Genomic DNA, 144,179 nt, shown 5'->3' with positions numbered 1-144,179 from the left:
ATCTGCAGTGGGTTGTCCCGGGGGTGGAGGAAGGGGGGCACTGGGGGCGGTCTGCCCTGAGTGTCATCACTGAGGGGGGTGACATTTGGCGTGCTGCCCGCCCATGACTCCCAAGCCTACCCCGAGCCATCAGGGGAAGGGACGGAGCTGCACCGCCTTGCCGGCGGCCTTCCCCCCTTCCCCCTTTATTTTGACAACTCAGGGGAGGCTTGGGAGTCGCGGGCAGGCAGCATGCCATTGCCCCCTGCTCCAGGGCTTCTTCCTGGGGGCGGGGAGCCTCCCCTGAGCTGTCAAAAGGAAGAAGAAGAACAAGAATTTGGATTTAATATCCCGCTTTATCCCTAAGGAGTCTCAAAGCGGCTAACAATCTCCTTTCTCTTCCTGCCCCACAACAAACACTCTGTGTGGTAAGTGGGGCTGAAAGACTTCAGAGAAGTGTGACTAGCCCAAGGTCACCCAGCAGCTGCATGTGGAGCAGCGGAGACACGAACCCGGTTCACAAAATTACAAGTCCACTGCTCTTAACCACTACACCACACTGGAAGAGGGAAGGGAGGAAAGTTGCTGGCAAAGTGGTGCAGCTCTCTCTCCCCTTGCCCAGGAAGCAGCCTGCCACGGGCGGCTCGCTCCACCCCCCATGGGCGTCTCGCCCCCTGAGACGCTCACCCTGCCCCTATGGCCCCACCCCCAGGTACACAGCATGTGTGCCACTCTGGGTGCCAGAGCAGCTAGCTCCACCTCTGGGTATGTCTGCACTATTCATATAGGTTTCCTGTGAGTCTATGTTTTCCAGAGTTCTACGTTGTGCCAGCAGCCTCCGCAAGACTTTCTCTTGCAGAGGGTCACCCTCCAGATCATTGGTTGGGAGGGGGAGGGTCACAAGAAGGAACTAAGAACCTACTGCAAATATGGTGACTAACGAAAATCCATATGATTGGAGCCTCAAAGGAAAGATGACAAATTTTGAGCTACTTGGTATATTAGTATATTAACACACCCGATCGCTCATTTTCTGCTGTTCAAAATTCTGTGTTGTTATTTTATTAGTATTGAACAAACGAAGGTGTGGGTGTTGTTGCCCTGGTTACCACTGAGTTTATTCCACTTTGTTACAGAAAAGGTCTTGATCTTAAATATTTATTGTTTTTCTCATAAAATCCATGGACTTTTATATTAGGTAGTCATGAGATGATTGACGTGTTCTTCTTTATGAACACACTTTTTATAATATATATTTTTTCCAAAAAAAACCCTTCCTTTTATCCCTATTTCCTTGCTTTTTCCAAGCCTACCTGGGTACATTTATTCAACCTTGTTTGTTCCTTTGTGCCTATGAGTAATATAGTAATTTGCAAAGAAAACTTTTTTCATCAAGAAGAATATGGAACAAAAGCAACGAAATATTTAGGTTAAAATGAAACAGGCGAGAAATGGAGTGTCATTTTTTTCTCATACTTTAAGCCAAGGAATACATTTCCCCAATGTGTGGTTGCCTTAAACAAAAAAGAAAAGTATCCGAAAAAGCATTTACAAAGTGACAAAGATAGATGTAAAGAGTTCTCGATTCATGAAGCGTTTTTTCTTGCCAATTTGACTCATTTTTAGAGGCCTAAGTGTTCCTTTTATCTCCTGTTAATTATTAATCAAAAGCCATCTCTAGCTATAGGAGATGTCACCAATGGGAAATTTATTTTATGCTCTTTATTGCATCTCTGGGTCTTTTATCTTCTTACATATTTATTTTAAAATGAGTTGATTCAGCTATATACTTTAGGCCTATGATCAATTTTGTGTGAGGCTTGCAGCTAACTGCAAAATTTAGCAATTCATATAAATACAATCCCTATGCCTGGACCAAACTACCGTACTTTCTTTCATCTTGCCTTGGGGTTGGCCCAAGCCTTAACAAATCTCATTGTTGGAATTGTTTTGCAAGTTGTAAAGGGTGCAGTCTCAGCAGAGCTCCATAGCATTGGCTGGAAAAAAACCATGCATTCAAAAGCAAGCCTCCAAGTATACTAGCATTAGTTCAACAGCTTCAAGCCAAAGGAGTTACGCAAACCCTATACTAAAGGTCCAGGCTGAGGAGAGCCCACTGAACCAATTGACTTAGAGTGCTATGGGGCACTGCAAATGATTGGGTGGGAGTTCCCAAAGGGTAGATAAACCACACTATAGGTCCAATTCTGACATCATGTGAAAGAGATCTTCTGATAGGATGTTATCAAGAGGATGCCCTCTCCTGCAGAACACAGTTGTTAGTTGACTCTAAGGCAGTATTTTAGGTATCCTGGTCCCAAACTTGAGAGACATTCTTGTTTAGACAAGCCTACCCAGATGTTTAGAAAGTTGAAGAAATGCTAATTTGTTTTAGTATTTTAACTTTTATAAGTTTTTAAGCATGGTTGTATTTCCCCCCCTTGATTTTGTTGTTTACCTTTTTGTAAACCATTTTGAGAGGTTTTTTGTGTGTTTTTACAACCAAGCAGTGAATATATGTTAACAAACAAAAAAACTGTATAGGGCTAATCTGTCTGGAACCTGAGGTGCTTTGTAGGACACTGTTCCCTCACAAGTTCAGTGGTACCTCAGGTTAGAGATACTTCAGGTTACAGATGCTTCAAGTGACAGACTCCTCTAACCTAGAAATAGTACCTCATGTGCTCGCTTCGGCAGCACATATACTAGAAATAGTACCTCAGGTTAAGAACTTTGCTTCAGGATGAGAACAGAAATCATGCGGTGGCAGCAGGAGGCCCCATTAGCTAAAGTGGTACCTCAGGTTAAGAACAGTTTCAGGTTAAGAATGGACCTCCAGAATGAATTAAGTTCTGAACCCGAGGTACCACTGTACTGATCAGCCCAGTCAAGCTTCTGTTTGTGGCACGAGGAAAATGTGTCATGTTGTCCTTCGCCTCAGGCAGCAAAATGTCTTAGGCCACTGTGCGTTCCTTCTCTACCATCTGATTAACTTGGCTCTGCATTTTATTTTGCTCTGATTAAAACACGACTATGGCGCATTAGTGTCTATGAGCAGAGAAAAATTCAAGGAAACCATTCCAATCAAATTCCGTCCCCTTCCTGGTTACGGGGGGTGGGGGTGGGGAAGCATTAATAGATGCCTCTCTGTGTTAATTGAAAACTGGTGTACTACAAACAAACCTCTGCAATTTATTTCATAAGGAAGATATAAATGTGGATGTTTTCTTTTAAGAGCTAGGTATGTATATGAGCATCTATGGGGTAATGGCAATCATTAACAGCAATGCTTCCCGAACAGTGTGCTCACAAGCAATGGAAAGCAAACTTGGATCATTTTTAGTATTAGTAAATGGAAAATGCAAATGCTAAGGAGAAGTGAGACGCCATTAAGTATATTTATTGAGAATCTTTCCAATGATCTATCGTTTACTTTGGAACATAAGAAGCTTCCTTATACTGAGTCAGACTGTTGGCCGATCTTGCTCAATATAATCTACTCTAGACGTATAATTAATTAATTAATTTTCTGTATTGCCCTTCACAGGGCAGTTTACAATATAAAAATACAAAAATACATACTATAATAACAAACAAACACAAACACACACACACACCCTGTTTAAAAGGCTGGAACTTGTTTAATCAGCCAAAGACTTGAGAGAAGAGGAATGATTTTGCCTAGTGCCTAAAGATATCCCATGAAGGAGCCAGGCAAGCTTCCCTAGGGAGAGCATTTCACAAACAGGGAGCCACTGCAGAAAAGGCCTGTTCCTGTGCTGCTGCCAACAGGACCTCTTGTGGAGGAGGGTCTCAGATTATGATTACAAGATCTTGGTCAGTTCATATGGGGAGAGGCAGTCCTTGAGGTGTTGTATTGTGGGCCTGAGCCATTTAAGGCTCCATAGGCAGGGCCTCCTTTAGCAGATGCGGTGCCAGGGTGCAAATATCTGCCCTGCGCCCCCAAATTACAATAGATAGTGTTGGGGTGGCCGTAGGTGTGCACTACCAGCCATCCGGGGGGACAACTCTCCCCCATGCCACTGCAGGAGAGTGATCCCCACAGAGGTTTGGGAGTGAAGTTGCACCCCTCCCAAGCCTCCTCGGGAGGAGAGCGATCCTCACAGAGGCTTGGGAGGGAACCTGTGCGTCTGGCAGCCATATGGTTGGCGGGGCACAGCTTCCATCCTAAGCCTCTGCGAGGATCGCTCTCTTCCCAAGGAGGCTTGGAAGGGAAGCTGCATGCCCACCTGTGCTGGTCCCGGGGGGTTACCGTGCGGCATGGTCCTGGGTCAAGGGTCTGGAGGCTGTCCATCAAGGCTGAAGGCTGACCAAAGCAAGGGGTTGGGCATGGTCAGGAACTCCAGAAGAGCAGGTCAGGGTGCTGGCAGGAAAAGGTTTCCAACGATGTTGCTCCCGCAACCTGGGACTGGGCTGACTGGCCTTTATCTCCTCTGAGGCCTGGGGCGGTCCCGGCCCACAGATGACTCGCCTCCCCCGGCCTTAAGGCGAGCACTCCTCCTGAGAGAACCCAGTCCCCTCCGCCTCTCTTCCCTGAGCCTCTGCAGCTCAGGAGAGGCTGGAGGGTTACTGGACCCAGAGGCAACCTCACCTTCCCCTGACAGGGCTGGGAGAGGAGCACCTGCAGGCAATGGGTCCTCAATCACCCCCGAAGCCAGAATGGATTCATCTGGTGTCTGCTCCTGAGGATCCGGCACAGGTGCGGGCCCTTCAGATTCAAGCCCCTGCCCCGGCTCAGCCAGCCCTGGAGGCAGGGACTCCTGTGCAGGCTGGGATTCCTCCAATTCAGCCTCTGAATCAGATTCCCAGGCCATCACACCACCAGCCTTATAGTTGGCGGGGCGCAGCTGGCAGGTGTGCAGGGAAAGGGGAGGCCACCGGCAAAGCCACGCAGCTCCCCTACTTGCTGGGGCGCCCCAAGAGGCCGGTGCCCCGGTGCGACGCACCACTAAGCCCTATGGGAAAGACAGCTCTGTCCATAGGTCAAAACCTGTACTTTGAATTGGGCCCAGAAACTAATTGGCAGCCAAGGCAATCAGGCCAGGATTGTCATTATATGCTCAAACCATTTTACCCTCGTGATCAACCTGGCCACTTTACTCTGCACCAGCTGAAGTTTCTGAACCATCTTCAGAGACAGCCCTATATATAACACATCACAGTAATCTAACCTAGAGGTTACAAGAGGTTATCCTTATCTAGATAGGGGTGCAGCTGTGTCCTAGTCTGTACATCTGAGAGCTTTTGCTGAAGCGTGACTATTAAGTATTCTAAATAAATAAATATGGAGAAGAGGGTCCTTCAGGTCTTATGGCATTTAGGGCTTTAAAGGTCAAAATCAACTCTCTGCATTGATCTGGGAAACACACTGGGAGCCAATGATGCTCTTCTATCACAGGAATTAAAGCACATAAAAGTAGCATTTGCATTTGCAATGAAGGAAAGTATTAGCAGCGGAACATGAAAGCCTTGTTCCTGGCAATGATGCTAGGTTCTCCCATCCTTCTCGTATGTGCTCCAGTGATCTTCACCTGTATTCTGTTCTATAACCTTGTTCAAGCACTGGTGATTTTAGCTTCGAAATTACCGTATTCCCAAGGCTCTGATTTTCCTACAGCTCTATATTTTTCATTGCAAGCCCTCTTTCTCTTTCTCTCTCTCTCTGGCCCCAAGTCTTCCAGCATTTCTCAGATGTCTCCACAAGCTCCAGTATCCTAATTTAAACTATATATTGATGTGCTACTTAGTTTGGTTTAGTAGTCCATCAATAATGTACAGATGGTGTTGCATTTCCAAGAGCTTTTTTTCTATTACTTCGCATACAGTAACAACATTATGCTTGATTTAAAATTGCATCATGCTTAGGCAATCTTGATTCTATGGTTACTGGCGCAGTCTCTGTGAAGTCAGGATAATTTCAAGTCTGACTAACTTCACCAGGTTATATGGCCACTGAATCATGTTCTTATGTAACTGAAGTGGCTTAGGGTGTGACTTTATTGCAGCTACTCAGACTGCTGGCTGTATAATGCAGCATCAAACTGAAAATGCAGGAAGCATAGACAGGAAAATTAGAGACAGAGTAGACCAAACAGTTCAACTCCAGAAATTATCTGGCACAGAAATTTTTCAACCGCAAAACTGCTTGATTTCTAGGGGTCGTGCCAGGATCTGCTTCAGATTCTGATACTCCCAATTCCAGAAAACTACCCATTTCCTGAGTGATGGGCAATTCCAAGAAGCTTCAAGGATGCATTGGGCTTTACTGCACATGTGCAAAAGCAGATATAATTGTTTCATTACAGCAGCCTAAGCTTTAGCACATGCATAGTGTGTTGATGGCATTCACCATGCCACAACAGCACAGGAAATGCATGCATGTTGTGTTGGTGTGATGTGAACAATGGGTTAAATTACACAGTGCTTGATTCATGTCTTGAGTTAGCACATCCCCCACATCTGGATGTTCAGAGATAAGAGAGCAGGTGCACTGAGTTACCATGACAACTGAGCAAGATAATGGGTATGTCTTGCTGAATCATTCACCTTCCCATTGGTTCAGGAATGTAAAGCTAGGTATAATAATCTCTAGGGCATTGTCTATTATGGTCTTGCCCTGTTGCATGTTCTAATGCTGTCCTGTTTGCTTTGGTCTAGCTTAGAATCTGTGAAAGTCAGGAGAAGAGGCTATGGGTTTTACACAACAGCATTAGCTAGCAAAAATGCTCGTGCGTGTCTTTCCTTCAAAGAGCAGAAGAGCTGTATATAGTGGTACCTCTGGTTACTAACTTAATCCGTTTGGGAGGTCTGTTCTTAAGCTGAAACCGTTCTCATCCTGAGGCACGCTTTCACTAATAGGGCCTCCTGCTGCACGTGCGCCTCCAGCGCGCAATTTCCGTTCACATCCTGGGGCAAAGTTCGCAACCAGGAGCAGCTACTTCTGGGTTAGTGGAGCTTGTAATCTGAAGCGTTCATAACCAGAAGCATATGTAACCAGAGGTACCACTGTATAGTAAATAGGGGCCTCAGAGGTCACATCTGAAGCCTTGTGATACCTCTGACATGACTTCTGGTTTCTACCAGAAGTTGTGTTGAAGGCTTCACAGGCAGTCACGTCAGAGCCACTTGGTATAGGTGCTGAGCACCCACAAAAACCTATAGTTGATGTCAGTGGCAACTGGTATACAGAGGGAAGCAGGACATAGCTACTATGGCTAATAGACACTGATAGCCTTTTGCTCCATGGATTTGTCGGATCTTCCTGGTGGTCATCACTATCTCTTGTGGGTGCAAATACCATAGTTTAACTATGCACTGTGTGAACAAGCACTTCCTTTTATCTCGCCTGAATGTAGCTCTCAACAGCAAAAATATTTTCCACCCCAATTATAGCAAGTGAGCCACAACACATTCCAGCAATAAGGATGGGAACAGATAGTGATTTGTTAAAGCCTTGCCGTTACTCTTCTTTGACAGAGAGACGTACCCAATTTTAATGTTGGCTCAGACTAGTTTTCCATGAACACAAAGTACCAGGCCAGGGTAGGGTGGCAGGAACGGAGAAAGACGAAGGATCATTTTGTCTGAACGACTAAATGACTACCATGAAAGGGCTGGATTTTGTGGCTCCAAGTAATTAATAAAGATGTTGTTCTCTTGGATCGCTGATGTGTCCAGTAAGACCCAAATAAATCATTACTGTCTTGACACATGAAAACTAATGCTGGCCATGAAAACTAATGCTGGCATCCAAATTCCACTTAAAACTGTTTCCTCTTCTCTACGTTTCCTCTAGGCTCAGTGTGAGATGCTTTCATGGTGTGCTTTTTCAGTCCCTGTAAATCTGAGTGAAATTATTAGCATGTGTTTTAAAAAGTGCTGCTGCTGATGCTTTCTGAGAGTATTAAATGTTTCCTCAAAAAGAATGCCTAATTGAGTTTTCAGAGAAGCATATTGTTTGCATATAGTTATCAATGTCTTGGGAGATATTTCCTTTCCTTTTTTTTAAAACAGAAAAGGGGATAAAATCAAATTGCTGAATTAGTTTAAGTTCAAAGTTCTATCATTAAATTCATTGGCAATACCTACCAGGAGTGCTTTTTTTTCTCTTAAAAAAATGTTTAGGGGTACTCCCATTTTTCTACTCGTATTGAAATACTGCCCCTCAATGAGGCCAAACTTAGATTCACAAAATGTTTAGGGGTATGCGTACCCCTGTGTACCCCCAGAAAAAAGCACTGCCTATCAGGTCAGATAACTGTGCAGATTCCCAAGAATAAGGATACAACATATATTGAACTGGATTCAACAAGGGTCGCAAATATAGATATTTAGTGAACTAAACTATAGCCAGTCTGGGTAACATACCCTGGTCAAAGACAGGAACTGCTTAACCTCACCTCCAAACAGGCTAAGAAATCAGTTATTTTAATTGCTTAACTGCTAGAACCAACAGCCTCTTCCCTGGGAAGCTGCTGTCTATGGGTGGATGAATAAAGGTCCTGTTGTGGTACATTGTTATATGTATGGACCTAAGAACATAAGAAGAGCCTACTAGATCAGGCCAATGGCTCATGTCATCCAGCATTCTGTTCTCATAAGGGGCTAGGCAGACTCCGGCCCTCCAGATGTTTGGGACTACAATTCCCCTCATACCTGACCACTGGTACTGTTAGCTAGGGATGATGGGAATTGTAGTCCCAAACTACTGGAGGGCTGGACTTTGCCTGTGCCTGGGCTAGCCAGATGCCTATGGGAAACATGAAAACAGGATCTGAACACAAATGGGCGCTCTTCTGCTGTGGTTTCCAGTAACTGACATTCAGAAACATACTGCCTCCTAATGTGTGGGGAGAACATATACATCAATAATGCAGATGAAGTCCGGAGAGAAAATAAATCCTGATAGCATCTCACTGAACAAATAGATCAAAGCAATATATAATTGTTATGAGAAGAAAGAAACAGAAGGAGAGAGGGTTTGTCCTTCAGGGCTGGCCGTGTACATAGCATGGAGACATGCAATCAATTGCGCAAAGGAAAACTCATTCAGAACTACAGTGGTACCTCGGGTTAAGAACTTAATTCGTTCTGGAGGTCCATTCTTAACCTGAAACTGTTCTTAACCTAAGGTACCACTTTAGCTAATGGGGCCTCCTGCTGCTGCCGTGCCACCACCGCACAATTTCTGTTCTCATCCTGAAGCAAAGTTCTTAACCCAAGGTACTATTTCTGGGTTAGCGGAGTCTGTAACCCGAGGCGTCTGTAACCCGAGGTACCACTGGACAGAGCCAGAGCACATCCTGCCTTACTAGAGATCACACCACTCTGCCTGTTTGGTAAGCAACAACTCCACCGCCTTCTTGATTGGCTGACTTACTGAAAACAGAATTAACCCCTAAGTTAAAAACTGAATGATCCCCGCTGTTGCACTTCTAACAGCACAATAGTTTGCTTTATATTACTCTATTTCCCCCAGATATTTGGAGTGCCTTATTGAAGTGTATGATGAGCTTGGGCTGATTTTCAGTTGTCAAGTTCTAAGGCAGTCCCAAGTGATTTAATATTATATTGTTTAAGGTATGCAAAGCAATTGTATTAGTTCCAATGCTAATTTGGTGTCTGATCCACAGTATCATGTTCTTCCCTAAACCCTTGGGAAGGGTAAGCTAAATATCTAAATTAATAAATAACTACATATGTGTAAGCAACTATAAAGCATTCATTTACATATTAGAGCCAAATTAGGCCTTCTGAGTGTGATATGGTCCTGTGCCAGTTGAACAACTGTGCAACCAAATTTTTTAATAATCAAATTTTCCCTTCCTACAAAGGACTCCCTGAAGCATATTTATTCTCTCTGCTCCTATTTGCAGTGAATAATGCCAAGCAACCTATTTCTTCCTGAGCAAAACCTTGCCCAGCAAGAACATTTTTATGATGATAACTCTTAAGCCAGCACAATGTTGTGCTAATTGCTCTGACATCACAACAGCTCCTTGGCAGCCATTATGTTCTCAATAATGCATGTATCACATGCAATTAACAAACAGGGTGTTAATGTAATCCTGCTATTGCTGGCCTCTGAGCCTTTAGAAAGCTTCTGCAGGTGTTTTTGTGGGTAATGCACATGGAAAAGCACTGAAACAGTAATTGCTAATTGGTTTAAGTATGCACACATTTAGGTGGCAATCCTATGCACTGTTCCCTGGGAGTAAGCCCCATTGAACTGAATGAGACTTCTTCTTGAATATTTAAGCACACAGAGAGAGCCTTCATGGATTCAGCCAAGAACCCGCCCAGTCCAACATTCTGTTCTCACAGTGACCAACCAGCTGCCAATGGAAAGCCCACAGGAAGGGCATGAGCACAACGGTATTTTCCTGCCTGTGATCCTCAGCAAGTAGCATTCAAAAGCATATTGCCTGTGATACTAGAAGTAGAATAGGTACCAATGATGATGGCTATCTTGTCTCCAGTATCAGAGGCAGCAGTGGCAGACCTTGGGGTCTCAAATTTCAGCATTGCTCTGTTCAACATGAAAATTCAGCTCCATCTTCCACAGGCATAGTCAAACTCAGCCCTCCAGATGTTTTGAGACTACAATTCCCATTATCCCTGACCACTGGTCCTGTTAGCTAGGGATAATGGGAGTTGTAGTCCAAAACATCTGGAGGGCCAAGTTTGCCTATGCCTGGTCTACCACCTCTCGCTTTCCATCCTGCATTATTGTTGCAGCCAGTGCTGGATTACCAAATAGGCAAAGTTGGCATTGGTCTATAGCCCTCACATGTGGTGTAGTGGTTAAGAGCGGTAGACTCATAATCTGGTGATCCGGGTTCGCTTCCCTGCTCTTCCACATGCAGCTGCTGTGTGACCTTGGGCTAGTCACACTTCTTTGAAGTCTCTCAGCCCCACTCACCTCACAGAGTGTTTGTTGTGGGGGAGGAAGGGAAAGGAGAATGTTAGCCGCTTTGAGACTCCTTTGGGTAGTGGTAAAGCGGGATATCAAATCCAAATTCCTCCTCCTCCTCCTTTTAGGGGCTCCACGACAATGGATCAAAATAATACTGATTTGATCTTGAAAGAAAATTACACTCAAGCTTTCTTAGTTCAATGTTATCCCACTAGTGTCAGGCGGCAGAGGAACCGACCCCTATGGCAGGTTGCCACGAACGGATAAGACAAGGAAAAGTCCTTACCATCTGCTTTTTATTCAATATTTACACAGAGAGGCTTGGGAATGCAGCCTCTTGGAATAATGGTGTAAAACTCCACCCCCTTCTCTCCCACTTCTTCATTCGTCAACAGCACCACCATCCCTACGGTTACCGCTTAGGGCCATCTATCTTTGAGCTCTTTGCTCTCCTATTTTTTAGGACTTGCCGGGTTCTGTGAGATGGTGGGTCTGGAATGGTTTCTAGTGCTAACGTGTCATCCAGATGCTGCAACTCTGCCTCCTCCTCCTCTCCCATTATTTCCCAACTTTTCTCCTCATCTTCCTCTGAGCTGTGACCTCCCTCAAACCCCTGTTGTAATTCTGAACTGTTCTTCTTCTTCTTCTCAGGGTCAAGCTGGGGAGGCGGTCTCCACCATTCCTCCTCTGCCCAGTCCCTGACAACTAGAGTGGAGGGAGTCTGAGATTTTGATTGCCTAGGGGCCTCCACAGGGTTTTATCTTGCACTGATTGCAGTGCTCCCTACAGTGGCACCCCTGAGGCTCCACACCCAGTGCAAGCAAACCAGTAGCGGTCCCCTAAACCCGACTCTGAAGATAGCATGTACACACCCATGAAATGACAAGGTGCCACGATCTTAAAGGCATTCCAGTCACTCTATGGAGCAATCTTCCTGCAGAGACTGGAGTAGCTATTGATGGGTGAATTCTCCAGCGCATACATTCATACCATCTCTGATTCACCCGCCCCCCACAATCAAAGAAAACCAGGCTATGTCAAGAGCCAAAATGACTACATTTACTCTAGTTCTACTGTAACTTTGATTCTTTCTCATTTACAAATAATAATGATAATAATAAAATCAACACAACTATTCCAGCAAAGTGAAGAAAAGAAGCCAAAATAATTCAGCAAGGTTAATTCCTTTCTACAGCCTCGTATCAGCGTCATAAAAGAAATGCTTTCAGTTTTATTAGGTTTTTGCAACACAGCCCACGCATAAATTTTAAAATTCACAGGGCATAAAGCTGACCAGCTATAATCTATAACGGAGCTATCTGAAAAATCTCCTGCTCTTCCAGACACAGGAGCTTACCTATTATTTTAAGTTTCCTAATGCAATAATGATGACACGTGGTACAGCAAGCCTCCAACGGCTATTGATTCCCTGAAGACACGCTGTGCAGCCAGAATAGCTTGTCCAGTTAAGTACAGGTGAGGCTTTACTTTCCTGAAAGCAGCTCAACCATGGTTTCCATTAAGCCAAAATTGTGCCCTCAAACAATGGTGGTAAGAATGTTGGATTTTCCCATCCGGTAGGCATCTGAATTATAGCTGCCTTCAGGGTGATATAAAGATAAAGAGCACAATACAGCCAAAATTAAGCACTCAAACACCCCATCAGTTTCATTGGGACAATTTACCATGTGCTTAACTTTCTCCCTGTGAAACGACTTGGTCCAAAAAAAGTGCTTTAGTTTAGCAGGATCGTGATTATATTTATTTATTTTAAATGAATGTAAAGTGAAATGTTCAAATTACCCCAGGAACAAATCTTGATATGCTGCCTAAGGATGCCATCACTAGCCAGTGTTCTCAAAGATAGTTTTCAGGTCATTAAGACAAAGATGGATAATCTATTAAATAGATGGATGCTGGAAGCATATGGCTTATAGTCAATGCAGTCACCATCACTGCTAACATTCAGGAATTGCTTTGCCAATTCGTACTGATCCTGATAGAAGCCTTTACACTTTTTAACTCCCATCTTTAAAAAAAAAAAAGTGCACTCTACATAGCAATGTAGATAAATCTGTCCATTGCTGTGGACAGCAATGTCAGTTTTGGTTTATCTATCTTTGTCAGTATTCCACTCTTAAGTCTGCCACATTTCTACAATACAAAACTGGGTGGTTTTCTTCCTTTTTTCAGGACTCACAAAACATTGTCAGAATTCAGTGTGCATTTCTCCTAATATATACATTTTTGTGTGCAATTTTGCCTATTACGCACAATTTTGCAAGCAATATTCCTTAATACAATTATTAAATGTAATTTTCACTAATATGCATGTTTTATGCACATTTCCTCCTAATGGGCACTGCAAGTTTCTTAGAAGTGCAAATTTCAAAGATGACTCTGTTTAAGTTCACTAATACTTCAGGAACTGAGAATTAGATATGATTGTATTTCTAGCTGTCTATAGTAATGTTACATTACTGTTAGGTGGATATGGAAGCTAATACACACACACACACACACACACACACACACACACACAATTTCGGTGAACCGCCCTGAGACCTCTGGGTATAGAGTGGTATATAAATTCAATAAATAATAATAATAATAAACAATAACATTTCTCAGCGAAGAATAGGTGGGTGTCATTCTCAACTCCTGTTACCTGGTTTCACATAATGTGTAATGTTTGGTGAACTGTTGGAAGAATTCTTAGGAAAGCTAAAAAATAAGACTATCCAAATTGATCAGAGGTTGGGAGAAGATTACATTAAATGCATTTTTAAGGATATGTGAAATAAGAGCTGAACTCTCTCAGCATCTGAATCATAGCACAGGTGGATCTGGGCTGACCTTATGTGAGTGGAGAAACATCTCCTAAGAACCAGTATAGGCTCCTACTGGAGAAAGTGGGTTCTGCAACCTCCTTCACTGCTTCTCATGACAAGAGCTTAATGGTCCTCCATGGCTCCAGCTCTCCAGAGGATCCCCATCTCCAGAGCAGATTTTCAGGGGGGTGAGAGTGGAAGGAGAAATCTGGAGTATCAACATATCTTCCCCTCCCTCCAGCGGAGATGTCTCATTAGCAGAGTTCCACTCTTGGGAAGCCTGCATGCAACTCATTGGTGTGTTTTTTCAGCCACAAGAAAAATATCTATTTTCTAACTACAGCAAAAACTCAAATTTAAGGCAAAATAACGATGTTCCCAAACCAAATAAAACCGCAGAGTATACTAAGGGAACAAAGAGTCCTTAATTCTTCTACTTTCTCTTTTTATATCCCTTTCTTGTTTACTGCATGATTTATTTGCAGGACATTTTCATCCTCATGTTGTGGCCATTTCAATCTGTTCCACTTTTAAAGCTAATGGTTTTCTAACCGGTAGTATATTAGAGGTTTTCCTTGTTTATCCTCCAGCTATTTCTAACTTTTGTGTTATCTGTCTTTTTTTTCTTTTCTTTCCCTTCTTACCACTTCTTTCAAACTAAACTAAATGCTACTTGTCGGTTCTTTTAGATTCCTTCTTAATTGTTCAGTTTTGAGTTAGTCTGTAAAATGCGATGTTTGAAGATATAGCAATAATACGTAGCTTTGATATAATATTTCAAAGCACTTCTAATGTATTACCTCAATATTCTATATAACATGCCTTCAAGGTACATGAACAGGAGAAATGCTATACATGCCTGCAATAAATCCTACTTAACTCAATGGGACTTACTACTGAGCAGTCATGAATTCAGTTGCACTCTTAAATTAACAATAATAAATATGTTTCTCTCATAGAATCATAGAATTGTAGCATTGGAAGGGACCCTGAGGTTCATCTAATTCTAATCCAACCCCTTGCAATGCAGGAATGTCAAGTAAAGCATCCATTGCAGATGGGGATCCAACCACTGCTTACAAACTTCAGTCATACTTTAAAACCTTTTACAGTCAAGAACTGTGTTGAACTAAAACTAAGATTGCAATCCTCACCTTGCAGTAAGCCCACTGAATTCTAACTAGGCATGGTTAGGATCAGAGCAGTCCTGACAGTACAGTGTTCATACAGGTTGTATTTCCCAAGCATCCCAGCACTGTAAATAATTTCATTTTTTACCTGCCGATCTTAGAACGCGCCAAAGATGTGTGTTCTCAAAACACAATGTCATAAGCAACCACGATAAAGTCGAAATGTTTCACTGAACTATATATGCAAAGTGATGGCTGGTTACAAAAACCAACTGGGAGTGCTCATACCATTACACTAAGACACATTCATTTTAGCTGTTTAAGACTGGGGGCTAATGCTTCAAAAGTAATTCACTACAAGAATTTCAAAGCTATATCCAAGGTCAGCTGCTTGTAGTTCTAGCTGATAGCTTGTGTCAGGCAGCAAGGTCAGTCTGACACCATGCTTTGTCACTGTGACATAGCTTGTCTGCCACATGAAATGTGTACAATGCACTAGGGCTTTGGAGACTTAAAATAGTTTCTGCATGGTTCATGCTCTCCACTGGAGTAACAAGAATGGGATAAGATGCTTTCTGGCATTTCTCTCTTTTCTCACTAAAATTGAGGTATCCAAAAATGGCGAAGCATACCAGTGTTACCTACCTAACCCTGGTGAACCCAACGTATTTGTATGTGCACTTATGAACCATTCACCAATATGGAGAACCATATTTAATACAGATAATAATACTTCAATCATGTTTTGGAAGTAAATAGCAAGATAACGGTCACAAATTCCCCATATCTGATGTTTAATATGATAAATACAACACAAACACACACACACGTCACAAATCTGTAACAATGAAAAGTGGATTCATATGCAATTTAATTCTACATTTAATTGGAAAAGTGAAATGGGAAGGATTGCACAATGTTGACTAAGTTGCAAGGTGATATAGCACACTGACTGTAAGTTCAGGACAAGTCCAGCTTTTGTAGGCAATTTGCATGAATGGGACATACAATGTGAAGCCGCTTCTATGTATGTTTCCTACAACATTAAAAAATATTTGCAGGGATTCAATTTGCGGGTTGTGGTCTTTGTAAATTGGATGGGAACCTAACATAAAAAGAACAACTTCTAGTATGTTACTTTAATATCCTTCCCCAAAATGTTTTGATTAGAGCATCCTGATAAAGTCATTTTATAACTGAAACATAAACTCCTCTACCCTTGCCCCAGGCTGGTATTTTCCTTTAATTGAGGGGTTGCCTGTGAGAGCTTCAAAATTATATCAAGTTCAGGCTTTCACAGACCTTTCTTCCATCTTCCAAACCACCTTCCAAAGTGGGTCTAAAGTTTCAGGCACATACTGCATTTAACTTCAGATGCAATCCTAACATGAAAGAGGGATGCTCTGGTGCAGTATTTGGACTTTACTGAAAGCAGAAGTACACCTGTTGGTTTAGGATGCAAGTAGAGGGAACCTACCTGAGACTTTGTCTAATGAAGAAATCCATTCAGGTGGAAATCTGAACTACCCAACATGATTATGAGCTTCACCTTGGACTGTTATTTAGTTATTTCCGTGCTTACATTCTGAAATGTAAGTGAAGAAGTTGTACACCAGACTATTAACTACAAAGTTAATAGTCAATAAAAAGCAACTTTTAGGTCAAATGTAGTTCTAGGAAGATCTCCTGCTACATATGAGGTCAGGGCATTTCCACATGGCATCAATCACATGCATCATTCTTGAGTTCCTTCAGTCTATGACTCTCTCTTTTTCAGTCATCCTGAGTGCAACACAACCACAATTTTAGCCTGCATAGGAAAACTCTGGCTGTACAGATATCAGACTAAAACTTGCATAATCCCTGGCTGGTGGTCATGCTATCTGGGGCTAATGGAGTTCAACAATTTATGGACAGCAAAAAGTTTCCTAACCTTGAGGTAAACAGTAGGCCTCAGAGAATGTCATGATAAAATACTGCTCCCATTGATTCTCTTATAGCACTGGGCCCCCATTTTCCTCCCGTGGTATCTTAAACCACAGGTAGCCAATGTGGTGTTTTCCAAATGATGCTGAACATCATTCCGAACAACTCCCTAATGGCTCCCATCATTCCTAACAATTGGCTGTGCTGACTGGCATTTAGACCAACAACATGAAGAGTGCTATACATTGGCTATTCCTGTCTTAAACCAACCTGGGGTTGTTTTTCTGCCCCAACCCCACTTTCAATGAATAACAGCTTTTCTTCAGAATTTATTTTGAGGGAACTGACTACAAAATTATACAAAGTACTCCCTTTGCAAAGCTTATTGCTGAATTGTAATTGGCAAACATGCCATCTTGGTTCCGTTCATGAGCTGCTGACTGATATTCAATAAGCAGTTAATGAATGTCCTTGTTTTTAGGACATTGGGGGGAAACAATAAAACAAGACAAAGTGAAAAATCCTCTTGTAGTAGTTATATAAATTACCCGCTTCACTTGTTTCCCTTTGATATTAGTTTAAATCACCAGTGTATTCACCAGCATTCCTTCATCTGAAGTTAATATAAAGTCACTGCCTTCACTGGATATTCCTGAAATAAAATAGAGGATTAGATTTTATATATATATATATAGTTTATTAATTTACAATATATAACAATTACAAAAAAGGGGGAGGGGATACAAAAAGTCCGAACTTACATACACCCCCCTGCGGAACAGATCAGTCTAATTAAGCTTGTCAGAATCCCATCTGTGATTTCGGTGGCTGCCGTTCTTCAGAGTTATCAGTAAAGTATTTTTCAAAAGGATGCCATATTTCAACAAAATCGTCAACATCATTTGTATTATTCAATGCATGTAATCTCTTTGTTATTTTTTTCTGTTACAGCAACAGACCATACATTCTGTTTCCAACAAGAGATACACAGATGTTCCAGTCATTTCTAATTCCGTGTCCTGAGAAGGTGTGCTGCTACTAAAAGAAAAGCAATTAGTTTTTTATAACAAAGATCAGAGTGCCCATCTTTTAAAAATAGTTAACAATCCCAAAGTTGGGGTACAGAGGCCTAGAAATTATAACACAATTTTCACCCTTCAGTTCTGCTCATCTCATCTTCCATCTGCAGACTCCTACCAAATTCAATGCTTCAACAAGATTAGGCAGGTGAACACACCACTATCTTGATTATAAAAAACAGATTTCAATAGTCCTTCAGAAGATGGTGAAGCTGAATTCATTCTTAGGTAGCAGGGAATTGAGTTTATTCATAGAATACTAGAACTGTATATAGAACTGGAAGAAATCCTGAGGGTCATCTTGTAAAACTCCCTGCACTGCAGGAATCTCAACTAAAGCATTCATGACAGATGGCCATCCAAACTCTGCTTAAAAACCTCCAAGGAAGAAGAGCCCACAATCTCCTGAGGGAGTCCATTTCACTGTCGAATAGCTCTTACTATCAGAAAATTCTTTCTGATGTTTGGTCAGAATCTCCCTTCTTGTAGCCTGAAGCCATTTGTTTGGGTCCCACCCTCTGGAGCAGGAGAAAACAAACTTGTTCCATTTTTCATGTGATAGCCCTTTAGATATTTGAAGCTACCTATCATATCTCCTCTCAATCTCCTCTTTCCAAGGCTAAACTGTTCCTCATAAGGCTTGGCTATCAGACCCTTGATCATCTTAATTGTCAATATCCTACTTAAATTGTGGTGCCCAGAACTGGTCACAATACCCAAGGTAGTAGAGAGTGATACTATTACTTCCCTTGATTGGGACACTATATTTTTGATGATGCAGCCTAGGAGAGCATCACACTGTTGACTCATATTAAGTTTGTGGTCTACTAAGACCTCTGGATTTCACACGTACTACTGGTGATCCAGGTGTCTTCTATCTTATATTTGTGCAGCTGGTTCTTCCTACCTAAGTGTAGAACTGCTAAGTAATATAGCCAATGTATTATTTAGCCCTATGAAATGGACATCTTGATATATCAAACCACACAATTGTGCACAGCTGCAGAATTACTAATATTGGCATACTTTATAGGATTGTTACAAAGATGTTAAGATAGGTAGATAGAAAATGCTACGTACATTATTGTTCATCACTGCTGTCACCTTGCTGGGGAAAGGGTTTATCAGCAAATTGAAATAATAAGGTAGAGATACTATGCGTTCCTTCCAGACTCTGATTAAAATCTCTTCCCTTTAAAATGTTGTAATACTGCCAAGAGGCAGGCCATGTTGTTGTATATTCTATTGAGACAATACAATGTAATACAACCAAAGCACGGCTTCCAATTGGAAGCCGCAGAAGCCCCATCAGTCATTCCAAAGAAAGTGCGCAAACCAGAACACTCACTTCTGGTTTGCGGCGTTCGGGATCCAAAACGTCCAAGTACCAAGGCGTTCAGGATCCAAAGAACAACTGTATAGGATTAGGAAAGGAACGATCCTAGGGCTCTTTTTGCAGTAGCCGGGTAGCACTAAGACAAACGCTGACTGCTTTATTTGTCAAAGCTATTCCCAAAGTCATTTGAAACTGAAGGAAAGCTTTGTGGATCAGCATTTCCACAAAGTTGGCTCTTTGACATTATGGAGACATTCTGTTTAATCTGTGATCACTGATTGATTAAGCCTAACATGTCTGTTTCCTTGAGGAAAATGACCCAAATTATAGTGATAAAACCTCAATGGAAAAACAATGAGTTGGATTCTGACATGCTGGAAACAGAACTTCAATAAAGGGACTTTTCCATTGATGAGGGACAGGGGGGATTATTCCCAGTTCTTCCTTCCAACTTCAGCCCTCTGTACCTCCCCAGCATTTGCTCTGAAGGCCTGAGGATCCTACAGAACAGTGTTGCAGGTGACACAGGAGGTTGTAGATGGAATTGGTGAAAAACCATTTCTTTCAGTGGGACCCTCTTTGGGACCTTCATGAGAATGCAAGAAGGCAGAAGGCAGTGAACAGTTAGTGGACACGTATTTATTTAGGGAATATCCCCCCTCAGAGAGGAAGCAGTAATTCCCCCCCACACACACACACACACAAAAACCTAAAACAGGTAAACATTCTGCACACGCTTTTTCAAAGTGTTGTGTAAATATGCAGTCCTATACTTTAGACTGGGAGCTTAAACTAAACTCATGGACAACTCCCCCCTCCTCCTTCCAGTAAGGCTGACAATGTTAACCTATATTGTACTTTATAATAGAAATTTTGCTGACAGACAATGTCTTCAGGCTTCTTTTTCTTTCTTTCTTTTTTTAAATGCTGCAAGGTAGAACCGTTCTGGGATCCAATCCAAAAGGCATTAAGAGAAGCTTTGAAGCTCGGAGAGAGAGAGATGAATTCCATTTTGACTCTGATTCAGACAGTCTCCATAACAAAGGAAAGAAATTAAACATTTCCTCGGAGTGTTTTCATCCGGCTTAACCCCATTACAAAGTCAACAGCTTGGATGTATTGCTATTCATCCATGTTCTTGATGTAGTAATGATGCTACCCTATGCAAAAATAGTTCTGTTGGGCTTTTGAGGGGGAGGGGGTTGTCGCCTCTCTTCTTTGATGGACAAATACCCATCCACCATCTTAAACTTCAAGATGTGAAGAAACTTTACAATTTCTTGCAGGGTGCCAGGTTGCAGCTTCAGATCTGAAAGTGAGGCCTGTCTGTGAGTACCACTCATTTCTCTAATCTCTCAGGTAAAATTAATCACTGCTGAGGACAGAAGTTGAATCTCACATTAGTGAGGTAAAAGCATGAGGTGAATTCTGCCATCCTTCCTTCCCCGTGTCCCCTCTGAAAAAGTCACTTTTGTTTCAGTCTCTTTGGGGTTTTCAAAAAGAAAACCTCTCTGGACACTTAAATTTTTGTTAGAAATGTTCGACTCCCAATACAGTTGGGACAACAACAACACTGTTGGTATTCTACATAGTTTTGTTCCATGTGCTTTTGTTGTACAGAAATAAAAATATAAGTGGCTAAAATTTAGAAACATTGTTTATGACTGTACAGGTAAGAACGTCCTCAAAGGACTACATTGTGTAAATGTGTAAATTCTACTTATGTGTAAATTCTTCAGGGAAAGTTGCACCAGGTTGGACTTTTACCTCAAACTGTCTGGGTTAGAGTTAATAGCTATTCCCCCCCCCCCCCAGAACTGTAGTTAAATCAAACTGGCTAGGTGGTCTCAGAGAATTTTCTGCATACCCACCCAAAATTGGGATGGGGTGTGAATTCACTCAGTTCACATTTTAATCAGAACCTACCTAATTAACATTCCTCAAACCAATCTGTGAAACACCTGTACTTCAAATTTCACATTTGTTCATGAAAAATTCACACTTCCCAAAACAATACCAGAACCAAAATGCAGCTATTGCTAAAAATTCTCACTTCTCCAATTTTTGGGATGCAGGTATCCAACCAAAAAAAATGTGTACAAATATATTTCAAAATGCATTTTTTTCTTTTGCTTATTTCTTCATTATTATAAATGCAATTCCCAGTCCTACCTGTAAATGATCTGGAACCTTTTGTAAACAAATCATGTGCCCTATGACTGACCTACAGCCTTTCCAGTCTTGTATCAGCTACACCTGTTGACAACTCTGTTTGTTTGACTTAAAAAGCTAGCTATCTCCAGATTAAGGATCAGCCTTCAGTGAAGTTCTCACCTTTTGTTATGAAAGTGCAGTCCAGCACTGGGAAGTTAAGTGAACTGTTAAATTGTCTACATGATTACTATATTGTGGGGTTGAGGAGGAGGACCATGTAAGCTTCATGAGGGTGAATGAACAGGTGATAAATTACAAAGAAATGGGGAATGTTATTAAAACTTGTGGAGAATGAAAGCCTGTACATTTCAAAGCAGCTCAATGAGAGAACTTACTCCCCATAGTGTGAAAGCAAAGTCTGTTCTTAAGAATGTTGAATGTAGCATTGCTGACGTCTTGTCTAGCATGAATCTTGGAGCGCATTCAAGAACAAAAATCATTGCTTTAGGCTTTTGTTAGCTACTTCTTTCACTTTTATTTATTGGCACATGGTACTTTGTATTTTAAACCTCCATTTGATATAGTCTGAAGAGGCTGCATCCCACAGAACTGCATGTAGAGATCCAGTGTGTTGCCGTGGTTAGAATGTCAGATTAACACCAGAAAAGACTAAGACTAACCCAACCTTTAAGCAGAAGGAGGTGGCACCAATGAGGTGTTGCATGACAAAGGTCTCTCCTACACTCCATTAAGCTAGTCCGCTGTTCTCAGGTGCAGTAGAGGACGCTGCCCCATCATAGATGTTGGAGTAAGATTCAGCTGCCAGACCATTCAGCTTCTGTACATGGAATTGGAGTTGCCATCTTCTCCTTCACCTCTGGCAGCAAAATGTTTTGGACCAACCCTAGAAAGGACCTCTGCCGCAGACAGGAGAGTAGCTGGAGAAGACAATACTAGACAAACAGATATAGAGTCTGTCCTGGCAGATTTCTGCCTTCTTATATTATATGAGTATACACTGAGTTCCTTTACTTTTGTAGGAACTATGCCTCAGAGTAGAGATTAATGAAAATTTCAACCTATATATTAAACATTTTGCTAAATTTGGTGTACTAGACACTCCTCAGGCTTGGAACAATTGAAGTGTATCCACTTGCCATTATGTTATACATGCTCCATAGAAGCATATGTATAAATGATATGTCTCAATGAGTCTTAATATACCCATGTTTTTCACTGCAACTGAATTCCTGGAGTAGAACAGTCTACAGAAAAGTTGCATTCATGCACAGCTTGCGACCTTTTAAGCCATCGGTCGGTGGCCTATTAAAGGTTTAATAAGACTCTTATTTTTTTCGTTGCCTACTTTGACCCTGCAAAAAAAAGCACTCATCAGGCCACAATACACTTATGTGAATTGAGTACAGTTGCATTCAACAGAGTTCAGTTTTCAGGGATTGACATATTGGAAATCCTACAATATAAATATTGAGACTTCATGGGTTGCTATATTTGTGGGATGTTTTGCAAAATACAGAACGGGGAAAATTAGAAATGATTAATCACACATGGTGCATAGAAAGAGGACATGATCCAGCCATGCTGAACACTTACTGAGGAAATGTTATGCAATCTACCTGGGATAAACTCCCACTGAACAGAATGGGACTCACTTAGTAGAATTGCATAGTGATGCATTGGAAATATCTCTGTTAAAAAATCAATGTAACTTAAAAGTGCCTAAATTTGGGTGCACAGCACCCAGAAGCTCCGCACATGTAAAATTCTGTGTACATTACAATGTGTGCCATTTAATTGATAAATAAACTATTGTGCTTTAAATGCAATGCTTTAAAAGGTTGGGAACTTTTATGAGGAGCAACCATCTCTGATGAAAGCAATGTTTAAATAATGCAGTGCGTTATAAATTTAGAATAGGGGTGCTTTTTAAGTCCCGGAATGAGAGGGGGAAGAAAGGATGGGTGTGTTGTTTTACTATTCGGGTGACTAAGAGAAAACAAATGTGAAATTAAGAGCCTTTTGACTCCTTAGGCATTACCAGCAATATCTTTCCCTGTTGTTAAATACTGACAAGCACACAGCAAGAGGCTGTTTTGGCAGCAGGAGATTACTCTTCACCCAATTAGAACCATTCACAAAAATCTATATGCATGAGTGAAGCTATAAAAATCATAAAACAGCAGGGGCCAGAGGAAACATAAACTTTATTTTCCTTTTACTACTCTACAATGGAGGTATCAAACTAACATGTGAGCGGGTTTTTTATTAGGTTTGTTATCATTTATGGCATATATTTATGGTATGTGTGAGTATACACGGACACACATCACTTTGTTCTGCAGGGGAGGGCCTCCGTTAGATAACCAACACATCAGGAGTCCACTCACTATAATGTAGGAATTGAGGCACCTACCCTTTATATCCCCCTCATAAGACCATTAGGCCAATGGCCCATCTAGTCCAGCGAGCAGAACAGGCGCACAAGAGCATTCTTCCCTCCCGTACTTTCCTGGAACTGTTATCCAGAAGCATTGCTGCCTCCAGCTATGGCGGCAGAGCATAGTCATTGTGGCTAGCAGACATTAACAGCCCTCTCTTCCATGAATTTGTCCAATCCTCTTTTAAATTCAAGCTAGATATATCCTACAAAGGTCCGTATAGTTAAAGCTATGGTTTTCCCAGTAGTGATGTATGGAAGTGAGAGCTGGACCATAAAGAAGGCTGATCGCCGAAGAATTGAAGCTTTTGAATTATGGTGCTGGAGGAGACTCTTGAGAGTCCCATGGACTGCAAGAAGATCAAACCTCTCCATTCTTAAGGAAATCAGCCCTGAGTGCTCACTGGAAGGACAGATCGTGAAGCTGAGGCTCCAAGACTTTGGTCACCTCATGAAAAGAGAAGACTCCCTGGAAAAGACCCTGATGCTGGGGAAGATGGAGGGCACAAGGAGAAGGGGACGACAGGGGACGAGATGGTTGGACAGTATTCTCGAAGCTACCAACATGAGTTTGACCAAACTGCGGGAGGCAGTGGAAGACAGGAGTGCCTGGTGTGCTTTGGTCCATGGGGTCATGAAGAGTCAGACACGACTAAACGACTAAACAACAACAATATACCCCCACTAAAAAACAAAGCAACTCCTCCACCCCGAAACAAATACAGTGGTACCTTGGTTTACAACCATAATCTGTTCCGGAGGTTTGTTTGTAAACCAAAACAAGTTGTAACCCAAGGCGCGCTTTTGCCAATGGGGCCTCCCCAAAAATTTTTTTTGTAATCCATCCAAAAATGGGTTGTAATCTAAAAAAAAGTTTGCAAACCGGGACACACACTTCTGGGTTTCATGTGTTTGTAATCCAAAACATTTGCAAACCAGGCTGTTTGCAAACCAAGGTACCACTGTACAAAGCCTGCTTTGCTTCCTGTTAACACTCTGTATCAGTGGCGGTTTCCTCCTATGAAACTCACAGTCTTCAGCGGGCTGGCAAAATTCTTGAAAATTTCACAAGTGGGAGACTTAATTTTGTAAAACTGAGCAACAGAGACTCCTGTTGTCGTATTCATTCTCCACCCATTTTTGCCACTGCATGAACACAGCAGGAAGCAGCATCACAATGTAGCATCCTTCCAATCGCAGCAGCCCCACCTCCAAACAATGCACCTGGAAAGATACTGCGCTGTGATGTTGTACCTTCCTCAGTTGCATTATGGTGCAACGTGGTCCTGGGGGAACCTTATGGAATGCTGCCACCATTTTCACACAATGGCAAAAAAAAAATCTGTTTAAAATATAGAAGAAAAGAGTATGAAAAGGGCAGACCTCTTCCGCTGATGTTTACCAAAAAAGAAAAGAAAAGAAAAAAAAGATGAGATCAAACATTTGCCCTCTGCTGATGGAAGGCATATTTAAGTAAATTTTCAGCAATTGCTCCTTTCCCCATACAGTCCCCTGCCCTCAATACCTTCTCAAAATCTGCTTTGGAGGCTTAATAGGGCTGCCTTCCAGAGAAGATGGGGGACTTGGGTGTGCCTTCCTCTCCCGTCCCATTGATAAATAACTTTAATAAGCAGAGGTGAAGTGTCGAATATCACCCTACATTCCCCATCCTCAAAATTTTTAAGAATGTCGCTAGCCACCCCAGCTTCCCAGCCAGAGAATGTGGAGAGTCACTTTCACCTGTGCACTATTTAAGGATGCTAGCCACGTACTTTCACTTCAGCTGATATTCTTTGGATGGGGCTGCACTGCATGTTTTTCATATTCATTTGATTTTTCCCTTGAAGAAATTTTTACTGTCCAGTTGTCGTTGCTGCTGCTGCTGCTGCTGTTTTCATTCCGATAGGTGTCATTGTTTCTGCTAGCTCTTGCTTCCTGTGTTTGCTTCAATCCAATCAGAGAGCATATGTTGAAAAGATGACCTCATAACATCACATAAACAGCCAGGTTGGGCTGCCCAATGAGTGAAGATGATCCAAACATTTCTGCAAGGAGTGTCGAAAGATCACTGAAAAGGTGATGATATTTTTGTCAGCCTTGCCAAAAATGTTCAAAAAGAACTTTGGGTAGCTTTAGCTCAGCCCTAGTTTCACACATGTGCAAACATATTGTAGAACTGTGATGCCAAATGATATAGACTTTGTTATTTCTTTCTTTATAATTACACCATCTCACCAATTCTTAATTACATATTCTAATTACAATTTGATATGTTCCTGGCCTGTTAATACAGAGTATTTTGTTAAAACGTTCCACTAAATCTACCTTGCTTTGCTAAGATTCTTAGGCAGCCACAACTCCATCTTTCGGTCTTTTAAATGTGTTGATGATCATATGGTATCAATACCCACATCTCTGGGCGGGCTCACACACCCGTCATGTTGACTGTGCCATCAACTGATAGTTTACTTCTGCTAATGATTCACAGATTAGTCACCACATATAGAGCCTGATTTGAGGCCAAGTGCTACACTTTTTCTGAGAACCAAATGTTAGATAATGAAGTGAGGAGTGATCGGAATACGTCCATGTGTGTAGAAGAACCAGCCCTAAATTAATGTGTTGCATTGCAGCAAGAAAAATGGCTGGCAGTGTGCCAGAGAAAATGGCAGGAGCAGCTGACAGGATGTTATCCATCATTTATTTTGCACATGAGTAATTCAATTGTACAAAGGTTCACTTGAAACACTACTGAATTCAGTGGGACCTATCCTAAGAAATTCTGGATGGGATTGCAGCTGATTGGCCTGATTCCTGCCCAAATGCACAGCTTTTGAGGGAGGCACTGATTTCCCAAAATGGTTGGAAATGGCCCTGAGCTAAGCAATAGCTGCGCTGGGTCACAAACCACTGCTTCCCTAGAGTTCCAGATAAGGAGCCACTAATCAGACAAATTCAATTATGTGGGTGGCTGCATGAAATCTGTTATGTTTGCATAAATTGCTGTTTATCCTAGATCACAACCATAAAGATATATTTGTAATCAGTGGGATATATTTCCATTAGAATTCAGCAGGATGTCGGCATCCCAATCAGACTATGGACAACTAGACACAAGTCCTCAATGTTAATATAGTTTCCCCCTCCACAAATTGTATCGGAAACCCTATGGGCATGCAGAAATTATTATCCTTAAAACAGCACACCCCAACCTGGTGCCCTCCAGCTATTTTGGACTATGTGTCAAGCTCCAGCTCCCATAGCCAAAACATGTATTAACAGCAGAATTGTGTTTCTCCTGCTGGAATTCTGGAACTCTGGTGAAGGAGATCGGACCAGAAAAAATATTGGAGAACTGCTGTGAGCTAAAATAGAAAGCAGGACTAAAGCAGGCCAATACAGGAAAGCTCCTTATGAACCTTGTTTTGCTATCTATCCAAACTATTGGGGAACACAAGCAAACAAGATTGGTATCTGGGAGTCATACTTTTGTTTCATTTTTAAATATTTCAGAAGGTGGCATAGTAAAGACTTTGTTTCATCTTTATGAAAAACATTTCCTGTTGGATTCCCCCCACCCCACCACCCTTCCCATCATCTGCAATGTCACCTTTTCTTCTCATTGCAAACAGTATTTTAGTCATCCTTGAAGAAGACAGCGACTGCACCTCCTATCCAGTCCCTTTGGGTGATGATATGACCACTCAAATGTTGTCAAATTATGCTATTAAAAGGTTTTGTGTGAAATGTTAGAATGGGGTGTTACACCATGTTCTTCCTTTGGTATCTGTATCACATTCATTATTTCCCTATAGGGTGTGTGTGTGTGTGTGTGTGTGTGTGTGTGTGTGTGTGTGTTTTCCTGGACATGTTCTGGGGATGCTGCCAAAATGTAAGAGTAACAAATGTTGGTGTTGCATGCTTTTTTTTCTGCACTTGCGTGACAAGCGAGATTTTCTTTCCAACTTAAAAGGCTATTTCACACTTTGCATGGTGGGTGATAATATTTGTTTGACAATGCACTGGAATTCAGATTTACTCAAATGGCCACAGAGTTGACAATCGCAAGTCCTTGATTCATAGCAAGTACTTGATTAGCACATGATTCTGTGACCTGTCACTTCAGCTGAGCTTGGATGAGGCCAGGAAAATAGATGAAGCTAAGGAATCTGCACCTCTAACTAAATAGTAGGTGGCATTCCATGATTATTATTTCTTCTTTTTAACCAACAACATCTCAGGCAGGATGTGAATCTCAGTACAGTACAAGAAAAGAGTCCCCTTCCCCAAGGGAAGTTTTCACCTATTTTGTGAACCTTCCAGATAGCTTTGGCTATTGGACAGAATAGAAATAAAAATATATGTAGGTGGAAAGGAAGTAAAGATCGAAAGTCTTCATATCACCCTTGTATCTTTCATCCATGGATGAAAACAGAGCTTAGTGAGATCAGTTTTGAGCTGAAAAACTGTTAAGCCTATAAATTAATTAAGCATCAGGTTTCGCACCAGGGAACAGTGTTGATGACAAAATAGCACAGTGTGAGAGCAGGGCCCATGTCAGTGATAGAGCAAACACTTCACATGAAGAAGGGACCCAGGTTCAGCTGTGAAACTAAGCAGGAATTCCCTGGGGAAAATACTGATGTACTGCCATCAGCAAGCATGAAGCCAACATTATGTACTGTGGCAAAATTTGCATAAAACAGATGCGCTTTTTCCCAAATGCCAATGGTAGTATCTCATAAGTGCAACGGAACTAAGCAGGATTCACCTATCACTAATTGGAATGTGTGACAAAACATCAGCTATAGTCACTCATAATTGGTAAGCTAGTAAATATGTGCCAATTCTAGGGGGCCAACTTGTCTTTGCCCCCCTCAATCTTTGTTGGAAAAGGGCATGACCTGGGGCAGGTTGCAACCATTTTAAAATATCATATTAAAAACCCTCCAAACAGATTAGAATAATAAAAAAGATGGGCCCTGAAGTATACACCTCAAATATTACAGCCAAAGATAACAGAGGTGTCTTCAGCATTTGACTGAAACTACATAATGAAGGGGAAATGGCAAGAAAATTACAGAGCAATGGTTTTCCGGGTTAGCGGGATTGCAAATAGATTTTTTTTTCCTGGGTGCCATTAACATGGAAACCACTGCTGCTTCCACTAGATTCTGCTAGAGGCGGTTTTTACATCATGTGAAAGATCACATAAAGCATGGAAGTTATTAGTTAAGGAAATGTTGGGAAGTGTGCATAAAAGGCTTTTCATATCCAGACACCTCTAAATTTCAAAATCATGTACACACAAACACACATTTCCATTCTTTACTATTATATCTATTCTCTCTTGTACCACTAGTTATCTGTTGCTGGCCACATTGCAGAAAATAAGGCCAATGAGACTACAGTTTGCCTGGATTCATCCAGGGCCTTCATCAGTGTGATGTTTTTAGAAGAATTCCAATTCTGAGCTTCAGCCTTCTAGCCAATTGGAGTGCCTCTGAGCTGGATGAATAGTGCTTCTACCTGGGGTTTGACAGTCTGCTCATATCGATGCTAGGGTTTGTGCTGGAATATATTTTACATGTTTGCTTTCTGCCTGATATTGATGTATTAGCTGGGTGCAGAAAGAAAAGATAATAAAACCACAACCTTCTTATCTAAACGTTCCTTGTTAAATGAGGTCTGCAACTGCAGAAAGCGTGTCAAGATATTTTAGATGAATTTGTTATTTTGATATGATTTATTTGCATGATGAAGTGGAAATTCCATTGTTAGAAATCACAGCATGGTTTCTTCAACCCGCTCTTAATGGAATGTACAAAAGCAGAAACATTTCCTCTCTTTGCATACATGCGTGCGCACTGCATACACAGTCAAGTATCCGCTTTGAGAGATGCTTGCTTTGTTTGGTTAAAAGCATACTGGAAATCTCTTATTGTCAATGTGTCTCTAGAGAACGGTCAATGCGTACAGCACTTTATGAAGTAGCAGAGGGATATGGATAGCTTGGCCACTGCAACCCATACATTAGTAACCTCCGGATTGGACTACTGTATTGCGCTCTATGTGGGGCTCTAATCAATGTTGGCCTGGAGGATGGAGCAGGTGCAAAATGCAGCAGCTAGTGCTACTAAGTGGGACATCTGGCCAGGCACACCTAACACCTGTGCTAAAATCACTGCACAAGCTGCCAGTTTGCTACTGAGCCAGGTTTAAGGTTTTGCTATTAACAGTTAAAGTTCAAAAAACCTGGATCTGGCTACCTCACTGAACCCCTTCCTCCATATAGACCTGAGAAATCATTATGTCCTTTGGAGGATGCTGTGCTGGGTATGTCATAACATGCAGAGCCTCGCCTTGCATTCTCTGTTGTGGTGCCTACTTGCAAGAACAAATTTCCCCCTGAAATAACAATGCTGGACACCAAGGCTGATGTGTTTCTATCATTAATTAAGAAATTACTTTTTGCCCTGGCATTGTTCAATCATTGATGACAGATTTCAATATTGCTGTTTTATTGTATATATTTTTTAAAAAAATACATGGGTATGCTTTGATCCACTGTAAAGCATGCTGGGGGTTTTTAAATGAAAAGTGGTTTGGACGTGGGGGGGTATATTTTGAAAAAAAATGTAATATTCACTGCGTAAAAGAAAACGTACACTAATGAGATGGGTCCCTGCCCTGAGGAAATGCATTTACACTTAGGAAGGATTCGGTTAGCCTTGTTGGCAGAGAAAAGGTTCAGATTGTGCCCCAAACTGGCAATGCTGCTTTCCCTCCATGGTCTACTCAAGATCCATGTGAAAACTGGGAAAGACAAGGAAGAATGGTCTTGCCTTGCAAAAACTTTCTGCCTTCCTCTGCCACTGGCTCTCCTCCACCATCATTGTAAGCTTTCAAAGCTTGTTTTGGTTGAGCAGGTAATAGAAGTCATGGAAAGGAAAGAAGAAACCAGGAGCAGTTTTGGAATGTCAGGTTTTATAAAGGTTAAATTTCTTCAAAACTGCTTTTTTCCTGCTGAATATGAAACTGTGGGTGTCTATTAATTAAGCCTGGTGTCCCCCCCCCTTATCTTACATGTGGTTTATGCCTCTGTGATTAGTGTTTCTTCCTTCGTTATGGGAAGGGGTGTGTGTGACTCATTAGATTGTGGCTGACAGATGCACTGTAAAGGAACACACCACCAAGACAGCAGATGCTGGTCAAGCCCAGCTTACAAATAAAAGAAACAAAATAAAAATGAGTTAATGAATTAAGCGATGAACTCTGAGGCTTCTGAGCGCCTCTGAGGTCTGTACTGTGCCCTCCAAACCGAAGGAATTGTGCCCAGGAGTGCAGTATAAGGCAAGCACTGTGGCAAATTTAAGGAAGGAAGGAACCGAGATCAGCAGAGTAATAAAATAAAAGGGTTGCCAGCCTTCATTACTAACTAGCATTAGTAGCAACTCTTCAGTGGCTCGTATCCTCAAAGCTTATGCTAAAGCTGTGATAAACATAACAAATCAAAGGAGAGAGAGAGAGAGAGAGAGAGAGAGAGAGAGAGAGAGAGAAGAGCTCAAGTGGAATGGAACAACCCACCGGGTACTTGACTATGGAAGACAATTACCATATATTATGTTTAATGTTTTACTTACCACAGTAGAAGGGTGTAGTCCTGTTGCAGGATAGCCTGTTCTGGAGATGGTTACACTTCCTCTTTGAAGGGCTGGATTCTTAGACTGGTGGATTGGGGGGGGTTGCTCATTAATCCATCTTTTCACAGATGCTCAGGCAGCTGCATCCAGTGCTACAAGTCTGCTTGCACAATGGACTTCAATGAGTGCAACCAGTGCCGGATTTACGTATAAGCTAAACAAGCTATAGCTTAGGGCCCCACTCTCTTGGGAGCCCCCAAAAAATTTAAAGGGGGGAAAACTGGATGTACATTTACAAAATATAAGATAGAAAACAAATAAAATAAAACCTACATACAGCAACAGTGTTTTGTGTTGTGTAGGCTCCTATGATGTAAGTAATGGGCCCAGTCTGCTAACCTGCTCCCTAAAATATCACTGGTTTGCTCATTTCTATATATAGGGTGCCTACGTTCTGCATGTGCAAATGGCTTTAGATACCTATTAGGTCCATAAATTACCATATAACATATATTCAACACACAAAAACAGAGACAATTTGTTATTGACAAAGGACAGCTGGTCATATAAAGTGCCCCATTACCTTCAATAGCTTAGAACCTCATCAAACCTAAATCTGGCCCTGAGTGCAACTGAACTTACTCTCCCCTCCAGCAACTTATACACCTTCAAAATCAGCTCTGGGAGATTGGGGGATCCTCCAGAACAGATTTGGGTGTGTGGATCAGGGAGAGCAGAGGAAACACGTTCCATTGTTCCAGTCGAACAATGCACTTGGAGCATTGAATACACCCCAAAGTGGCCCCTGTGGTGCAGAGCACCTTCTGCTCATGTAGACTGGAATGACAGTCAGGATTATACCTCAACAGAGAGAGGCCGACTTTGGTAACCCATGCCATCATAAGTGACCATTTGGGTTACTGCAATGTGCTGTACTTTGCCTTTCAGAATTGTCCAGAAACTTCAATTGGTGGAAAATATGGCTGGTAGAGTCCTAACAAACTTTGCCGTCTTCACTGGCTCCCGGTCTGTTTCCAGGTTTTTGTATTTAGAGCTCTTCGTGGTTTGAGACCTCAGCGTCTGAAGGATCACCTATCCCCACATCTATCTACCTGAACTCTAATATCATCATCTGAGGGTCTTCTTCAAGTGCCCTGACTAGTTAAGTATGGCTGGTGGCTAAAAGGGGGAATGTCTTTTCACTAGTGGTTCCTTGGCTGTGGAATGCACTCCCCAAAGAAGTCCACTTGGCTACTACTAAGATATATTTCTGCCAACAGTGAAAGCTGTTTTAGTATTATTTTTCTGGGGCTTTTTTTATCACATTATGATTCATACGGTTTAACTCTGTGGATCATTCAGTTTAAAAATGAGTTGCTGTTGCAAATCCTCTTTCTAGTGATTAAAATGTCACCAATTTCATCCCAGTACTGTCTATTTCGACTGACAACAGTTCACCAAAGGGAATCTTTAACAGAAAATGCAGTAAGGGCTCATCCACACTTCTGCTAGTCCCATGCTTAGAAAGCATGGATCCGATTGGTTTTCCACTTGACCTGCTCTTTAGGGTTCAATTAGAGCAATCATCAATTCAGAGAAAACCCAAATTGCTGTTTGCTCCAGTTGTGCACTAAGGAGTGGCTTTCCCCGGGGTGAAACAGCGGGACAATAGGAAGTGTGGATAAGCCCCAAGGCAGTGTTGTGCAGTCGTCAGGCTAGGAAAACTCAAATCTCTTCTCAGCTGTGAAGTTCACTGGGTAGCCTTGAGTCCATTCCTTTTCCCCAGCTTTTTTGTTTTGAGGATAAAGTTGCTTGCGAATCATATCTGCCTCCTAAAGCTTACTGGATGAAAGGCAGGATAAAAATGAAATAAATGGTGGAATCCAGAACCTTCTATATGCAAAGCATCTGCTCTACCAATGAGTTATCACCCTTCGCTGTATATCATTCACGCTTCTGTATCAAGCCTAGAAATGTGCTCAGATCAGGAAAAAAATAATCTTTCCCACACTCAGAGATAATCTTAGGCAAGAAGTGATATGATTGGATTGCTTTACAGAATTCATTTAGTTCCAGCTATATTAAATCAAATGATTAAATCTGCATTGTATTCATAGAATGGAATACTTATTTTTAAAAGAGCAGAAATCTTTATCTGAAATGCTTATTATGTCATGATTTGGATTATGTCATTATTTGGATGGAGATAGTGAAGGAAAGTTTATGCTTTAGAGACCCAAGCTTTGCTTCTCTTAAATGCACCCAGTAGGCATATACAGTGGTACCTCGGGTTAAGTACTTAATTCGTTCCAGAGGTCCATTCTTAACCTGAAACTGTTCTTAACCTGAAGCACCACTTTAGCTAATGGGGCCACCTGCTGCTGCCGTGCCGCCGGAGCACAATTTCTGTTCTCATCCTGAAGCAAAGTTCTTAACCTGAAGCACTATTTCTGGGTTAGCGGAGTCTGTAACCTGAAGCGTATGTAACCTGAAGCGTATGTAACCTGAAGCGTATGTAACCTGAAGCGTATGTAACCCGAGGTACCACTGTATTTCCATTAAATAGAAAAGTGTGAATGGAAAGTTGTCATAGTGGACATAGGATGGACAAATATGTCCATTTCAGTTTATTTCAGTTTATATTGCTCTCCATTCCAGTCTGTATTCATCTCATACAGTGCTATTTCTGTTCTGCCGAAGCTTGTCTTCTTCTGCAAAACCTAAGTTATTGTCTTGCTGTCCTTTGTGGCAGACTTTTGTAACTTTTGCAATTTGCATAATTCATTACATAAATCATGTTGTTATTACATTATCCCCCTCATTCATGTCAATGCGAAGGAAATGCAATGCAATTTGCAGGAGGGTTATAATCTACACAGGGAGGCATATTCTATACAGACAGAAGGCAACAGCAACAGCAAATAGCATCATATCCACTAGACTGAGTTCCCTTCCAGACACGGGGTGAAAAAGCAGACATCAGTAATTTCTGCCCTCCCTTCCCCACAGGTGGGCGGGGTTTGCGGCACTGAGCAGGGCTCACCTGGGCAGGTGCCATCCCCCTGCTTGGGCCAGCCTTTGACCCACCTTTGGCCAGGGAGGACAATGGACAGCCAGCCGGGGGTGGGGCTAAGGCCAAAGAAAAGAGGCCGTTGTCCAAGCCTCTTTTGGTGTTCTTCCTTCCAGGATCACCCACCCACCCACCCACCCTCCCTTAAATTAATAATTTCTTGCCTCCATAATTTCATCCTAGGTCAGCCATCTTCAAGTTAATGATACTTTTCTTTACAGGCTAATATTTTACGTTCCAGGTCAGTGGGCGCTGCTTCGGTCGTAAGATGGTTGCTCTATTCAGAACCGGGAAGGAATTTTCCCTGCATTGGCAAGTTTCGCCTTCCCCATAGCATTCCGTCACAACTTTGGCGGTTTTAGGCCTTGGCAAGGTATCCTTTAGTCTAACATCAAGTCGGGGGGGGGGATGCAAAAGGGCAAAAATCGGGAGTCCCTGGCCGTAGAGCGGCGGCATGTAGGTCAAACTCCCAGGACGAGGTCAGTGGAAGGGCATGCTGTGTAAGTCTGCGCTTTGCAGTCCCCTCTCACTGGACCTCATCGGCCTGCATATCCTCAGCCAGGCGGGCTGATATGGTTACCTGCCAAGGCCTGTGCCAAGTTTCCCACTTCTGAAGCTCAATAAAGTTGTGGCCAATTTGAACCCATACTCTGGTCTCTTGTCTCATCATTTGGGGTAAAGGGGTAGGCACCACAAAAAGGGTTTAGCACATGTGCCCGCAATTTTGCTTCCTGCTTTCATCAATTCTCTGATATCCCTAGTGGTGACTCTCAGATTTTAAGTGACTATTAGTGGATTGATATTTTTTATATCCTGTGACAAAACAGTTTATTGTGGAAGTTTAACTGATGCTTTCGCACAACTTAGAAACTATCTGGTTCAGCTTATTATTCCTTGATAAACTGCCTGAAACAGCAGAGGGTATTTGTTCCTTTCTGGTACAACAATGCTGTGCTAAAACATTTATGTCATATTTTTTGTACTCATTAGCCTTGGAAAATATAGGTTGACATACTGTATCTCCCATGATAATATCATTTGTAGCTCTCTGCTAACATAGAAATGTAACCAGTCCTTATCTCAAGAAATAGTGACATTCATAGATTCCTTGGCTTACTTTGAAAAACTACTAGAATGTCAACTAATTCAGCTAATGGGGTCTCAGAGATCTAGAAAGATAGGGTTAATGCCCCGGTAATGTAATCTATATGAAAATTGGAATACTCTAGGGGGAAACTATTTAACCTTTCAAGATCATGTTGAGATATCCAGCTGCTGAAACACATTTCATAGTAGAAAAATGTAGTCCAACATTTCTCCATTGTGTCAAGAGACATATTTGAAATCAGCTTGTAGAAATCTCAGCGAGGTGCTAATAAGCGACTAAAATTATTTTCACAAAGTGTTGAGTCCTTGAGACATTCTGGGCTGCTGAAAACTACAGCCTAGCCATTTTTGTAACTTTTAGACCAAGTCCCTCCTTCTAAAATTTCCTGTTTGCATGTGTTGTTTGAAAGGTGATGTTTTATGTCCAGGGCTAAAGGAGACCAGCTGACCAGACCAGCCTTTCTGGGTGAAACTCTCAAAAGAAGTCTGGGACTTCGTCATTGCACCGGGTGAGAAATCACCTCCCCAAATATATTATGTCAACTGGAATTGGGCTGCGTCTCAGCAGCCATTTCTGGTTAATTATTTTTGCATTACTATGGATTTGCATTGAACTATATTCTTAAAAAACAACAACACACAGTTGTTGGTTTTCTGCTTATTGATGTGTTATTGTGTTTTATGATGTGATTCCATTGATTGAAATCTTCTTTTTCTATTGTTTTGCTTTGTTATTGCCGTGATATGCTTTGAGCTCATCGTTGATATTGGAAAAGCAGCATACAAATATTAAATCAAAATCAAACGAAGAGAGAGTACTGTGCTCTAATTGGCAAGCGTGCAAAGTTATTTTGCTGAACCGAGAGTTTACCTAGAAACAAAAAGGATGCAAGATAGCTTTTGCCTAATTATCCAGGATAGGTTACATATGGATCACTTATCCCAAAATAGGGATGGTGTGAGTTCATCTGAACCTGATTTGGAATCAAAACCAGCACGTTCAGAGGGCCTGAGTCCAACTGGGATGGGAGTCTTTCCACCCCTACTCCAAGTTCCTCTCCCAAGCACTTGGTGTTCAAACACTCAGAAGAGGAAGCCTGAATCCTCTTGCCTAGCAGATGGGGGCAAATGATTTTTTTCCATCTCCCTCTGCCCAGTATAAAACAGTTTAGGAAGTTAAGTCCTGTGTATGTGTCATGGTGTATTGAAGTTACCAGTTTGGAACATGGGCGTAGTCAAGGGGGGGACTGTTGGGAATTCTTTTCCACCTTTTGTTGCAGATATGTGGATTGTTACATGTCACATGTCTGTTTACATTCCAGCACAGATTGCTGGCATGAGCGGAACTTCCACTCTTTATTGCTTTTGTTTTCAGTCTCTCTCCAAAGAAGACGGCAAAGAAAGATGCCATGTTTTCTTTGTCCTGATTTATGTATAATAAATGTGTAGCCATAGTATTGTATTTATTTATTGATAAGCATTGAAAGTACCCAATAAACTGAGGTTCAACCCCCCCCCCAGCAGAAGCTCCCCCCCCGATGATTTCCAGGGGGGGAACCCCAACAACAATGACAGATCCCGCAAAGGAAGCTCAATCCCTTTGGGAATGGCACTTGCTGATGCTTAGCATTCATTTTCTGTACCCAGTTTCTCCACTTGGTGGGTACCTCACTAGTGGATAAATTTTATGACAAGCCTGTCAATAGAACAGCTCTTTTCATTTAGATACTCCATAAAACTAAAGCCATTCACACCAGCCATTGCATGTTTTCCAGTGCAAAACGGGGCCCGTTTTTCTGATTCTGGCAACATCCCATTTTTACCCCCAGCCCATCTTGATGTCACCACTGAAAGGGACTGCGTTCACTACTTCAGCACAGCCGTTCAAGCACAAGTAAACAGAAATGACTTAGCAGCATCCATTGATCAGAAGCAACCTAAAACGGAAGTGCAGATCATATCCACTCTTCGAAGGAGACATCTGTGTTGCCATTTCCAATGACGCTTGTCCATCAAAGCATGCAGGCTTAGGTACTTCTCTGTGCTGAGTTTCCATTAAGTATTTGAAAATTGCTGTGCCTGGCTGGAGGTGTCCTTTGGAAAAGCAGTTGAAACAGCAAACTTCAATTGTGTAAGACTTTGCTATGATGCCTGTGGGACTTGCTTGGGCTGAATAATGAATCTCAAGTTCCTTCCTGAGTTTCATCTACATGACAATGACAAAGAGAAATCAGGACGGAATGTTTCTTTGTGACACCCTGCTAGTCACATTGAATTATCCAGATTGGCAGCCCTCAATGAGCACTCAGCTCTTAAAGGTGCCATAAAGGACTCTGATCACCTTAACTACCCCTGGAACTCTTCCATATTAGTGGAGGAGGAAAGTGCAATTTCTCCCTTTCAATATGTCAAGCGCTTCCTTGAAGTCATCTAAAGTCACAGAGAAACCATCATTGGTGCTTCTGAGAGCCTGCATAATTAAGAGAAGACGCAGAGCCAGCTGATGCTCTTAAGGATGCCTGAATAATCTGTTGCAACGATTAAACTAATAATAATGTATTGCCTTATGCTTTCATAAGGCAAAACTGTAGACAAACAACGCCTGCAGGTGTGAGGCCAAGAATGCATTAACAGATGGGTGATTAATTAAGTACAAATTAGGAGAGTAAATGTAAGTGGAGGATGCTCTGACCCTTTTGAATTATAAAGCAGCTGACACAACTTCTCTGCGATCGTCCCAGGGATTTAGTGCTTTAAAAATTATTACAATATGATCCCTGTGCTGTTAATGGACATATTTCCATCACTGGGGGTCTTCTGATAGGCACAGTTTTATGCAGTGAACTCATATAGATTGAAGACAAGCCGTATAATGAGATCTCGGCACTCACAGCTTTAGGGTATTGCTTTGCATTGCAGACAGTTACATGCAAGGTACAAAGGTTTATTATTGGTGTTTGGTCTTCTATCTGAGGGGTTAATTTATTTACAAGATATGCTCAGGACCATTTCCCACATGTTCATTTTCAAGTGAGTGCCTGAGATATTTGAAGTGTATACTGTATCTAAAAGATACAACATGTGGATGCAATATATGCTTGAAAAAATGTGGAGCAGGTACACTTGGTATGGGGCTATGGTTGGCTTCTGCCTCCTGCTGCATGTACATTTTTTGGCAAATTTGGCAAAGGTGTATTATGCAGGAACACTTGTTGGGCAGCTCATATTAATTGTGGCTCCTCATTCAGTGGTTCACTGCCATGCAATGTAACTTCTAGATTTGATTACTGCATTGCATTGTATGCAGGGCTGCCCTTGAATATGGTTAGCAAGAGAGAGAGAGAGAGAGAGAGAGAGAGAGAGAGAGAGAGAGAGAGAGAGAGAATTGGCCCCATTTTCACAGCAGGAAAAATAGTAAATAGTTTTCAGAAAACAGGATGTAGAGTTTTGGCCAAGCCTTCATGTGCATTCATTTTCAGCAGTTAAGTCTCTCATTGAACTTGATTCTTTCTTATCTGTCTTTTGCTAAAATCACATTTCTTTCTGTTTCACTTGCTCTCTCTTTTTCATCTCTCAAATTTGATGCCTCAGCAGCAACAGATCAACTACCAGTGTTGTGAAATACTGTCATTAAACATAAATACTAATGCTGAGTCTGGCGCTCCCCCAGAAGCAATTCCTTCTGACAACCATTTTTAAAGGAGGAATGGTGTGAAAGTTTACAAGGTGAGGAAATGGACTGGACCGTTTTTGAAGCATCTGAGCTGAAATTCCCTTTCTACCCAAGCTATACTTGCCTTTCTTAGCACACCAGTGCTGTGCGTTAAGAGAGGGAGCATTGGCCATGTTACCTTGGTAACAGGATGATGATTCTCTCTTTCTTTCCTCCCTCCATTCAGAGCGAGGCCAGTGTGTTGGCTTTGTCTTTAGTGAGACCTTCAGTTATCCAAATTTGATTCCTAAATATGATGCCAGATTGGCAAGGATCACATAGTAAAAGAGGATAAAAATGGAATCTTGATTAGTAGGGAGAACACACTGTCTTCTCCCCAGTTCATATTTAAACTGAACTTACAATTGGTGGGCTTCTTCAAATAGAGAACTGTCCCATGACAGACCTTCATATGTTATCTGCAAAATAGGACACATGGTCTCTTTTGGAGAGTCTCAGTGATTTCCTTCACCTAACTACCAGGTCCCAGATTTCACTTGCAGAAATAGTATGGTCAACAAGTATAGCTGCATGGACTGGGGAGATTACATGCTCTAGAAATCTGACCCTTAATAAATTATATATCATAAGGGCCCTGCTACATACATATGCTACCACTCAGCCATTGCTGCTTAAGAAATTACTCTTGATAAATAAAGGCTCATACGTATAAACTCCCCAAAGTGCTTTGAAACAGAGAGGGATCGAGTTCAATGTTTCCCATAAGGGGCTGGATAATAGCTTTAAATTTGCAAGCTTTCCATATAGTAAGCATGAATTGAATAGAATTACAGCAAAGCAATTATAACAAATGCCATTAGCTGTGCTATATTTCATATAGCTGATCAGGGTTATTTATTTAGTGAGCACATTTTTTATTTTATTTTTGCAAGCCAAGCCGAAGCAGCTACATTTGTGTTCTATATTGTTCGATGCTATTGAGCTTAGTTAAGAGGGCAACGGTCAATATATCGCACAAAAGTTTTAGCTTCACAAGTGCCGATGGCTACTAGCTCAGATGGCGTTTTTAAAAAGATTAGACAAATTCATGGGAGAAGATAATGGAGAGCCATTAAGACTCAGTATACCTCCAAAGAGGAACAGCTGTCCAAATACTGTTGCATGTTGCATGGAGCCTCTCCACAGCCTCCCCTTCAGCTGTAGGGTGGCTGAGGTGGTGGGCAGACACAAACCCTGTGCTGCTCAAAAAAGCAGCGCAGAGCTTGCAGGCAGTCCGCCCACCACCTTCCCCTTAGGAGAGATGCATGGCTCAGGAATGCTGCAGGACCCACAGTGTGATGCCCAGTGCCCCCTGCCTCACCTAGCTACACCTCTGGATTAGGCAGATTCATGGAGGAGAGGGCTGTTGAAGGCTACTACCCATAAAGGCTGTGCTCTGCCTGCACAGTGTGGTGAGAGAGCCAGTGTGGTGTAGTGGTTAAGAGCAGTGGACTCGTAATCTGGTGAACCAGGTTCGCGTCTCCGCTCCTCCACATGCAGCTGCTGGGTGACCTTGGGCTAGTCACACTTCTCTGAAGTCTCTCAGCCCCACTCACCTCACAGAGTGTTTGTTGTGGGGGAGGAAGGGAAAGGAGATTGTTAGCCACTTTGAGACTCCTAAGGGTAGTGATAAAGTGAGATATCAAATCCAAACTCCTCCTCCTCCTCCATCACCACCTCCTCCAAGTTGGAGGCAGCAATGCTTCTGGTTTGTGGAAATCACTCGAGGGGAGAGGGCTCCTGCAGTGGCGTAGGAAGGGGCGTGCGGGAGTTATTTTTTCAAAACACATATTTTGCCATTTTGTCACCCCCCCCCCAGTGATGACACCTGGGGCAGCCCACACCCACCGTACCCCCTTCCTACGCCATTGTCTGGAGGGGTGGCATTAGAAGCAGAATATCACGTGAACCTGGGCCTGGTACAGCAAAACAGGTATTACTTTCCTATGAGCGGATGTGGACTGTACTTGTGAGGCATCTTCACATAAGAATATAAGAAGAGCTTGCTGGATCAGGTCAGTGGCTCTTCTAGTCCATCTTCCTGTTATGACAGTGGCCTATTCATCTAATCTTCTTTTGAAGGCATCCAAGTTGGGGACCATCAGCCGCACCTGTGGCAGCAAGCTTGCTTCAAAATTGGTGTGTCTAGGATTGCAGCCCTAAGGAGAACAGCAGCCCCCATCTTCATAGTATTTCTCAGGATTATATGCCCCTCTTTATAATTACTTTCTCTGACCAACCAGATGCCTGTGGGAAACCTGCAAGCAGGATTTGAGCGCAAGAGCACTCGCTCCCCTTATGGTTTCCAGAAGTATTACTGTCTTCAGTTGTAAAGTCACAGCCTAGGCATCATGGCTCGTAACCATTAATAGCCTCTGCCTCTATAAATTTGTCTAATCCTCTTTTTGGGGTGCCATTCTGCAATAAACTTAAGGGGAACAAATATGAGAATCACAGTACAGTGACCAACCAAGAGCCAGAAGCAGACCCACTGGCCTTTGCCAACCAGTGCCAAACACATTGCCAATAAGAATACTAAGGGGGGAAACTAGCCTAGAATAACTAGCAAGTTGAGAGAAATGGCAACAGCAACAACATATTTCTAATCATAAGCACAATAATATTGAAAGCCATCGAGAACTTCAGGAGAGTGAATAGGGTAGGACTCCCCCATCCATTCACCAAAGTCATTCATCAAAGTGGCCAAGACTTCTTCAGTCCCATAGCCAGGCCTGAAGCCAGTGCAAGATGGATTTAAATACCGGTAATCAGCACAATCTAAGGCTGTATGGAGTAGCAAGGTCATAATCAGTGACTAGAGAAGAGCTGAAAGAGACACATCTTACCACCCTGTTTGCAGGTGGAAAAATCAAGGGTCACTTATGCAATTTTCTGTGTTGGGAGATTACTGTTGTGAAGAAGTCTTACCCCTGGTCACATGGTGCTGTTTCTTACAAGTGGCAGCTGGTGGCTACTGTTTGGTTTCATTCATTATGTCCATCCAAATAATGGTATGCCATCAGGTACCATCATTCTCAAATGCATCCCAAAGGAAAGAACATCTGTCGGTTCCCCTAGGACACCCCTATGAAGCATGTCACTTCAAAGATGGGAAACCTTTTGACTCCAAGGGCCAGACCAGGGACGCGGGTGGCACTGTGGCACAGAGCCTAGGGCTTGCTGATCAGAAGGTCGGCAGTTCGAATCCCCGTGACGGGGTGAGCTCCCGTTGCTCGGTCCCTGCTCCTGCCAACCTAGCAGTTTGAAAGCACGTCAAAGTGCAAGTCGATAAATAGGTACTGCTCCAGCAGGAAGGTAAACGGCGTTTCCATGCGCTGCTCTGGTTCGCCAGAAGCAGCTTAGTCATGCTGGGCACAAGACCCGGAAGCTGTAAGCCGGCTCCTTGGCTAGTAAAGTGAGATGAGCGCCACAATCCCAGAGTCAGACACGACTGGACCTAATGGTCAGGGGTCTCTTTACCTTTGCCTTTACCCCACAGACCAACATTGACAGGTAGGTGTAGAACCCACCTGTCAATCATGTGGTATCATTTTAATGTGACCAACCTGTCAAAATCCACTGCACGTCTTCCCACACTGCTCTGATAATGGAGGTGGAGAGGAGACACACAGTGAGGTTCCTAAAGCTAGCAGATCAAGGTGAGGGTTAGAAAGACAATAAATAAAATGGCTACTACTAGCAAGAGCACAACACCGCCAAAAGGAAATTTGCCACCACCACAGCCACTGCAGAACAGTACCAGCAGGAGAAAGACAAAAGGGCTAAGTGAATTTTTATCCCCCATTTCACTCCCACAGGAAATCTGAAATTTATCCAAACCTTTGCAAGTCCTGCTCTATCCCTTACTTTTTTGCCATCAGTCACAATGTGACTGCACAGAAGGAAATCATCTTGAGCTTCACAAAATTTGGTTTTGTTACTTTATTTGGGGATGCAAACCTTGATATGTACAAGTGTATGTGAAATAAAACAGGGCAAAATAAAGGGACCATATGGAAGAGTTGTGTTGGGTGTTACTTGCTTTGGCATTTTGTTCGTTTGGTGAATATTTTCAGGGTGGCATTGAGTAGCATAATGTCAGCTCTCATAGGCAAGGAAGAGACATGCTGATGAAATTACTGAGTGAGAAAACAGAAGTGTTTAACCTTGTAGTTATAGGGGCAAGCAAGAGCTGGTTTGGTGCTTTCAACATTTATTGATGTTCTTTGCAGCTCACACTTAAATATGAATTAACTTTGTCACTTGCTTTGTGTTACTCCATAAGCTTCATTCGGGTTCCTGATTAATTCTGCCTTGGTTAATAATATTTGATGGAAAGGATTTGGGGTGGAAAACAAGGCCTTCCCATCTCTACTCTTCCCATTTTCGTGTTGTTTGCCAGCTTGATGCACTCCAGTTATTGGTCCAGTTCTGCTTTCCCAGGAAACCAAATTTGATCCACAATCAGACTAGACTACTGTAATGTGGTCTATGTGGGGCTGCCAATAAAGATGGCCCAGAAATAGTTCAAAATGCATCCGACTGGTGTTCAGTGGTCACCTTCAATAACTCCTTTATTATACCAGCTACAATACATTTACAGATCCAATTTAAAGTTCTGACTCTAACCTTTAAGCCCCTAAACTGTTTAGGCCTGAGATAGCTGATGCAACACCTACAATTCTGCCATCCTGCCCACATAACTGAGATCTAACGGAGGCATTCTTGGTGTGCCCACCTCCTAGATTGTGAGATAGGTGACCACAAGACAGAGGGTCTATTATGGAATAGTTCCATACCTGTGCAGTTCCCTCCCGGTAGAGCTGTGGTGTATGGTGACACTTTCACCTTTTTTGAAGGCTTTAAAACTCATTTGTTTCAAGTGGCCTTTCCTAACTATTTTTTAAGTGGACGGAGACCAGAAATGTACTCAGTTAATGGAGTTCCTAAGTTGTTTTTGACTCTGTGGATCTGTTATATACTTGAATATATATATATACTCTTTGTTTGAAAGCCACTTGGAACAGGTTTTGAATTAAACAAAATAATTAAGGAAAAAATGGTATAATAAGAGGAAATACTGTATATGCAATCCATATTTTAATTTACCTGTTCTCAGGAAATTGTTGTCTCTATTTTGTCATGTTGAAAGATATTGGAAACCTTAAAAAAATGTTAGTGTCTTTCACGCATCCATGTATGCATAAGGATACAAAATGTGAGTGTGCATCTTCTTTTCCATAACTGTCTTTGGAATTTTTTCTGAAAATATCTGAGTTGCAATTGATGTACAACTAGTGCAAGAGCCATTACAATAAGGTTAAAACAAACAAACAAATGTGTGAAGTTATTGCAATGAATGAACAGCAGTCCCAGAACCTTCAGTGATGGGTAAAAGTGGGAGAGTACTGTAGGTGCTCAGGCAGTCATTTTTTTTGTTGCTGCTGAGAATAGAATTATTACAAATACACAATGATGCCCTGATTTTCATTTGTGAAATATTGGAGGGAATGCAAATGCAACTGACAAAACATTTCAATGCACACATACCTCTGTACATTTATGTTGGAATTAAACACATGCAATAATGCAAACAAAAATTGGAAAATCAAGGGCACAATCCTGATAAATATGCTTAAAATTCAGCAGAGTTAAGTAGGAGTTTAAGTATCTCCCACTGAACTCACAGAGACTTCAAAGTACTTATGTTTGCCTGGATCATGCCCTGAGGCTGCAGTTCTGTACATATGTAAATGGAAGTAAGGTCCATGGAACTCAATAGGTCTTACTTCTGAGTAGACATGCCTAGGGTTGCATTGGCTCTCTTGTCCAAAGCAGTCAATACTTGAAAACATCTGTTTGAAACTGGAGTCGCTTCGTAACTTCTTGAGGAACTGATATTTGCCAGCTAAAATGTTATTCAAGCCTTACAAAGCATATTTTACTATTTAGAGAAGAGGTAGATTTTGCTCACAAGGCGCAAATATTTGGGGATATTAATCAGAAGGTGATACGTGTGCTTGTTCACTGTTCAGGAAAAAAAATCATTAAGCATTCTTGAGAATAACGATTTAGTCTATGCATTTTACTTTCAAGAACTGACACCCAAAATAATGAGATTGTTGGAAGAATTTTCTAAGAGATCGTCCACAAAAGGAAGGCTCAGGAATTACTTTTCAGCTATTTTGTTAGTATTTGCTTTCCATTATTCAGCAGAATGCTTACGGCTGTCTCAAAAACACAAACCATAAATATATATAATGTTGCATGCTAATTTCTATCACTTTAAGCCTCACCATCCAGAGAAAAAGTTATAAGGTTGATAAATAAATATACAAAAATGATGTTCTAGTGCGAAAAACATGGAACTGCGATGATCAAATGGCAAGTATAACTTAAAATATTATTAACATTTCCCTATGTTTCTTGTGACAAGGATATTTGGAGGCAGAGTTATCTGCCAACAGTAGTCCTGAGAATGAGATCAATCCATACCCTGGTCTACCCCATGTAGAGCCAAATTCACAACAGCTTGCATCTCTGCCCCTGAACCCTGGGGAGATCCCTCTTCTGCCAGACCCTTATGATTGCTCTACAGACTCCACAGAGAATCAGAGTCCTGAGGAGATATCCTCAAAGCTTAAAAACTCTGGCCTAAAATAATCCAGTGGCTGCCAAGGGAGGCAGTCCTTTAAATGGCCAGATGCAGGATTCAATGAATACCTAGACCAGGTTATCAAGATCTGTCAGTTGCTCTAGAGCCAGTGGGGTGTAGTGGTTAAGAGTGGTAGTCTCATAATCTGGTGAACCAGGTTCGCTTCCCTGCTCCTCCACATGCAGCTGCTGGGTGACCTTGGGCTAGTCACACTTCTCTGAAGTCTCTCAGCCTCACTCACCTCACAGAGTGTTTGTTGTGGGGAAGGAAGGGAAAGGAGAATGTTAGCCGCTTTGAGACTCCTTAGGGTAGTGATAAAGTGAGATATCAAATCCAAACTCTTCTTCTTCTTCTACAACAGTGCTGAGACAACATATGTGTTCTGCCTCCGCTACAGGATCACTAGCCATGGTCCAGAAAGCAACTCCTAGGTCTCTTTCAAAGGTGCTGATCCTGCTTTGCCTCACCTTCTTGTCTGCCTGGAACACTGCTGCAGCTGCTGATCTCCTCCTTACTTGGGCCATAGCCAGTCTGTGGTGGTGGGCATCACCATGAATCAGGACACCACAAAGCTGAGGAGGGTCAGTAATGGTGGGCAAGTTGTATTTCAGGGGCTTTGAGTTTTCTCACTGAGGATCCCCAGATTCTGAAGGATTTCAACCTTTCCTGGAACACTGAAATCTACTGTTTGACAGATGGTGGGAATGCGGGCCAGTGATTAGTTTACATTTGGCTTCTAAACTGTGGTCAATAAATCATGACTTATAACCATCAGACTGATAGAAGTAGTGACAGTCACCAATTTAAAAAAGGTAAAGGGACCCCTGACCATTAGGTCCAGTCATGACCGAATCTGGGGTTGCGGCGCTCATCTCGCTTTATTGGCCGAGGGAGCCGGCGTACAGCTTCCGGGTCATGTGGCCAGCATGACTAAGCCGCTTCTGGCAAATCAGAGCAGTGCACGGAAATGCCGTTTACCTTCCCGCCAGAGCAGTACCTATTTATCTACTTGCACTTTGACGTGCTTTTGAACTGCTAGGTTGACAGGAGCAGGGACCGAGCAACGGGAGCTCACCCCGTCGCGGGGATTTGAACCGCCGACCTTCTGATCAGCAAGTCCTAGGCTCTGTGGTTTCACCCACAGCGCCACCCGCGTCCCTCTTGGATGGCTTTAAAAGAGGGTTTTGACAAACTCATGTAGGATAAAGCTATTAATGGCTGCTAGGCACTATGACTATGTTCTGTCTCTACTGCCAGAGGCAGTATTGCCTCTGAATGCCGATACCTTGGATTCACACTTGGGGAGAGTGCTGCTGAGTTGAAGTCCTGCTTTCAGGCTTCTCATAGGCATCTGGTTGGCCACTGTGAGAACAGGATGTTGGATTAAATGGGCCACTGGACTGATCCAGCAGAGTTCATCTTACGGTTTGATGGCTCTCCCTTGTTATTGTTACTGTAGAGCTCTGTTGATTCCAGCAGAATTTCAAGGGAAGTTAGAAGAATTCCTGTTGGAATTGCAACATTTTCCAGAGCATTACTATCCACACGCATATTTTCACACTGTCTCAGAAACAAAGGAGCGTAGTAATTTGTGCAATCGGAAGTAGACTTTTTTTTAAAATGAATGTCCAGGTGACCACTTTTATATTGAAATAACTGGACATGAGAAGGAGTTAAATTTCTTCATGGGTGTAAATCACCCTATGGATGAGCTAATCGCAGGTATCAGGTCAGCCAAGCCAGTTGCTATGGCAACAGCCAAGTGCCCTGACTATATCTATTATTAATGTATGTCAGCTCACTTAGTCTATGAGTTGTCAATCTGTTGGTGTTACTTGTCCAGTGTTACATCTTGAACTGCTGGACTTGTTTAGAGCAACAGAGATACTTTGTACTTGTGTGTATCCGTATACATCTGTATCTGCAAACGTCTACAAGCTGTACATAGTTATGTCCAGAACGGTTTTACTGAGCCTTGTCTTCTGCAGCAGTAAACTATCTGAACCTTTCTCTGACTAGTACTGGGGGTAACTTCCACTGTGTGTGTATTTCACCTGAGGTTCCCAACAGTCTACTACCCTATCTATTTTGCTTGTCAAATTGAATCAGATTTGCTGCATGTCTGACACGTTTATAATTCTAGTGGCAACCCTAATCCCAGACACTGGGTGATGATGTCGGCTTCTTCCTTTTCGAATGATAACTTTTAGGTTAAGCCAATTCTTGGATATCTGTATCATTTCTGTAGGCTGTAATGGATTTCCTGCATAATTTCCTGGCCCGCAAACTAAAAACCAGAGGTTAGGACCAAGACTGCACACATTACATCATGTATATAAATAAAAGACTTTCAAGATCATAGTTCTCCTCACTGCAGAATTCAGAAAAAAATGTTTTAAAGCCTTACAAACTTTTGCCAACCTAATCAGTCTTCAAATGCAGCCGGTTACCCCAGGGTCTGTATAATCATTTTTCCCCTCCAATAATTTCCCATACACAGCTGTGCTGAAACATCCTACAACCTCTGCAGTTTTGTTACATTTGTCACTTGACGAGTTCTGCAATAAAATATGACTCTGGTAAATCAAATTTACCTCGGTCTAATTATTGTTATGGCTCTGCTGTATATTTAGAACAAATGAGGACTGTGCAGTATTGACAGATATATAATTTTTCTCCCCCCCCCTTCTTCAAAATTAATCAGAAAACAGCCATGCTTCCTCAGCAGCTGCATGACAAATCAAGAAATGCATTATCGGATGCTCACCCCCATTAAAGAGCTTCTCAAAATTCATAGCTCTTGTTTCACAGTCAGTGTAAGAAAGATCATCCACCTTTATCAACTGGTTACATTAATCTAAATTAGCTCCATTATCCTCCTTATCATTGTCAGATATTGCCACTTCCCTGCTGAGGGGAAAACGTTGAAATTTTCTCCCTTCAGACTCCTTTTCTCTCTAGGGTATCCCTTGTCACAGCGGCTGGCTTTTTATCATTTAATCTCCCCACCTGTGTATGTTATATGCTCATCTAGAAGATCTGCAGTCCTTCCAGCAAGCATCTTCTTGCCCTCATTGGTTTGCCTTGATATTTCACTTGGTGCTTATTAGCTGTGTATCACTCAATACAAATGTCTCCTATTTGTCTCTTTGTTTTGTTTTTTGTTTTTTTAAATAATATTTTATTAAGTTTAACAATAGAAAAGTAGAACAATAAAAACACAAAGAAAATATAAAACACAACAATACAAACTTTCACGATACATAAAATACAAACATTTAACAAGAAAACAAAAAAAGACAATCAACACTCAAAAAGTAAAATAAGAAAAAACACAGATCACTCTTTTCCAATTATTCATCTTCAATTAACTTATTTTCCTGACTTCCTCATGCCTCCCTTTTTTATATCCCTTTTTAACAATTAGTTCAGCAAATTCGTATCCTACTACTTTATCCTTATTTATTTTACCTCCCAAATTTCAAATTTTTATCTCTTATTACTAGAACCCCTTCATTTTAATTCTCCTATTTGTCTCTTTGAGGGAGAAACAGCACTTATGCTTTTCCCCTCCCTACCATTTTGCAATGTGCTTAATGCAGAAGTAATCTTGATTGGTAGAAATTTATGGCGAAAGTGTGCTTACAAATGCTTGGCTTTATTATTGGACTAATCCAGAAGCTGTATTAGGGTTGTGGAATGTAATCCTCTGGCGCAGTCAAGTACAAAAAATTCCTGTTTACTTAAAGTGAAAATGCATGGGAAATGTGTTGGGATATTCCGTTCCACCTTAAGGAACAGGCATGATTGTTGCATGTCACATGCCTGTTTACACTCCAGCACAGCTTGCTGGGAACTTCCATTTGTGTATAGCTTTTGCTTTTGCTGCCTTGCTTTGAACACGAAGGAGATCAGACACGTTTCCTTTTGTCCTGATGTATGCTGAATAAACTGCTTGTAAATATGCTCACACAGCCTCTCCTGCCACTTCTGTTGCGTAGTGTTTACTCTGCTAAGTAGCGTGCCCTAGCTTCTGAAGCTCGGGTCGCAGATTCATGCTGCAACAAGGACTGGAGTTTGCCCAGCACACCAGCCGGTGGGCTGGAGCCAGCTGGGGGCCTGCCAATTGCCCCCGTTTCCTTGGTTGCATGCCAACAAAATGTTGGTCCAGCCAGTTGAACTTCCTGTTACACTTGGCTAGAGCATCCTTCCTTTTGCATGTAACTAGTAGGTGGGTGTGACCTTTCCAGATCTGGTAAAAGGCCAAGTCACGTAACCACCTCCCTTCTTTGTCATCCTGCCTGCTCCCTGCTTCACCTGGACTGCACTAGATTATCTCCCATATGGGGGTAAACCTGTTTGTACATATTTGTAACTAAAACCTGCCTTCAGGGATCACACTGTGCCCTGCCTGAGTAAAACTACTATTTGTTACTTATGAATAAGACTTTTGTGTCTTTATTCTTTTAGTAGGGATCAAAGGGGTCTTACCAGGAATAATAGAACATATCTCAATCTGGGCAAGCCAGATTGAATTGCTTATTATCTTAAGAGACTTACACGAGTCTGCAACCAGCTTTCTGCAGTGTAAAAGGGAGAATGCACTCTGCTGTATAAAGAAACTTGCTAGCGTGAATTAGAAAGGATAATATGAATCAATATATCCTCTCCTGTTACCCACAAGGGACAGAAGTCACAGCCTTTGAGATCATATTCCTGAGATAGGTATATGGTGGGGTGGCACTATTCTGACCCCCCACCCACCCAACAAGTAGGGTGCTGCTACTTGCTGAGAGGAGAATGGGAGGGACAAAGTGATAGGGAGGTCAGAATGTGCCAGCTGAGCCAATCCAGTGCTCCTGACCTCCCTGCCATCTTCTCCCTCCCAGTAAGCAGCAGTGACTCTGCTGCCTGGAGGTCTGGCAGGGTAGCCCAGGGTTTTGTTGGGACCCAGACCTTGTCAGAAGTTCAACCTACACTCTAGTAGGACCCTGGCAGAGACACATGCCTGACTGGCATGTTCCCTCCCTCCTGGTCAATCGTTCGGGAACTTTATAAACTTTCTTTAGCCCGAACATCACAGCGACCGATGCCAACCGACACCAGCACACTTAGGGATCCGCAGAGTTTGTGCAGCATGCGCATGAAAGACCTCAGCAACTCAGCATTTTGGCTAATCTACTTTATTTACATATAAACACACATGGAGTACTGCAACATGGCTCCCTCTCTCTCTAGCATCAGACAGCAAAGAGAAAAAGCACAAAGGACAATAGTCCCACTTCAGGGAACACAGTAACACAAACATCCTGTCTCCGTCACTTCCCACTCTGTGGAGTCAAATCATATACCATCATGTGATAGACAACAATCCCATGACTGCAATCATAGAACAGGAATTCTAACAGACCTAACTCTGATAACGTTCTTGCCATTGCACTTCAAGCCAGGTTGGTAGCAGATGCCACGCTTGTCTTAAGGTCTTTCTGTGTTGGTGTGTATTTGAATCAGTGTATTTTTGTTCATCTGTTCCCAGGGTTCATCCTTTATCACACAGAAGAGTTTCTTTTGGAGAGAGATCTAAATGAAAGTCTGTCCCGTTATCGCTGCTGAAATACAGTTAAGTGCAAGTGAATTTTTCACTCTCGTGGCAAAAAAGAAGAAGTCATTATATGAAATGGACAAAATGATACTTCTCATGCTGGTGTTCCCTTCACTGAATTCCTGATACAGTTCTTGTGATCACTATGGGATGCTGCATTTCTCTGCAATTTTCTAGCATTGGCGTTTATAGAGAACACTTGCTATTTCTCCACACAAGTTACATTTTGTACCTTCAAAAGAAAAAACGCACATACTGGGCTCCCCCCTCCCCCCAAAAAGCTCCTACTGTAAAGCTGAATTCAGACGCTTCTAGCTTATTGTACTTGCGCTCTCAAATACATACACTGCTTTCTTCTTGTTCCTATGGAATGTTTTCATCTCCGCTAACATCAGAAATAGAACTTTTCCTCCTTCTTATTAAAACCCAGGATTGTTCAATGAAGTTGAAGGGTTGGGGATTCAAGACATTATAAAGGAAGTATTTTTTCTGTATGCTAGCTGCTAGGAATTGCAGGGTGGGTGTGGCCCTACTGCAATCAGGTCTTGTTTGAGGACTGCCCATGGGCAGCTGGTTAGCCACTGTGAGAACAGGATCCTGAATTAGACAGGCCTTTGGCTTGATCCAACACTCTCTGCTTATCTAAGAGAGGCTTATTGAGAATTAGGCTATCAATGGCTACCAGGGACCTCCAGTATCAGGAGCAGTGTGGCTTTGATTGCCAGTTGTTGGGGATCATAAATAGGAAAGTACTGTTATGAGCTTGTAGGTGCCAAACCTCTGGATCCAGCTAGAGTTAGAATTTAAGTAAGGCTTGGGGGTGTTGAAGGTGGGCACTTTTAACAGGTGTATTAAGTTGTGTGCTAGACACTTCTAATCCCCTGGAATCAACAAGTATTAAAAGATGATTAAGCTAGGCTAAGTTTCCTGTGTTGAGGTGATAGCCTGGGTGATGGGCCATTAAGAGAACAAAGAATCAAAGAGACTCAGTGAGAGACGTCAAATGGTTGAGGCCTCTTTCCCTCAACAGATTAAGCCAGAGTTTACAGCAGAGAGGTTAGAGGTAGCTGCGATGTGAACTAGAGTTAGGAGTTATGTGACAGAGAAGAAAAGAAGCAGGCAGAGCACAATGACTGGTGTCTGTTTGAATCAAAGGCTGCATCTATGGGAGAAGCAAGACCCTCTGGAGTGATTATGCTGTGAATCCCTCCATCAGGTTGTGTGTGTGTGTGAGTGTGTGTGTAAATATACCATATATCATAAAGACACCACAGTCTCCACTGAGCCTCATTTCCAAAAGGATACATGGATGCTGGTAAAGTGTGCTTGGAACCCCTGGAATCTCATACTGCTTGGAGATTGGGGTGGCATGCAACAGTACTATTGCCTTTTGGGGGTTTTTTATCTTCATATGCAGTGCTTTTCTCTGGGGGGACGCAGGGGGACGCATACCCCTAAACATTTTGTGAATCTAAGTTCGGCCTTATTGAAGGGCAGTATTTCAATATGAATAGGAAAATGAGAGTACGCCTAAACATTTTTTTAGGGGGGGAAATCACTGTTCATATGATCAACTTAACACGAGGCAGCTGTGGGAACAGCTGCTTCCCAGGTATGAAAAAATGTTCTTCCATTTTTGTTTTTGTTTTTAACTTCATTTCTCTTATCATTCCTGTCATTTGGGGCTTTATCTACTTCTTGCTGAATTTTCCCTTTGATTCAATTTCCCCACTCACCTTAATCAAGTTTTCCCCGGGCTTACGATGCTTGCAGATTTTTATATATTTATTTTCCAAAAAGTTAGCCAACTAACCAGGCAGAATTTCCTCAACCCTCTCAGCTCTCATTAAAACAGTCTTCTATCAAATTGTCTCGTTCAAATGGATGAAAGGTAGACTGAAAATTGAAATAAAAGGAAAAGGTGGAGATAAATTATGTTTTCCCCCAGGTTTAGGCACATGTTTTATGAAGGTGCAAACAAATGACATTTGAAACATTTAATTTGGATGTTGCTGTTTAGAACTTAAAATCAGAGGCACCCCACTAAGGCATGCAGTTTCTAAGAATCCAAGTGCTTCTCATATTCTACCAGGTATGAATACAGAATTTGCAATTGTGAATTTGGATTGTGCCCAGAATATTATAACAGAAGACCAGCTTTCTACGCTCATGGTCTTCATCAATGACCCTTTCCAGCACTGTAATATGGAACAGATAGGATGCATATAACTCATGCAAAGCTGACTGCAGCTTACCAGTCACGTATTGTGCCTTTCCAGAAGCTTAAGGGCATCTTTGCTTTTGCATTCGCAAGTAGGCCTCATAAAGGCAGAAGTTTTATCAAGCCCCAGGAGAACACTATATGCAGCCTGTGAATTGCATTCAGATTGGCAGGCCACAAGTTGTTTAGGACTGATCTAGATGTTTCCAAAGAGCATTGGTCACGTCCTAGACATGGTTCTAATAGAGTTTTCAACCCTGTTCAACTTCTGGTTGTGGAGTTGTTATGCAGTGGTACCTCAGGTTAAGAACTTAATTCGTTCTGAAGGTCCATTCTTAACCTGAAACTGTTCTTAACCTGAGGTACCACTTCAGCTAATGGGGCCTCCCGCTGCCGCCGCACAATTTCTGTTCTCATCCTGAAGCAAAGTTCTTAACCCAAGGTACTATTTCTGGGTTAGCGGAGTCTGTAACCTGAGGTGTAACCTGAAGCATCTGTAACCTGAGGTACCACTGTACTAGTGACATAGATAAAGCTACAGTGACCATGTATCACACAGTGCTTGCATTAGAGCAAGTACAGCAGTGGTCTGATTCTGTGGAGTGACTTAAATACTATTTTAAAGCAAGAAGAATGCTCAGCAGCCACTTCGATTTTTGATGGTCAATGGGCAAAAAGACTTATAGTTGCTTATGGAAGTTTGTGGCACGTCAGAAACCAAGTGAGAAAACTAAAATGTATCATGAGGAGAAGTCCACACAGAGGATGAATAAACAAGGGGGTGAAACTTCAACACAAAACAGTTCCTGAAGAATAGAATGCAGACTAGAAACTGAAAGCATAGTGCCTGAGAGTTCAGAACCCTGTATGGCAAGCCAGAAGGGCCAACATACTATGAACAACTTTGAGAGAATTATGCACAACAGCATGTAAGCCCACCACCTTTGCCAATGATACAGGGCCTCAAAGTTTCATAGCTGGAAGTAGTTTCTGAATTTGTAGCAGGGTTGTCTCATCTGGCAGAATTGTGTGAATTTGGAGGTACAGGCCAGGGGACCCTGTGACCTACCATATGTTTTTGGACTACAACTCCCATCATCCAGCATATTAGCTATGCTGAGAGGGATGGAATCCAGCCACAGCTAAATGGCCACAGATTAGCCACCATTTGTGCAGAATAATATTAAAACCTCTGCTGAGTCCTTAAAAGCCTAACATTATTGAGATATGTTAACCCTTAGGTCAACTGACATGACAAGTATGAAAAGTATTTGAAAATACTGCAGTGGCTCAAGGTACTGCCTGCTATGGGTGGTAGTCAGCTAGGATTTATTCAGTTGTTGTTGTTTAGTCATCTTAGTCGTATTCGACTCTCCGTGACCCCATGAACCAGAGCATGCCTTAGAAACTCTGACTTTCTTCTCAAAGCTTCTCCTTTTTTATGTCCATGGAGTTTTCTTGGCAAAATACTGGAGTGGTTTGCCAGTTCCTCCGCCAGGTGGATCACATTTAGTCTAAACTCTCGGCTATGACCTGTCCGTCTTGGGTGGCCCTGCACAGCATATCTCATAGCATCTTGGAGTAATTCAAGCTCCTTCACCACGACAAGGCAGTGATCCATGAAGGGGTTACTCAGAGTAGACATACTGAAATTAATGGGCATGGCTATGTTAGGTCCATTAATTTCAATGGGTCTACTCTTGAGTAAAACTTGTTGACTACCACTTTCTGATTGGCAGTTGTTCTCTAGGGTCTCAACAGAAGGTTTCTTCTACATTATTACCCAATATTCTTTTAATGAGAATTGCAAAGTATGGTCTTTCTGCATGCATGACAGTTCATGAATTTAGAATAGCCTTCCCCTCATTAGAATATCTCTCACATAGAAGATACTGATTTGATTTATGCCTGATCTTCGTTTTGAAAACAATGCCAGATAGGGATCAGTGTGTGACATCAGGTTTATCAAGCTGATAGCTTTTCACATGGATAGAGCAACATGCAAAGAGAAAATCCTGCTCTAAATCTCAGTTCTTAATTTAGAGAACATGTCAGGATTTTTTAAAATAAAATAAAAAGTAAAAAATTGGCACTCTGAATATTTTGCACTGCCAGCTTCCATCAGCCTCTTGTGTGCAGCTGTCAGTGCCAGACAGAGTCAGCAGAAGAGTTGGTTAAATCTTTCTTTGCCAGCTGTGCAAAGTTTTATATCGAGCAGTTATGAGACTTGGCGTGAATTTTCAACTTCGCTCTCTGGCTTGCCAGCCCCTGCAGATGGCTGGGCCCAAGATGATAGCGCAAAGGTGCAACATGAAATGCATGGGCTTCTGAGGATCCTATGAAATATCAACAGATGCAGGGCCCTTCTATTTTGGTGCTGACTTTTACTTTATGGAAAACTGAACGACAACTAGAGAGTGGCAGAAGGAGAAAGAAATCCAAGAAATATCATTAGTTTTACTGAGATAGCAGACACCAGGGGACTTCCTGGTCCTGAATGGGGTAACTGTGCCTCTGAAGGACCAGGTGCGCAGCCTGGGAATCATTTTGGACTCACAGCTGTCCATGGAGGTGCAGGCCAATTCTGTGTCCAGGGCAGCTGTTTAGCAGCTCCATTTGGTATGCAGGCTGAGACCCTACCTGCCCGCAGACTGTTTTGCCAGAGTGGAGCATGCTCTGGGTATCTCCCGCTTAGACTACTGCAATGCGCTCCATGTGGAGCTACCTTTGAAGGTGACTCAGAAACTGCAATTAATCCAGAATGTGGCAGCTAGACTGGTGACTGGGAGTGGCCACTAGGACCATATAACACCGGTCCTGAGAGATCTTCATTGGCTCCCAGTACGTTTCTGAGCACAATTCAAAGTGTTGGGGCTGACCTTTAAAGCCCTAAATGGCCTCAGCCCTGTATACCTGAAGGAGCGTCTCCACCCCCATTGTTCTTCCCGGACACTGAGGTCCAGCGCCGAGGGCCTTCTGGCAGTTCCCTCATCGCGAGAAGTGAGGTTACAGAAAACCAGGCAGAGGGCCATCTTGGTAGTAGCACCCACCCTGTGGAACTCCCTCCCATCAGACATCAAGGAAATAAACAACTTTCTGACTTTTAGAAGACATCTGAAAGCAGCCCTGTTTAGGGAAGTTTTTAGTATTTAATGCTGTATTGTTTTTAACACTCGATTGGAAGCCACCCAGAGTGGCTGGGGAAACTCAGCCAGATGGACGGGGTATAAATAATAATGATGATGATGATGATTCTTGAGATCTAGTGCTGAAAAATGAGTTGCAAGACTGTGGGGTGCTTGTCTCTGTGATGATGCAGTTGTGTGAATACTTTGCACCACTCCCAGATTCCTGGTTTTCAGTGGATGCCAACCAGCATTTGGAGTCTTTTGATATGCAGCCTCACACAAACTAATGCTGGGAATCTGTCCTCTGTAAGGGATTTAATGTGCTGTTGCAATGCACCACTGCCTACTTTCAGAAGAAAAGAGTTAAAGTTTGAGAGTTTGGGTGGTCTATTTCATTAGAATTTCAGCCAGAGGTGGTTGATGCCAATCATTTCCCAACAGATGATGAATGTTGTTGCTCTGTGTATTTTTATTGAATTCACTGGATTGTCTAGGCAATTGAATATTGCACTGCTATAGCAGAGACTTGTGGGGTTTTATATGAAATTGTGATGAAGGCTAGTGATTACTTGTAATGAGTGGACATCTTCTAGAGGGTTATTTCTGGGTTTTCAGTGTGTGTGGTGAATTGAGAGTATGGACAGATGAAGCTGCTTTATACTGAGAGCAATGACTGCTATTCTGTATGCAGAAGCATTGCCCTTTCTGGTTTGCAGTTTGCTGTTGTTGCTTCATCTGCTGCAGTGGATGTTTTGAAAAATCAAGCAAGGTGCTCATTCCTGTGTCAGCCTGTCATTTGCTTAATGCATTTGAGCTTCTCTTTGCTAACTTAAGTACTCTCACTTCAGGGAAAATACAAAGCATACAAAATGCTTTGATCTGCATTCCAAACGTTTTGTTCGTTAAGCACCATTTTCACATAGAATCTCTAGTGTGTTTTTGCCGTCTTTGTTTGAATGTTTCCAGGTAGCCTCACAAATCTGAGATCTTTAATTTAAAAGAAAGCAATGATAGCATCTTGGCACTGGGCCATCTTAGACAAGGCTTCAAGACTGCAAACCCAACCCCACAAACCTGGGAGTAAACCTCATTGAACTCAACAGATCTTAAATCTGAGTAGACATGGTTAGGATTGCCCTGAAAAATTGTATGTATAATTCAAATGGAAGCTAATGATTTTTTTTTAATCTGTGCAAACTATCCAAAACCAAGCATATTCAAAAGACAATAACATGCTGGATGGACAAAATATACTATAGTTTGTTATTTATGATATTGTAAATTGTTGCTGCTTAGTCCTTTAGTCGTGTCTGACTCTTTGTGACCCCATGGACCTGTCTTCAATATTGTAAATACTGTGTTTTATTATTGTTCTGTTTGTGAGCTGCAAAGGTAACAATGAAATAACTCAAGTTCATCCTATACCTCTGGATTCAACCCTGAGTCTAGATACCCAGGTTTCAGCAGTGGCCAGAAGTGCATTTGCACATTTAAAACTAGTGCTCCAGCTACACCCATTCCTGGAGATGTCCGATCTAACCATCGTGGTTCATTCCTTTGTTATTCCTATTTGGATTACTGTAATGTTCTCTGTAAATGTGGGGCTGCCTTTGGAAAGTGTTCAGAAACTCAAATGGGTCCAAGATGCTGTGGCTGGATTGGTGGCTGCACCTGGTTACATGGAGAACAGAAACTCAAGGTTGCACCAGTACCTCTGGCTATGGATCTGTTTCTGAGCACAATTCAATGTGCTGGTTATGACCTACAAAGCCCAATACAACTTGGGACCGACCAGGCTCTCTGAAGGACTGCATCTCCCTATAGGAGCCTGTTCCAGCTTCAAGGCACATTTGCTGAGGACATGAGAAATGGCCTTCTTTGTGTGCTTCTCATAGGCATCTGGTTGGCCACTGTGATAACAGGATGCTGGACTAGATGGGTCACTGGCCTGATCCAGCAGGGCTCCTCTTAACATGCTTATGTTTAAAATATGGCAAGACAGCACTGTTTTGTATGGGGTGCTGGTCATTCTTCTGACTGGGGGCGGGACTTCTGCACTTTCGGTGGCAAAATCAGGGACATGATGGGCAGCAAAGCTGATTCAGAATTCTTCCAAATTCTTGCAGAGAATACTTCACAAAACAGTGCCCTAAAATACATACCTGGACTTGTTTCGATTAATGTCTGCAGGAGACTTTGTGGATATTTAAGTTATAATTAGAAAAATCTTAATAATTATTCATAAAGGAAACAGCTTATAAGAAATAAATAAGGAGGTCAGATACAGGATAAAGGAAGTCTTTTATTTGGTTGTTTGTATTGTTGTATGTTATGCTTATTGTATGTTATGTTCACGTTTAATGAGGGTGGATTTCTGTATTGGGGGGGGGGTTATGTTATGTTGTAAATAAAATTTCCAATAACAAAATTTAACAGAATTCTTCCAAATTATTTTTGGAAATGGCTTTCCAAGGCAAACTGAGAACATTTGCCTTGCACCCACAAACCCTCATAAAGAGGCAAGGTGCAGAGGTGGGATAGCTAAGGGACACAAGTTTACTTAAGTTTCACCATGCTAAATTTGCAGCCAGAATCTGAATAGTTGTACAGCTATATGTAGCCTTCTTGCCTCCTCTTCACTTGATGTTATAGGTGAGCCTTAACCCAGCCTGAGAACAAAAAGCAGATGTCCCTGCTTTTACCACCCACATTTACACCTGCCCTAGCTTTCACAGCATGGTACACAAACACAGCATCATCTCTTAAATCAGAGCACAATGCTTTGAGAGCAGGAAGTTAGCTACAGAGAAAAGAATTCTTAGAATTGCCGGAATCTTTGTAAACCTGCTTTTGGAAAGAATTTTTCCCTGGGGACCTCTGGGTCGGAGGCCTTTTCTATCATCCCTTTCAGCCTCACCCACTGTCCCCAGTCATTAATACACTCCAAGAATAGATTTTGAAAAGTTTTATGGAACATTATGAAAAAGTTAGAATTCATTGAATTCAACAGATAATTCTAAGCTTGCAGAAGTAATGCCAAAAAAAGAAAGATAATTGATTAGAATGATAACTAATGGTAATATAAACCTGGTGGATTTGTTACAGATTGAAATGAGAGCCTGCTACTTCTTTTATTTGTATTTCAGAGTACAGGGGAAGGCAAGCCTTGGCCTACAATCTGGATCCCTCATGCAGTCCAAATACATCTGTCCCTATGGGGCCCATTCAGCCCATCAGCTGTTTAGCTGGGAGCTGCAGTTGCAAGTTCAAGAGTTTTGTGAAAAAATGTACAAATGCAGTTCCTTCTGCAAGAAGATCTACTGCAAGAGGTTCAAAATGGAGGAGTACATGACTCAGCAGAGAGGCAATCCTTGCAAATATGCAAAAAGGCATCTGTGCACTGCACAACAGCATGAATACCATTTTAGGGATGAAACTGCATCTTGAAATTTGATGCTTTGAATAGGTGTAAGGCAAGGGTTGTAGTTTAGCTATGCATTATTCTGCTGGGATTGCTGAGTTCTTTTTGACTTTTTCCTCAGCCAGGAAAAATAAAGCATATTGGAGATGTGCTACCCACACACACTTCAAACTTTGTAGAAGTCTGTGGAGAAAATGGAAAATGAAATCTGAGCGGCGTTACTAAGAATTTAAACAAGTCTCTTTGTTTTCATGGGAAATAAGTAGGTGGGGGGAATAGGGGTGTGTGTGTGTGTGTGTGTGTGTGTGTGTGTAGGTGCATGATTGTGTGAGTGTGTCTAGCTCCTCATACTTCTGAGTCTCGCTTGGAAAACTTTGGAATGCTGCCCTTAGCAGGTTTCCACTTGGGTTCTCCTGCCCTGGCCTGACGAAAGGTTATCTATCCCTAATTTATATCTTGCCTTTCCAAAAAGTTTCAAGGTGGCTAGGAAAGAAAAATAAATACAAATTGATAGATAAAAATGCAATAAAAATACAATTGAGTTACAATGAAACACTAAAGCATCATTACTTAAAAGAAACAGAGCAGCAAAAACCAAAAAGATAACTGTAAAGCAGTAATAAAAACCTGTCAACCAAAGCTCACTAAAATCACTATCAACTGAAGTCTTTCTCTGAAATGAAGTTTTTTCTCTGCTTCAAAAGACAATCAAAGAAGAGGTAGGGCAGATCTTTCTGAATATGGAATCTGGGTTCAGCCACTGAAAAAAAAGCTCCCTCTTTCTGATCCCAATCAGTGCTATGATTTTGGAATGCACTCTGTTAATTATCTTAATGCCTTAATACCTAATAGGTGGTTCTTCAAGTATCCTGGTCCAATCTGTATATGACTTTAGAAGTTATAACCAAAAATTTCAGTTGGCTCTGGTCCTGTCAGTATATGGCCAGAATATGAAAACCAATCAGGTGGCCATACAGCTATTTCAGGATAGGTGTAACATGCTTACAAAATTCAGGTCCAATTAATAAGATAGCCACAATATTTTGAACAATATGAACAAAGTCCTCATGTAGAGCACACTGCAGTGACAAATGTGTGGTGCGACTCTTACAAGTGTTGCCCTGTCCAGATCTTCATTTTCTGGAACAAGTGGAGTTGGTGTAACAGCCTAATCTGGAAAAAGCATCTCCAGCCACACCTGTCACCTGGGCACTAACATGAAGCAGGACCACTCTTAACTTTAAAACAACTTATAGGGACATGGATTCTGTTCATGTGAAGCCTCAGCTCAACCTAAGCCCTGAATACAGCCCTAAACCCCTCAGCCCACCAGGGGATTCTCATTTGTAAGCCAGTCCACCACTATGAAATTCAGAAGCTGAAAATAAAAATTGATCTAATATAAGACTGTGCCTGACCTCTGGTGTTCTTCATTCTTTCAAATCAAGGCAAACAGAAATCTTCTGTGCCCAAAGCTATAAAGGTGGAATAAGTTGCTAAATCATTAAAATTCTGTATATTTAGCCTTGTACTCTGGGGCAATTCTACGTTTTGTAAAAGATTAAAAAAAGAAGTAGAAATAGAATTTCAGGGCCGGGTTTTATTCATCATTCCCTTATCAAATATCTTTGGTGTCCTTTAACAAGTACGATAGCATTAGTTATAACTCATGCTACCCCAAAGCTTACAATCTTGAGAGGGGCCCTGTGGGAGGCCAATTCAAAAGGTACGGCATGCAGAAAATCATTTTATTTAATGGCAGATTCCTGAGAAAGCTACCTGAGCCAATGACTCATGTTTGTCCTCAGGTAATGCATGTGCACTGGGAAAACAACCAGAACCCTTATATCAAAATGTAGGGGGTTTCGTGAATGACATTGGGACTTGAGCCTATTCGCGTATGCAACAAAAATTTCATCAAAACATGTTACCCACAACAGCATGTGGGAAAGGCAAGATGACAAGGTGAAGATTGCAGAAGAATGTCTCCCCCCCCTTTCTCCTCCTAGCAGACAGATGTTACTGGTAGTTCTTGCAAGTTTGTTTGCTTCTATTCTTGTTTTCCTTCCGGCGCTGGAAAATTTGTTGACGGCATTTTGTCCCATTGATTAAGAAGGAAGGAAGGAAGGAAGGAAAGAAGAATGTCCTATGGGAACCAGAAGCTTTATCACATTGTACATTTCCTCAGGTCACAGGTGGGAAGGAGGCGGAAGAATCAGAAGGCCAGTTCTTTATGATAGCTCACGTCTCCCCTTTGTGTCAAGCTGGAGATGTCAGCATGAAGATGCTGAGGATTCTGAAGGGAATGTCTTAAATTTCGTGCTTGCTGTTGCAAGGTTCATTGTGAAGAATTGCGTGGGGAACTGTACATGGAACACCATGACAACAAATGGTTTCGCTGACTGGCTCAGTTCACAACCTAGCACATCAGTTGGTTATTAATGCTGGAGCATTGGGCTCATATCCTTTCCTCTCCTCCTCCCCTCATCTGTTCTGATTCTCTCCTCTTCTTCTTCTTCTTCTTCTTCTTCTTCTTCTTCTTCTTCTTCTTCTTCTTCTTTGCAGAAATCATACTTTGCCATTACATCAGGTGCTCATCAGGGTTGACATATTTCAAAAAGTTAAAATCCAGACACAAAAGTTGTTGAGCTTTCCTTGCCAAAGTTTTGAGATATATTTTTTCCCCAAAATCTAAATAAAAGAGAGAGTGTGTGTGTTTTGGAGCTATTTCTGAGAAAACCCACCAAAAAATCAACACATCCAATATAGGCTGACATACGCTTGGATTTTCCTGGACATTTCAACTAATTTCTGAAAAATCTGCCCTGACACTGTTTTCGGAGGACAAATCCCAGATATGTCAGGGAAATTCCGGATGTTTGGCAGCCCTATCAAACGTGGGTTAAGCACACAAGGAGTGACTGGGCACCAAGGCACTAGTGCCATTGAGTTGGAGAGTGATTTGCAGTGGGGGGGGGACACCTCTTTTCAGAGGCACCAGCTTCTCCTGACAATTGGGAAGCCCAATGTGATGTTGAACGTACAATGTTGCAAGGCGTCCTCTGAGGGGGCCCAGCCCCATAAAAAAAGAGAACGTTTTGGGTGTGTGTGAAACTGACTTAGCCCCTAGGGGTTGGTACCTATACCTCATGTACCCATGGAGGTTTCCTACACATTTTTGAATCCTGATTTTAGAACATCAGTATAATGACAACAATAGCACTAAGCTTCTGTTGCTATTCATACCACCTTTCTCAATGCAAAGAGCCAGATAATAATAATAATAATAATAATAATAATAATAATAATAATAATTTATTTATATCCCGTCCTCCCCAGCCGAAACCGGGCTCAGAGCAGCCAACAACAGTGAAAATAACACAGTTTACGTAATATGACAACAAGCAGTAAAATGTCATATCTAAAAGCAAGGTTTTTTGGAGGTGGGAACAAACCACCTTTCCAAAACGCTGAAGAACAAAACATGATACATGAAAAAAGCATAAGAAAACGCAGCTGGAAAGAGTGGAAACCTTGAACACATTGGTGCCATGTTGTCCCCCAAAACAAATTGGTCTTAATTTCCATCCATGATCTGCCCCTGCAGATGCCACAGGGCCACAGGTGAAGGCATTGCGTAAGCCAGGTGCCACTCCAAACCACCACGATTCTTTGGGCAAGAACTTTACTGTGGATCCTAAGAGGTGGGCCTCCTCTTAAAGAACTTTAATTCCAAGGGTGTTTACTGCTTCATGATAAAGGCAGCAGTTCTGGGGTGAGGGGAGCTCAGAGGCTTCACAAGCTCCAGGGGAAGTCCCTGAGTGTGTCGTTGTGCCCATGGAAAGCTGCTTTGTCACATTTCTAGTCATGGCTCTCCAGGGTATCAGTCTACAAAAACTATTCACAGCCTAGACTTCATAGCGTTTTAAAGTGTGAAACCAGCATCTTGAACTCACCCCGGAAACAACCTAGTTGTATTTATTTGTTCTGAATATTCCAATGTAATTTTGGAGCTTGAATTTTTCATTGGGTTGGAAAAGAGCAGTCCTAATAAAAATAAGGCAACATTTCTTTCTACCAAGGACTTGTTATTTAAAAAAATATATTTTCATTGGGATGATATTTTAAAAAGAAAACCTGTCAATTTTGGATTTGATTCAAATTTTCTTCTCGTGGTACATCTACAGAAAAGCCCTTTTACAGTGCAACAAAATAATACTTTGGAGGAACCGGAAGAGTACAAAATAGGTGTAATCAAACCTCTCTTTCTGTGGTACTGATTCTATAATCCCTCTGTATCAGAGTTAGCAGATGGCTTTCTTCCTAGGTTAAATTGCCCAGAATTCATTTTAATATTTTAGGATTCTCTGAGCTTGTCTAGAAGGAATTGAGTTATATTGTCTTCCATTTCTGGACTCCTTCCAAGCTCCTACCTACTCTGTGTGGTCTCTTACCATCTGTGAATGAAAGATTGGCATTGGCCTTTTACAGTACTCTCAAGCACATTGGACCAAGGGTTATTTATTACTACGATCACTACCACTACTGATGAGGAAGAGGATGGTGATGTATCGAAGATGACTACAAGTGGTTGTGGATTATTCTGTGGCACTCTTAAACTCTGGAAAATTTATTTATTCCTTACTGAGTGGCGAGCAAACAAAACATATGTTGGTCTGGATCCAAAGAACCATGAATGGATGAGAATTTGGGGTGCCTTGATATGTTGTTGTTGTTTCAATAGTAATGTTTGCACAAGTTCTTGTCATAAGCAGAAGTCCAACCTTGGCTTAATTTCTTTTTTATTGTGTCAAGTCTAGCAGAAAGGGCAAAATAGCCTTTGTATTTCTTATTCTATAAACAGACCATTACACATGGTACATTTGTGGGATAAGCAGTTGGGTATGACAAAAAAAACCCCACAGCTTTCTACAGCTATCTGGTGAATGAATGAGCCACATGAAAGGACCAACACTACCATTAGGCATGATGACACCTGCCTCAGGCAGCATATTTTGGTAACCTTGAAGCCATCAAATTGTCAGCCATTCAGTTTATTATTATATTTTTACTACTTGGGCTGCTGTTTTGGATTTTGTGCCTCAGGCACCAAAATGACTTGGGCTGTCTCTGCATTTACATCTTAACTGATGCTTGGGAAAAGTTGGTTTCTAGAAATACTTCCACGAAATGGTCTTCTGAATGTCACTGCTTGTGGAAACAGTAGCATAAGTCCAGAAAATGAGAGGGGAAATGCCTCCAGGAAGCAGGAATTAATTTGTGTGTAGTCTTGAAGCTATTTTGGGGTATGGTTTTTTAAGTTCTGCTGACTGTGCCATCTATATTCCAGTAGGGGTGGAAGAAAAATTCATTTTAAATTAATTTATATATGGAGTTTGGCAGTTCTGACCACCTTTTGCATCAAACACTCACTTAAGCCATTCAACACTATATATTTTTTTGGGGGGGTTGAACAAATTATAAGCAAAATATATTGTATATATTATATATAAAATGTATAAAAGAGTCAAGCCCCTTAATTCTGTAAGTATTAACACATATGACGTATTTTTATAAGTCACATGCTTATATGTGATAATATTATACATATAATGTATATGATGATGCATATATGTAAGAAGTGTTCGTATTTTTAGCAGATCGATTAAAAAGAAACTCAAGAAGTGAGGCAGGTATTAGAAAATATATGTGCAGATAAGGTTGACATGGAGCTACTCAACAAATCCCATCCCTAATTCCAGAGTAGTCCTGCTAGATCATCTGGATTAGAAGCAACCAGTATGGAGACTGAAATATCCATATCGACTCTGGATATCCGGTATGTTGGTAACCTGCAAAGTCCTCCTCCTGAAAGATGGGCCCACTTGCCTACAGTGGTCACCCATAAACACTGAACTTAAGTGGGAAAAAAGGATCTGCAGATGAACAGAGGTTTACTTTTATATAATCATGTGGCACCTGCTCAGTTTGAATCAGCAGAAGCAGACTTCTTTGGTCAGCAACAATACCCTTGCCTTCTCTGCTTTTCAAAAAAACTTTTTATTTTGAATTTCCTGGAACATATAATGGGTTCATGGTGACTTCTATCAAAAAGGACCCTGCTCTTCTGCAACTGAGGGGACCATTCCCTCCATCGTGCCCTCTAATGATACCAGTGTCCAGGGTTATGACAAAACAATCGCAATGTCCTACAAGAGGCAAGGTTTCATGCAGCCACCACTTCATGTAGGGCAGGGATGAGGAACCTTTCCTCAGGTCAAGGGCCACATTGCCCTCTGGGCAACCTTACAAGGGCCACAAGCCAATGATGGGTGAAACCAAAGGCAAAAGTGTGGACAGCAACAAATGCCAATTTTACTTTTGAACGCAAGGTTACTATCTACAAACCCTCTCTATCTTGAATTCAGGCAAGGAAGTGTCATTACCAGAGTTCAAGGACTCGTTCCTGCCAGGTTAAACCACCCATGAAGGGTTCAAATCAGGACTGGTGAGAGAGGTGGCCTAAGGAAAGGTGGATCCCCACCCATTATGTCATGTGTGATCCAACTGGACATATGCATAGATGAACATACAATTCATCCAACTTCTGTTTTCCTTGCACCCTTTTGGGGAGGCAGAAAGCTGATACAAATGGTCTGGAAGTTCACACATACCTATTCATGTGTGCATGCCTGGCTCACACATTACTTCCTAAGTGTGGTGGTAGACAAATGCAGTCCCCACACCTTGGCCCAGACCTCACCATCACCTCAATCACCTTGTTCATCTTTAAGGTCCCAACTGAGCCCTTGTTCTCTTTGCAGCAACACAGCTACCTCTCTGCAATTTGAAATCGGACAAATGTTCACCATCATAGGAAATTCGTAAATGATTTGAAAATCTTAAGAGGCAACATCCGACACACGTTTCTCAAGCTGAATGCCTAGAAGCCCACTAGGTGTTTGGCTAACTTGCTATTTTTATTGTTTGCTTGAGCCACAGTACCAGGTTAAGTCACAGATGGGGAAACCGTGGCCTTCTGGATGTTTCTGAACTACAATTCCCATCATCGATTTCCATTGGCCATGCTGGCTGAGGTCGATGGGAGCTGGAGTCCAACAATAGCTGTGGTATGCAGGTACAGGCTGGATATAACAAAACTGCATCATAATCCTTCTGTCAGCCATTTGGAGAGCCTTTGAAATGAAAGAGGAACACTGATAAATTGCCTCGGACAAGAAAGAAGAATACCTTGCCTAATTACTTGAAACATCTTGAGAAGGTGTCAGTTGAGGAATCTAATTAATTCAGTCCTGTGATAATGTTGTTTGAGAAAGCGGCAGAGAGGTGTAACTACTCTCTATTCTGTTGTATGGGAGGTCTGGATCTGCCACTGACATGTGGAGGCATAATCTGGCAAGCAAGAGAGACAAAGAACTAGGTCTTAGCCCCAAGCGGAAAACTGATTAGCCTGTCTCTCTAGTCTGCTGGGGGGAAAGAGAGCACCCCACAAGGCTCGATTGGCAGGCGCACAGATAAGCCAAAGAAAGATGCTTTCACCTTACAGCTATTAAAAATTGAAGGGTCCCCCGAGCTTTGCCAAGAAAATCTGCAAACGTAAAGGAATGACGACCAGGCTTAAGTAACAGACACAGCTCTTCAGGGAGTGCTGTCAATACTGGGATATTACTAAGACACCATACCTCGAAACAAACAAGGATAACATCTGGAACACTTCCATGCTAGAGTGGGAGGGGAGGAGATGGAGATACGCAATGCAAGTTAAGAAAACACTGTTCAGTCTTGGCCCCAGGAGCTATATTGTCTGGAAGGAAGGGAAGCTTTTGAAATCTTAATGCAATGAAAACATGGAAACACCCAAGGCATTCCTTGAAATGAGTGTTCTTTGCTGTAACACATTTTTTGTACCCCCAAAACTGAAAGTTTAAACTGGTTTTTTTTTGGGGGGGGTAATCCATATGATCCTCAGGGGTGATCATTACAGAAGTGCCATTAGCTCACTGAATGCAAAAAAGACCCACCCTACATCATTAAAAATAAATCTGCATGGTATGTAGGAATTTTAATCCTATACCATCAGATGGTTGCACATAACCAGCTTGCTAGAACTAGGGAACCGGTATATGCAGGAATTGCAAGAAGATCATGGAATTGTAGAGTTGGAAAGGACCCTGACGGTCTTCTAGTCCAACCCCTTGCAACACAGGAATCTTTCCACCAAAGCAGGGATCGAACCCACAATCCTGAGATCAAGAGTCTAATGCTCTACTGACTCCAATAGTTGCTGCAGTTGTGTCTCAATAGTCACAACACAGAACAGTCTCCACGCAACATATAATTCAAGTTTCAGAACATACAGAATGGTTAAAAACACTTACCATCAAAATTAAAACAATCAAGTCAAATCGCAAAATTTATAAAGGGAGGGAGATACTCATCAGCAGCTTGGATCAGCTGGTCCAAATTCCATCAAAAACCCAGATGAAAAGGAAAGACTTAACTCACATCCACACACTTAAAGCATCCATGTACCACTTTAACAGCCTCCTGGCAACTGTAGTTTCTTAAGGGCACTGACCTCATAAAACTACAATTCCCAACACCTTTCTCCATAACTGTCCGTAGATTCTCCATGACTGTTAAAGTCATAAGAGTGCTTTAAACACGTGGTGTGGACATGGCCTTAAACTGGCATGAAAAATATGTCCGCATTCGGCAGGCCATACTCAGGTGTGCATTCAGCAAGCCAGGGGCCACAACAACAAAAAAAGGCTCTCTGCACTTTGCTTAATTGAGTCCCACTGAACATATGAGAGTTAGTCACATCATAGATAGCCTCCATGCTACAGGCCTGAAAGGGACAATGTAAGGCAGCTTCCTACATTCTTATTCACCTTTTCCCGTTCCTCCTATCTACTGTTTCTTCCTTGGTTAGCCACGTGTGATATTCCAACTGAGAATGTCCATGCGTACATCACAGCACAAGGTAGCCAATCAAATATGCCATTGCTTAGGAAAATTCAGACTGAGCACAATGAAAATGAATATATTTGCAAGGCATGGAAAAAAGTGTCTGCCACACACACACTGTCAGAAATGTTTACAGGGACTCATGGGTGGTTTTTGTTCAGCTCTACAAAATACCTTTTCTATAAAACTGCAAGCAGAACTCCCCTCTAGACCATGAAAGATCAAGGTGTCACGTGGCCCTTCAGTGGAGCTTCCATACCACCGTGGAAACAAATGGTACATAATTATATTATATCCTATGAGGTTTGCTGCAGTAATAAAATTGCTGACCTTAACGTAGCCTGAGAAGTGAACCCAAAACCAAGTTGATGTTACTTTAAAGATATATGTATTCCTCCTGCACATGGGAAAAGAAAACATAAAATGCATTTGTTTCTTTGCTGACTTTGTATATTCTGACAAAAAAAAATATATTAGCCAGATAAATTCAATTGTGTAATTTTGGATGGGGTTCAGATTTCTACAACCATCTTTATGCCAGGATAATTTATGCTGTGAACAATGTACACAAAATATACATTGTGTTTGCTTGTACTTGGATAGCTAACACTACTCCTGTTGAACTTTGACCTGCCTCCCCAGCTTATAATCAGATATTTGCTCTGTGGCCTTTCATTATTGGTGGCAAAATAGATCTTTGAGTTTCGTAAGAGAATATATCTTCTAGGCTTTGCAGAAATAGCTCACAGGGCCCAGATCTTATGGAAAGGTCGATTCCCATAATGATGCCTTTGAGTTCTCAGAGGGCACCTCTATGCATAATAATTTTATGCACTCCTACTTTGCTTTTCTCAGACTTGGAGCCTGAATTGTAGAGTTGTGAGAGACCTCAGTGGTAGGCAGTATACATTCAAAGCAGTATTCTAGCACTTTAAAGAGTCATGGCATTCCCGTAGGGATCTTGGGAATTATAGCTTGTTAAAGATGCCAAGAGTTGTTAGAACCCCTTATTCTTCTCTCAGAGGCACAGATTCTAGAGTTCCCTGAGAAGAGCGATTGACTGTCACAGGGTGGCGGGTGTCCTTGGGATTTGGGACAGACTTAAAGGCTGCCCTCATCATGAAAAAGGAAAGTTTCAAGGTCCATCGTGAGGGATGGGCTACCATGTTCCATTTGACAATGGAGCTCATCTGGGCCTATTCTGAAGATGTCCTCCCATAATTCCTCTGTATTTCTCTGTGTGTATTTAATTATTTCTTAATGTTTATTTTTATTATGTGTGTTTTAGTTGTGTCCATTTTAATTTAAGCTGTGAGCTTCCTTGGTTCCTGCACTGGGAGGAAGGTGGTATATTAAGTGTGTGTGTGTGAATTCTATTTTAAATTGTTGTAACCTACCAGAGGACCTTATGGAGAAGGATGGGCAATATATTGAAATAATAATAATGTCAACACATTGTACTGTCCTCTAATATTTCACTGTCTTTCCACAGTATCTGCTGCCTCAGGCAGCTACCTCACTTTGCCGAATGATAAGACCTCTGTCTGAGATCCCATGGAGTTCATGTCAGTGAAAACAAACTATACTGGGCTATATGTGGCAGGCTTTTTATGTTTGTTCAAAGATGAGAATTAGCCTTCCCCTGAGAGTTATATGCTGCTTTTAGCCTTTCCATTTCATGTAATTCTCTGGTGGTAAACCTAAGGACATGTCTTTGCTTGATGGGGGGGGGGGGGAGAGCCTATAGTCGCGTATAGATGATTAATGGTGTGATTGCTGTTCTCCCACTTGATGCCTGACATTTGAAATCATGTCCCCGTGTCATCTTTAAGAAAGAAAGTTATTCTTATCCATTTCCTGACGTTTTCAGCGTGCTGACACTGTTCCAGTTAACTCTGTGGAGTCTTGCTCCACGATTTGGCACTGCAGAATGCTACCAGGGGAGAAAATCCCTTCTGTATCTAGATTCCTTGCAAATAAATGGCAAGCAGTATTCGTCCAACAAAATGACTGCATCCAGTTGTATTCTATAAATCATTTTTCCTGGAATTAACAATAAATACATTTATCCCAATACACTTGCACAAAGCTTACATGGTGGTTAGATTACGTCTGGTCTTTACTGAGCATTTTTTTTCTGATTTGTTTTCAGTGAGCCTTCACCCTGAATTCATCCTGATTTCATAGAATCAAAGAATCAGAATTTTATAATTGGAAGGTACCCTGAGGGTCGTCTAGTCCAACTCCCTGCTATGCTGGCATCTCAACCACTTTTCAAGGGAGTCAAACAGCTCTTAAGAGTTTGGAATTGATATCCCACTTTATCACTACCCTAAGGAGTCTCAAAGCAGCTAACATTCTCCTTTCCCTTCCTCCCCCACAACAAACACTCTGTGAGGTGAGTGGGGCTGAGAGACTTCAGAGAAGTGTGACTAGCCCAAGGTCACCCAGCAGCTGCATGTGGAGGAGTGGGGAATCAAACTCGGTTCACCAGATTCCGAGTCCACCACTCTTAACCACTACACCACACCACACTTACTACTTCCTGATGTTTAGTCAGAATCTCCTTTCCTGTAACTTGAAGCCATTGGTTCAAGTTCTACCCTCTGGAGCAGGAGAAATTAAGCATGCTCCCTCCTCCATGTGACAACCCTTTAGATATTAGAAGCTGGCTATAATTGTGTCCTCTTAGTCTCATCCTAGCTAAACATACCTTACTCCCTCAACCATTCCTCATAAGGCTTGGTTTACAGACCATTCTTCATCATGGTTGCCCTCCTCTGCACATGTTCCACACATTTCCCCATATAATTTACAAGTTTAAATGTTCTTCCAGCTTGCATAAAGAATATAGTTTCTGAAGAAAGAAGAATGTCACAAATAGAGCCATACAGTTTGATTCTACATCAGTGTTGCGGCATTTAGAAAGTGAACATCACCCTGGCATTTTAAGATATGCTTTCAACCTTCTGGAATACTTTCTAATTTAATACTTGCACATGTAATGCAACTCTCTTCCTTTAAGAAAAAAACTCCGTTGAGAATTAGCCTACTTAGGAGAATCATCAGAGAGAAGGAAAGCACATGCTTTCAGTCGGTTAAGTAGCAGAGATTGAAGTTGCATTTCCAAGAATCAGAAAAAGTCAAGAATAGAGTATCTGAGTCAAAGACTGAATCCCTGTGACCTCAGCTACTCTACAGCCATATCAGGCATGTTCATTCATGGGTGAATTGGCCCAAAGACAAAAGCCATCATTTCTACCACTGCAGAGTACTCCCAAGTTACAGTGAACTTTGCTGGGATTAAAGATGCTATTACATTCTCCTAAAGTGAAATTACAAGGTATGCTACTTGGGTAAAACATCAGGGGAATTGTGAGGAAAGCAAAAAGTGTTTTAGTAAGACTAGCAAAATTTTCTGCATATCCCCACCACGATCCAGGGGGAGATGGGAATCTCTAATAATGTATGCTGTTAGCGTTGATATACTGTGAGTGCCATCTATCTTTCACTTGCACCAATTGGATAGTTCAGTCGGTTAAGGCATAGTGCTGGCAACACCAAAGTTGTAGGTTCAATCCCATAATGGACAGTAGCATATCCCTGCATTGCAGGCGGTTAGACTAAATCAGACATGTCCAACCAGTAGATTGTGATCTACCAATAGATCATTTGGCTGATCCTGGTAGATTGTGGGATCCTTGTTGATTAAATAAAGTGTACAAAAAGTTAACTAAAAAAAGCTCAAAAACTCTGCACCATCTTCCCCCAAAATAGCTCAACAACTCTGGGCATTTTTTTTATACTAGAAGTAGATCACAGTCTCTTGGTTGTTGGACATGCCTGGACTAAATGATTCTCAGCAGTTCCTTCCAATTCTATTTCTATGAAAGCCATTCTATGCCTATTAAGAATCCTAAGGCTGATGAAGACTGATAGCAGTCAAAGCTTATAAGCCCAAGACTCCAATTCTATACAAATATTACATACATTGTGTTGGGGGGGGGCAGGCGGTGGGGATCAATAGTCTTTCCTAGAGTTCTCTGAGAAACTGCAGAAAGACTGAGCCCAGGAAGATTTTCCTCTCTTCCAATACCATCCCATCAATTAAAAATATTATTATAAAAGGGGGATGAGAGGGACTGGTGTAAGGGAAAGCTGAATGGTGAAAGGCTGGCCTTATGAGCCATATCTTTAAGAACTGCATGTACCTCTAAGCATGGCCAAGAGTGTATTCTGTCATTGTGGTGCATGATAACTATAGCTCCCAATGCATCTTGGTTGAGTAAGTTGGGCCATGAAGTTACCCTTTAATAAGCAAGGCAGTTCCCAATGTTTTGCTCAGTACCTTCAATCAGGAGGCAATGGAAGCAACAGTTCCCATGCACCCCAGTGAAAATACTCACCCCTCATGGAGTTCCCATGCATCCCTGGCATGCTCAGTGGAGTCCAAACAGACCTGCAAGGTCTCTACTATTATCAGCCTGCCCTGTCCACTACCAGTCCATTCCCCATGTAAAAGGTTGGATTTGTTTGGGATTGGAGGTTACTGGCAGGCAGTGCTATTTTTCTAGAAAAAGAGGTGCCAGAACTCACCATGAACACCTCCCTCGTTCTCATAGAATGGCAATGGTGCCCACCTAAGAGGTGCCGGAACTGAGTTCCGGTGAGTTCCGGGCTAAAAAAAAAAGCCCCGCAACAAGGAAGATTGGCTGGTAGCAAGCATATTACTAGCCAGCCCAGAATGTCAATGTTATTTCCCCCCCCCACACACACACACACTTTTTGCTCAGCTCATAACAGGGCTAGCACACACATGCTTTCTAGTATTTACTATATTGCTGTCTCGTTTTTAATCTGCACAAGGCATTAGTGTTATGATTGTTTAGTAAAAAGTGCAAAAAATAAATAAAAAAGTATCCCCCCCCACACACACTTTTTGCTCAGCTCATAACAGGGCCAGGATTTTCAAACCAGGGAGCTCCATTTCCTCCGCCACCTTCCCCAAATTCCGAAAATTTGCCGGCATTCACTAGATTAAACTAGTGAAATTTCTCAGGGGATTTTCTGCACAGAGTTGGAATCTAATGAACAGGCCCTAGAGCTAATGATTAAGTGCGCATAACGGCAGCAGTGTGGGGGGGGAGCGAAATCTATTGTTCTTATGGGTTTTATTTGCATGTAGCTGACGTGACAGGAAACTTGTCTGGAGGCAGCTAGCCATGATAGTTCCTTATAAAACAAAGCAAAACAGGTGGCTTGAGTTTGTAAGTACAGCGGTGCTAGAAAGGCACAGTTTGTAAGAGAGGCTTCCTCTCCCATCTTTATTGCCAGCAGATTGCAGTGAGAGTTTCATAATGCTTCCAATGAGTCAGGAAAAAAGGAAATAAAAAACAAACTTTTATTGCCTTCGAAATGACCTTGTTCCTCTTACCTTCCCAGAGTGGCTCATAAGCCTCTCGTGTGCTTTGGAACAGAGACATTTTGTGATGGTTGGGTTTTTTCTCTTCTTCTAATGTTTAGAAAGGGGTATTTTTTTTCCCCTTCCTCTCCAGAATGTACCTATTGTTATTTCTTGCAAGGCTTTATGGTTGGGAGAATAGGATGAGAAAATGAGGTGCAAGCTCAAAAGTAGATGTCTGAACTCAAATGGCTTAAGCCTGAATTTAAGTATGAATTATTTCATTTCTGGCAGCATCTCCTGAGGGACTATTAGTTTTGTGTAAAAGAGAAGGGGTGGAAGAGTAGCATGCAGTTACATACTGGAGAACTAAAAGTTAGTGTCAGGAGAAATAAAGGACGAGTACAAGTATTCATATGCTGGATAATTTTATATTGCTTGCAGAGAGAAAAGGAAACTGGGAAGGAGGCAAGTGTGTTTTATACTTTCATATCAATACCACTGGGCTGTTAAGTATAATTGTTTAATTCACACTGGGTTGTAAAATGCCTGTGTGTATCACTGAAAGGATTAACATTGGAAAATTCCACTGAAGTATGCTAAGTGGTTTCTGAACTGCTGAATGGGTTGAGATTTAACTATTGTTGTTTTCTGCTAGCCAACATGAGTGTTTAACTTTAGATCAGGTGACAAAGGTATTTGGTTGCAAATATCCATTTTGAAATATCCATTTCCCTTATTCTTTGTTCCCAGGAACTTCATAGCCTAAGGGGTTGGAATGCAGGCTAAATGAGCCTTGGAATAATAGCTGTGTTTCTCAGCTCTAATTATAAGTTTATTTTATTTCTAAGAAGGTGAACCTGTGCTGGACTTGCACAAGATATTGTATGGAATTATTTGGATGTATCTTTGGTGTTTTTGTTCTGTTCTAAAGAAATTATGCAATCTAATCTCATGGGTCTGGGCAATGCTTCATTCCAAAAGGAGTCAATTTTTATGCATCCAGCCACTTCAAGCTGTGTAGTATTAATATCTGCAATATGAGCCATATAAAATTGAAATTTCTCATACCCATAACTATTCTAGCCAATGAGTGGTCAGAATACTACAGTTGCAAGCTACGGTATCCTGGGAACTGTAGTTTGTTAAGGGTAAAGACTGCTGTTAAGGGGACTCCGTTCCCCACACAGAACTACAAGTCGCAAGTTCTTTAACAATCATTCCGCCTTCTCAAGAAACTCTGGGAATCCTAGCTCTGTGTGGAGAATGGGGGTCTCGCAGCAACAATCTGCACCCTTAACAAACTACCATTTGGATTCTTTGGAGAAAGCCATTACTGTTTAAATGCATAGAGCAGGTGGGGCCATAATATGAGGGCAAAACTCTACATTACACATCACATGCTTTTGTTTAACTAATTGCAGGCACAGGAGAGAGACTCGGCCATTTTCAGGAGCACAGGGGAGGTTCAGCCTTTGGGTTAGATGATTGGGGTGGGTGTAAAAGGGGACATTTGGCAAGGATGACACTATTAGCTAAATTATAGGCAAAGACAGATAATTTTAGTGGCATCATTACTCTAAGAACTTGGAGTGGAGGTGTTAATAGGTTAAGGGCAGAAGGGTGCCAGATCCCAAGACTCTTGAAATGGATATATTATCCACTAAGAAAATTGCATCTTCTTTTAGTGGCACACAGTGAGTTCATTCATACATTGCTATTAGTCAAATTAAGCCATGAGTTTTGCAGCCAACTTCCTATGATCAAGAAATAGATTTCATCTCATCCTTTAACATTGACCTCCCACCACCACCACCACACACACACCATGGTTTGTTTGTTTTATTAAAAACCTTCCTTTCTGTTTGGAAAAGAAGCAGCTTCTTCATATTCACATCTGCTCCATGATCAGCTCAATATCCATTTAACGTGACCCATCAAACCAAATGCAACCTGCCAGCCACATATGGTAATCTACCCAGTGCTTGATCTCCCACCTATTGTTTGAAGTTCCAGGCCAACAGACAGAATTCTGGGCAGGTAGCAAAAATGAGATTCCGTAGAGGACTCTGCTCTGATATTCATACCGCTTGATTTAGAGTAACAAGGTGCCTTCCACCCAAGCTAACATTATAAAGGAGTGGTCTTGGGATCTGTTTCCTGGGATCTGGGATCCAAATTTGGCATTCTCCATCTTGCTTGAGCCATTGCCCTGTTCTGGTGGTGGAGATTGTCATTGAAGTGGATAGATGCAAGGAGGGAAGTGCAACCCAAAACAGGAAAAGATGTGGTAAGAGAACTAAAAGCTCCTTTTAGTGAATTCAAATCTCCAGGCATTCTCAAAAGTTATAGAAGCTCTGGGGTTACATCCACAAGCTCCTTTGGAATTCTTGGATGCTGCTCATAAGCTGCTCCCAGGGGTACTAAATGTCAGGAACCATTACTGTGAGGAAGAATGGTGGGAGCCCCTTCTCCCTCTGCTCAAAGGCCTAATTCTGAAGTTCCTCTGGAGCAGGAGGATAGAATAACAACAACAACAACAACAACAACAACAACAACAACAACAACAATAATTTTATTTATATCCTGCCCTCCCTGGCCAAAGCCAGGCTCAAAGTGGCTAACAACAGTAAAAAATAGCACAATTTATATAAAATCACAGTCAATTAATTAAAATACATTCTAAAACCAATTCAGAATTGAATTAATGGCAACCATTGGGCTAGAGTTCTATGAGGATTACAGAAGGAGAGAGGGGGTCAGACTGCGCCTATCAAACTAAAGCAATGGTTCGCAGAAGGACACAGTTCAGGAACTGACAGTTGGGCTGAGCTGGGAGAATAGCAACCACTAGAAAGTATGCACCCCATGAGCCCAAGAGCCAGGCATCTGGATAGAGTAGGCTTTCAAAAGGCCCAGTGGTGGAGGGATCACGTGGTGAGGAGATGGGAAGACGGAAGTAACTAGAGGGAAGTGGGAGAAACTCAATTGGGAGCACCTGCACAATGAGAAAGGACGCTGAATGTTTGTGCTGTGTTCGATCAACCTCTCTTGTTGCTGCAAAAGACTGCTTTCGCTTCATGCTGTTATCTACAGAGAGGGGGAAGGTAAGCCTTGCCTGGCAGCCTGACACTAAAGGAGCTTGTGGATGTAATCTCAGAGCCACTGTCTATAATCTTTGAGGAAATTATTGGAGAACAGGTGAGGGCCCTGCAGACTGGAGACGATCAAACATGGTCCCCAATGTTGTGGCCATGGTCCAATCCAGGGGCTATCAGTGCCTCCCCGCGCTGCTGCACAGTTTGGCAGTCTTCACCTATCTCATAGCAACCATCACAACTTTGGGCAGATAAGGCATTGGGTTGGATCATTAACCTATAGAGCATCCTGCTAAAGATGTCTGGGAGGGGGTGTCTCTATCCAAGAGTTCATACGAGGGGAGGGGGTCCATAGCACCCTTCAAAATGGTGGCCCCAATGAGAGAACTCTGATGTGATGTATGGCATAGGACAACTCTCGATCCAGGGTTGACCTACTCTTTTCAATCAAGCAGCAGGTGGGGGGCTTGATGCTGGATACATACCCAATGCCTTCTCCAAAACCTATTTACATCTGTAGTCAATAAGGTTGTGGCCAATTTCAACCTAATAACAATGTCCTGTGTCTTATTTCTTCCCTTAGTCATGCCCTGTGCTGGGCTGCACACTTCCTGCACCTGAGTCTGCAATACTGAGCTAGATGGACTAATGATCTTTCTCAATAATAGGCAACTTCATATGCTCCTACTGTATGTGCTGTTCTTTCATCTAGTTTAACAATTCTCAGACTGTTTAGTAAGAGTGTGCGGGGGGGGGGGAATCATGGCTGGAGGAAGTTCATTGATTGTTCTTGCTGCCACCCTGGGAACTGATTCCTGACCATTCCTTAGATTCTTTTGGTTCTTTTTTAATGGAGACATTCACACATCCAGTTGCTGGCCATGAGTGTCCAGTAATCAAGTGCAGAGATATCAACTTATTTATTTATTGAATTTATTTTTGTTTATTTTTATTATTCATTTGTTTGTTTGTAAAATTTCTGTACCACCATTCAACCACTGATCACAAGGCAGTTTACAATATATTTGTTGTCGTCTAGTTATGTCCGACTCTTCGTGACCCCATGGACCAGAGCATGCCAGGCACTCCTGTCTTCCACTGCCTCCCTCACTTTGGTCAAACTCATGCTGGTAGCTTCGAGAACACTGTCCAACCATCTCGTCCTCTGTCGTCCCCTTCTCCTTGTGCCCTCAATCTTTCCCAACATCAGGGTCTTTTCCAGAGAGTCTTCTCTTCTCATGAAGTGGCCAGAGTATTGGAGCCTCAGCTTTAGGATCTGTCCTTCCAGTGAGCACTCACTGATTTCCTTCAGAATGGATAGGTTTGATCTTCTTGCAGTCCATGGGACTCTCAAGAGTTTCCTCCAGCACCATAATTCAAAAGCAGGTTCATTTATACCCCACCCTTCCTCTTCAAAGAACAAAATAATGTGCATACATGTGTGGACCCCCTTTTAATCAATCATCTTTCATTTAAGTGTTGTAGTGTAACTGCATTGTGAACTGGGTTGTTTATCAAGCATGCAGTTTAGGAAAAGCAAGGGCTATTAATATGCACAATTCTCAAAAAATATTAATTTAAAAATCACTGTAAGTCTAGCAGGGGATTTAACCAAGGCATCCTTAAGAACAAGCAGCCTGTGCTCTTTAAAACTTGAATATTTGGATTTAAGCCAGTATACTCTATCTGAAGTTGATATGACATCCAGAATGTCAGTTTGGGGCTAAGAATATTACACCATTAAGTGCAACATTTCCACCAACCATACTTAGACATCCATCACATCCATGAAATTGATATGCAGTTTATGTAGATTGCATCCATTAAATCTGCAAAAATGCCACAGGACTATTTCAAATGTGGCCTCCCAAGCAAAGCACATCATCCATCTTGGCATTAAAATTAGGGTTGGAAACCAAGATAACTTTTTGTGTTTTGTGTGTGTGTATTTCATGCCTTGCAAACTACTCTGAACTAACGAGATTGGCTAAAACCTCATGTTTTCTTTCTGAGTAAGTTTTCTTTCCGATTTACAATTTTTCTTCTTTCTTACACACACACCCCTTAACATCTGGATAACCAATATAAGCCAATTACCTCTTAATCAGATTGGTACAGTTTAGAGATCTTTACTTAAGCAACAGTGCAATTTGAACATATTGTACCGTGTGTGGGCAGGCAAACCCTTTCAAGCTATAAAGTCCTCATTTCTTACCAGCAACGTAAATTCAATTTCAAGGTTTGGACCACAATCATGGAGCCAAAACCACAGTACTCATGTGCAAGGGGGAAGTATCAAAAGGCTGAAGACAAATCTGAGGTATGCTTAAATACAAAAAAGTAGTGAAAACTCCAATGCAATGCCCTAATAACTTACTTACTTACTTACTTACTTACTTGCTTGCTTGCTTGCTTGCTTTTTATACTTATAAAACTTATCCTGCAGTATTCCAGGACAGTGTCACTTATAGAAGCCAAAGGACAATTAAGGTAAACATAAGTAAAGCAAATGCAGTTTGATCTTCACGTTGCAGGCTGGAAGGGGCTGTGTCCAGAACAGAATGGCTTCAGCTCACACTAAATACTCCAGGTCAGTATTCACGTGGAATACTGCAAGTCAGAATCTGGGAGGTCTGCAGCTACTGTGTAGTGCTGTCCAGCGATCTTAGACACATTTCTGAAGTTCAGAGGTGAGCATTGGCCAAAATGGCACCAACTACACACTATAGGAAGGCGTCTCTCTTTCTCATAACGCTACCACTCAGGGACATCCACGGAAGCTGAACATTGGATGATTGAGGACAGGCCAAAGAAAGTGTGTATTTGCATAGCAAACAAGAGGTAGTGATGGCCACCAACTTGGATGTGTTTAAAAGATTAAACAAATTCATGGAGTATTCATGGCTTGCTAACCCTGGTGGCTATATTCTAATTCCACTGCCCGATGCAATATTGCCTGCCTCTGAATGCCAGATGCTGGGATTCACAAGCACGAAGAGTGCTTGCTTGTGGGTTTCCCCACAACCATCTGCTTGTCCACTGTGAGAACAGGATGCTGGACTTCATTGGCCTACAGCACGGCTTGTAAGTTCTTTTGGGGAGGGGGGTTATACACACAAAACCGGACAATGGGAACAGAGCATGCTCAGTGGCCATGGAATTCTGACTGACTGGGAGAGGAAGGAGAGAGGAAGGAAAAACAGGTGGGAGGGAGAATGGAATGGGAGAATCTTATCAGCTCATTCAGTAGAGAATGAGACTCATAATCCCTTCCAACTCTAAGATTCTATGCTTGGAGGGCATGGTTGACTGATTAGAATAGTGAGCAGGAGCACTCCTACATTTTATTGACATTCCCACTTGTAATATTCTTTTCATATTGGTATACAAGGCCATCCTTTCCTGCGTAGCTAGCAAACTGGAAAAAAAAATTGTTTTAGATTTAATACCTGCAGGGAGGAATCTAAAAGTTAGCAGAAACTAGCTTTCCAGTTGGAAATAAGAGTTACCTCCTTTGTCCTGCATGAATGTATAACAAAGAAGGCACAAAAACATAAGGAGAAATCTTAAATATTTTCCCTTTCCAACGATGGAAATTCTACTGCCGTTTCTCATAATGGTAATATAGTATCTGTTTTAAACATTAGTAGCCATTAGCAGGAACTTGCAAGAAGATCTCATGATCTTATTTCCCCCCCTGTTGTTTGAGTCCTTTATTTTTTTATTTCTATCCAGTTCCATTCTGAAGACCAAAAATTGATTGTGTTGCAAACTGCAAGAGAAGAATAAACAGAAGACATATAAATCTAGATTTTAAATAAAATCCCAGCAAATGTACTCCCTACCCAGCAAACAAGCATACATTTTTAAATAGCCACTAACTGAATAGTTTTAATAGGAGCTTCAGATAGCATTTTCTGGTTCAACCATTAACAGGTAGTGTTATTATGCTGCATTGATATAGCTCTTGCACACAGTTGTTCCACCTCATTATGCGGATTAGGGAAGCTATTGCAAGGGAAGCCACTCACAGAACTACTCCCCTCTCCTCCCCTTGTGTGCCTCCCCATGGGCTCAAGGTGTTGGGAGAACCTGCAGAGCAGTTCAGAGTAGCTCAGAACCCAAATTACAAATGGAAGCAGATTCCAGTGACTCAGAGATTCCAGTTACCTCGGGCCCATGACCCCAACAGAGAAAGAGACAAATTAACAGAAACTATGGTTTATATCTGATTCTAATGTTGATAGTTAAGGAAATATATGTTCCTGCTCAAGTATGATAACCATGGAACACAAATTTTTGCTCCTTTCAGTTCTGCCAAGTCTTATTTATTTTTCTTCCTTCTTTTGGTGAACTATGGCCATTCCAATTTTAGCAAGCCTGATATTTGCACTTTCTCCCCAAATGGTAATAACAGGAGACCATTGCACACACGCCCCTTTTCAAATAATTCAGTTCTACCAGATTTACATTACATGTTGAGTACAAAAGTCATTGCACAGGTGGTGGTGGATATTTTGCATGCATCCTCATGAGAATTCATGCATCACAGTGTCAGTTCTAAATGCCTTTCCATTTCTTTTGCCCTGAAGACTATACTGTCCTTAGCAGTTAGATCAAGAAGAGCACATTTAAAGAAAATTCAGACAGTAGATTGTGAACGTTTTGGAAAACATTAAACACTCTGTTAAAGTAAAAACACAATTCTGTTATTATAAAAGGATGTAGCAGATAAAGCAGAAGGTCACAGATCACACAAACAGTCAATGAAAAATAAATGAAAAACAGAAAAATGGGTCATCACATTGGCAAGGCGATGGCAGAGAGAAATTATTTGTCCTTATTCAAGCATTGTCAAACATGGCATACAGATGTCAAGGCCACCTATGGGGCATAGTAATTCTAACACATTCCAACAGTACAAAAGTTAACCTGTCACTAAAATACCAGAGATACAGATATAAGCAGCTCCATGCATAGACTAAATGTTCAGAGCAGGAGCTACATGCCTTGCTCCAATGTTTACACTTTGGGGCATGAAACGTGAAAAGGGAAGACTGTGAATCTACTGCTGCCATGCACACAAAGATTCTCACATGAATACGTGCAAAGATTTTGTGTGCATGCATGTAGCTGTATGTACAGAACTTCCTCCCTTCACATTTATTTCTTTCATAAAACGTATATACTGCTTGATTGTTAAAAAGGAAAACCTTAAAGCAGTTTGCAAAAAAGCAAAAAAACCCCAACAACCAGTAAAATTATCAGTAAAAACCCTTAAATTAAAAACCTTCCAATCATAATTAAAATCAGAAATAGCCTAAAAACATAAAAAGCATGCAAACATTCTACATAGGCTTGTTTAAACAAAGCCATTTTTATCAGGTGCCATAAAGAGGTGCCTGTCTGATGCCAATAGGCATGGACTTCCAAATTGTGGGTGCTACCTCACTAAAGATTGATTTCTTGCAAATGGAGAATGGGTATTATGTGGCACCTGTAAGAGTGCCAGTTCTGCAAGTCAACATGGGCATATATGGGATAAGGCAATCTTTATAAGGGCTTTATATACTAAATAGTCGTGCCGTGAACTTGACCTGGTAGCAAAGCAGCGACCAGTGCAAGTCCCTGGGGAAAGGTGCTATATGCTGACAGGGTCTCACTTCTGTCAGCAATTGTGCTGCAGCATTCTGCACTAGCTGCAGCTTCCAGATCAAGCCCAAGTAGAACTCCACATATAGCACACTGCAGCAATCCAGTTTTGAAGGATTACAGTTTTGGAGGACTACTGGCCAAGCTGAATGATGTTGTGAAACTATGACTATCTAAAAAATATTTTTTTTAAAAAATAGAGTTTAGGGTTACATGTAAGTGAATAATCTTCATGGGGGGTGACATCATTAAAAAGTACCATGGGAAACTGTTGATGTACAGCGTGAAGTGGATTTGGACAAGGTTCATATGCTATTGTACCTATGGTGCCACCTCTCCTGGTATGACCCATAGAGGGCCTTAAGGTCCACAAATGACAACATTTTGGAAGTCCTAAGCTGCAAGGTGGTTAGATTGGTCTCAGCTAGGGCCAGGGCCTTTTCAGTACTGGCCCCAACTTGGTGGAACGCTCTGTCACAAGAGACCAGGGCCCTGCGGGATTTGACATCTTTCCACAGGGCCTGCAAGACGGAGCTGTTCTGCCTGGCCTTTGGTTTGGACTCAGTCTGACCCTTATGTTTCCCTCCCCTTATGGTTTTGATTTATGGGCTATGACTAAAATGAGCCTGCATTTTAAATTGTATTTTAACCCTATTTTAATTAACTGTTGTTGTTGTTGTTGTTGTTGTTGTTGTTGTTTGTTTTTCCTATTATGTTTTATTGTAATTATGTTTTGATGTTAGCCACCCTGAGCCCAGTTCTGGTTGGGGAGGGCGTGGTATAAATAAAAATAATTATTATTATTATTATTATTATTATTATTATTATTATTATTATTATTGTTATTAAAATATAAGGTTATCATGCACCACTTTTTGTTCAAGGTCGGGAGAGAATTCTCTCTTTTTTTCCCACCCATGCTTATTCATGACCACATGTGTCTAGTCTCTTTACAAATAACTGAACCTGCCTCCTCCATAAACATTCCCCTGTGTGCCAGAGACAGCAAATGCATGCAGGCCATTTAAGCCTTTCCAGAGCATTGACTTACGTGTAATGGGTTGCTACCTATTCTGAAATCAGGTCTAGTCCAGGCTACTAGGGCACTTTATCACTGAAACTGCTGGATCAAAAGGCAAATCCTGAGTGAGCATTAATGGAGTCATGAAATTGGGGCAGACAGCCTGTTCAAATGTGATTTGCGATACATTAGCTTTCTGCAATAACATATTAAACATTTATCAATTTTGAAGATCAATAAGCCATACATTTTGGGTGCTTAGAAGTTTGAATAACATTTCAGGGTATGATGAATTGTCAGTTTAAATGTAAACTTGTGCATAATGGTTTTAAATTCTTCACATATACCTTCCCTTAGTTCTGCATTATTGCCTCCTCCCCATTCAAACAGTCTTCAAGGATTGCTTGGTTATCAAAAAAATAAGAAGTGCTTGAATAAAAGCTTCTAAAATGGAAAATCCAAGCATTGTCACTCAGTGGTGGCTGGTGCCCATTAGACCAGGTGGGGGTTCAAGTTGGTAACCGGGCACAGCCATCAAACAGTCAAAGGGGTGTGGCAAGTTGTCCTGGTTTTCTCCCTGTTCACCTCCCTTGCAAAACTACTGTGGACACTTAAGTACAGGCAACTCCCCATTTACACAGGGGTTACATTCCCAGCTAAGTTACATTGTTAATTTGGAGGATTCCTTTGAAATGTGACCACAAACAGTGAATTGCCAATAAAAGTCAGTGGAGGCTATTCCATTAGGGCAGAGATCTCCAACACATTGCTGGTGAAGGCCTGGAACAGGGGTGCCACACTCTGAGCTACCATTTAAAAAGAAAAAGTAAGTTTCCAACCCTTCTAGAAAGTTATGAAGCAAAATGTGCAGGTACTCATCTATGCAATTTCTGTTGAATGAGCCAGCCTGACTGCTCAGTGATTTTAGACAATAAATGAAGTTGGAGATTGATAAGTGAGTTGTTTGGACACCAGACATTTGCGCCACATTTTCTCATCTCAGGCTTAAAGGTGGGGCCACATGAAACATGAAGTAGTAGTAATAATTTATTTATACCCCACCGATCTGGCTGGGTTTCCCCAGCCACTCTGGGTGGCTCCCAACAATCATCATCATCATCGTCATCATCATCATAAGTGATAAAAGATCAAACATTATAAACTTCCCTAAACAGGAGTGCCTTCAGATGTCTTCTAAAAGTCAGATAGTTATTTATTTCCTTGGCATCTGATGGGAGGGCGTTCCACAGGGCGGGTGACACTACCAAGAAGGCCCTCTAGATTGTGGTTAACAATCCACAGGTTATAAATATAACTCCACTCAGCAACAGTGTGAAAAGCTTTTGCCAAAAAGTATGGCTGTCCATTCACAAAGGCAAGAAGTGTGCATGCATGTTAATGTGTGTGTACATGTGCACATGCACATGCATTGTATTGCATACATGCACAAACTCCTTGCCCATGCTTCAGGTAGTACAGAACTGATTCAGGCTAATTTTGCCAGTCCTGTAGCTCACTTGAAAGCAAGGCTTGGTTGCTAATCAGGGCTGCAGGCAACGCTTCAACTGATTCTGTACTGAAAGTACAAAGGGGCATAAATGCTTTTCTGTTTGAGAAAAGAGGGAACACTCGTCGCAAAGAACAAATATCAGAAGCTCACTTACATCCAGTTCACTTTGTAGAATTAAGACATCCTTTTTTTGTTTGGCAGAGCAAGTATTACAATGCTACCACTGAAATGCTTAAGTCTAGCCCCACTGGAGTTTCCTGATCAACTGCTATTCTGCTGGATGACAGCTGTCTCAATGGTGCTTTTGCTTACCCCCCAAGCATCAGGTTTTTGTATCCCCACTGACTTTCTTTTTAGCATACTCAAAGTACAGGCTTTTATGTATCTCCTGAAAAGGGTTTTTGAGAAAGTGCAGCTACACAAAGATGTCATTGATGTGAGACTTGGATTTCTCTGCCAGACATAGTGCAATTTGATTTCCCCATGGTAAATATCTTTCTGGTAACTGATTAGGTTTCTAAATGATATTTTGATGCTATTTTCCCCCCAAACACCTCCCTTCCTCCTCCTCACAATACCCAAAACACTCTGATTGTTCCGTCCCCCTCACCTGTCCGTTCCTTCAATTTCCTGCCTCATATTGCGGGCCTAGGCCAAAGCATAGTGATATTATCTTGCAACCTTCCACAAATCTGGATGGCTTCAGAGTGTACTCCCTTACTTCTGTCATTAAGCCAGGGAAAGCTGCCTCCTAACTGGAAAAGGAATCATTTAGGGCTGCTTCCCATGTTATAAGTTTCCTTCACAGGATTGTCACATAAGTCCCTCTACGTCAAAAATCCACAATGTGAGAATAGTTGATATGTATGTTTTATTACAAGATGGGCATTCTAGGCATTGAGATCCAGGATAACTGTGGCATCCCTGTGGCTGTACCACTTTTCACAATCAAATTCATCGTGCATACCCAACAGTGGATAAGGAGGGAGTAGGCTCATGATGGAAAATCCTCTGTAGCCAAATAGACCTTCAATATGGCCTCAACATGGGTACAAACTTCATGGGCATAGGAACTAGGTCTTGTGTATACCCTTAAGTTAGGGGTTGGGTTTGTCACAACGTTTCTACAACCCACCAATGTGAATTCACAAATGTGTGGAAAACTACTTGCCAATTCTGGTTGTCGGTTCATTTCTGGTCCCAATTCAAGGTGCTCATGCTAGTGTTTAAAGCCCTAAATGACTTAGGCCCCATGCATTAGACAGACTGCTTCCTTCTCTACAGACCCTCTCAGAAGGTCCCTCATGGTGGTTCCTTTGCCCTCAGAGGTGAGGACAGGTGTGACCTGGCAGAGGGCATTCTTTGTGATAGCTCCTAAAATGTGGAATTAGCTCCCCACAGAAGTGTGTCCAGCACCTACATTGTACAGTTTTTGTTGTATGCTGAAGACATACTAATTTACCCTGGCCTTTGACACTTGAGGTATATACACACACACACACACACACACACACACACACACTAGTTGTGATTGTAACTTGTTTTAAACAGTTTCTATGCTGTATTATATATTGTTGTCACCTACCCTGGAACCTTCTGATGAAGGTTGGGTAACAGCAAGACGACAACTCATCTCCTTGTCAGATCCAGCTAGAAAATATTTTCATGTAGTGATTTTGTAAAATTAAAATCCAGGTATTCCACCCTCCTGCTGCTCTCTGCACAGTTAAGTAATATGTGGTGGTGAAAGGGAGTCTGGAGCTCCATTTTCTTGGGAGTCCCATATCTGAGTGGGGAAATGAAAGCAGAGATTGTCAGAGCTGCTTCACACATCACAAAGCCATAAGCCTAGATTTTCCACTGATGTACCTTCAACAGGGAGTCACACAACCAACTGAACAAAACTATACACAGACTACATCAAACAGATTGTGTTTCTCTCCCATATTGTAGAAACTGGTTTATGTTTGTGTATAATTTAAATATAGATCTGCACATCTCAGGGGGATATACTGTGGTGCTACAAAAGTCAGGAGATGTAGGAATCCATTTTCAGTGTGTTTCAGACTGGCTTCTTTCATCTCTAACAGAGTACTCCAAATCCTGAAGATTTTCTGAAACTGATAGTCTGTTTGAGGAAGACACCAGGGGATTATCTCTCTCTGTGTGCTAATGGCTTGTACCTCATCTCTTTTAGAACGCTTGCCCTACATCTTTGAAATCCCTTGTAGTAGACAATTCCCTAAATCTCCCTCCTACATTGAAAGCCACTCAGGCTTGCCTCAGTGCAACTTAATTCATTCTTAAGGATGTGTATAGCATTCAGCTTGTACATGGGCATTTTGCTTCTCTCTATTTGTACACTTGAAAATAATCTGAAGAACATGCCGCTGAACTCCAGGAAAATGTGGAAAGTGGCAGTGCATTGTGGGTTCAGTCAGACTGAAGCCACTGCAAAATTCAGGGGAGCTAAATGAGTGGTAATCAATTAAACTTTACTCAGAGTAGACCTATTCAAATTAATGAACATGATGAAGGTCCCGATCTGTACTACAGGTATAAAAAGTCATGGCTTCCTCCAAAAAGGGGGGGAAATGTAGATTGCTAAGGGAGCTGAGAGTTGTTAGGAGACCCCTATTCCTCCCACAGAACAACAATTCCCATAGTGGTTTGGCAATCAATCTCTCCTCCCAGAGAACACTGGAAATTGGGGGGGGGGGGAGAGAGAGACTGGAAAAACAGGGAGAAAGCAAGATTTCTTATTCTTGCAGCCATCAAGAAGCTACTCTAGAGACTCTTGTGAATTTTAGGGACTTGTCTTATCAAAGAACCTTTTGCACTCCATGATCATTTTGCTGAACAGAAGCCTGCAAGTTTGCAGCCATATTTTGCTCTCTGCAAAATTTGGTGGTAACTCTCTAAAGCTTCCATATTGTCTGAGCTGCCCTCAAACATGATGCTTTTCAGTAGAGTCATTGCACTAGATTAGCTCTGAATGTGCAGGTGATGTACATGCAGGTGATGTTTGCCACCATTCCTGCTGCATAACTTATTATACTTCTGTTCCACCTTGATGCTTTGACTCAGCTCTCGTTGGTACTGTAATGCAGCCCTAGTTTTGCATACATATTGGGCGACTTCATAGTTAATGGCAGAGATGGAGAAGCTTTGGCTGTTCGGATGTTGTTGAACCACAACTCCTATCGTCCCTGACCTTTGTGCATTTCTGGCTGGGACTGAGAGGAGTTGGTATCCGACAACACCTGAAGGTTCCCCCATTCCCGCTTTGTGGAATCAGGACATGATGAGGTTTGGCGTTTTTCTTTCAAATATAAGTATGCCTTTATTTAAAAGCAGAATATATTGTAGCTAACGGAAGAGTCCAAGGCTGCAATGGCGTATGAAGCGACTTTTAATTCATCTCTTCAAATCATCAACATTTCAAGTTAACATATAGCCTTCCAGCTACAATGTAATAATACAAATGAAACCATTCATCCAGAACCCAGTTCAAAGATAACATCTTCAGTACATTTCTCTTTGTAGAAAAGCGTGGTTCTGAATTAACAAGACACAAAAGAATAAAACCATCTGAGACAATTTGTCACGCACATGAAAAGCCAATAGATTGAGTACCTTGAGTCTTGTTGGGGAGCAGCAACGTTCTTTGGGTAGTGGTAGCTATTAAAAAGGATCCATTTACAATTGTGTTGTCACCGAATGAGATAGATGAGTTTAGAGAAAGAGTTCAGTGAGGAGTTTATTTTCATCATTAATAGATGAAGAGCTTCACCACTTTATGATAAAAGAGTCAGTAGAAGACCTACCGCTATTTGAGATAAACCAGAGATATAGTAGCAATATGCTGCTACCACTTTCAGCTCTGATACCAGCAGGGGTTGTATATATGCCACTGCTTGGAATTAACTAAGTTCAAGAAAGTTACCCGAATTAGTTCAGAAATAACTGATCTACACCTTCAAGTACAGTGGTACCTCGGGTTAAGTATTTAATTCGTTCCAGAGGTCCGTTCTTAACCTGAAACTGTTCTTAACCTGAAGCACTACTTTAGCTAATGGGGCCTCCCGCTGCCACAGCGCTGCTGGAGCACGATTTCTGTTCTCATCCTGAAGCAAATTTCTTAACCCCAGGTACTATTTCTGGGTTAGCAGAGTCTGTAACCTGAAGCATATGTAACCCGAGGTACCACTGTACTTCCCATAATTGCAGGACGAACCGAAGCTGAATTAAGTTCAGGAAGCTGGCCTGGCTTATATTTTACAGTTTGCAGGGTTCAGGGATTAGAAGTGTCTCTGAGTACAACCTACACCACCGCCCCCCACCGCCCCCCTGCAACTCATAACATTAATATTCTATGCTGGGTTGCCAGATCACATAACTGAATTGAATGGTCTTAGGATTCAGCCTATAGCACACATACACACTGCCCTGCCCATGCCACACCCCTTTGGGGAACTTAAAGCTGGCTGATCCTCCACTGAACTGGGATAAGGCAGTTACACCAGTGTATCAACAGCTGAGCTGGGGTTGGGAGCTTAGCAATGTTTGAGCCAAGAATCATCATCACAGATATTGCCATAGGATGGTCCCCTTAGTCCCCAACCTAAAACCTTTTATTTCAGAAAACCTATTCAGACATGTCATTTAGTTATCTATACTTAAAATAAATATTAATAATTGATTTATATTCCTAAGAGATTTATAATATTATATTATATTATATTATATTATATTATATTATATTATATTATATTATATTATATTATATTATATTATGTATTTTAGACAAGTACAAAAACCAATACCAACAATACCAATAAAACAACATATGGAATGCTTTATTTCTATTATATAAATGTTGACACAGCTACAGAGCTAGATTAGCCTTAGTTCTACCTGCTTATGCTTTTTTTCTAAATAAAAAAATAAACAGGAATCGCCTGGGAGAGGATGCTGTGACGATGGTTGTAGAACCCTCTCCAAGGCTATAGAAGCTTATACTGTTTGTGAAAAGTCTCTTGTTTCAGTAAACAAGAGCTTTCTCCAACTTCCCAGCAAAATTCACTTCTCCAGATTATTTCATATGAGCCAATGTTTCTTGCCAGTCATCAGATCCTACATTTGTTCTAATTCAGACCTACTTCCTTTGACTTTTATGAACACTGAACACTTGCTTTTCTTATTGCTTCTTTTGAATTCAAGTTTATATGGTTTTAACTTTGGAAAAGCACTCTAAGATGTTCACATGAAGGGTGCTATTTAAATGATTAATTTATCTTTTAGGTAGAGTGTGAAAATTATAAAAATTCATCATTAGGAATGGCTGCCAAATCATAGAAGGGTATTTTTTTCCCCTTCCCCATCAGCAATATGTGTAGTCATCATTCAAATCTATAGGTGATTTAGGAAGATGCAGTAGCTACCTAATGTAATAGATAAAGTCTTAGCTCAATGCCCAGTCTTTAATCAGATTGTTCTGAAGCTATCGAGTAAAGGACTTCTTTAGAGTGATCAGTGTGGCAATTACATTTTTTTCAGGACACCGAATTGTGGAAACTTTTGCTCCATTTAAACAAGACCTTCCACCAAATTGAAAAGAAGGGGTCTGATCCTCAGTTTTTCTTTCCGTAACGCATAAGAAATCAAGAGTTGGGTCAAATCAACACCATATGGTTTTTAACAACAACAACAAAGCCTTACAGAAGACACTAACTGAAAAAGGTTAGTAAACATGACTGCCTACGAATCCACATAAAGACATAATGAAAACACTGAGAAAAAATGAAAACACACAAATCAGAAAATAAACAGCATCTAAAACTAGTTAAAGCAAAAACCTAGATACCGCTAAAAGCCCATGAGAATAGAACAGATTTTGTCTGGCATCTAAAATGTAGCAATCAAGTTATCAGATGAACATGTTTAGGGAGAGCATCCCAGAGTTTGGGTGCGACTACAGGGATAAAAAATACCTGTCTACTCCAAGGTTTCCTAGGGAAGGGCGTCTAATATTATCTCAGCTAATGGTAAGATACCGGCGCTAGAAGACAATCTTTGAGATATCCCAGGCCACTTGTGGTTTTCTTTGTGAAAACTGGGTCCAGAAGCTAAATGGAAGTTGATGAAACTCTTCTAACATGATGATATATTGGATGAGATCCAAAGTCATATTAGCAGATTCAATGGAATTTCCCCATCCTTCTCCCGTTTCTGCAGTACCCCAATACCCCCAATATGCTCCAGAGGGCATATAGATTAGAGCAAATATTGGGTATGTATAAAGAGCTGCAGTGGGCAGGGGAATGTGGTCCTATTTGCACAAGTTATGCAAGTATGTTATGCAAGTAGGACAGTTGGATATCAACCAGTACATAGTCGGCATCGTTTCATGCTTCACTTTTTGTCCTTTAAATAATATGCATTCTTGCTTTGAAATTTGACAACACATCAGTAGGTCATGGGAATTCTAATAAAAAGAGTGAATCATTATATCCAATATAAATAGCAACCTACCTAGATTTTTAAAAAGCATTTTTGAACACTCTTATCTGGGCATTAGGAATGGTGTGGAAAGAAAACTGAAACTGCATTGCTTTTCATAAAAAAGATATTTTATGTGGTCTAGCAATCCTCTTCATAATGTTCGATGTCCATACCATGTTCTTCCCAAATCTGAAAGCTGCAACTTTGCATTTCAAGGGCAACACTGATGCTACTGAATACTCCTTTGGTGATTAATCAATATTCTAGAAAGATGTAGGGATAATGGATCTTATTATGACAAATAATTGCCATAAACATTCTCCTGGAGCTCTGAAAAGCTGATGATATGCTTTCACATTATGGATGGCTCTACAAATGGCTCTACAAATTGCCTTCAGAAATCACATGTGAAGTCATACATATACAACTGTAGATTCAACTTGCCTAAACTGAAGCATTTCTTACTTTGGGAGACAAAATTCACCAGTAGTAGTGCACACTTACCTGAGAGTAAGCCCCACTTTTGGCTTACTTTTGAGTAAACATGTAGAAGATTTTACTGGGTTGTAGACCCCTTGACATTAATAAACCTTAGTCATGTTCACTGACAAGCATTGGATACAATCTACTGCGTTTATCAATTGTTTTTATTTATATACCACTCAGTCATTAGCATGCCTAAAGACAAATCATACAGAAAATAAAACAATACGAACTCATCACAAACTCAAACAGGAAGCCTGAACTCTACCCTAAATAAGAAAGTCTTTGTCATCCACCTGAAGTACAGCAAGTCTTCCTAACCTCAAGTGGGAAAGAGTTCCAGGGTTGGATCCACCATATTTAACTTATGGCTTCTAGTTGATATGAGCTGTGTATCCCAACCTGGGATACCCAACCTTGGGTGCCAGTCATAGCCAATCCAGACTTCACCAGGGAATGATAGGGAATGACAACAGGGCAACATTCATCCCCTCTGAGCACTAGATCCTTCCCAATTGCCCTCTGAACCAAAAACCAGGAGTAGTGGTATGTGTTGGGTGCATGGTGTATTGAGACAGCACCCATGGTTGTCAGGGCAGCCATGAAGCCCTGATCTGCCCCCCAGACAAGGCAGGGTCAAAATGAACAGCGAAGTCTTCCAGTGAACAGTAAACGACCTGGGATTCTCCAACACCAAATCAGAGACCACCTCCATGACCTCAGTCAGGAAGGTGGTTGGGGAATGGGGTGGTTTGTACACTGACAAGATCCCTGTTCTTGTTCCTCCAAAGAATCATGGGAATTGTAGTTTAAGAGAGCTGAGAGTTCTTGAGAGTCCTCTGCTTCACTCAGAGAGCTACAATTACCAAAGTTCCCTGGGAAGAGGGATTGATTGCTAAACCACTCTGGGAACTCTGTGAGGGGAATAGGGGTCTCCTAACAACTCTTAGCACCCTTGTTGTTTAGTCGTTTAGTCGTGTCCGACTCTTTGTGACCCCATGGACCAGAGCACGCCAGGCACTCCTGTCTTCCACTGCCTCCCGCAGTTTGGCCAAACTCATGCTAGTATCTTTGAGAACACTGCCCAACCATCTCCTCCTCTGTCGTCCCCTTCTCCTGTGCCCTCCATCTTTCCCAACATCAGAGTCTTCTCCAGGGAGTCTTCTCTTCTCATGAGGTGGCCAAAGTGTTGGAGCCTCAGCTTCATGATCTGTCCTTCTAGTGAGCACTCAGGGCTGATTTCCTTAAGAATGGATACGTTTGATCTTCTTGCAGTCCATGGGACTCTCAAGAGTCTCCTCCAGCACCATAATTCAAAAGCATCAATTCTTCGGCGATCAGGCTTCTTGATGGTCCAGCTCTCACTTCCATACATCACAACCTGTACTGGGAAAACCATGGCTTTAACTATACGGATTTTTTAGCACCCTTAACAAACTACAATTCCTTGGGGGAAGTCAGATGGGGCCTCGGTTTCAGCCACCCGGCATTACTGCTGCCAGCCACCATGGCTCACCAATAGAAGAGACTGATGCAAGAATGCACTTTGCCTAGCCCCCCTAAATCCTGCATCTGGCCCTGTTCAGGGGTACCATGTAGAGGGAACAAAATATATATCCATCGCATTAGGATCTGTAGAAACCGAAGACTGTGTTGACTTGCTTGTCTTTAACCTCTTTGTCGTTCAGTACTAAAGCCTTTCTCGCTGCAGCTCCTCTTTAAGATAAATCTTAAAAGTACTTTAGCCTGCTGACTAGTGACATTGCCAGTGCAGGGCAAGATGCTCAGGAGGTGGAAAGAATCCCCCCTCCATCATTATTATTTTAAGGGCTCTCTCTCCCACCCACCCTGCTTCCAGGCAGATCTGTCTCAATGCCTTTTGCCTGTAAGGAAACATACTATTTTCTCTCTTCCTTATGTAAAACTGATTTCTCCTGGCTCCTGTCACGCAAATATGCTTAGAATAGAGTTGAGTATTTGTGACTGCAATGTACGTCTACCGAGAGGGAAAGGTTGCCAGCAGGAAGTGTCCTTTTGGGTGCTGCTTGTCTGAGGTAAACTATTATTTTAAAAGAAAATATATCTGACTGTCATCTTAGGTCTGCTTCAGTAAATCAGGAAGATTAAACATTTGACACAGAACAGGGAGCAAACACACACACACGCACACACACACCGAAAAAACATCCTCTGGCAAATGGGGATAGATCTTTGGTGCCAGATATTGAATGCACTTCCTGTACTTATCATTTCCCCCTAATTATTTCAATGAAGCTTGCTTCCAAGTCAACACTTTATGACTGTAACCTGTATCTTGCAACTTTTAGGAACCTTATTAAGATCTTATTAATTTATTGCGTTGATGAGGCACCTCATCAAATTTGGGAAAGGGCCGTGACTCAGTTGTTGTGTACATATTCAGTGTGCAAATGGTCCCAGGTTCAATTCCTGACATCCTCAGGTAGGGGTGAGAAATCCTACTGTCTGAAACCCTAGTCATTGACAATCAGTGTAAATAGCATGGAGTTAGATGGACTAATGTTCAAACATAGTTTGAACATTAGAGATATGGATGTGTGTGTGTGTGTGTGTGTGTGTGTGTGTACCTAGGCATTCTAGAAACACAGGATGAATAAAAACATAACAATAAAACCATACCACAATGAATCCGCATCTTAATTTATCCCACCTTTAATTTGGTCTCTTTCCTTTCACTCCCAGACAGTACTGATAACAAACTAATTGAGAGTACAGTTAATCCTCGCTCATTCTGATCTTCTTAAGTAACAGATGCCTCAATGCACCAGGAACAAGTGGTTATCTTAGCAACTGGGATCAGTCTGAAGTCAAGCACTCACTGATATGAGAACCATCTTGACAGGCCTGGTCCTGTCATGGTCTCTAGGGAGAATGTCTGGGTGTATCCATGGCAACTATTTTTGTTGGCACAATCCTTGATGTAATTGAAATATTTGTGATAAAGATATGACAATTGTAGTGTGTATGACTCAGACAGAAACTTTGTGGGTCATATTAACCTACTACTTATGTGCATGGGAAGCTAACTTTTTCCAAGTCAAGTGATTATTTTCATCTACTGACTGGCTCTCCAAAGTCCCACACAGCAGTCCTAAATTCTATCAGAAGATGCCAGGAATTCAGTTGAGAAACTTCCATATGCACTACTACGCTTTCAAATGCACCAATGCCCTTCACCAGTCAAGACATTTTACTCCTCTGGAGCAGCCCTGTGGGTCGGCAGAGTAATCCAGCCACCTAAGGCAACAGGAAGTGATGGCAGGTTTTTGGAGGACAGAGCTATGTGTGCCTGCAAGCCAGTCCAAGCTGCCCAGCTGCCCCTACCTCCCACAGATATAATGGAGGATGATAACCCATCACCAGTGTTGAAGTTAGATTTAACTGCAAGTCCAGCCATGGAATGGGAGGGGACACCATTTTCTTCAATGCCTTGAGCCAATTGTGCCACCTTAATCCTTCCCTCCATGGATCACTGCCTTGTCATGGCGAACGGGCTTGAATAACTCAGAGAAGCTATGAGCTATGCCATGCAGGGCACCCCAAGACGGACAGGTCATAGCCGAGAGTTAGACTAAACGTGATCCACCTGGAGAAGGAACTGGCAAACCAGTATTTTATAATAATAATAATAATAATTCATTATTTGTACCCCGCCCATCTGGCTGGGTTTCCCCAGCCACTCTGGGTGGCTTCCATAGAAACCAAAAATACACTAAAATATCACAGATTAAAAACTTCCCTAAAGTATTTTGCCAATAAAACTCCATGGACATAAAAAAGGAGAAGTTTTGAGAAGAAAGAGAGTTTCCAAGAGTTTCATGGGGTCACGGAGAGTCAAACACGACTACGCTGACTAAACAACAACAAATCTTTCCCTGAAGCTTCCCCAGTTTTCACAGTTTGTTCTGTTGCTGAAATGTTCCTTCGCTTACGTACATGGCAATCTTATGCATTTCTATTCAGAAGAAAGTCCAGTTGAGCTCAGTGGGAATATGTTTTCTTAGGACTAGAGACATCAGAAAGTTTTCTAAAGGCAGAAATATTGGAGAATTGGGGGGGGGATGGGAGCAGAAATCACTGGTGTTTGGCTATTCATTCCCAGTCCATAATAAAAAAAAATCCAGAGAATATGATTGGAATCCAGTGCTGTTGCTTTCAGGCAACCAAAAATACATCATTGTAATCCATTACTTTTTCACATTTGCGCACTGTACGTCCTTTCCATTGAAATGAATGGGGTTGAATAACACAAGGACAATGTAATTTATGCAACTTACAGCATTAATTGCATAAGTCAAGAAAAATAAGGTACTTTTCGACAGAAGATGAAACGCAGCGAAACGGAACCAGTGCTGCATATTACAAGTATAGGGTAGAAAGGAAAACTATCTTCTTGCATCCTTACCTAAAGACAACAGAAGCATTTTTATGTGGGCTACAGAGAGAATATGGCTTCAGGTGCAGGAGAATGAAAAGAGAGTAATCTCGCTAATTAATATTGGTGGATCTGTCTTTTTCAAGCAAAGTACATATTTAAATGGGCCAGACACTTCTTTTTACGAAGGGTGGTGATGAAGCAGAACAACTGCTTGCTCTGAGCCTGCCTGCTTGCCTGCCAGAAACTTTTAGTCTCTGATGTGGATGAATATTGCAATTCAATTATGCCGTCGCTCTAATAATAGCCAGTGGAGCTTTAATCTTATTTAGTCATTTGATCTTGTCCCGCTTTAATTGGATAATTGTTGATTGTTAACTTTATTTGGCTTTTTCAATTAGCCTAATTCCTGGATAACGTTGAGACCGGCTAAAATGCTAACACTACACTCTGAAACTGTAGCAACTCCATTAAAGTCAACTGAGCCACCGAGCTGTTTCGTTTATCTGGAGTATGCATTAAAATAATCAAAACATGGGCACATAATGCTATCTGCGTAAGGTTACATCAATATGAGGCCGCAGGGCAAAGAGGGGCAAAGAGGATTCAGCAAACAGAAACAATTGACCAAACTTTGCTGCCAAGCACATGCCACAGATACATCAATGGAATTTGTGAGGCAGCAATACTTGAAGGTTCACTTGCAAGGGACATGGAAACTGAACCTGAAATCTGCCTTATGGGAGATATCTGGAGCTGTGCTTGATGATAGCAGTATAATTTGTTAGAAGTACTTCCCTTTCCTACATAATCCATATTTGGCCAATATCTTTATTAGGCCAACTAAAACTCCACAATCCATATTAGTTTCATATTGGGGGTGGGGAGGGAATGTGGACAGTGTTCAGTCAGCCTCACTGCTTTCAAAGCCCATGGACTCTGAGCTGGGAAATTGTTGTGTTGAAGCAGACCTCTCAAACACAACTGTCCTTTATCACTGTATAATAGGAATGGAAAAAGAGACTCTCCCTGCAACAACATGCAAACTACAGGAGCTCAAAAGGTCCAAAAAGCATTGCCCTGAAACACAGCACCTGCTGACGTACATGGCAGAAACACAGAAAAACACAGAGCTATAGCAGAGAAAAAACAGAGAATACAAGCAAAAAATTAAGTTGCATGAGAGAAGCTTGAGCTGACTCGGAGCTGTTTGTTGACTCAGGAAGTGGTAAAATCACCCTGAAGCACCCCAGTTTGCCTTTTTATTCAGCACAGAACAGTTACACAGGTGTAGCTCCAGCCAACAAGGCCCAAGATCAGGGATGGTAGGAGCTGTAATGCACCAATAACTGAAGGGCCCCACAGGCTCCCGACCCTAATGGTCCTTCATGAAGCCACCTTGCTGATGCTAAGCAGGTATGAGTTGAGTTAATGTGACCATCTGGGAACTCCATGTACAATACTTTTGAGTTCCTTAGTGGAAGAAAGGCATAGGTAAATAAATACATAGGGTCTCGTGTAGATAACTTTTAGTGTTCTGCTAGTTCAGTCCTTTCATTAAAGATGCTGAGGATTGACCTTAGAACATCTGCATAACCCAGTGAGCTGGGTGTCCATATTTCCATTATTTAAATACATGATTTTTGATGAAATAGTATAAGAATGGTATATATTAAAGAGCTATAGAATTTATATCCATTTATCTTGTCATAAAAAGAAATCAGTTGTGAAACTATGATGTAGACCAGAAAATATATATGATATTTTGAGTGTCCTTATCTTCCAAAGGAAAACTTATATACTTAGCTACGCAGTTTTCAGCACATGATATTTTCTTTTTTGCCTGGAAAGTGAATTGAAAAGATGCCACTTGACAAATTCCTTTTCCTTTTCTTATAGATGCAAATCATTGGCTTGCTTAAAGAAACTTCTCTGTTCATCCTAGCTGTCCAAATGTACTTCTTTGCAGACAGGAGTCTTTAAAAATAGAAAAATGTAACAGTACATCTGCAAATGTGCTATCAATCACAAATATCTACAGGAAGCAGAAAATAACATTACGGCACTTACCATCTTGAGCACGGCTCTGCTAATATGTAGATTCCATTTCCCAATCTACAGAACTGATAGGATTTGGCTTCTTGGCAAAATGCATATATTTTCTTGATTTCTTTTCATTGATAGATTCATTTTTTAAGAAATAATGAGTACAACCATAAGATGATTTATTTATTGATTTGATTTACATTTTTAAACCTGCGAGCTCCGATCCAAAGGAAGTTAGCTAAGCCCCATCAAAATCAAGGTAGTTATGATGAAGTTGTCACATTTATTTCTAACAGTTTTGTGTGAATAGTTTTCATTGCAGTAGGACCATATAGTAAAAAGAATGGAACCCGGCAAACAACAACAACAATACACCAAGGAGGCCAACATGAAAGGGGCACATGTGCCGCCTCACCCTCGCGATTGAGGGGACCTGGGGCTTCCCATCATTACTTCTATGCTATACAGTGGTACCTCGGGTTAAGTACTTAATTCATTCCAGAGGTCCGTTCTTAACCTGAAACTGTTCTTAACCCGAAGCACCACTTTAGCTAATGGGGCCTCCTGCTGCCGCCGCGCCGCCGGAGCACGATTTCTGTTCTCATCCTGAAGCAAAGTTCTTAACCCGAGGTACTATTTCTGGGTTAGCGGAGTCTGTAACCTGAAGCGTTTGTAACCTGAAGCGTATGTAACCCGAGGTACCACTGTATGTTTATGGAACAAGAGGACGGCAATGGTGATAATTATTATAAAGTGATATTAATTAGTCCAAGAGTGTGTTACAGTCTTCTTTTTTGGCTGAACAAGAACTTTCCTGGTGATTTTAAACTCAAAACACTCTCCAGAAACTAGTTGTTTTTTTCCAGGAATAGGGAAAGGTACATGGAGACAGGGTTATAGTATCTTCTCTTGCCCATATGCCTCAGGTAATAATGCATTACCTGGAAGAGCCAGCTTTGAAATTAACTTTGGCTGGTGTTAATTTTGCAAGCTTGTGTTTATTAATTTATTCAACATGTCTTGATTGCTTCTTTATCATGAAGAACAGTCACATTAAGGTTTATTTAACAAGTTTTGAAATGCTTATGAAGATGTTTATCTCCACCTGCGATTCCTCTTGCCCAAGAGTGTTCATCATCCTCAGGGATTAGACCACATTTTTATTGACAATTAGATGCTGCTTACATTATGCGGCGCCTAAGCATTACTCAATAATATTTGGTCCACATGACATAATTCCTCCTTTGGGAAAACAATAAAATTATACCACTTGATTCTGCTAATCCCATGGAGCTTTCTCTGCTTATTCAATTAAGGACTGGATCATCTAGTTTGAAGGAATTGTTCAATTTTATCTGCAATGATGAAATTCCTTTGAAATGCTAATTTTGAGTCATTACCTCCAGACAACTTCAAAGCCTTCTTTTGCCCACTCGACGCGTCTTTGAAGTCCTTGTTTCAAACCATAAAGTAAGTAACCCAAAAATGATGCAAATGTGCATTTTAGCGACACATATCATTCGTTTGAGGCCTCGGGCCTTCTCAAAGAATTGACTGTTCACCCACAAATGTCACACTTTCACTGGTAAGAAAGGTCCCCTTGTAAAGTACAGCATTCTGGAGGTGTGCAATATTCATGCTGAAACTTGTTTGATCATATAATTTAGTGTTGAAGCCAAATAAGTATTTGGAAGATCCATCTCAGCTGGTGTTACATTTTCAACCCTGTCTCAGCCAAAGATACACTGGTGTAACTTGCTCATCCCAACTCAGTTGGCTGAGCAGATGCTGGTTTAAGTCCCCCAAATTGCAGGAAAGTGGTAGGGATGGAATAAGAAAGAGGAGACTTAAGACTAGGTCTATTCAGCTAGGTAACATGACCTGGTGTAGAATCAGAATCGTAGAGTTGGAAGGGGACTCTGGGAAATCATCTAGTCCAACGCAATGCAGGAATATGCAGCTGCCCCATACAGGCATTGAACCTGCAACCTTGGCATGGTCTAAACCGCTGAGCCTCTTGGGCTTGCCGATCAGAAGGTTGGCAGTTTGAGTCCCCGCGACGGGGTGAGCTCCCATTGCTCATTCGAAAGCACTCCAAAAAATGCAAGTAGATAAATAGGTACCGCTCCGTCAGGAAGGTAAATGGCATTTCCGTGCGCTGCTCTGGTTTCGCCAGAAAGTGGCTTAGTCATGCTGGCCATATGACCTGGAAAAACTGGCTGCAGACAACCGCCGGCTCCCTCGACCTGTAAAGGGAGATGAGCGCCATAACCCCAGAGTGGTCTGCGACTGGACTTAACTGTCAGGGGTCCTTTACCTTTACCTTTAACACTGACCTAACACTGACTTAGAGGCTCGTAACCCAAAGCTCATCCAGTCCAGCATCCTTTTCTCAAGGTTGCCAAACAGATGTCTATGAGAAGCCCATAATCAGTGTTCTCTCCACTTGTGATTCCCAACAACTGGTATCTAGAGGCCTTCTGCTTCTGACAGTGGAAGCAGACCACTGTCATTGTGGCTAGTAACCACTAGTAGGTTTTCTGAGGATGAGGCCACTCATGTGCCACCTCTAACTTTGGCTTATTTACAATTCACAGCCTTTCCTTCATCTGTCTCAGTCTCTTATTTGCCATAGTTGACATACCTCATTGGTTCTTTCTCAGGGCTTATCCACACTTACCATTTGCCTCGTGCTTTCTAGGCACTGGCCTGTGCTTTAAAGCTCTGTCCAAGCACTTTACTCTTTTTTCTCCCTGCCACTTTCCCCAGGAAAACCTGCTCTTTAATGCTGAATTGGGACAAATGGTGATTGGGCATTTCCACAGACTGCTGTTCGCTCTGATTCAGCAGTAAAGGGGGGGTGTTGTCCACTTGGACACAGAGCTTTAAAATGTGGACTTATGCTTAGAAATGCAACACAAAAGAAAGTCTGGATGAACCCCCAGTCTTCCACATGTCTCTCTTTCATCACATCCACTCTCCAGTGCCTTCTCTTCTGTTTTAACACAATCATTGCTGGTTTGATTTTTTAAAAGTTCAATATGCTTACCCACCCCCAATCTACCTTTGTAATAAATCACATATTTGAGTCCCCTATATTAAGGTTACCAGACATCCCCGTTTCCTGGGGACAGTCCCCGGATTTACAAATCAGTCCCCATAAAAATCCATTGAAGTTGAATAGTGTCCCCAGATTCATTGAAAGAAATCTGGTAACCTTACTCTATATCAGGGGTCACAAACTTTTTCAGCAGGGGGCCAGTCCACTGTCCCTCAGACCTTGCGGGGGGCCGGACTATATTTTGGGGGGGAAATAAAAATGAACGAATTCCTATGCCCCACAAATAACCCAGAGAAGCATTTTAAATGAAAGCATACATTCTACTCATGTAAAAATACCAGGCAGGCCCCACAAATAACCCAGAGATGCATTTTAAATAAAAGCACACATTCTACTCATGTAAAAACATGCTGATTCCTGGACTGTCCGCAGACCGGATTTAGAAGGCAATTGGGCCAGAACTGGCCCCCAGGCCTTAGTTTACCTACCCATGCCCTATATGCTCATTTTTTGGTCCCTTCTGGGAGCCTTAATTCCTGGTGGTATATTGCAGCTCCATGTTAAAGACCCCCCAAATACATGTGTTTTGGAGTATACCATATAATATAGCACAAGTGCACACAAAGGACATTTGGTGGCAATGTTTGCAGAAGCTGTGTATACCATGAGTGGCCAACATTGCTACTTGTACATTTTGGTCTGTTAGCATCAGCAACATGTTGCAGCAAAGGTGCAAACATCATCTACAGTGTAGCAAAACTATGTTTTCTTTTTCTAAAATTTTACTGTATTTTTGGTTTCTATGGAAGCCGCCCAGAGTGGCTGGGGAGGCCCAGCCAGATGGGCAGCGTATAAATAATAAATTATTATTATTATTATTATTATTATTATTATTATTATTATTATTATTATTACACCATAGCTACCTGTTCCAATGTCACATTTGCTACAACCTCGTTAGAAGCTTTAGACAACCAACCATCTCTCAGCCTCTTTCCCAGTTCCCATCTTTAAGCCATGGATGATACAACCCTGAGCTATTTTACAGGTCTGCTGTAAGGGTTACTGAGATAATGTATGTGAGATGCTTTGGGAACTTAGAAAAAGTAATATGCACTCTGGCAGTAGTTTTTGTTATGTGTGGCTAATGGTCTGCATTCGTCTGGGTAGATCACATTTTCTGCAGGCCTGTAGTATTGCCAGTCCCTCCTAATTATGGTCAAAGGACTTCACTTTTGCAAGCTACTAGCTAAGTCTGCCCCTAACTATAATCAACTTGGTGGCCAATTAGTATTAATTGGGAATATATATATATATATATAAACTGGTTCTGTAAAATGAATCTTTTACCACCTGCAACATTTTGCAGTCAATCAATCAAAAATCACACAATACTGGTTGTCATGCTCATTTCTCCCATTTTCAGAATAGAAATCTGGTTGTATTTCTGGAATTATTATAGCTATTTGTATTCAAACTACATGTTTAATCATTTATTCTGATGCGTGTTTGACAAAGGAATTGTAGGCGGTAGATTTGACTCTTGCTATATAGGAGGCATGCTTTTGGAGGAAAATCCTTGACCTTGATCAATTCACAATATGCACTTTAATGAATAAGAAGGCGGGGGGGCAGAGGTGATCCCTGCGTACTCGCTTCTCAATCGCATGAAAAGCTTTGCTCTACAAAACAGTTATGTAAAAGGCTATGGGTGGTTCCTTTCCAAAAGACGTACAACAATTATTCTCTATCGTTCCTGAAAGCCAAGCATACATACCTATTTGCAGGCCAAGTATCATACCTTATTCATAAACACACCACTTAGAGTCTTCATGAAGAAATTAAAGCGAGATGCATATTTCCCTTAGCGGGCTTTGTCATTGCTATTCATCTGGAGTGCACATAGCTTTTGTTGAGTCGGCTGCTTAGCACCCCTAAAGCAGATGCCTGCATTTCTGCAGTTGCTTGATTGCAGTGCATGTCAATGCTGCTCCTTTGGGCCATCCAGCAGTTGGTGAGATGTATGAACTTCATCCTTGGAGGATATAAGCAGGCTGATTCCAATGAACAAGAGGCTGCTGGAAAAGGTCACTACACATTTTCAAATGCTACCAATTAAGATAAGCCGAAAGATTCTGCTAAGAACCAAAAGAAGCTAAAGAGAATCCCACACGTCCTCTGTTCCCGGCAATACCAGAGGTGCCTGGTCGTTTGTTTCTCTGCAAACAGTGACACTCCAGCATTTAAATACCAGCCATTGTAGCTCTTTTGTCAGCTACTATGGACTGATTCCTTCCTTTGTGAGAGAATGGCTCAGAAAGTTGCCAGCCCAGCAAATGAAGCAACTGCCCTGCTCCGTTTGAACCAACAAATAATACAGGAATGCTGGTATTTACACTTATTGCAAAGGTTCTGTTAGCCAGTGCTTGAATGACCTTGGCTGTTGATGTTATGACCAGCAGCAGGTGGTGTTGGGAGGGCAACATTCTTCCCCTGAGACCCAGTTCATAGAATCAGCTGTGGCAGCCTGCAACTGTGAAGGAGGTGAAAGGCGAATGCCTTCTTCTATCACTATACATTCATAAGATCTAACAATAAAAAGACAAGAACATACTCTAGATAACAGCAAAAAGATAACGTATCTTCAAAACTAAATCTTGACCTCAGCAACAATCCTTGAACAATACCACATCCTGGTGGTCTCTAGCAGCAGGAGCAGTTTGTATATCTTGAACCAGTGGCATAGGGTGGTGGAGCACAGGGGCGGTTGCCCCGGGCACAAAATTGTTAGGGGGCGCAAATGTTTAACACCTGGTGCTGCCTCAATGCAGCTGCATGCTTTCGTCACTGGGCTCCGTTGAAAACAGCTTCTCCAGGCAAACCAGGAAGTGACCTCTCTAGACAATGGAACAGCTCTTCTTATCTTATCCCTGCGTCTGCGATGTTCTGCATGATGCAGACACCGTTAAGCAGTTGAATGCATATGCATACTCTGTCTGTCTGTCTCCCTCCCAGCCACACCCCTCTGCATGGCCCCGGGCACTGTCAACCCATGCTATGCCACTATCTTGGACATCAGGAGCAGCAGGAGTAAGTCAGGGACCGCCCCCGCCTTCCTAGAACAGGTGGAATTAGCCCAGACAGAGAGCACAAATCAGGTGTTGAGGACCCACAGCAAGTTGGCATTTGGCACCTTCTGCACCACTATAGCAGAGACTGCTGCTTTTGTGTCTGGAGACTGTCTGCACCAGAGCTCTTTTCTATTTTATGTGATTTGATTTTATAGGCCTTGCACATTCTGTTGCTGGCTTCGAAAGCTATTGCCAGCCAAATGTTGTTCAGCAGCCGTGTGTTATTTATTTGTTTATTCGTTCATTCGGGTCATTTATGGCCCACCCTTCAATGAAGTTCCCAGGGTAGCAAACAGAAGCAAATGCATAAATTAAAAACGCATAAAGCACATACTAGAATACAAATCTATAAAATGCTACAGCTGCCTGAAACCCCATAGCAGAGATAAAACCTATTTAACCTGAGCCATAAAGTTGGTTAAAAGGTCTGAGAAAATGAAAAAAAGTCTTTACCTGACACTGAAAGGATATTGTGGAAGGCACAAGCTGATCAATTTATTATTATTATTATCATCATTATTATGATACTTAGTTTATTAATCACCTTCTAACCTGCTGTCTTAAAGCTATTTGCACTTTAAAATTATTTTTTTTAAAAAAAACAAACCTCAAGTACATTAAAAGAAAACCTAAAACCCTAACAAGTAGATGTTTGTAGTAAAAGACCCATTTATCCAGCTGGGGAAGCCCATGGTAACAAAAATGTCTCCAGCTGTTTCCGAAAAGTGCGGAGGAAATACTACTCCACAGAACACACTAAAATTCCTGCTCCATGTTATGGAGGCATCAGAAATTGTTGGCTCTTGCGGAGGTAATAATAATAATAATAATAATAATAATAATAATAATAATAATAATATATTTATACCCCGTCCATCTGGCTGGGTTTCCCCAGCCACACTGGGCAGCTTCCAACAGAATACTAAAAAAACGATAAAACATCAAACATTAAAAACTTCCCTAAAGCTGTGATCCACTGAGTGCATAAGGGATAAGGTGGTCTGGTCCTAAGCTGTATTGGGCCTTATATATTAGTACCAATATATACTGCACCCTTGGCCCAGTAGCAAACTGGCAGCTAGTGCAAATCTCACAAGCAAGGGTTAGAATCATTACCCCCCCCCCCGCAAGCCACCTAGCTGCTATATTCTGACCCAGTTGAAGCCTCAAGCCCAATGGTAGCCCTACACAGAGCACATTGCAGTGATCCAACTGCAATTGACAAAAAAGAAAAGCGGTTTAACATATTGCATTGAAGGTTTTCCATGCTCACTCAAGCTCCAAAATGCCAGGAAAATTAACAGCCCTATCATTGACATTGGGTGGTCTCCTATCCTGTCGTTAGATCCATCTTCAGCACTATCTTAGAACTAGACAGTTGTTATGAGGGGCCTAACTTCCAGATTTGTCTGTTTCCTATGCAACTGAAGTTACCAGTCCACATTACAAGTACTGCTGAACCATATTCTAACTGTAAGGAAATAGCTATCAGTGGCTACTAGTCCTGTTAGCTATATATTACCTCAAATATCAAAGGCAGTGTGCCCTTGAATCCAAGTCATGATGGGAAACATGCAGTTTCTCCTCTGCAGCTATCTTGAGCATCAGCCGAATGCTCTCATATTTGACCGTGGGTGAGTAGGTCTCGTGGTAATCCTGCCCTGGTACCTGTGAAAAACCTCTGGCAACCAGTCTGGCTTTGTGTCTGACAACCTTGCCATTTTGGTCTGTCTTGGCCTTGAAGACCCATTTGCTGCCAACCAGTCTTATTCCTGGGACTACCGGTACCAGCTCCCAAGTTTGGTTCCTGTTCAAGGAATCAACTTCAGCCTTCATGGCATTAAGCCAAGGCTCAGCATCTTTTGAGGTTAACTCCTGGACCTCTTTGAAGCTTGAAGGTTCCCACACCTTCTCTGAGCTACTAAGAACAGCAGTTGCCGTCTTAGCAAACTCATCAGCAAATCTCTTCGGAGGTTTGCCTTTGGTCGCCCTTTCAGACCTGCGAACCAGACGCAAGTCTTCTGGACTCATCTCCTCCTTCTTAGGAGAAAAGTGACCAATGGTGAACAGTGGTTCTTCCAGTTCATTGTCAGACTCATCAGATGGTCTGACTGAGGCCTTTGCGCTCTTGTAGTCTGCTGTGTCATCACTGTCACTGACAGCAGCAGCAGCGCCGCCCACTGAACTGGAATCCGAACTCTGATCATCATCATCATCATCATCATCCTCAGTTTCCTCAGCTTTCTCAGCATGATCTGCTTTCTTCACATCACCTTCATCCTCCTCTGGGTAACTCTGGAAAATTCCCACGTTTTCCCCCCACTTAGGATTGTACTCAACACTCCTTGTGAACTTAATGGATTTAGAGTTAGTCATCCATACCCTGTATGCACCTTTTTCGTACCCCATGAACAAACCATGTGCCCCACGCTTCCCGAGCTTGTTGCTTTGTGGGGTGTGTACCCACATGTCAGAACCAAAGATTCTCAAGTGCTTGGTGTTAGGTTTCTTACCAAACATCTTCTCATAGGGAGTGCAGCCAATAGGTGATGACAGTCTCCTGTTAAAAGTGTAAACAAAATTCGAGAGAGCCTCCCCCCAAAACTTCTCAGGGAGATTGGCATCATGCAACAAGGTTTTTATTCCTTGCAGCAACGTTTGATTTGCTCTCTCTGCAAGCCCATTCATCCATGGCGACCTAGGCGTTGACAAGTCATGCTGGATTCCCTTCTCAGTCAGGAAAGCTTCAAACTGCTGAGAAGTGAACTCCCCGCCTCGATCAGTAAACAGACAACCAATACGTTTACCGTGAGCATTCTCCAACCAAGCACAGAATGCCTTGAACTTAGGAAATGCTTGCGATTTCTGCTCGAGCATAAACACATGAATGTACCTGGAAAAAGAATCAATTAGAACCATGAAGTACCTTGCTCTTCCCAAAGAGGGCGCTAGAGGACCTACCAGGTCTGCGTGAACTAGCTGGTAGGGTTTGGAAGCCTGCCTGCTAGACTCCTTGCCTTTTGGAGCAACCTTCACCTTGTTCTCTGCACAAGATACACATTTCATGTGAAACTTACAAGGTTTGATGTCCAAACCTTCAACCAACCCAGGCATCTTGGCTAGCGCTTGCCAAGAGAGGTGACAAAATCTGCGATGTGCATCGTGAATGCATCCTGCATGAAGAACCTTGTTAGTTTGTGCAACACAACAAGTATCAGCATTAGACATAGCAACACCATTGTCATCATAAGTTAGACAGAACAAACCATCCATCAACTTTGCATGCAAAATGTCCTCTTTGCCTTTTCTGATGACACAGACAGTCCTCTTGAAGGAAACCTCAAAACCACGCCCATTCAGCTGTGGTACACTAAGCAAATTGTCCGCAGCTCCTGGAACAAAAAGTACACCTTTGATGGTAGTATTCAGACTTGCAAGTTTCACAGTCCCAACTCCTGCAGCTTGCAAAGTCCTTCCATCAGCCAGCTGGACCTCTCCATCTTGAGGTGTGAAGGATATGAACAGATGGCGGTCTTTGGTGAGATGGCGCGTGCAAGCTGAGTCGACTATAAACCTGGCCTTCCCCTTCGAAGCAGATTTGCTGGCAAACAAAACCTTGTTTTCCACCAGCGTGGGCTTTTGCAGCTTGCCTTTAGCCTTTGGTGAAGCTGTGCCAGCAAACATAGCCTTGTTTTCCACTGGCGAGGGCTTTTGCAACTTGCCCCCCTGCTCCTGGCCATCTGCAGGCTTTATGCTCTGTTTACATCTGGCCTTCCGGCCTCTGCATAGGCTCTGACCTTGGTTCTCACGAGAAACAGAGCTCTCAGCTGCCGACTCTTTGGCTCCCCCTGGAGGCTGGAATGCTGCCTGGGATGACGTTATAGTCTGCTCCCCCTGCAGCTTGCAACCGGTGCCCTCAGCATCCCTGCATTCACTAGCATTCTGGGAAACAGCCAGGACCTCCGATGCATTCAAACACTGGGCTGGGATTATTGGCTGGTGGGCCTTTTTCAAAGCATCCCACATGTCACGTGCCGTGAGATTTCCAGCAAGCGTCTTTATTTCCTCCAGAGAGACGGATAAGACTATAATATCCACGGCCTTCGAATCCTGGGCCTGCCATTTCTCTGTCCGAGGAACTGGAGTGGCTTGAGAGACAGTATGCCAGACTCCAAACTGACGCAGCAAACTCTCACACCATTTTGCCCAGGTCTGATAATTGTGCCGATTTAACTTAGGGCACTCAGTGGCCTCTGAAGCTTGGAAAAACTCCATTCCAGCTTTTTACGTGAGCCGTTATGCCTCCAAAGACTTCTTATCTCGGCAGCTCATAAATCACGATGCCTCTGGCTCGGCTCCCAGGCCAATTAGTTTTGCCGGACATCAAAGACGTCTTCCGCGGCAAACAGAAAAGCCTCTGCTTTCGCTTTTCCAACATACCTTTCAGCAGTCTGTTGCTGTCTTACTCTCCTGCAAGTGCTGTGAATCTGGGACCATAACCTGTTGTTGGGATACTGCCAGGGAGATAAAGTCCATCTGAGCCCCCAAGCTCGGTGCCGGACGATCCATCGACCTCCCGTAGTCAGGCAATATCAGCAATTCAGCGACACTAAGCCTCAGGCTTAATGCACACTCTGACAGCAGAATTCACACAGCAAAAAGTTGCACAAGCATGAGAGCAGAACATGCATATTTACAGTTTTATTCAGCGTTGGTCAGAACAAAGAAGGCATGACCGTCTGCTCCGACTGCTCAGGCAAGACAGCCAAAAACGAAAGGAACTTACAACATAAACATCCTGTGAGACAGGAACTTATGCAGGCTGTTATACAAACATCCTGCTCCCTTTTAAGGTGGAACGGAAATATCCTAACAATTCTAACTGTAAGGAAATAGCTATCAGTGGCTACTAGTCCTGTTAGCTATATATTACCTCAAATATCAAAGGCAGTGTGCCCTTGAATCCAAGTTACTAGGGAATACAAGTGGGAAAGTTCTGCTGAGCTGCTGCTGGGCTTCCCATAGGCATCTTATTGGCCACTGTGGAAAACAGGGTGCTGGACTAGATAGGTCTCTGGTCTGAACCAGCAGTTCTGCTGCAAAATGTCTACATGCCCTCCAACATCTTGACTCCCAAAACCGTGACATTTGTTTTCCCGCCCATGCTCCTGGCTGAGTCACGTGACTCACATGAGATCATGAAGCCCCAAAGCACTTGGGGGGGGGGGCGATGTTCACATGGTGTCTGAAAACGCATGCTTTGTGGTACTGTGCAAGATTGCAGCCCCCCCAAATAATTTTTTCCAGGGTAAGATATCATGCAATTTGATATCAGGACACCCAAAATGGCTGCTGTTCTTTCATGAGAAAATGGGCTGTCCTGTTGTATGGGGGTTTTTTTCCAGGACACTTATGGGGCATGTGTCTGCCCCTTTAATTTGGTTCCAAGATCCCTCAGGATGGCTCTGTTTCAGAGTGAAATTTTGTTGTCAGAAGTAGAGTGCAGGACCTACCCTAAGGATATGCTCAATTTTATTTGCTGCTGGTCTCTATAACTATCTATGTAGGCCTCATTAATAAAGTGAAGGTCATGCATTCAAAGCCTGCTGAGGTTTTTCTGACTGGCTGGCTCTTTTTCTCTCCTTCATGCACACAACAAAGAAATAATTGCTCTGCTGCTCAAAGTTGCTCTTTTCTTGGACATTCTAAATGACAAAAATCTCTTCTTTTCTTTTGAAAGACTAACAAAGGATAAATGACTTTGTTTCTCCACCATTACTCTCTCCTGGGGTTCCTTTCAGCAGCTAATGTGTTTTTCTTTTGAAAACACACACCGACATGCAATGAAATTGCCCCATTGGCCAGTTGTTGCCCTCTCCTCAGGTGCTTTCTTCAAATGACTAATATTTTCCTCTGTTCAAACTGTTGCAGTGCTGAACTGCAACCAGCCTTGGACCCAAGAAGTAGCTTATTTCCTTTATTGGAGGAAATGAAGAGACAGCAGCTACTAGGTTAATAATCTCTTCACCTATCTTTATTTACAAAAACATGGTTCCTTCAGGGGGTCTTTTAACTGAAATGGAGCTTAAATTATACCTGCTGCACAGCACCACAGAGACTGGCTGCAAATAATTTTGTTTGTGTGGCCTTTAAAGATGCCTTGCAGTCTTCTACTTCTCCTCTTCAAAATTCAGGTCTTTCTCCGTTGTGAAATATGGCTAATGTTTTCTTTTCTGCATTGATAAAGTCTGCAGAATGAGGCAAAATAGTTGAAACTCGCAATTCCTCAAGCAACATACACTGCAACTCAATACATAGGTAAAGGTAAAGGGACCCCTGACCATTAGGTCCAGTCGTGACCGACTCTGGGGTTGCGGCGCTCATCTCGTTTTATTGGCCGAGGGAGCCAGCGTACAGTTTCCGGGTCATGTGGCCAGTATGACTAAGCCGCTTCTGGTGAAGCAGAGCAGCACACGGAAACGCCGTTTACCTTCCCGCCAGAGCGGTACCTATTTATCTACTTGCACTTGCTTTCAAACTGCTAGGTTGGCAGGAGCAGGGACCAAGCAACGGGAGCTCACCCCATCATGGGGATTCGAACCGCCGACCTTCTGATCAGCAAGTCCTAGGCTCTGTGGTTTAACCCACAGCGCCACCCACGTCCCGCAATTCAATACATATCTACCTGGTATTTCAGGTTTGAGTTGGGAGAAACCCTTTCCTGAAACCCTGGATAGCTGCTGCCAATCAGCATAGATAATACTGAATTAGATGGCTCAATGGTCTTAATTGGTACAATGCAATTCCCTATGCATCCTAGCGCAGCTGCAAGATGTAAAAAATGATATCTGCTTCTATATCAGGTTTCGCTTCCCTAAGACATCAGTGAAGTACCAAGGGGAAAGAGCTACTAAGTTGTTATGACATTTTCCTTAGGCAAATAACACTACGTATAGTGTATCTGTCAAGGAATTTATTACATACTCATTTCAATAAAATGAACACCCTCTCCCCCTCACATACAGACCTTCAAGATTTCTTGAAAATACTAACATTTTAGAGGAACCACTTTCCACTGAAAAACCGTTGCGTGTAGCTCAAAATAAAAGGCGACCTCTCACACAAACACATTTCCTAAAACAAGCAAGCTTGCTTTCTCCTGCTCCGGAGGGTAGGACTTGAACCAATGGCTTCAAGTTACAAGAAAGATGATTCCGGCTAAACATCGGGAAGAATTTTCCAACAGTAAGAGTTGTTCAGCAGTAGAATGGAGGTGGCGGACTTCCCTTCCCTGGAAGCTTCTAAGCAGAGGTTGGATGGCCATCGGCAATGGATGCTTTATGTGAGAGTTCTGCACTGCAGGGGGGTGGACTAGTTGACCCTTAGGGTCCCTTCCAACTCTACAATTCTATCAAAGCCACACTCGTGTATAATGTATATGGGTATGCATGCATTTACTTCACCATGTTTACATGGAGTGGGAAACCACCACAGATTTCTACCAGGTATAAAGGTAAAGGACCCCTGACAGTTAAGTCCAGTCATGAAGCAACTCTGGGGTTGCGGCACTCTGGCGCAACTGAACACCGAAACCAGAGCAGCGACCAGAAATGCCATTTACCTTCCCATTGGAGAGGTACCTATTTATCTACTTGCACTTTGGGGCATGCTTTCAAACTGCTAGGTTGGCAGGAGAGGGACCGAGCAACGGGAGCTCACCCCGTTGAGGGGTTTCGAACTGCCGACCTTCTGACTGGCAAGCCCAAGAGGCTCAGTGGTTTAGACCACAGCACAACCCATGTCCCTTTTACCAAGTATATTTGTAACCAATAGGTGCCTGTGCATTTGTTGCATGGTGAAGACTGGTGTGACACCTGTATAAGAATCTTGCCTAATGTGACGCAGACCCCATTCCCTAAAGAAATTTGGCTCCCTGTTTCCTGAAGGGAAATGCTGTCAGAAAGAAATCTCACGAGGAACGATGGATAGGGTCAATCTAAGGATATTTCTCTACAAGCCCACTGAAATGAAGGAAAGCTGTCCTTACAGAAATTTCATTCTTTTCAAAGAGGCTTATACAAATAGGCTTCCCTGTAAATTATTCTGTAGATTTTGTCACTGACTAGCACAGATCAGTTATCGCAAAGCAAAGGACCTTTCCCCCCTTCTATGCATGGGGGCAGCCCCTCCCCCAAAGGCCTTGGAATGGAATGGTGCAAAACTTGACTTGAATTTCAAAGCAAGACTCAACAAATGTTTCATCAATATGGCAGGTGGGTGGTTGTGTGGGTGGTAGGTGGGAACTAATAACCCCTTTCACAATCTTTCTCCTGTGTGCCAAGCAGGACTGGATGACAAAATACAACAACAACAACAACAACAACAACAACAACAACAAAGACTTATTGCTACTTACAGGCTACTGTTCCTTTGCAGAAAGTACCACCAAAATCTCACATAATATAGACAACAGAAGGTAACTTTGTGCCCTAGAAATGTAAAACAAGTTCTAAAATGTAGACATCCTCCAATCAGCATGTTTTTAAAGCAACTGGCATGTCATGCTTCAGGCAGCCATCACAGAACATTTACAGAAAGTGATTAAGGATGAGCTGTTGTCTGTTTCCCCCTGCTGAAAAATTAACACTAGATTTCCTTCGTCTCACTCTACCAGGAACTGAGCTTTAAAAAACAACACAACCTCGTAAGATATAGATAGAAAATTAGGGGCAAATAGGTTACCAAGGTGCCATAGCTGAGGGATAGAGCATCTGCTTTGCATGTAGGATGTCCAATCCCTGGCATCTCTGGGTAGGGATGGGAGAAGCTGCTGTCAGTCTATGTTGGCAGTGCTGAGCTAAATGGACCAATGCTCTGACTCAGTATAAAGCAGTATCTTAGATTCAAAAATGGAAGGTCTCATTGGCAGCTATAAACTGAAAAGTAAATCATGCAGGGAGATGACAGGACAGAGGGAGGAAAATACATGCAACTTATGGTGCTTTATATGAGTACCGTATTTTTTGCTCTATAAGACTCACTTTTTCCCTCCTAAAAAGTAAGGGGAAATGTGTGTGCGTCTTATGGAGCAAATGCAGGCTGCGCAGCTATCACAGAAGCCAGAACAGCAAGAGGGATTGCTGATTTCACTGCACAGTGATCCCTCTTGCTGTTCTGGCTTCTGAGATTCAGAATATTTTTTTTCTTGTTTTCCTCCTCCAAAAACTAGGTGCATCTTGTGGTCTGATGTGTCTTATAGAGCGAAAAATACGGTAAATCCAATACTCAACTTGGTTATCAGATAGTATTGCTAGTTCTGTTGATTATGTGCTTAAAGTGCTTCTTTAATAGCATCATAGTAGAAGTCATTGAAGACAATTATATGGTTTCAGCCACAAACATGGATCAAGCAAGAGTCACAGAACAAGTTGAAAACATGCAGTTGCCCTGAAACAATTATCTGGAGACAACGCAAGGCTGCTTCTGGATTCATGGCTGGCCTAAACTTCTATGGAGGCAGCATTGGTGACAAATGACTGGTTCTGTGACATCTTGATTACATTTATTCAAGCACCACCAGGTCACAAAAAACAGGATGACTGCTGCATATATCCCATTCTAATAATTCACACAAATGGCACCTCCATGTAAGTCCCAAACTAGCATGCTTTTCACATGCTGATATGCTCTTTGGATAATCACATGGGATGAACCCTATTTTTATTTTATTTTTTGCTTTTGCACAACAACCATGCTAAATAGGAATACCAAGACAACATTCTCCATTTCCCAACTGCCTTACATATACATTTACTTTTTTAATGGAGAAAGCAGTGGCATTTACCCATTTTCATGGGCTGGCTGGGCACACAGGAATGGTGAGAGGAAACAGCTGGGGAACTACCAAGGGAAGAAGAACATTCATTTTATTATTGAATTAGAGTTCTGATTCTTAGTACTTTTCAGATTGAACTTGCTTTCTTTTGAATGTCACAGAAAGCATGCACACTCGCACGAACACACACATCTGCTTTTTAAAGATAGAAATGGTTTTATATAGTGAATATGAAATTAGTTGTTAAATTGTCCCGCTTTAATGCAGTCTGAAAGACTTCATTAATCCAAGTAGCTGACACCAAGATCATTACAGTTAAACAATTACATTTAATGGGTGTTCAGAACAACATTGTATTCAGTGCTAGATTTCAGACAATAAAAAACACATGGGATGTTCTAGCCAATTACAGTTGAATAACGGAGGCACTGAGGCTTTCTAAAGCTGGAAACTATTTTGATTGGCAATGAAAAGGATTATTTAACAATACAAAACAAGCTTTTAACAGACTACTGCAATCTCATACATACTTACCTTGGGATCTAGTCCTAGTAAATTGAGGGACAATTACTTCTGAATCAATATTTATAGAAATGGGCCTCAACAACACCATTTTCTTTAGAAAGCTATGCTGCCTCAACATGCTTGTGTGTTTGTGTGTTGTGTGTGATTATATGCACAAGAATGCCTGCTTCCCTTGTATATTGTTGTAGTTGGCTGTCCTGACCCTTTTGTCTACAGTGCCATGCCAACACAGATGAAAGAACGCCTACCTTCTGTACCACAATGGTCATTATTCTAAGGAAGCATTTCTTCACATATAATAAACCACAGCCAAACAACAGAGATGGGCAAACTGAACTAGGCTCAGCTCATAATAGCTCAAGAAATGGTCAGAGATCTTTCAAAAGAATGGTCTGAAGGCACCTGAGGCCACCAACTGCTAAAATTAAGCAGATCTATGTCTTATCAATGCCTGGATGGGATACCATCCTGGACCACCTTCCATGATGGAAGAAAAGTGGGATATAAATGTAATAAAATGAAAAAGGCACTAAATAATTGCTAAAGCAGAACAACTTCTGTTTGTACAACAGGACTTTCTCTCCCTCTCCTCCTCCCCATGCATATGTTCTGGTTTATTGGCCCTGAATGACCCATCAAGTCCATTGCTAGGCCTTGCATGGCCTCTCTGGACTCAGACATTACAGAGAAAATACAACTGATGACCCGTATTTTCTGATGACCACTCCCAGTGGCTTAATGAACAGTGTCTAAACTCTGCCTCCAATGTCAGAGGACATATACCAGCTGCAGGGAGAGGGTTATTGTGCTCAAATCCTGTTAGTGCGCTTCCCATGGGCATCAGGTTGGTCACTGTAGGAACAGGATGCTGGTCCTGATGGCCTTTGACCTAATCCAGCAAGGCTCTCTTACGCACTTATGTTCTTAGGGCTCAAAAGCCTAAGGAATCAAGGGAGATGTGGTTCTCCCAGGGGCTCTATACCCATGATCCCTTAAGCTTTTGTGCTTTGATGTTTTGAGTAGCGTGATGATGCAAAAGAGAGTGATGGGGGGTGGCATTCTGTTTCTTCTCTTTCCACACTATTGCAGCTACTTCCACTGCCTCCCCTACTTGAAAGAGAAGCGGGGATGAGTTTTGAAACGGGGGAATTGGCTGGAGGAGGAGCCATGATTTTTTTATCGGGCTAGAAAACTTCAAAGCGTTACAAACGCGCCTCTCAATTGAGGCTAGCTTTTAAGAGTCTCAGAGTTTGTTTCCAAGCATGGATCAGGAGAATTTTGCCAGCATCAATACTAAAGAATGTTGTGAGGACTACCAGCGTAGATGCTTTACAAAGGATTCATTTCACCGTGGCCTCTGGCCACAATATCTGAATCTGTTAACTTCTTTGCTTCTGACTAATAACTGATGTGGATAAACAGCAGAGGCTTTGTATGGAGATCAAAGAACATTTGTCAACATTTCTAAGAAATCTCATTCGTCACTACAGGTAGGCAGAACATGAAGTTATTTGTTATGTGGCAGAAGTGATGTTCTCAGATTTCACAAAAGCAGTAGGACTATTACTTGAATACCAATAAATCATCATTGGTTCCATGATAACATTCAACAGTAAACTAGATCTTACAACATACTTTGGTGTGAAAATTATGGAGGGCGCCAAGATGATATAAAGTCACCATGACAACAAACTACATTTTTTCTTTATAAAATTTCAACCCATCTCACGATAACTGCATCATCATTTTATAAACCACAACTTGCTTTCTGCTGGAATGACCAATGGATTGGGTTAGGTGCACATCTGGCAGTGATTCAAAAGGAATCACACTCCTGTTCGAAGGAGAAAGGAAAGCATGGGAGTACTATAGCTCTGTGCTGTAGCAACTTCTTTCCTCACATCTACAGCTTTGTACCATGGAGTCTTCTTTTCTCACATCTCTGTAGACCAGGAATGGAGAGCCTAAGCTCCCATTTGTTGTTGTTGTTTAGTCATTTAGTCGTGTCCGACTCTTTGTGACCCCATGGACCAGAGCATGCCAGGCACTTCTGTGTTCCACTACCTCCCGCTGTTTGGTCAAACTCATGCTGGTAGCTTCGAGAACACTATCCAACCATCTCGTCCTCTGTCGTCCCCTTCTCCTTGTGCCCTCCATCTTTCCCAACATCAGGGTCTTTTCCAGGGCGTCTTCTCTTCTCATGAGGTGACCAAAGTCTTGGAGCCTCAGCTTCACGATCTGTCCTTCCAGTGAGCACTCAGGGCTGATTTCCTTAAGAATGGAGAGGTTTGATCTTCTTGCAGTCCATGGGACTCTCAAGAGTCTCCTCCAGCACCATAATTCAAAAGCATCAATTCTTTGGCGATCAGCCTTCTTTATGGTCCAGCTCTCACTTCCATACATCACTCCTGGGAAAACCATAGCTTTTACTATACGGACCTTTGTTGGCAAGGTGATGTCTCTACTTTCTACTCGACGACAAAGTAGAGACATCGCCTAAGCTCCCAGTGAGAGGCAAATGCAGCCCTCCAAGCTTCTTACACTGACTCTCAGTGCTCTCTGCAGGCCACACCCCCTTTCACAGGCCACGCCCCTCATTGGCTGTGCTTCACACCCTTCTTTCATGTTTTAGCCTGGATGGAATGAGTCCTTGAACTCTGATAATACCTCTTTACTTGTCTCAATAGATGTTATAGAAGGTTTGAGTGTGTGTGTAGGAACTAACTTACTGTATAAATGAGAATTATAGGGATTAGCAGGAAGAGTAAGTGGCTTCTCCCCATTGCCCCATCAGTGAGATTTAACTCTGGCTGGAAAGGCTCTATTTCCAATGGGCACTTTGTTCAGATTTCATGCCTATTTCATCCTTCCCTTCTGTGTTCGGCCCATAGGCTGCCAACAAGGATGTCAATTAGTTCCAATTGCTCCAGCAGCAGCAGCCTGGAAATAAAGTAAAGGAGCCTTGAAAGGGATCTGTTATCCCATATTCAGCCCCTTTGCACTTAATGTTGATTTCGGCTGTCATGAACAAAGTGGGTGGTAGTTTATTCTTACTGGCAGCAGGCATAAACTATCAAGTGCTTGGGCTTGAGGAAGGAAAAATCGATGTTAAAAGGAAAGCAGCCATGAGCAGGATGACAGATCATTTAAAAGGCATTTCATCATCACCTCCCAGCTTCCAGTTGGAACAGTCACTGGAAGATTTTGAGAATTGTCCTCATGAAGACAGAACCCTGCTTCAGGTTTGCTCCAGGCATATTAGGGACAACTGAGGGTGGCTGCTGGTTCAAAACTGGAATATAAAAGCAGATATATAGTGGTCCTGGGTTGCAGAGGGTCAAAGACCCATTAATATTTTCTGCAGCGGGATACCATCACCACCAGAGCCAATGTGGTGTAGTGGTTAAGAGTGGTAGACTCATAATCTGGTGAACCGGGTTCGCATCTCCGCTCCTCTACATGCAGCTGCTGGGTGACCTTGGGCTAGTCGCACTTCTCTGAAGTCTCTGAGCCCCACTCACCTCACAGAGTGTTTGTTGTGCAGGAGGAAGGGAAAGGAGAATGTTAGCCTCCTCCACATTTAAAGCAACTGAAAAGTCTTCTCTCCCTTGAGAATGATTCCCACTAGAGCAATGGGACTTCTCCTCTGCGTGGGGGAATCCAGCCAGATGGGTGGGGTATAAATAATAAATTATTATTATTATTATTATTATTATTATTATTATTATTATTATTATTATTATTATGCATGCCCCACATGGCTTCTCCAAATCTGTTTTGGGAGCCTGGGAGAACCCCCAGAACAGCATGCAGATGGAAAAGTAAGAGTATATTCCATCTGGAATAATCCACTGCACTGAAGGAACAACCTCCTCCATGCTCCTTTGAATACAACCCCTGATCTTCCCACTGTGAAGTGTGACACACCGTCACAGCCCCTAGTTATAGTTAGACTTCCTCTCAGTGATAAATCGATTTGTCTCCCCATTAGTCTCCTGAATTAACTGTTCTTATTTTCATATTTTCCTGTTTGCAGTCCATGTTGTTGTTTAGTCATTTAGTCGTGTCCGACTCTTCATGACCCCATGGACCAGAGCACGCCAGGCACTCCTGTCTTCCACTGCCTCCCGCAGTTTGGTCAAACTCATGCTGGTAGCTTCGAGAACACTGTCCAACCATCTCGTCCTCTGTCGTCCCCTTCTCCTTGTGCCCTCCATCTTTCCCAACATCAGGGTCTTTTCCAGGGAGTCTTCTTTTCTCATAAGGTGGCCAAAGTATTGGAGTCTCAGCTTCACGATCTGTCCTTCCAGTTAGCACTCAGGGCTGATTTCCTTAAGAATGGATAGGTTTGATCTTCTTGCAGTCCATGGGACTCTCATGAGTCTCCTCCATCACCATAATTCAAAAGCATCAATTCTTCGGCGATCAGCCTTCTTTATGGTCCAGCTCTCACTTCTGTTAGGTCCTTACAGCTTTTGTCCTTTATTATGGTAATCTTTGTACGAAATGTTCCTTTCATACCTCCAATTTTCTTGAACAGATCTCTGGTTCTTCCCATTTTGTTGTTTTCCTCTATTTCTTTGCATTGCTTGTTTAATGCAATCCATATGCAAAAGTTAAAAAAAAAATGAATTCGGGAATTTGCATTTTTGGTGTATGTCAAGCCATCATGAGGGTAATATTGTAAAGCAGACAAATGGTAAAAGCTTCTTTTTGTTTCTTTACAATGTTTTCTTTTAGTACAGAATTCCCAAGGTGCTTTGCAGCTCGTGTTTAAAGTCAACCAAGAATAGACGAATCAAAGCGAAGCAGTAATATATATTTTTCAGTAGGAATAGAATCATTCACACCTAATAATAATAATAATACTTATACTCCACCTATTTGACTGGGTTGCCCCAGCCACTCTGGGTGGCTTCCAACAGAACATAAAAAGTCATTGGTTCACTGAGAACCACTAAAAGTCAATTTAAATGAACTTTTTTTTTCAGCTGGTGCCTGTTGTTGTTGTTTAGTCGCTTAGTCGTGTCCGACTCTTCGTGACCCCATAGACCAGAGCACGCCAGGCACTCCTGTCTTCCACTGCCTCCCGCAGTTTGGTCAAACTCATGCTGGTAGCTTCAAGAACACTATCCAACCATCTCGTCCTCTGTTGTCCCCTTCTCCTTGTGCCCTCCATCTTTCCCAACATCAGGGTCTTTTCCAGGGAGTCTTCTCTTCTCATGAGGTGACCAAAGTCTTGGAGCCTCAGCTTCACGATCTGTCCTTCCAGTGAGCACTCAGGGCTGATTTCCTTAAGAATGGAGAGGTTTGATCTTCTTGCAGTCCATGGGACTCTCAAGAGTCTCCTCCAGCACCTTAATTCAAAAGCATCAATTCTTTGGCGATCAGCCTTCTTTATGGTCCAGCTCTCACTTCCATACATCACTACTGGGAAAACCATAGCTTTTACTATACGGACCTTTGTTGGCAAGGTGATGTCTCTACTTTTTAAGATGCTGTCTAGGTTTGTCATTGCTTTTCTCCCAAGAAGCAGGCGTCTTTTAATTTCGTGACTGCTGTCACCATCTGCAGTGATCATGGAGCCCAAGAAAGTAAAATCTCTTACTGCCTCCATTTCTTCCCCTTCTATTTGCCAGGAGGTGATGGGACCAGTGGCCATGATCTTCGTTTTTTTGATGTTGAGCTTCAGACCATATTTTGCGCTCTCCTCTTTCACCCTCATTAAAAGGTTCTTTAATTCCTCCTCACTTTCTGCCATCAAGGTTGTGTCATCTGCATATCTGAGGTTGTTGATATTTCTTCCGGCAATCTTAATTACGGCTTCGGATTCATCCAGCCCAGCCTTTCGCATGATGAATTCTGCATATAAGTTAAATAAGCAGGGAGACAATATACAGCCTTGTCGTACTCCTTTCCCAATTTTGAACCAATCAGTTGTTCCATATCCAGTTCTAACTGTAGCTTCTTGTCCCACATAGAGATTTCTCAGGAGACAGATGAGGTGATCAGGCACTCCCATTTCTTTAAGAACTTGCCATAGTTTGCTGTGGTCGACACAGTCAAAGGCTTTTGCATAGTCAATGAAGCAGAAGTAGATGTCTTTCTGGAACTATCTAGCTTTCTCCATAATCCAGCGCATGTTTGCAATTTGGTCTCTGGTTCCTCTGCCTCTTCGAAATCCAGCTTGCACTTCTGGGAGTTCTCGGTCCACATACTGCTTGAGCCTTCCTTGTAGAATTTTAAGCATAACCTTGCTAGCGTGTGAAATGAGTGCAATTGTGTGGTAGTTGGAGCATTCTTTGGCACTGCCCTACTTTGGGATTGGGATCTAGACTGAACTTCTCCAATCCTCTGGCCACTGCTGAGTTTTCCAAACTTGCTAGCATATTGAGTGTAGCACCTTAACAGCATCATCTTTTACAATTTTAAATAGTTCAGCTGGAATACCATCACTTCCACTGGCTTTGTTATTTGCAGTGCTTTCTAAGGCCCATTTGACTTCACTCTCCAGGATGTCTGGCTCAAGGTCAGCAACCACACTACCTGGGGTGTACAAGACATCCATGTCTTTCTGGTATAATTCCTCTGTGTATTCTTACCACCTCTTCTTGATGTCTTCTGCTTCTTGATGTCTTCTGCTTCTGTTAGGTCCTTACCACTTTTGTCCTTTATTATGGTAATCTTTGTACGAAATGTTCCTTTCTCTGGTTCTCTGGTTCTCCAGATCTCTCGTTCTTCCCATTCTTTGTTTTCCTCTATTTCTTTTGCATTTCTTTGCTCGTTTAAGAAGGCCTTCTTGTCTCTCCTTGCTATTCTTTGGAAATCTGCATTCAATTTCCTGTATCTTTCACTACCTCGCATTTTGCTTGCCTTCTCTCCCCCGCTATTTGTAAGGCCTCGTTGGACAGCCACTTTGCTTTCTTGCATTTCCTTTTCATTGGGATGGCTTTAGTTGCTGCCTCCTGTATAATGTTGCGAGCCTCCACCCATAGTTCTTCAGGCACTCTGTCCAGCAAATCTAAATCCTTAAACCTGTTCCTCACTTCCACTGTGTATTCATAAGGGATTTGGTTTAGATTGTATCTTACCGGCCCAGGTGTTTTTCCTACTTTCTTCAGTTTAAGCTTGAATTTTGCTATAAGAAGCTGATGATCTGAGCCACAGTCAGCTCCAGGTCTTGTTTTTGCTGACTGTATAGAGCTTCTCCATCTTTGGCTGCAGAGAATATAATCAATCTGATTTCGATGTTGCCCATCTGGTGATGTCCATGTGTAGAGTCATCTGTTGTGTTGTTGGAAAAGCGTGTTTGTGATGACCAGCTTGTTCTCTTGACAGAACTCTATTAGCCTTTGCCCTGCTTCGTTTTGATCTCCAAGGCCAAACTTGCCAGTTGTTCCTTTTATCTCTTGATTCCCTACTTTAGCATTCCAATCCCCTATAATGAGAAGAACATCCTTCTTTGGTGTCACTTCTATAAGGTCTTGTAAGTCTTCATAGAATTGGTCAATTTCAGTTTCTTCAGCACCAGTAGTTGGTGCATAAACTTGGATATCTGTGATGTTAAAAGGTCTGCCTTGGATTCGTATCGAGATCATTCTATCATTTTTGAGATTGCATCCCAGTACAGCTTTCGCCACTCTTTTGTTGACTATGAGGGCCACTCCATTTCTTTTACGGGTTTCTTGCCCACAGTAGTAGATATGATAGTCATCCGAACTGAATTCACCCATTCCCGTCCATTTTAGTTCACTGATGCTCAGGATGTCAATATTTATTCTTACCATCTCATTTTTGACCACATCCAACTTACCCAGGTTCATGGTTCTTACATTCCAGGTTCCTATGCAATATTTTTCTTTACAGCATTGGACTTTCCTTTCGCTTCCATGCATATCCGCAACTGAGCGTCCTTTCGGCTTTGGCCCAGCCGCTTCATCAGCTCTGGATCTACTTGTACTTGTCCTCCGCTCTTCCCCAGTAGCATGTTGGACACCTTCCAACCTGAGGGGCTCATCTTCCAGCGTCATAACTTTTATATGCCTGTTGTCTTTGTCCATGGAGTTTTCTTGGCAGGGATACTGGAGTGGCTTGCCGTTTCCTCCTCCAGGGGGATCGCATTTGGTCAAAACTCTCCACTATGACCTGTTCATCTTGGGTGCCCTGCTCGGCATAGTTCATAGCTTCTCTGAGTTATTCAAGCCCCTTCGCCATGGCAAGGCAGTGATCCATGAAGGGGCAGCTGGTGCCTAATGGTCCCCATATCTGTTGCCAGGCAAACTGATACAGAGAAGGAGTTCTATATCTGAGGTGCCACCACCTAGCAGGCCCTAGCTTTGGTAGCCATTCATCTCACCTCAGGGATTCAGAGTAGGCAGTTCAGAGTTGGCCGCTGTAATTTAGCAACTGGGCAAGTTCATGTGGGATGTTATGATGATCAAACAATAGCAGCCAGACATTGGAGATCGGTATCCATGGCAACTTGATTATTCCCAACTACTAGCTTTCCACATAACTACTTTTGAAATGTGTAATGGCAAGCCAATTGTGACTGAGACAGCCGTGGCATGTATATAGGAGCTTAATGATTCTGTTACTAAGAATCCTTGTCCACTTGTCACCTTTGATCTACTTAACCTTTTGCCTCTGCAGATCAGGAAGGTTGCCTTGCCTTGATCTACAGACTTTCAATCTTCCCATCAAGTATTGACACTAATGAGCCTAGAAGGAATTCAGACAAAGTAAAGCAAATGAAAGCTTCTTGATGGCAGAAGAGGAGAGCCTATAAAAAGGAACTAATTTCCCTGCCCCCTTGAGTGGTGTCCTCCTGATGCAGCCTGCCAGAGCTCAGACTAAAACGCTCAGACTAAATGCCTCCTAGCTTTAAAATGTGTTTTTCATTCAGACTATAAATGCTGTGAGCACTTAAATAAGTCCAACAGGTTGGTCTTTAAAGGAAACATCTGACATCTGTATTTAACTATTTGGCTACCATTCGATTTTCAAAAGCATTAAAGCCCCTGAGTAGGTATATCAGAGAATTCCAGAGAGAGAGAGAGAGAGAGAGAGAGAGAGAGAGAGAGAACGGGAGTAGAAATTGCCAAACTTTGCTTATTTGTCCCATTTCTGGAACAGAAATCAATCCAATAAATACAATTGGTAGGGATGGTGCCAAAGTTCATAAAGTGGGTCCCTAAATTTTGGGATAAATAACAACCTCCGATAATTAACATAGTCTTCTTATGGATCTGCAACAACCCAAAAGTAATGGAGAACATAAAGCTCTCATAACAGACCCTCTAAGTGTCCCTATTTTCCAGGTACAGTCCTGGTTTTATGGAAGCCGTACCAGTTTTCCTTAGGATATCCCTATTTTCATCAGAGAAATGTTGGAAGGTATGGTAGGGTGTCCCTGTTTTCATTGGAGGTATGAAGTTAGGCAACCCCTGAGACAAAGAGATAAGTAAATACACAACCTTTAGAAGACATCTGAAGGCAGCCCTGTATAAGAAAGTTTTTTAATGTTTAATGTCTTATATGTTGGAAGCTGCCCAGAGTAGCTATGGCAAATTATCATTATTATTATTATTGTTGTTGTTGTTGTTGTTGTTATGGAATAGGACGTGCCTATTTTCATCAGAGAAATGTTGGAGGGTATGTGATAATCAATATCCTTCACCCATTGTGATAGCAAATATTTTACCTTATTGTAGCCTGGGGCAGGGTGAGAGGGAGGATATAAGAGAAGGACTGGAATAACACAAACGCATTAACATGTATTTCTTTATATAGACAATGGATTTTTTTATTCATTACAGGGTGAATTACAGGGACATGGAATCATGGCACTAACACGGATTCATAGCTAGCAGCAGTTAGGACAGAATGAACAGAGGTCAAGCTTAGAACATACAAAATGGTTGGGCAAGGGTTTTCAACAGAAAGTTGAACGCAGGGATTTTTGCGGCAATAGATGTTTAAATGAGGAACCTAGGGTTGGGACAGGGTGTTAGCAGACACAGTTTGTTTAGGCTGTCTGAAACACCAAGTCACAAGGAACTGGGCAAGTGGTTATCACCAAGGAGAAGACAAAGATCTAGGGAATTCATCTGAAAGAAACCTCTCAAATTGGATGGAGACAATAATAGGCAACGCTTGGAGTAGGGGCAGACGGCAGTAGCAGAGGAAGTAATAGAATAAGGAACAAGGCAAGCACAGAGGGAGGTGGAAGACCTGGGATGAAGGTGTTAGATAGAGAATATAACAAGGGTCCGTAAGTACAAAGCTTGTTTTCCAGTAGATTCTTCCAATCCCACCATTAAGAGTCTTTATGCACTACATGTGGCAGCTTAGAAATATCCTTTGGGTATAAGATTCACAGCCAAAAAGCTCCAAATAACAAGTGCTGCTACAAGATTTTAGCCCACCAAGGATATGACATTTAAAAAAAAGATGAGAGGACGATCTCTCATTTAGAATTTGCACCTACAATCCATGCCTGCACCCCTAGAAAACGTTGTACCAGCGATAGAAGTCCTGAAGGGCAAAAGGGCAAAACTGACCCCTTTTATAAAATGAAAATCATAGTGAAGCTTTTGCATTCTTGGATGCACTCTGTAAAATAAAAAACTTTTGAGCCAGCCAGAATAAGGAAGACTATTCACTATTTCAAACGGTCTGGTCTGATGGGCTAAAGTATTTTGCTAAGGAGATGACAGGATTATTCCCTTATGTAAAATTTGGTTCATTGACAAATTGAGACAACTAGAATAGAAAAGGGAGAAAAAACAAACAAGATGAAAGAAAAGCTGGTCAGTGAGCCAAGTGACATTTATATATCAGGTTAAACTATTTGAAAAAGGGAAATTTATGTTCCAAGGTTATAAAGACACTAGAAGTCTCTGTGTAATTATTCCTTAGTGGAGCAGAGAAGTCCAGAAAGAGCATGATATGAGGACTAATGGACCAGCAAAAATGCAAAGTACCATTCAGCACTAAAGTAATTGGGCAGAACACAGAAAGAGACCAGGATAAATGATTACTTCATTAATTTTAAAATTAAGGACAAGATAAGGCAGTCACTATCATAGAGTTATTAAGGTAAAACCAGCTAATCAGCACAATTTAAATGTAAAGATGCCTTCCAGTCCCTACCAATTTGATCCAAACATGTGCTAAAGTAATTGAATGTAACTTTATTGATCAGTCTGGGTTACTGATAAAATGTATTTATTCAAAGAGTTTTCTAATTTACTCTCACTTTGGGTATACCAGCCATAGGGTTGGTAAGAAGAGTAAAGGTTGAACCCAGCATCTATTAAATATTGCAATCCTGCTGCAAACTTATGATTAACATCTACCAAGGAGCTGTGACAAATTGTGACTCCCCAGTTACAGAGAAGTATGTCATTTCACAAGTCATGATGCTTTTTTTCTGTGAAAAATGTGAATAATTCCTGAAATAATTTTTTAAAAACCATTTTCTTAACTCAAATTGGATATTTGCATGAGCAAAGGTAAACAGTGTTCAGTAATCTCAGAGGACACAGTATAATGAAATCACTGTGGGTAAACACAGGGCAACTGAGAATGGGGGGCGGGGAATGAGGGCAATTGTATATGGAGGTGAAACCTTTTTGGTCCTGAAAGATGATTGGAAATGGAGTTTTCCTTAAGCCGGAGGCATAAGTCTCAATTTTATAAAAGTGCTCCTCTCTCCACCCCTTCACATTTACTGCAACATTATTTTATTTTATTTTTTTAAAGGCTAGATCACTGTGACACCATCAAGCACTACAGGGCTTTCTTCTGTTCAAAATTCTTCCAAGCCATCCTACCTCACTTCATTCAGGATTTGTTTGAATCTCTGCACCACCTTAGCAAAACTAACCCATTGTTTATTTCAGAATTACTTCCTTTTATCTCTCCGTATAGCTTTTTATCTTTAAAGACCCTAGATACAGAAAATATAAATACTTATTCCTGTTATCTCTTCTTCTTTTTTTAATAATTCCCAACAGATTCACTCCCTTGTGAGTTCTCCAAGAACATTCCTTTATATTAAAGAAAAAGTTCAACTAGCCTTAAGCTTCCCGAATAAAATTTCATTACAGCCCATTCTTTAATAAGCATCTGAAACACTGCGCAGTCCAGGTTACCTCCACACTTGTCTTTGCAATCCAGAAGGAGCAATGATTTGCTTACTGAAAAACTACTTCATATACCTTAAGTGCAGCTTAGCATGCCTGACCGCCTCACAGTTAATTTTTCATTTATTGATACTGCATCCTGCCTGTGACATTGAAATGTAGCATCTACTGAGACTAAAAACATTGGGAGGGGGCATCCATGTTAGCTGCTTTCAACGCATCTGCCCTGTTTCTTTTTTAGCCAAATAATGACCTATCTGCAAGATGTTAACATATTTGTGTTCTGTGTTTGATGGGCGTGATGATCCATAATGGCCACTGTCTTTGCAATATATTAAACAATGATGCATCTCATCTTTCCATTATTTCATGGAGGGAGAAGAATCCCATATAAAATGTTATAGGCATAATACTTTATTAAAATGAAAGGTGTTTTTTTTTCCTTTTTCTGTTTTGGCCACCAGCCACATGAAACCCTCACAGACTTCTGAGTCCTACACGTTTTGAGGAAGTGCTTGTTTTCCGTTGGAAGCCAGGCAAATCGATTTCTGTACTTCAAGGCCTCCCACCTAGGCTGCAGTGCCAGCTTGTCTGAGCATTCAGTCAGCTGACCCCGGGGACCAATCCCTGCTCACCAATCTGTATAACTCAGAACAGCTGGTTTTCATCATCATCATTATCAACAACTGTTTCACTTACTGTCTAGTTTGACCCCAGCAGTTTCATGTAGTCAACTAAATATTTTTTTAGTGTCATAACATTACCATATTATATGTTGAGGTGCAGATAGTGAAGGAAGGGTGAGAGTATTTGAAATTTAATAAACACAAACTGTTGTTCTTGTTGTTTAGCCGTGTCCGACTCTTCATGACCCCCTGGACCAGAGCACGCCAGGCACTCCTGTCTTCCACTGCCTCCCGCAGTTCGGTCAAACTCATGCTGGTAGCTTCGAGAATACTGTCCAACCATCTCGTCCTCTGTCGTCCCCTTTTCCTTGTGCCCTCCATCTTTTCCAACATTAGGGTCTTTTCCAGGGAGTCTTCTCTTCTCATGAGGTGACCAAAGTATTGGAGCCTCAGCTTCACGATCTGTCCTTCCAGTGAGCACTCAGGGCTGATTTCCTTAAGAATGGATAGGTTTGATCTTCTTGCAGTCCATGGGACTCTCAAGAGTCTCTTCCAGCATAATTCAAAAGCATCAATTCTTTGGTTTGAAAAACCAAGTTGCAAGGATTTGCTGGAATATCTAATTGAATTAGAATACAAAAATGGGAGGCGGGAGGAAGTCAAGGAAATAAGTGAATGCAAATAAGTGAGTTAAAGGTTTGACGTGTTTTTTATTTCTTTTATTTTTTCTATTTTTCTGTTTTTTGATGTTGTTGTTTTTCTTTATATGTATTGGTTTTTGTTTTCTTTTCTTTGATTGTCTTTTTTATACTTTTTTGTAACCTTTAAAATCTTAATAAAAATTTATTTAAAAACAAAACAAAACAAAAGCATCAATTCTTCAGTGATCATCCTTCTTTATGGCCCAGCTCTCACTTCCATATATCACTACTGGGAAAACCATAGCTTTAACTATATGGACCTTTGTTGGCAAAACACAAACTACCATTCTCTAAATACTGTATGAGCAAGTAAGTTTCAGTAGGGTTGCCATATTTCAAACAGTGAAAATACATACAGAAAAGTTGTTGAGCAACCCTAGTTTCAGACAAGCATAATGGGTCCTGGAGAAAACATAGTAACACATGGTTGCATTTACATAGATCTACAGCATCATGTCTACTTCAGCTCTAAAACCATGAGCCAAAATAGGCCTCTTGGGTTAAATTTGTCACTGTAGATGAGTCAACTAAAGATTTAGTTGATTAACTAATTAAACATTCCAGCCCTCAGGGGTTTGTGTGTGTGTGTTTTAAAAATGCAACATGTTTTGCTGTTGTTTTAAAATCATGCAACTCAGATGATACCTTTGGGGATATTATTTCCCTTTCCAGATCTCATGGTCCAAAAAATTGTTCACTATTTTTCTGGCGGAGTTTTTCATACATTAGCAAGAGTCTGGGAGATAACTGAGAAAGTTTTGATTATTCTTTCCCTACTTCTGTTGTTATGTGTGAAATGGGACTTGCAGATTTCGCCCACAGAGATCTCTGCAAGCTCCAGATGGGCCCTGAAATTCTCATTAAATCACATCACAGGATTTTATAACTGCATTCATTTTTGTTGTTGCTGCTGTGGGAACAACTGGAAGTTGAAAGATTGCATTTCATAGAAGAAGGGGGAAGAAATCAGCTGTTGTGGCAAAGATGTTAAACGCATGAACTTTGACCCTGAATCAATATCAGGGGTCAGCAACACTGGGCATCTGTTGTGACTGGGGCCTGTGCAGAGGGTCCATTGCGAACCCCTGAGACTTTCTGGGGTTCCTCCTCAGTTCTCCAGCAGCAGAAAGCTTCAGCAACATGTTACTAGCCCAGCACACTTGCCAGATTTTCTGACTGATATGACTGGAGCTCCTGCTGAAGCTTCGGCTCATCTGTAGAATCTGCAGAAGGCCCAGGCTGTTGACATAATCACCCCTGAGCACCCTCTTCCACTTCATAGAGCCTGGCAGGCTCTTTGGTTTACACTACAGCTCAGGGCAATGAAACAAGCTGGGACACAGTTTGAATGCAAGTGGAGGAAAAGTCTAGACAAATGCAGCAGAACACTAGTGGAGTGCTCATTATCATGCCTACTCAGTTGTAGGGAAGGCATTGAACGTGGCATACCTTGCATTGTGCCCACAATCAGCAGTCTGGTAGAGAGGAGGAGTTTTTTCTGGGGGGGGGTAGCGTGTAGTATGAGCTATTTTACTGTCTAACCTGAAAGAGTGGTCGACATGGCAGTGGCTTGCTGTAAAATGTTTCCAAAGCATTTTGAGAATAAAATAACTTGCATCTGCCAGGGGGTAAAGGTATTTCATAGAATCATAGAATCATAGAGTTGGAAGAGACCACAAGGGCCATCGAGTCCAACCCCCTGCCAAGCAGGAAACACCATCAGAGCACTCCTGACATATGGTTGTCAAGCCTCTGCTTAAAGACCTCCAAAGAAGGAGACTCCACCACACTCCTTGGCAGCAAATTCCACTGTCGAACAGCTCTTACTGTCAGGAAGTTCTTCCTAATGTTTAGGTGGAATCTTCTTTCTTGTAGTTTGGATCCATTGCTCCGTGTCCGCTTCTCTGGAGCAGCAGAAAACAACCTTTCTCCCTCCTCTATGTGACATCCTTTTATATATTTGAACATGGCTATCATATCACCCCTTAACTTCCTCTTAAAGGACCCCTGACAGTTAAGTCCAGTCATGAATGACTCTGGGGTTGCGGCACTCATCTCGCTTTACAGGCCAAGGGAGCCAACGTTTGTCCGCAGACAGTTTTTCTGGGTCATGTGGCCAGCATGATTAAGCTGCTTCTGATGAAACCAGAGCAGCGCACGGAAACACCATTTACCTTCCCGCCAGAGAGGTACATACAGTATTTATCTACTTGCACTTTGACGTGCTTTCAAACTGCTAGGTTGGCAGGAGCTGGGACCGAGCAACGGGAGCTCACCCCGTCCCAGGGATTCAAACCGCCGACCTTCCGATCGGCAAGCCCTAGGCTCAGTGGTTTAGACCACAGCACCACCTGCATCCCTTATCTGCCAGGGGGCTATGGTTCAAATTCCCACTCAGATCTAGCAAATCAGCTCCCGGACTCCGGAAGAACTTCTCAAGAGAAATTGGACTGGTTCCCTCCTTGTTGTCCTTCTGCCAGTGGGTGAAGACTTTTTTGTTCCAATGGTTTTGGGAATTGACTACAATTGATCAGCAGGGCTGGTACCATGCTGTTTTTATTGTAATTATTTGTGTGAGATATATGTGTGTGTGTGGAGGGAGAGAGGGGGAGAGAGAGAGACAGATTGAATTCTATCAATATTTAATTGTTTTGTTTATACTATTATTATTATTCTTCTTTGTTTTTAGCAGTTCTCATTTTTATCTGTATGCCACCTTGAGTCAGGGGAAAAGGCAAGATAAAAATAAATATGCAATGATAATAATAATTTTATCTTATAGATAAAACCCTGGCCTGCAACCATACACTCCAGGACCCTGCCCAAGAAGGGGAAATATTTGTATTTTTATATAATTATATATATATAATTTATATTCCACCTTTTTCTCCAAGAAGCACAAGGTGGTATACATGGTTCTACTCCTGATTTAATTCCCCCCCCCCAAATCCTGTGTGGTATTTTAGGCTGAACGGCAGTGACTGGCCCAAGGTCACCCAGTGAGCTTCATAAGCTTCGTGGGGATTTGAACCCATGAAGCAACAAGAAGGAGGTGGACCAGATCAAGGAGAAAAGGTATCTTATCCAAAGTGCCCCCAAACCTGGAAATGACATTGCTCAGAATGCCTTTACTTGAAACTTCAGCTTGAATAGGATCTTCCATGCAGGGTATTACCTCTCAAACTCTTATTCATACCAGCTAATAAACCTTGGTCGTTGAAAGGTTTGATGAGGACATGCACTTAAGTGCAATCGTTTTTACAGGTATGGTAGGAATAGATAGACCACATACCTCCCCTATAACGATGTCAAAGTTAAAATATTTACGATGCAGTTAAAAGCTACAAATAATTAAAGTTGCTGCTCATTTGCTAAAGCTGCAGGAAAGTTACACTGAGATATTGAGTTATTCTAATTCAGCTGCCTTTGGAGTTACACCACTGACACATTAGATGATGAATTTAGATTTAATCATTGTAGCGTTCCATTCTTCTAGTTGGTGTGATGATTTATCCCTAAGTAATTCTTCAGTCATTCATATTGTGACATGTTAGCAAAGATATTTAGATGTAAGCACTGAACATTGCAGGTGAAGCTGGAGCAATAACTTATGACTAATTGCAACAGGGGGACCTTCCTGTCTGTCCTACACTCTTTCTCCAAAAGGATTAGCAAACAGCTGCCGCAGCTCTATCCCACCTATTCAGAAATGGTGAATAATAATCATTCATTTGGCACAGGAAGAAGAACAAGCTTTCTCCCTGTCCTATATATGATTATCAGGATGCCTAGAAATCCAAAATTATCTTTCTGTAGTGGCATCCTTTATGTGGGAGTAATCTTCCTCTTGAATTCCACCAGTCATATATTCCTTCCACTGAGCTTTGGCATGTCCCCAAGCTTAGTCACACAAGCAGTTTCAACTTCAGCCCAAAAAGCTAACACAGCCATTAAGCCAAAATGATGGGAACACGTCTGCTTTCACAACACATGGCATAGCCATAGAGCATAAGCTAAGAACCCCTCTTTTTATGACCCTGCTATAAGCATATAATGCATCATTGGTTTAAATAAATCCAGGTTCAACACTTTACTCATGTATTCTTTCTTTTAGATGCTGAGAACTAAAATAAATAATAGATAGATGGAAAGAAGCACAGCATTCCGAGCAGAAGGTCCCAGCCCATTTGCCTGCAACATTCAGCAATTCTAAACAGATATGTCTCAGATAATGGAGATCATTAATATACAAAGTGGAAAAAAGAATAAACCATTCAAGGAGCTGTGACTAATCAGAGATAAGTCATCCTGGATTACCATCTTGGAGAGAGGGAAGACCACAGGCTGAAATTTCATGTAGCCTAATTCCTTTTTGTGATTAAAATCTCTAGTGTTTTTCTCCTTTGCTTGCTGTCTAATGCTAAGGGCCAAACTTGATGTGGCAGGGACAGAACTGTCTCTTTAAACTGGCGTCTTTTCCAATCACCAATAAAGTAGGGAGTGCAAGGTCAATCTTTTTAAGAGCAAAGGGGATACACAGGTGAGGAAAGCTGAACTGGCACCATGCTCACTACCTGCTGTCCTGTGTGTATTCCTCCCAGCTGACATCACTTCCTGTACGGAAACTCGTGGAGGGGGGAAATACCCAAGGTCACAGACTGCAAGGAAGCAAACTTTGAGTTGAGCCAAAGAAGAACTCAAGGGCTTTAACAGCTGACTTCTCATTTTGATATGGGCTTTTATAAGTTCATTATGTTCATTTCTACTTCTGGCTCAGGAGAATTTTACCAGCAACCAAAGGAGGATTGGGGAAATTGTGACCCTCCAAATGCTGCTTCCATTATGCTTCCATCATGACCAATGTTCAGGAATCATGGGAGGTGTAGTCCAGCAACATCTGAAGGGCCACAGTTTCGCCTTACATGCCTTGCATGTTTCAGTATCTGTATGAGGACAATGAAGTGATAGGTGCCAACCCATTATCTGAAGTGAGAAACTGGATGCAGAGATTTAGCAGCGTAGACCCATAAGAATAAATACATAGATGACTCTAAAAGCTGTCTGAAAAATAGATTATTAGTTAGGCAATAGACTTAATAATGGTATTGTAGTCAGACAATGGCTGCCAAGATATTACAAACACTTTTGAACAATGCCAAAGCTATATGAAATATAAATTGCCACTCAAAAGAATGGAGATATTCACTCTCGCACATTACATTAAATTAATAGTCTTGGAAGTAACCCAAGGAAGACAATTTCCTCTCCGTTCCTGAAGGTGAAAAGGGTATGTTCAGTGAAAATTGCTTTGGATCTAAACTTCGTTTCTTGGGTTAGAAAATTGTTTTACGAGATTCACACCCTGACTTTTGTATTGCTGAAATATATGTAAGGGGGTATCTCAGTAAGCAGTACAAAGAATTTTTTTTTAACCTAATGTGAATAAGAGTTTTCAAATGCTGGTCTTCTATTTATCAGAAACAACAGTGACTCGTGTCCCCAACATCCCTGCACATGCTGGTCCCGTCCTCTCCACCCCTAGTCTTCCCAGAATGAGTGGCAAAATCTGGAGGGGGCTTCAAAATGTGTGCAGATTATCATGCTTCAAAACTTCCCAGAAATAATCACTCCTAATAATACAATGTTCTCCATTGCATGGTGATGTCTAGGAGCATTCAGCTGAATACATTTAGAAGCCCCCTTCAGACCACCCATCTCAATGCAAGAAGCTCGGGTGTGGAATAAAGCAAGGAGAGGCAACTTTAGGGTGGGGCCAGCAGGGGTGCCCCTCAGCCCCCCTACAGGCACTGTATGGACCACTTCACCACAGCAACCTCCATGCACTGATGCTGGTCCTCTCAGCATTCGAAGGAGTTTGGATAGAAACATGACTATTCATTTGAGGAACCTCAATTAAAGAAAGCCTCCTTCCCATAAATACCTGCTTGGCTACTTTTGTCCTGATTTTTAGCTTCCCAAAGAGATAGTCTCTTTCTCTCTCTCTTTTAGGATGTTGTGTTAGTTAATTTACAATCCTCCATTAAGACCAATTTAGTGAAATGTTATCTATATATTGTGTTAGATCTACAATGTGACACTTGAGTTTTAAGCCTTCATGCTTGATGATGTCGGGTGGTTCCAGGAATACATTTATTAATACAGTAGAACCTCAGTTTTTGAGTGTTCCGGAAGCTGGACATTTCGGTTTTGGAACGCTGAAAAGTCAGAAGTAATTGCTTCCGTTTTCGAACACGCCTTTGAAGTCGAATGGCTTCCGCAGCATGTTTTTCAATTTTCACCACTGAAATTGTCATTCTTCCTTTGCGCCTTGGTTGTTGAACGTTTCAGAAGTTGAACGGTCTCCCAGAATGGATTATGTTCGACAACCGAGGTTCCACTGTTTTCTGGGCACCCAGGGAGGAAAGATGGTGAAGAGGTGGGGGTAAGAGATAATAAAATGAACCAAATGACAAAGCCTTGTTTACGAGTCAAGATAACTGCATTGATTGGGTGTTGTGTTTATCCTAAGTACATAAGAGGAGTCTGCTGGAACAGGCCAACAGCCCATCTAGTTCAATATTCCATTCTCACAATGGCCAACAGACGCCTACGGGAAGCAGACACGCAGAAAAGGACTTGAGCACAACAGCACTCTCCCCACTTGTGATTCCTAGCAAGTAGCGTTCGGAGACATGCTGCAATCCTACTCTCTCTTTTTTCATATAATATGCATATTAGCTACTGAAAGACAGATGAGAAAGAGTCTGAAAACAAAGGCGCAAAGGAGAAGGAGTGAGAAGAGGAAAACACACAGATTTAAAAACTTGAAGCAAACGGCTCTACCAAATAGAATCACCATAGCCTGCATGCAATCCCCCACAAGGGAGAAGATAAAAGATGGGATGGGACAGATGTGCGCGTTGTGAGCAGATGTTACTTGCATTAGTTAACACTTTCTTGGAATGGTGCGCACTTAATTAGTGCTGCAATAAACAACACACTCCATAGGGTACCAATGTACATTTAACAGAATGGAACAGTGCAGTGCAAGGAGAAATCTTTCTCAACTTGCCTCTTTCATGCATACGGCTCACATGTTGCACTGGATCATAGGCACAAAATCCAGGGGGGCCCTGAGTGCCAGAGCACCCACAAAAAGCTAAGCACCCACAACGCAGGGCTTTGATGCAACTTCCGGTTTCAACTGGAAGTCGTGTTGGAGCCCCAACACGACCTCCCAGATAACATTCAGAGGTCAGGCCTCTGAACATGACTTCCAGTAGAAATCGGAAGTCGCATCGGAGGTCTCGCGAGGCCTCAGACATCACCTTCAAGACCCCAAGATGCCTTGGAAGTGCCGCCACACCACTGATGCAATGTGACATCTTGACATTACATTGCATCACGGGCCCCATTGGGCACCCATAACCTGGGGCCCAAGTCAGCGAAGGGTGCGATGGCACTTTTTCCTCACACGCCGTTGGGCCTGCTCTCATTTAGATAAATTGCCCCCACCTCACTGAACAACCATTTACCCGAAGGTTTCTTTTCCTTTCCTCTTAAAATTATAGCTCAGAGTATCCTGCGGGGGACCTTTGTGAGGGGATATTTAGTAAGCTGGAGTCTCAGACAGGCTTTCTTTACATAAACAGTAAAGATTTATTTCATGTGGGAGTCATAAAGCCATGGCAGAGAGCTTGTAATACTGCAGGGTGCCCCCTGACCTCGATGACCAGCACTCTCTGCCTTACAATGTATTAGAATGTATTGACCTTAAATGGAGTTGTGTTTCCTCTGGGCAGTGATTACCTTATATGGTGATGGGCGTAGTAAAAGCCATGACCGGATGAGGTAACTTGAGACATTTGGCAAACGGCCATGCGAGAGGGAGAGACAAAGGATAATAAAAGTACCGGACAGGAGAGAAGTTCGGAGGAGCTGCCCTCCATCCTGAAAATACTGCTGTCTCTCTGTGTCTTTTTTCTATGCTGTGCACCATTTGTGACGGCTGGTTTCCGTCAATTTAAGGCAAGGTAGTGTTTAACACAAATGAATTAAACTTAGGTTACGTCAGGCATACAGTACGATTACATTTTAATTCGTCCTCAATTGTTTTTGCATTATAGGTTTGGTTCCTTTATACGGTGATCCTTTCAGTTATCCACCCCCTTTAACAATCCTGCTGCTGAGGTACCTTAAGCAATAGACCCAAGGGCTCTCCACACCCCCTCCCTTCACTGGGTTTAGGAGTTTCTTCTTTTCCTTAGAAGAATCTCTCCCCTCCAGACTAGATTTGAGTCCTAAGTAGGCTGTTCCTTTCCAGCTCCTACTTCTCCTGGCTCAGCCTCTGCCTCCCAGTAAAATTCCGGTCTATTCCTCCTACAGGACCCCACACTCTGTCCTTCACAATACACTCAGAGTGGGAACTTGTTTTCCCCCCAGAACCAACTCTTTCTCGCATTCACTCTTTCTACCTCAATCTATCTCCTAACCTGTCTCCCTACCTATCTCCTGACCTCTCCAACCTCTATTCCATCCCACTTCAACCAACCCTCTCAACCAACCAACCAACCGTCTCTCAGATGCTCTCCTTTTAAACTCTCCCTCCTGGAACCACAGCCAATCAGAGGCTGCTGTTCATTAACCATTTGCTGGCAGGCAAAGAAAGAAAGAAAGAAAAGAAACACTTGTTATTCCAACTTGTCCAGCAAAACCAACTTTTTCGTCACACCCGTGCACCAGATACATGCAGAGGAGAAAGGAGAAGGAGCAGCTCACCTGGTAGGGCAGGGGTAGGCAACCTCAGGGCCATGGGCTGGATGCGGCCCAATCACCTTCTAAATCCGGCCCGCCAATGGTTCAGGAAACAGCGTGTTTTTACATGAGTAGAATGTGTGCTTTTATTTAAAATGCATCTCTGGGTTATTTGTGGGGCATAGGAATTCGTTCATTTTTTATTTATTTTTTCAAAATATAGTCCAGCTCCCCACAAGTTCTGAGGGACAGTGGACTGGCCCGCCTGCTGAAAAAGTTTGCTGACCCCTGGCTTAACCCAATCCTCTCTTACTGTGCTTTCACTGCAAGGGAAAATGCAACATGGGGTTTTGAACTGGGCCAGAGAGTCTTCAGCAGTCTGGCTTACTTTACTTGGCTCATCTGCAGGAATGCTTTTGGGTTAAAAAAAAAAAGGGATGGGAAAGAATTGTGGGACTCTGCTAATGTGGAGTCTGAGCCTAAAGTGCCTGTGCAAGGCTGTTTTTAAATTCCCCTTAGTGACAATACTCCAAATCAGTAGAAAAGAAAGGTGATTTTTCGCTTGCTGTTGCTCTAATTGCCGTATCATTAACTGCTGACAGCTCTATAGGAGTCCTTAACTGTTCAAAGAATTTAGACCACTATTGCTTCCTATTAGCAGAAATTCCAGAAGAATTAGCAAAATAGGTCGTTCTTGAAAGAAGTGCAGGTTTTATTTGCCGCCTGCAAGGACCCCATTTTATACATTCATTCCTCATGCTATGAATGGAACAGAGATTGAATAGCACAGCAGCAGGCCCTGGATGGGCAAGTGAAAGCTGTGCTTATTTGTTTATAAAAGCTGCAGTTCTAACCCCACTTACCTGGGAGTAAGCCCCGCTGAATTCAATAGGACTTACTTCTAAGTAGACATCGTTAGGATTGCATTGTTCATCAACAGGATCCTGGGGCAGTTTACATATCACAATGAAAACTTTTAACAAATGCAATCAACATGAAAAAATATAAACACATTGTTTCGTAATGTTTTTATTAGCAAATTTGAAAAGACTTAACCACAATGCGTATGTCAGTGAAATGTGTCAGATATAAAGATAGCAAAAAGACAATGAATGTTAACATAGACTTGGTCCAAAGGACAATCCTAGTTTCATCATACAGAAATAACCAGATATTAACCATTAAGTGGTGACAGCAGCCACGAAATTAAAAGACGCCTGCTTCTTGGGGAAAAAGCAATGACAAACCTAGACAGCATCTTAAAAAGCAGAGACATCACCTTGCCAACAAAGGTCTGTATAGTTAAAGCTATGGTTTTCCCAGTAGTGATGTATGGAAGTGAGAGCTGGACCATAAAAAAAGCTGATCGCCGAAGAATTGATGCTTTTGAATTATGGTGCTGGAGAAGACTCTTGAGAGTCCCATGGACTGCAAGAAGATCAAACCTATCCATTCTGAAGGAAATAAGCCCTGAGTGCTGACTGGAAGGACAGACCCTGAAGCTGAGGCTCCAATACTTTGGTCACCTCATGAGAAGAGAAGACTCCCTGGAAAAGACCCTGATGTTGGGAAAGATGGAGGGCACAAGGAGAAGGGGACGACAGAGGACAAGATGGTTGGATAATGTTCTCGAAGCTATCAGCATGAGTTTGACCAAACTGTGGGAGGCAGTGGAAGACAGGAGTGCCTGGCGTGCTCTTGTCCATGGGGTCACGAAGAGTCGGACACGACTAAACGACTAAACAACAACAACCATTAAGTATTTAAATAACCACAAAATACAGGGGCCATTTTGTAGAGTAAAGAAGTTGTTATTGTCATGTTATTTTGTCAATCGAGAAATGTATAGATAACTTCCATGTTTCAATACAGTGGTACCTCAGGTTACAAACGCTTTAGGTTATAAACACTTTGGGTTACAAACTCTGCTAACCTGGCAGTAATTGCTCCAGGTTACAAACTTTGCCCCAGGATGAGAACGGGAATCGCTCGGCGGCAGCAGCAGGAGGCCCCATTAGCAAAAGCGCGCCTCAGATTAAGAATGGTTTCAGGTTAAGAACAGACTCCCGGAACGAATTAAGTTCGCAACCCGAGGTACCGCTGTAAATTTTTTGTGAGGCTTGTGTTTTGCATGACCCTAAAATAATATGCACGTTTACTGAGTTGTGCAACATTTTAAAAAAAAAGACTTTCAGGGCCAGATCTACTCTTGAAAGGTGCAACAGGTCGATGTACAGTGAGGATAAAATGCCACTTTAGGCTTTGTGGGAGTTATGTATTCTGTTATTCATAAAGTGTCTAATGCATAAATCACAGGCAGTTCCCCATTCAAATGGACTTCCAGATCACTAGTACCACAGCATTTTCCTGCATTCGTGGGTCAGGAGAGCATCCGGCTTCGCAATAAAAAAAAAAGTTAAGTAGTCTCTGTTGTATCCCAGGAGACAACATTCTCAACAAAGACACTTCCATGTGTTCAAGGACATGCTATCATTTTCACTGCAAAATTAAGCAGCTCCGGAATTTGAGCTGAAGCAAGCTACATTTTGAAAATGCAGTGCTTTTACTTGAACACATTCTCTTATGATGGTGATGCATTAGTGCAATTATGTAATTTGTTATAAATACTAATTTCAAGGTTTGTACAGAATCTACAGCTTTCAAGCTGAGCTGTTTCAGATATGGATGTTGTGCAATCTATTAGTAAAATGACCAGTCATTAATGACTGCACATAGGGAGGAGGGGTTGTGGACTGGAAGAGACCTTAAGAAATGCATCCACTATACAGGGGGAACTCAGAATTGCATTCTTGCCAGCACTGTCAGTATCAGAGGTGTGGAGGAGGTTTTGATCTCTCACTGTCTCAGCATCCTTGAGTGCAGCAATTTATTTTATTAACACATCCATGCTGGCTACATTCTGCCTCCACTGTCAAAAGCAGTAGGCGTCTGAATATCACTTGCTGACAGTCCCAAAGGGAGAGAGCACTGTTGCACTTAGACGCCACTTGCATCTGATTTGGATGTTGTGAGAACAAGATGATGGACTAGATATTAACATTTGTAAAAAAAAAGCCTGAAGCTTTCTTGTTAGGGATTGTAGGAAAAGACCTGCCAAGGAAATCAAAAAACGTTTTCATGTATGCAGCAACGGTGGCAAGAGTCTTAATAGCACAAGGATGGAAAAATGAGGAAATCCCGACTAAAGAACTGTGGCAAGAGAAACTGATGGACTACGCGGAATTGGCAAAATTGACACATAAACTACATGACAAGGATAACTGTGACTTTAAAGAAGAATGGGAACCTTTTACGAAGTACTTAAAGAAACAACAAAATGAACTGGACTCCTTGGCAGGTTTTGAATAAACATTCACAAACTTTTTATTGGTAATATACAGATAGACAAACTGAGGATCTTTACAATTTTACAACATGCAGAGAATAATACGAGCTGAGAAACCAGAGAGAGGAGCTGAAGGAAGTCTGGGGGTGGGTGGGGGGGTTTCAATTCATCCTTCCAGGAAAGCCTATAAAAATTAAAAAGCACTTAGCTTCCCATGAAATGTGCACAAGGTATGTCTATTAGTATTAAATGTGTTAACTTAAACAGGTGGTGTGTTCCATAAGGCAGGTGCCTCTGAGCTGAACAACCTGGTCTAACCTACCATGTGTCAAAGACTGGACTGAAAAGGAAGAATGGTGAAGGTCTCTTCCCCTTATCCTGTAGCTTCCAGAGAGGAGGAAGGAAGTCTTGAATTACAGGAGGGCTTTGAGGAAAATAACAGCTCAGAGACAGGCGAAGAGCAGAGTTATGCTGTGTTAGGAGAAGGAGGAGGGGATGCAGAGCAGCTAGCTGACACGTCACTGGACAGCACAACTGAGCCCCCTTCTCCCAAAATGCGGTGTTTGTTAAGGGTGCTAGAACAAAGAGTCCAGAGACAATTGTCCACAGACAGATGCTGTAGAAGCAGGTGTTGTTGCTAGAGGGGGGAAGGTGGAAGAGCTCAGGAATGACCAGAATTTTTTGTCTTTGGTCATGATGACTGAATAAATCATAGGGAAGAACTTTCTTGTTTCCTCCCTGTCTCTTGGGAGACATGGGCCAGGGTGCGGGGGAGGGAGAGGATTCCTCAAGCCTGACATCACGGAGCAAGCATCTGGTGCATGTTGTATCACAAGGAGAGCCTCCATAGAATACTACAGTGAATGGGCAAGTATATAGGGAGTATATGGGGAGTAAAATGATCTCTCAGATACCCTGGTCTGCTAACTCATCCCATTAGCACAAGGAATATCAACAGTGCAGTGACACTTCCAACTAGGAGTATCATTTTGGCAGCCAGTTCAAAAGAATGGCTGTCATTTACTTCAATGAGGGGGGAGTAGATCTACAGCAGGGGTCAGCAAACTTTTTCAGCAGGGGCCGGTCCACTATCCCTCAGACCCTGTGAGGGGGGGTGGACTATATTTTGGAAGAAGAAAAAAAGAACGAATTCCTATGCCCCACAAATAACCCAGAGATGCATTTTAAATAAAAGGACACATTCAACCCATGTAAAAATACGCTGATTCCTGGACTGTCTGCGGGCTGGATTTAGAAGGTGATTGGGCCAGATCCGGCCCCTGGGCCTTAGTTTGCCTACCCATGATCTACAGTATGTAGACTGCATCTTCTGAAGGACAGATGCCATGGAGCTAATCTGTGTGTCTGCAACAATATTAAATAGGGAATAGACAAAACTACTGAAACCTGGTAAGCCCCACACCTAAAATCAGAAATATGTTTTATTTAATACATTTATATCTCACGTTTCCTTGAAGGTGGCATACATTCTTCCCTGCTTTATGCTTACAACAACCTTGAGATTGGTTAGGCTAAGCGTCAGGCTAAAGGTTACCCAGTCAGCTTCGTGGCTGAGCAGGGATTTGAACCTGGTCTAGTTCATCATTGCACTGCACGGTCTGTCCCACCCCTTTCTCCTAGAAATCTAAATGGCCACACTCCAACAGAGAACAGGAGCAGTCATTTTCAGTACACGCAAGTGAATGTTATAACAGGTCTCCATTTATCCCTGTCACATTTGCTGCTCTTCATGGTTGCTCACGGTTGCAAATGGTTAAACACCCTGACGATGTTTCCATTTTCCTTTCTTCCCACACCCTCATGTCTGTTTGCGGGGGGGGGGGGGAGGAATTGAGATACTCTGCTGAGAAACACCCCATTACTTAGGTGAGTCATACCTTCTCTGTGAAGCACTTCGACATGATCACAGAGTATTAGCTACCTCTTGAAGCAGTGTCACGAAGCAAATTATTCTCTCAGATGGTTTCTTGTTTTCGGCGATGCTATAGAATTGCAAGTAATTTGGCCTTCTTTATTTATTTCTAGACTTAAAAATAAAAATACAGTTCAATAAGCCCTTGGTTCTCAAAAGAACACAAAGCAATGTGTTGCTAATACCAAAGATCTCTTTAGGTTGCCAGGCCAAAATATTCAAACTGAGTGCTTAAATAAAAAGAGACTTGATTTCTGAGAAACACTGAAAATATACTGTTTTGGTTAGGTGCTAACACAGGGACTTCAGAACCAAATATTATGAGCATTCAAAAGTCTGACCTTTGAGGCCCTGTAAGTGCAGGAGTGGAGCTGAAACAAATTGGCTATTTCAAATAGGCAACTTGTACCTGCTTCAGTGAACACTTGGTTTGAATTCGCGGGCCTCAGAACATCCATTAAATTCTGTTCCTTCCTGCACACACTTTGCTATTCAGCATCCAAGGACTTTGTACTTTTGCTGCTTATTATTTCACCTTCATTATGAGGCACAGCAGGTTACAGTAACCAGAAAATTACTGATAGGATTTGCAGAAAGAAATTCACTCTAT

Source organism: Podarcis raffonei, chromosome 7 (assembly GCF_027172205.1).
Source record: "Podarcis raffonei isolate rPodRaf1 chromosome 7, rPodRaf1.pri, whole genome shotgun sequence".
NCBI classification, from domain to species: Eukaryota; Metazoa; Chordata; class Lepidosauria; order Squamata; family Lacertidae; genus Podarcis; species Podarcis raffonei.
The sequence above is the reverse complement of the archived record's forward strand: the minus strand, read 5'-3'. Positions refer to the sequence as shown.